Below are 141,928 nucleotides of genomic sequence, written 5' to 3' on the forward strand. Positions count from 1 at the left end.
ATTTCCCCTGCCCCTCACCTGCATAGTCGTAACTCGGCCTTCTCAGAATACACCAGGCAGCCTCTGGGTCGGAGCTTGTCTGCGTTTATTGATTTGTATCAGAAATACACTCCCAGGCAGGCCGCAACTCAGGAGAGGGACCCACATCTGACAGCCTATACTTCTGGTGACACTAAGCAAGATGATTGTGTATATGTGTGTGTGTGTTAGAGTCTGAGTATCCGTGTCCTGTCCATCCTCTGCAGTTCATCTCAGACCCACTCCCTCAGCCCTCTCCCTGGTCTCTCTTCACCTGGTTCCCTCTCCCAGGAATTCCTCTAAATCTCACTTCCATCTATCCAAGTCCTTCCCACCCTTCAAGTTTTGGCTCAAAGACTGCCTCCTCTAAGAAACTTTTCTCACCACTCCATCATCACCGCCGCTCTCTGGCCTTCATTCTCTACCACCTTCTGTCACTGGTTAGCCTTTCATTAGAAACACCAATGATTTATGCACTGAATCCTTGTTTTCCAGGGACTGGGAGCCCTGTTGGATGTCCAGCACAGGACTGGATACACAGCTTTAGGTAGAAAAAGTTGTTGGATGGTACATGCCTGCCCATGAGTGTGTATGTGTGTGTGTGTGTGTGTGTGCTTAAGTGCATATTTATAGTCTGTGGATCCTGAGGGGTCTACAGTGTGCACTGAATGTGTCCTGGATTCATTTAGCCAAGTGACATTTATTGAGTAACTGTAACTAGAATCCTGAGTGTTCTGGTTTATCACATGGACCGTGTCTGTGGGTGTGAACCTTGTCAGTGTGCAGTGTACATTCTGCAGGTATTTGGGGCACCTCTATGATATATGGATTTTGTGTGTATGAGAACATGGGAACTATTGATATTGTGTATCCCGTCTGTGCAAAAACACAATCTTAAGAAATAAAGATTTGAGCCCCATTAGTTACTTGAACCTGATTCCAAGCAAGTCATCAAACTCGCTAGGTCTCAGCTTCCATATTTATATTATAGGAAAGATGATACCTATGGTCCTAGAATTGTATACCTACCAGAATCTATCTTGTAGGGTATTGTGAGTGAGGATGAATGATGAGAAGTAACCGGTATGGAGGGCCCAGCACAGTGGCAAGTGGCAAGTGCCGGTAACTGTAAATTCCATTTTCCCATGTGTGCACATGTGCGTATATGAACAAGAATCCCGAGCCCCGGGAATGTCTAACCTGGGCTTCTAGATCCCTCTCCCCATACAGTTCCTACCCGAGCTTCCTCCCCAGAGTCTGGGACCTGAACAAATCTGGTCACAGTAGGTGGAAGACAGACATGTCCCTTTCTGGGAGCACAACTAGGTCTCAAAGCGGCTTCGGAGCAACTTGAACTTGGACTTGTTGTACTTAGTGATGAGGTCCAGTTTGCTATGGCCCAGGGTCCGCCGTTTCTCATCCTCAGACAGGCCATTGCTGTTGCCGTTGCGCTGGCCACCCGCAGGGCCCCCGGAGAGGCTGGGCTCAGGTCCCTGCCTGGCGCCCTGCAACTGATGATACTTGGTGATGAGGTCCAGCTGGCTGTGGCCCAGCGTCCGCCGCTTCTCCTCCCCCAAGTCCACTCCAGCTTTTTGAGCAGGGCTCGGCCTAGGGAGTTCACTGGGCTCAGGCCCCTCACCCCGGAGTGGACCAAACTTTGTGATGAGATCCAGCTGGCTGTGGCCCAGGGTCTGCCGTCGTTCATCTGGACGCTGCTTGCCAGCCCTGGCCGGAGAGTTGGCTTCAAGGGGCACTCTGGAGCCCCCAGGCTGGGGGAACTGCACCAGGAGGTCCAATTGGCCATGGCTGTGGTTTGCGGACAGCCTCTTATCCTCTGGGGTCCAACTGCCAACCTTGGGTGAGCCTGACTCAGGGGTTCCCCTGGCACCCTGGGCCTGGGGCAGGAAATCCAGTTGGTTGTATCTCTGATTTGGAGCCAACCTCCTGTCCTCTGAGGCCTGCTCACCAGGCCAAAGAGAGCCTGAGTTGCGGGCCACCCCCAAATCAGGGCCTCCTGCTTCTCGTGCTCTGGAGAAGGGAACAAGGAGATCCAGCTGGCCATGGCTCTGACTCAGAGATGCCTTGTTCTCCTCCAATGTCTCCAGGGCTGTGCTGGGTACCCAGCGGCCCCGTGAGCGCCTAGGCTCCTGGCTTCCTGGGACCCCATTCTCTGGTAATCGGGGCAGAGCTGAGACACTCCAGGGAAAGGGGAGGAGAGGGCGAGAGCAAGCAAGCAGGGGTGACCCCCCTCCCAGGGTCACGGGGCTGGTGCTATTGTGGTTGAGGGCAGGGGAAGACTGGCACCAGGGGGACGCCCCCAGCTTGCTCAGGTTGGCCCTGTAGGGCCCTAGCAGTGGGCCGTGGTTAGGGTCTGACAGCTGGCGTTGCAGGGAGGGCTGGCCATCGGCCTCACAGCGGGTAGGGCCGGGGGATGAGGACCCCACACCCGTGTCAGTGCGGTCACCACCTCCTGGCAGAGCGAGGTACGAGTGGCCCATGCGAGGTGAGCGTTTGATGCTGCTGAGGCTGGTGCTGGAGGGTGATGAGGATGTGGTGCTGGGAACTCCTGGCCCAAAAGCCAAGGCCACTGGGGGAGGGCACGGTGCCCTGGGGGACGGGGGATCTTCACCTCCGCAGAATCCCTCCACCGGCCGGGACTCGGCATAAAGACAGCGAAACTCCCGGTCAAAGTCTTCCACAATGCGGCCCCTCAGCTGCAGCACCATGCTCGTGTGGGCCTGGCTGCAAAGCCAGGTGAAGCTGGGGGCAGAGAGTCAGGGTCAGGAGGCAAAGTGCAGGCCCTTGGGACCAGGCAAGAGTCACAACCAGGGGAGGAAGACAAAACCGCCACCGCCACCACCGCGAGGGCCCAAGTGAAGAGCAGAGCTCTGACTCCAGAATCTCTGCTGCTCGGCTTAGTGGACTTGGACACACGGTTTCCCGTCACAGCCTCAACTTCCCCATCTGTAAAATGGACCGAGGGCTAGGTTCCCTGAAGTCCCTCCAGTTCCAAGGTGCAAGAGTTATTGGTTGGCCAGAAAGTTCATTCAGCTTTTTCCATAGGATGGTACAGGAAAGCCTGAATGAAACTTTTTGGCCAACACCAATATTTTCTAGGCTTCCCTGGTGGCTCAGCAGTAAAGAATCCGCCTGCCAAGACAGGAGACACAGGTTCAATCCCTGGGTCAGGAAGATTCCCCCGGAAAAGGAAATGGCAACCCACTCCAGTATTCTTGCCTGGAGAAGCCTGTGGACAGAGCAGCCTGGTGTGCTATAGTCCACGGGGTCGCAAAGAGTCGGACACAACTTAGCAACTAAACAACAACAACATTTTCTGTGCTGGAGCATTACAGTGATCCTTCCACAGAGTGAGTTTCTCCAGGGCCCAGCCCTGGGCTCTCTTGCTCCCCACACTGGCCGCTGGGCCTGCACCATGCCTGACATTAGGCGGCTGCTCAGTCCATGATGAAAGACGGGCAAGTCAAAGCTGCCAGCTCCCAGGCAGCCTCAGCAGCCCATGGCCCAGCCCCCGGTGCACCCCCCATCCCACTCACTCACCTGTAGCTGCCCGCCACCACCTGCTCACAGTCGATGATGACAAACTTCTCTAGGGCCTGCCCCGTGAAGCGGCGGCCTGCCTTGCTGCAATATGTGTCCCCACATGTGCTCCGTACACGCATGTTCTGAGCCAAGGAGGGAAGGGGGTTGGGGGTGACCTTGAGAGATCGGGGCTCAAGCCATGTCTAACTCCCATGGAGTCTCTGACCGGAAAGAGCTAAGAGAAGCCGGCCCCCCTCCCATTGACTCCCAGTGCTCATGGACCAGCCCACCCCATGCCCCGGCTCCTGCTCCATCCCTCGCTGACCGGCAGGTGCCCTCCGTTGAGGTCCATCTTGTAGCACATCTCCAGGAAGTGCCTCAGGTGCTGCTGGGCCAGGAGCAGGTAGACGGGGATGCCGCGCCGGCCCGAGGCCTCCATGAGGTCACACAGAAGCTCCATGTCAGTGAATATGTCCATCACGACAGCCACCACCTGGGGAGGGAGGGGGAACTCAGCCCTGCCCGGGGGCAGGGGCTAGATCCCAGGAAACAGGCACTGGACTGAAAAGCAGGAGACCAGAGCCTGTGAGACCATCTGAACTGGGAGGGCTCTTAGTGGTGACCCAGCCTGGGGGGTTTTGACTTAGAAAGAGGGAGGTTTCACTGTCTTGAAGCCCAGAAGGCTGTTTGAAAGGTTTGTGGGGGGTTTTTTTTAAATGATTTTTATTGGATGTTTGAAAGTTTTTGTTTGCATTTATCTAAGCACAATTTCTTTATCTGTTGTCAGATTCTCAGAGGTCCGTGGATCAGCTGCACTAGTCTGAAGGTCTCCTCTACATAAGTGAGGAATGATGCCCAGAGAGGGAAAGAGTCAGAAGCAGAAACCAGCCCCCAGTTCCCAGGCCAGCACCTCACACTACCTGCCCCCTAGCTCCAGCTGTCACTCTGTGACTGTGAGGCTCCCTTGTCATGGATCAGAGCTACAGGCAGTGACCAGGGTCTTTGGTCCCCTTTGCCAGACCCATCTGTTCCTCTGTGAAACTGCAGAGGTTGCTGTGACTTTTTCTACCCATACCAACTGGGACCAAGTTTTCTGCTCACTGTCCGCTGTGAGAACCTCCCCTCCCAGTTCTCCAGGTTGAGAGGCAGCAGGTGCAGAGCTAAGCACTCCAGTTCTGGAGCCAGACAGAACTGGGTTCAAACCTGCACTCTGCCACTTCCTAGTGACACAGCCTTGGGTGAGTTCCTTCACCTCTGAGTGCCTTGACTTCCTCATCTGTTAAATGGAGATAAAGATAGCTACCTCTCTGAGTTATGGAGAATCAAATGTGAAAAGCCTCAACACGCAACTGAAGCTCAATAAACGATCCTTTCCTGCTGCTTCCTTAATAAACAAGGACCTTGGGCCACAGGGAGAGGAAGCACTTCCTAAGGTCACCGAGAGTCAGTGACAGCCCAGAGTGGAAGCCTGGCTTCCACTGGCCCAGAGGCAGAGGGTCTAAATGCGAGGAACCAAAGCATTGAGGGATGCCCTGGTCCATGGCACAGGTCTGGCCAGGAATAGTGATGGGGGTCAGGGGGGAGGACAAGCAAGAAAGATCAAAGGGGCAGAAGTGATGACAGCAGCCACTCACTAATAACCCCATTCCCGCTGCCAATCAGGCCCTGCCCTCCCCTGCCTGGGGCGTAGGGAGACTTGTCAGGGAGGCTCTGGAGGTCCCGGTAGGTCTCAGCATCCTGGCTCCTAACATCTGCAGTGGGCTCCCTGCAGGCTGCTCCCCTGGCCAGGGCACTGGGGCTAACCTGCCTCAAACCCTGCCTGGGGTCATCTGATTCTGGGCTCCAGGAGTGAGGCTGTGCTAGTCTGTGGCTACAGCCCTCCCGCACTAGCACCCCTACCTGCCCTCCCCCGTTTCCCTTTCTCCTGAGCCCCTGCTCCCCATCCCTGAGCCCAGCAGCCTCCTCTCCTCCTTCCTTTGGGTGCAGAGCTAAAAGCCCAGCCTTCAAGGCCAAGTGGAGGCCCAGGCTCCAGTGCCCCTTCCCCTGATTCAGGCCAGGGGAGACACGGTACACAAAGGGCAAGGCGTGGTTGGGGCCATACGTCAGGGCTGTGCCTCAGTCTTGGGGCCTGAGTCTAGAACTCTTTCCTCTACCTGAGCCCTGGCTCCATTTCACCAATGGACTGGACCTCCCTGAGTGAGTACCATCCCCTCCCTGGCCTCAGTTTGCTCCTCTGTAAGTCAAGGGGGTGGCTCAGATGCTCACCGAGGTTGGGGCTCTTTGTCTTAGGATCATAGATCTTTCTGAAAATCTGATGGGAGCCATGGACCCTCTCCCCCAGAAGAGAGAGGATTCCTCTCTGCAATGAGCACCCCTTTGTACCTGTTTTCTGGGTGTTTGTGGTATCTCTGAGGCCCATCCCCTGTTCTAAGCTTATCCATAATGTCCCCGAGTGCCAAGGGATTGTGCTGTGCTGTGCTTCGTTGCTCAGTCATGTCTGACTCTTTTGCGACCCCATGGACTGTACCCCATCAGGCCCCTCTGCCCATGGGATTTCCCAGGCAAGAATATTGGAGTGGGTTGCCTTTCCCTCCTCCAGGGGATCCTCCCAAATCAGGGATTGAACCCAGGTCTCCCACATTGCAGGCAGATTCTTTACCATCTGAGCCACCAGGGAAGCCCACCAAGGGATTACCAAGGTAAATAAAACCTCTAGGAGCTTGTGATCTGATAGGGCACAGAGGTTCTTGTCCCAGTGCTGCCCCAAGCTGCTGGGTGGCCTTGCGTGCTGGTCCCTTTCTCTCCCTGGGCCTCAGTTTCCATATCTGTGAAATGGGTGTCTGAAGAGATGGGGCCCTTACCGTGCGGGCCTGGCTGAAGAGGAAACGCAGAAGGTCCTTGATGCTCTTGGCTTTGTCCCGCTGGAAGTGGACCACAGCCTGCGTAGGGCTGAAGCCCGTGGCATGTGGCACCTCGGGCCAACCCAAGTCCAGGTCCGGAGGGTCTATGTCGGAGGCCAGGGGGAAGTATGTGCCCGAGGTGACTTCGGAGTGCAGGCTGAGGCGGTCAGGCCCCAAGGCCTCAGGTCCCTGGGCCTCGCCGAGCTCCGGGCCCCCGCGTGCATGGCTGGTCATGTATTCCATATCCAGGGCACTCAGAAAGGGCAGCTCCCGCTCCTCGGAGATGACCCTCAAGTAGGCATCCTCGCCCCGCTCCAGGAGGGCGTCGGCTGCCAGCCGGGCTGCCTCGCTGTGCTGCAGCACCAGTGGGGAGCTCTCCCGCCACCAGGGTCGCTTCAGCTCGTCCACCCGGCTCCTCAGGGGCCCCGCCATGCTTTGGGCACCAGGCCCCCAGGCCCCAGGCCTCCGAACACGCCTGCCCACCGGCTCCTCTCACCCTCCAGCGGGCTCCATGGTCTGCACCCTGGGCTGGCCACGGCAGGAAGAAGATCCCAGCAGGCCTGCCTGCTGCCCCGCCTGCCCTGTGTGGCAGGGCCCCGGGCCTGTTGTCACCCTATGTCAGAGCCATGCTCCACCCCTTTGCCCCCGGCCTCAGGAACCTGTCAGGTCAGCCTCACCTGTCTGCCTGCTGTTGGGACTCGCCTGCCCAGAGAAAGGCAGGCCCTCAGCACACTCTCCTTCCCCACCCACCTCAGCCCCACCCCAGCATCACCTGCTCCTTCCCCGCCAGGCTCCTAGCAGTTTCCTCCAAACCCTGACCTTCCAGAGTCCCGGTGAAAAATGCTGTCCCACTCCGGAAAAATTCTGTTCAGATGGCTGTTTCCAACAAGCTTAACTCCGAGAAAGCTCTTGACCTGGTGGGGCCAGACCCTAACTCTAACCCTAACCCTCCTCAGGGGCTGGATATTAAATGATTATGGGCTTCTCTGGTGGCTCAGTGAATAAGAATCTGCCTGCCCATGCAGGGGACATGGGTTTGATCCCTGGTCCGGAAGATTCCACATGCCATGGAGCAACTAAGCCTGTGAGCCATTAACTACTGAGCCTGTGCTCTAGAGCCCGCAAGCAGTAACTACCGAGCCTGTGGGTTGCACCTACTGAAGCCCGTGTGCTTAGAGCCATTGCTCCACAGCAGGAGCACAATGAGAAGCTGGAGCACCGCAATTAGAGTAGCCCCTGCTCGCCGCAACTAGAGAAGGCCCATGCAAAGCAACGAAGACCCAGCACAGCCAAAACTAAATAAAATTGAAAATTTTTTAATCGTTATGAGAAAGTTGTTTGAGAGGCTCAGGGCACATGTTGCATGGTTCGGAGGCAAACAGGTCTGGAGGCAAGTTTCTGTTTTCTGCCACCATCAAGGACCGAAGTCCCAGAGCCCTCAGGGCAGGGTGAGAGGCCTTGTGCTGGAGAAAAGGAGTCAGCAGATGGCAGCTCACTGGGGAGGCAGGTCGGGCAGGAGTGGTCGCAGCAGTGCACAGTGCCAGCCCGAGGCACCACCTTTCTGTGGAGGGACAAGGTCCAGTGAGGATGGCCAGGACAGCAGGAGACTCAGGCCGTGTCTCATGACCCTGTTTAGTGCTGGCTGCACTTGCTTCAACTGGTCTGTGGTCATGCCCAGACCAGACAGAGGTTCCTCTGTGTCCATAGGACACAGGTTTGATCCTTAGTTGCAGGACTAAGATCCCGTGTGCCATGCTGTGCAGCCAAAAAAATAAAAGGAGGCCCTCCCCTGGAGGTGGGAGGCTGAGTGATGGGTGGGGGGTGAGTAAGCAGAGCCAGACCGTGGGAAGGTAATAAGCTGTAGGGGTAGCCAGGGTGGCAGGGCCTTCATTAGGGCCTTATCTCTGTTAGATCTGTTGAGGGGGGAGCAGGGGCCTTATCTGGGTCAGAGAAGCACTATTGGGAGGGGAGCAGGCATGTTTCGGTGGTGTTGAGTTTCTGTGGTTTATCCCTTGGTGGTGTACATATCGACCTGATGATACATATTTTTGGCTCTTTTTAAAAATCATTTTTAATTAATATAAAGTTTACCATCTTAAATGTTTTTTTAAATTTATTTTTAAAATTTATTTGACTGCACTGGGGTCTTAGTTGTGGCATGTGGGATCTAGTTCCCTGACCAGGGATCAAACCCAGGGCCTCTGCATTGGGAGCTGGAGTCTTAGCCACTGAACTCCCAGAGAAAGTCCCTCATCTAACTATTTTTAAGTATGTAGTTCAGTGGTTCACCCACACAGGTATGCAACTATCACCACCATCCATTGCCAGAACTTTTTCCATCTTCCACAACTGAAATTCTGTCCCTATAAAAGGCTTAGTACCTTCCTCTCTCTCTCCCAGCCCCTGATAGCCATCACTCTACTTTCTTTTTTTCTTGTTTTTAATTTTTTAGGCTGCACCAGATCTTAGTTGTGGCATGTGGGATCTAGTTCCCTGACCAGGGATCGAACCCAGGCCCCGTGTATTGGGAATACAGCATCTTAGCCACTGGACCAGCAGGGAAGTTCCCCTACCACTCTACTTTCTAACTCTATGAATTTGACTACTCTAGGTATCTCATGCGGAGAAGGCAATGGCACCCCACTCCAGTACTCTTGCCTGGAAACTCCCATGGACGGAGGAGCCTGGTGGGCTGCTGTCTATGGGGTCGCACAGAGTCGGACACGACTGAGTGATTTCACTTTCACTTTTCACTTTCATGCATTGGAGAAGGAAATGGCAACTCACTCCAGTGTTCTTGCCTGGAGAATCCCAGGGACAGGGGAGCCTTGGTGGGCTGCCTTCTATGGGGTCACACAGAGTCGGACACGACTGAAGTGACTTAGCAGCAGCAGCAGGTATCTCATGTAAGTGGAATCATACAGTCTTCGTCTTTTTATGACTGGCATATTTCACCTAGCATGATATCCTCAAAGTTCACTAATGTTCGACCATGTGTGACAGAACTTCCTTCTTTTTAAAGGCCGAATAATATTCCACTGCGTATACATACCATATTGTTTATCCACTTACCCACTGATAGACACTTGAATTGTTTCTGCCTTTTGGCTACTGTGAATAATGCTGCTTGAACATGGGTGTAAAAATTTGGCTCTATATTTTTATATATATATTTCCCTCCATGCCCACATTTGTATTAGATTCCACTTCTGTAAGTAAAAAAACCACCGAATATTGGCAATTTCACATTTCATATGGCTCAACATATACAAACATGCCTCAGAGATATTATGAGTTCGGACCATTTATTACAGACCACTGTAATGCAGGAAATATCTCAATAAAGTGAATCACACAAATTTTTTGGCTTCCCAGTTCATACAGAAGTTATGTTCATACTACATTGTAGTCTATTGTGTGCAATAGCAGTATGTCTAAAAAAATACATATCTTAATTTTAAAATACTTTATTGCTGGGACTTCCCTGGGGGCCCAGTGGTTAAGACTCAGGGATCCCACTGCAGGGGGTGAAGTTTCCATCCCTGGGTGGGGAACTAAGGTCCCACTTGCTGCATGACAGGGACAAAAAAAAAAGTTTTAAAATATACTTTATTGCCAAAAAATGCTAACCATCATCTGAGAACTCAGGGTTGCCACAAAGATTCAGTTGGTAAAAAATGCAATATCTGCAAAGCACAATACAGCGAAGTGCAATAAAGTGAGGTGTGCCTGTACACTGTACCTACACACAGCTGTACCTGTGCATGCCATCTATCTGTGATGCTTGTGCATCTGCTTGGCTGCCTTAGCTGCACATCAGTGTGTTTACCTACATGCGCATCTGTGTGTGCTCTCGTGTGTGTGTGTGTGGGTGCACATCTGCGTGTATGAGCATCTGGCAGTGGGGGTGCTCTTTGACCCTAACATTAGACCATGGGCCTAAGTGTCTGCAAAGGGAACTCAGCTGAGAAGGGCCAGGATAGGAAGACTGAGCTGAAAAGGGCTCCAAGGGATCCCTGATACCCTGATAATATTGGATTGGCCAAAATGTTCATTTGGATTTTTCCATTACATCTTATGGAAAACCCCTAATGAACTTATTGGCCAAGCCATAAAAGCATGTAAATCAAACCAGATTCCCCAGGGCTGCAGAACCACTCACCCTCTCGAGTGGGTAAAGGGCAGTGGGAGGGTAGACAGGTAGATCCTAGCCTTGGGGCTGAGCCTGGGGTGGGGACCCAGGGTGATGAGAGCCATGTGGATAGCTAAGCCCAGACCTGGCCACAGTGTGTCGGGAACAGGCTCCTTAATAACTATTATTAAGAGGAAGAAGAAGATCTTCCTGTCCAGGAGGTGTGTCAGGCGTCTGCCTGGCATCATTCTACCATCCTGGGGGCTATTTAGCCTTGTCTGTTCTCTCTTACAAGCTGAGTGGTGCCTGGGCAGGTGAATGTCCTGTTTGGGTGGTGGGAGCAGAGGCTGGGCTGCAGCCCTCCAGTTGCAAACAGCTCTGATGCCAACATGGCCACACACCTTTACTGGGGCACCTCTGGGTCAGAGAGGACAAGATTCCTGGAAGGAGCAGCCAGGGCTGGGAGGGGAGCCAGAGTATGCCCAAATCTCTCTTTTTAAAAAAAAATAATTAATTAGGCTGTGTTGGGTCTTAGTTGTATCATGTGGACTCTGTTGCAGCACAGAGGCTTCTCTAGTCGCAGCACGCGGAGTCTCTAGTTGAGGTGCGTGGACTCAGTAGTTGCAGGGCGAGGCCTTAGTTGCTCTATGGCATTTGGGATCTTAGTTTCCCCACCAGGGATCAAACCCATGTTCCCTGTATTGGAAGGCAGATTCTTTACTACTGGACCACCAGGTAAGTCCCCCAAATCTCTTGAATCAAGGCAAAGCTAAGAGCTAGACACAGGGACGAGTTGTGAAGATTCCCAGACTGGCTTGTGCTGGGAATTAGATGGGAAAGATTTCAAGATGTGTGGAGTGGTGGGCTGAGCATGCCAGGCTGGAGGACTAGAGGGGCAGGGACAGGCTTGTTGAAGGAACTGGGTGCAGTGGTGGGGGGATGGGGGGAAGAGTGGCCCAAAGCACCAGAGTCCCAGCAACAAGCCAGATGCTGTGGTTTAGCTGCTCTGGGGCACCACGAAGGTCTCCGGAGGCCACACTGGCTCTGGCACTTAATGGGTGAGATGAGCACTGAGTCACGGAGGCTTGATCTGTAGGATGGGGCCAACACCGTCTCCTTCACCAGGTTGTCGAGAGGAATAAGTGGACTCCCTGTGTCAGGGGCCTGACTGGGAGGAGGATGAGGAGCTCGGGACATGCTGGTTTAGAGTCTTTGCAGCCATGAAGGGACAGAGGCTCTGGGAAGGCCTGACAACAAACAAATCAACATCAGAGGAGCTCCTCCTGGTGAGCCTCTCCAGACCAAAGGCCAGTCCTGATGGTGAATGTGACCCTGGGCCGTGTCAGTGGAGTGTGGTTCTGAGATTTGGCCTGATCCCAGCTCACAGGAGGCAAGGTCCTCTCTCCACTCTGCATACGCACATGCATGCCAGGCAAGCGCCATCACAAGGAATAAGGATTCTGGTATTCTGTTTTGGAAAGGTGGTTGTGTCTGGGTCTAGACTGTGGATGCTGTGATGATGGGGTCTCAGCCTTTCCCCCACATCTTTCCCTCCACCCCCTCTACCCATCCATCCACGTATTCCATCCCAGTCCCCATTCATGTTTCCTTCAGGAAATGTTTCCCACTGCCCTCTCCTGGAGGCGAAGTGTGAGAGGACCACTCCTGAATCCTCGCCGGCTCCACCCTCCACAGAGAAGGGGAATGATTTGTCCACGTGGTGGCTGAGGGACGGAGCTGGGCTCAGATATTTCTGGGTTTCTCTGTCTCTCTCTCTCGGTTCCACAAAAGTAGCATATTCTCTACTGATCTACATGGTAAAATTCCAGAGGAGGTTCTGTCCCCACAAGGGAGAGAGGTCTACTCTCTTTGGGGGGCGTGGGCAGGGGTGTGCATGTTTAAGTTTGGGGAAGATATTAGAAAGTTCATTTGGCCAGAGAGCAAAAGCTATGTTCTCCAATCAGCTTTATCAGAAGTACCGGTAGGGGTCTCCCTGGCGGCTCAGTGGTAAAGAATACACCTGCCAATGCAGGAGACACAGATTCGATCCCTGATGGAGGAAGATCCCACATGTCACAGAGGAACTAAGCCCATGCGCCACAACTATTGAGCCTGTGCTCTGTAGCCCGTGCTCTGCAACGAGAAGCCACCGCAAGGAGAAGCCCACACACCTCAACGAAGAGTAGCCCCCACTCGCCGCAACTAGAGAAAAGCCTGTGTAGCAACGAAGACCCAGCACAGCCAAAAATAAATAAATATAAAAAAGGAACTGGTAAAGACACCATTTTGTCTTTGAATGAAAGACAAATCATTCTCCTTCTCTGCGGAGGGTGGAGCCGGGGAGGATTCCGCAGTGGTTCTCTCACACTTCGCCTCCAGGAGAGGGGAGTTGGGAATTCTCTCCCTTGAAGGAAACATGAATGAGGACAGGTGGGATGGGGTATGTGGACAGATAGGTAGAGGGGGTGGAGGAAAGGATGGGGGGAAAGGCTGAGACCCCATCATCACAGCATCCACAGTCTAGACCCAGACACAACCACCTTTCCAAAACAGAATGCCTCCAAATAAGAGACACCTCCACCTCTTATTTCTCAAAAAAGAAATATTATCTATTGATCTCTTAAGTCTTCAACTGTTTTTTTTTTTTTGCCAAACCCCACATCTTGTGGGATCTTAGTTCTTAGATCAGAGATTGAAAGCAGAGAGTCCTAACCACTGGACGGCCAGGGGTTCCCTGCCACCTTGCCCCAACATCATTGGCCCAGCCACCCCTTCCTCCCCAGCCCAGCCCATCCCCTCACCCTCTGCCCATCCAGTCTACCCAACATGTATTTAATGCCTACTTTAGGCCAGCACTGTGGTCCCAAAGATGAGTAAGGCATGGTCTGTGCCCTGAAGGAACTCAGTTTGGCAAGGAAGGCAGACTCATAGGTAATTATAAGCCACAGAGTAAGCCGAGGTATGAACCCATTGCTTGGGGTTTATAGCTCATGAGCCACTCTGGAAACTGAGACAAACCACGTCCTATCCTCCATCCCCAATTAGAGTACAGCCCTGTGGCTGGTTCTTTCTCAGATGGTGACTGGGAAGTGGAGGAGCTGTTTCTGGCTGCAGGATGAGAGAAAAAGAGGGAGGAAGCAAGCCCACACAGGTTGGGGTTCTGGTTCTTGACTGTGAAACCCTGAGTGAGCCTCTCCAGGCCCCAGCCTCCCATCTATAGAGCAAGAGGAGGCTGGGCTGGAGGTCTCCAAATCCCTTCTAGTGCTCACATTGTGTTCTATCACTTTTTGACATTACAGGTCAGCGCTAGAAGATTCTCTTCCTGGAAATTCCCCAGCCAGGATCTCTTTTCTCCCCTCAATAGAGGTACAGAGGCCCTTGACCTGGGCAGGCTCTGAGCTTGGGCTTAGCAGCATGGCTCAAGGGAAGTCCCTTGGAAGCCACAGAAAACCTGTGAGGGGTGGTTAACACCCAGGTGGGGTGAGGGAGTAGACTAGGGCTCATTTCACACACTAGCAAGGTAATGCTCAAAAATCCTTCAAACTAGGCTTCAATAGTACATGAACCGAGAACTTCCAGATGTACAAGCTGGATTTAGAAGAGGCAGAGGAATCAAATTGTCGACCTCCATTTGATCACAGAAAAAGCCAGGGGGTTAAAAAAGTATCTACATCTACTTCTGCTTCATTGACTACTCTAAAGCCTTTGACTGTGTGGATCACAACTGTGGAAAATTCTTAAAGAGATGGGAATACCAGACCACCTTACCTGCCTCCTGAGAAACCTGTATTCAGGAGAAGAAGCAACAGTTAGAACCAGACATGGAACCACTGACTGGTTCAAAATTGGGAAAGGAGTTATGTCCAGGCTGTACATTGTCACCCTGCTTATGTAACTTCTATGCAGAGTACATCATGCGAAATGCCAGGCTGGATGTCTCACAAGCGGGAAACAAGACTGCCTGAAGAAGCATCAACAGCCTCAGATATGTAGATGATACCACTTAAATGGCAGAAAGTAAAGAGGAACTAAAGAGCCTCTTGGTGAAGGTAAAAGAGAACAGTGAAAAAGCTAGCTTAAAACTCAACATTCAAAAAACGAAGATCATGGCATCCAGATCATGGCAAAGAGATGGGGGAAAGTGGAATCAGTGACAGATTTTATTTCCTTGGGCTCCAAAATCACCGTGGATGGTGACTGCAGCCATGAAATTACAAGTGGGCAAGGCACGGTGGGATGCAGTGGGAGAAGGCTGAAGCAGGCGGAACCAGAGCAGCGAGCAGAGGGCTGCTCCCAAGGGAAGAGCTCAAACACTTTGGGACTGTCCACAGACCTGCCTGCTCCCCTCCCTTCCCCACCCCAGCCCCAAGGGCTGATCAACTCTAAGTTCCCTGGGCATCAGGAGCTCCTTTCCCTCTTGGCCCTCAACACAGACATCACTTGCCCCCCATGCATCTTCCAATCTCTGGTCTCAGGAAAGGGCTCCCTCCTCCTCTCCAAAGCCAGGCCCTTATTCTCAAGATCAGGCTTCCACTTTCAGGGGGATCTAACAATAATTCCTCACACTTGTGAGAAGTTTCCTACCCTACTCATTGCTTCACACTTAATAGGGCTCCTCCCCAGCCCCACGCACATCTTCAGTCCTTTCTTGTCCTGAAAACACCTGCTCTCCTAACTCCTACCCGATTTCCCTCCATTTCTTCTCATCAAGAGCACCACCCAAGATTTCACAACTGTTGCCATAACCTGCTCCCAGAAGTCTTGACCCTGAAACAGTATAAAGCACTTAAGCTTCACCCACTTACTCCCAGCCCCTAGGCTCTGCAACCTGCTGCATTAAGAGGCTCCTCCTTAGGGAAGCTGCCCGCTCCCAATCCCCCCAACTCCCCCCCACCAGCCCCACTTCAGGCTTCACCTGCCACGCTGATTCCTGCTCTTCTTACCACAGCCCCCACCCCACCCGCATCACTGTGAATGCTTTCTCCCCCACCCACCCCAGGCCCTGGTCTACCTTCATCTCATTCCTGGGAACACATCCAATTTCATAATTTCAAGTGTCCCAAAGTCCTTGGCCCTGAGGCCTTAACCACCCCCACCCTGAGATCCAAGCCTGCCCTATGCCCTCGCCCTCCTGTGGCATCTTCCACAGCCCAACTCCCCTGCTAACATTCGCACCAAAGCAGCGGGGTGGGGCTCGGAAGACACAGAGGCTGTGAGCTTCACTCTGTGATTTCTCCTCAGTAGACCTCCCTGGCCTGTCTCATAGGATAATGTAATTAGCACTTGAAAAAAACAAACCCACGACAAAGAGGATTCTTCAAGTTCCCCTCTTCTGCCAGACATCTCCCCGCTCCCAGGAAAGCTCTGGACGGCTCCTCTTCAGGCTCCAGTTCAGTCAGGCATGAAGTCCTGACGATTTTATTCTGTGCACCTTTGGAGTTTGAACTCCTTTAAATTTCTACCATTCCCCCAGGCCCTCAAGCCAAGATGGCCGGAATCCTTGCTGACTATGTCCATGCACCCTGCACACGGCTGTGCATCCTCACTCCCACCAGGTCACAGTCCAGACGCAGTTACCAGGCTTTGATTCGTGGACTCACCTGGATCTCTGCAACCTTTTCTTCCCTTAACCACCAACTCAGTTGGCCCACTCAGTCTGAAAGTTTCCAGCCCTATGCCACAGATGCTCGCTTCCTGTTTTCCTTTCCACCTACCTAAACCTTGCCCATCCTTTACATCCCAACTCCCTTCAAGGCTTTTCTGACTCTGGAGCCTGAACCCTGTACTGACTTTCCCCGTTAATACGCCCACAGTAACCCAAGAAGCTGGAATACCACTCTAGGTTTCCTTTCGCTTTTCAGCGGAGCACAACTGGCCTTCCCCATGCCATGTTCCTTTTCTAGAACTCAAAGCATTGCACTTGAGCGTCAGACCGCCTGAGTCCACATGCAGGATGAATTCGGACCTCTCCAAGCTGCAGTCCTCCTCAGCAGTTCAGACGAGCTTATAGGTAATACTTACCTCACAGAATTGTCAGAGGATCAAATGAGATACTAAGTGAAAATACCAAGCAGCGTCTGGCACAGAACAGAAACACGAAAAATACTGGCTGAAGGGTGGGCTGGGCTTTAATCATAGTTTGATGTAAGAAAGCAATACTTGCAATGTTTAAATTTTTAGGCAATACTGAAAGCTTAGGGGAACTATTTGCTACACTGTTCAGGGTTTCTCATTTAAAAACCCTACACTGTTCTCTGAGATTAAGGAAAACATTTGTTTTTTCTGATTAATAAGCGTAATTCCTTTTATGTGACAGTGGGAACTATACAATCTTCGGCCGGCCTCACTTCTGCTGTTGGCTTCTAGGGAGCCCAGAGCAAGGTTTGTTTCTTTTTAAATTATTTTTGGTTGTGCTTGGTCTTCACTGCTGCACGCAGACTTCCCCTGGTTGCATGACTTGGGTTGCTCATTGTTGGCGGTACCCAGACTTCTCACTGAGGTGGCTCCTCTTATCGCAGAACACGGACTCTAGAACACAGGCTCAGTAGTTGTGACACACAGGCTTAAGTTGCCCACCGCATGTGGGAACTTCACAGATCAGGGATCGAACCCGTGTCTCCTGCATTGGCAGGCGGATTCTTAACCACTGGACAACCAGGAAGTTCCAGAGGAAGGTTTTATCCTCAATTGCAGGTTTCCTCACTGACCTGCGGGAGGCAGTGTTGGGTGGGAAGAGAGCGAGAGCCCCGGGGCTGAAGATGAGGGCTGGGTAGCCTTCCAGGCCTCTCTGAGCCATAGTCCCCTCTCTTGCGTAAACAGGAGAAAGACCAGGAAGAGGAGAATACCTATTTAACAGGACTGCTTGAGACAACTGATAGACTGCCCCAAAAGTCATGTGTTAACATGATTTTTTTCCCCTCCCAATACTTGTATCTTATCTTTTAAACTTTGTTTTGCAGTTTTTACACCTGTTATCTCTTAATCTGCTGTTATCTTTTCTGGAAGTATGCAAAAGTGTTAAGTCACTCAGTCGTGTCTGACTCTTTATGACCCTATAGACTGTAGTCCGCCAGGCTCTTCTGTCCATGGAATTCTCCAAGCAAGAATACTGGAATTGGTTGCCATTCCCTTCCTCAAGGAATCTTCCCAACCCAGGTCTGGAAGTATACAGAATACAAATAAAAGAAAAAATTATTCCTAGAGAGCAATATCCCTGATGGCAAGAAACCACATCTCTCACTTGTTCTGTATAACAATCTGCAATAGAAAAGCATTTAGCTATAGAAAGAATGTTTGGCTTTCATTCTTATTTGAAGGCAAAGGGAGGCACTTCATACTGAACTGTTAAAATAAGCTGAACTGTAATACAGACTGAGAACAGTCCAGAAAGGGGCTCCTGTTTGGTGATTTAGTCATTGATTCCTTCTTTCATTTATCAAATATCACCCTGATGCCTACTAAGGTCCGGGCATGCTGCTGGATGCTGGAGAAACAAAGAGGACTGATCCAAACACCAGCGCCCACTCTCAAGGGGCTCACAGTGCAGGGTGGAGGGTGGGTATGTAAAAAAATAGTTCCACTGGAGGATACTGCCTGGGGTGGACAGGAGAGGTGGCATGGGGATATGTGGATTTCTATAGACAGAAGAGGGGAGAGGATTCCAGGCAGAGAAAACATACAGGGTTGCCCCAAGTGGTTCAGTTTGCTCAGAGAAGAAATGGGCTGCTGCTGCTGCTAAGTCACTTCAGTCGTGTCCAACTCTGTGCAACCCCATAGACAGCAGCCCACCAGGCTCCCCCGTCCCTGGGATTCTCCAGGCAAGAACACTGGAGTGGGTTGCCATTTCCTTCTCCAAAGGATGAAAGTGAAAAGTGAAAGTGAAGTTGCTCAGTCGTGTCCGACTCTTAGCAACCCCATGGACTGCAGCCCACCAGGCTCTTCCATCCATGGGGTTTTCCAGGCTAGAGTACTGGAGTGGGGTGAAATGGGCTAGAGACTCACAAAAATAAGAAGAGCCTGGCAGCCTCCAAGATGCCCATGGCCAGGAAGCGAGGGCTTTGGAAACATCACAGACGTGACAGATCGACATGGCTTTTTGAAACATGGCTCTGAATTACAAGTTGCAGTGTTTAATGATTACTCATCTTGTGGATACAGGACTTGGCCCTGCAGGTGGAGACCATCTGCTGCTGGAGGCATTCACAGAGGGCCCGTATGGACACAGGCCAACAGGGATGTTGAGAAAGGGAGTCCAGTTGTGGACCAGGGCTGAACTAAATGACCACTAATGTTCCTTCCAAATCAGAGATTCCATGATTCTAAAGCAAGCCCGGTAGCTGAACCGGGGCTGTGGGCTGGGCTCTGTGGTTAGGGAGCTGCCCTGGGCAGCAAATGGGTTAAGGCTCAAATAACTTTTATATATAAATTAATGTGTAGAGTTGGGAGCCAAAATCTGTTCCATTAATTTTTCCATCCATTCCAGGAGCAGTTAGGTACACACAGTAAAGTTTATTTTGGTGCATGGTATACTTCACTCCATTAAAAATAAATTAATCAGCAAATTCCTGCCTGGCTCGGCTCTGGTTTATGTAAATAGTGCCCAGCTGTAATGAGTTACAAGGTGTTATTATCTCACACACACAGAGGAGGCTTCACTCTGGAGCTCCGTGTGCAACAAAAGCATCTTAAATAAACTCAGAGAAGGCCGTTTGATTTGTAATGTTTTCACAGAAGTGGGATATACCTCATCCATATAGAGTTTCTTTATATGACTCATTTTATAGCAAGTTAAATGAAGGAAGTTTGATGGGGGTGGGGGGAGGGAGGGACAATATGGTTCTCCACCCCCTTCTTCAATTTAAAGAAAATCCCCCCAAAGATGACCCACACTCAGGGGGAGGAGACTAGTCCTCAGGGGCTCAGACCACGAGGGCTCTGCAGCACGTGCTCCGGAAGCTAGGAAGCGGGTGGTAGGCTGAGCACGGAGCGGGGTACTGGGGTGGTGCGATGAAGCCAGGAAGCATTCTCTTCCCCCCAGTATCTCATGTAAGGGGAGCCAAGGGAGGAAAGACAGCATGACTCTACCCCAGTCCAGTGGGGGCGTTGTGTGACAAAGGGAACTGTCTTGAGGCCTCAGGATGTGACAAGCCCCCTGGCCAGACAGGCCTCCTGGGTCCCCGAGGACGGGGTCAGCAGGAAAGAACAGTGACATTTCTGTGAACTGGAGACAGAAGCAGCGGCAGAGACCCCACCCCACCCGAACTTCCCTTGCTCCTGTCTCTGAGCTGGCACTGCTTCTCAACTCATGGCCTCCGCCACCTCAGGTGTGTTTCTAAAAAACCTGGGAATAAAGAAGAACCATGGCAGAGAGACGTCTCTGGGTCTTTTAATGGCCAACTCAAGCCCACGGCTCAAAGCTGGAGGACAGCGTGTGGTTACCCAGCCTGATTCAGCAGCATTACTCACTGCTTCTAGGCCACGGTGGGTCCTTGGGGGGAGGCAGCTGTCCCCTATCGAACCTACCCTTTCCCTTCTGTGGTCAATTACACGGTTTCTGGAGGGCACTTGGGGAGCGTGTGCAGGGAGCTCCTGCTCAGGGCTTCTCTTGAGGGAGAGGACACCTTAGAAGGGCTAAGGGTTCTCTCAGCACTGTACCCCACCCTATCAGACTCCTGGGCGTACTAAGAGGAAAATCAACACAAATGGGGCCAGGTATTTGACAGATGCTGTTCAAAGGTCAGTTCAGGCCACTTCCTGCAGGATCCTGAGCCAAACAGGCACCTCTCTTCTGGCAGTTCCTCAAAGCTAGCTGGCCAGCTGTTCGGAGGGACCAGCCCATCAAAGACCCTCGTCGTTATAAGTTGGGGAATGAGGCTTCAGGATGCTCTGAGGATTCTTCTCCACTAGAGGGCGCCAGCTCACCTCCCCTGTCAGAAGCAGATCCTCACCATTCATGGAGTCCAGGTACTGTATCTGCAACCAGACGAGAAAGTCACAAGAGCAGGACAGACATGAGGTGGCGCGTGAGGTGGTGGAAGGAACGAGCCTCCCAAAGGAGAGGACAGGGTTGGGGCAGGAGGGGCTTCTGACTATCCCAGCTCCCGAGCCCAGGGATCGGGGGAGGTCTCTGATTGCCCAGATTATTTCATTTAAGGGGGTTTGAGGAAACAAGTCCTTAAGGAAGCTTTCTCAGGCCTTAGGGAATTCCCCGCTGTACTTCTGAATGGACACATGTCTGACACACAAGCACTGACTTTCTGAACTGCAAGGACTTTCCATGGAGTGTGTGCTGGGGGAGACATGTCCTTGGTGTGTTTGTGTATGTGTCTGTTAATTTCTCTTGTCTGAGAAAGGGGCCCATAAATAGTGATGTGTGTGTGTGTGTGTCTGTTAATTTAAGTTCCCTTGTCTGAGAAAGGGACACATAAATAGTGATGTGTACCCCACAGGTCTTAGTAAGCACACCGCTAGTTTGTTCTTTAGTTGCTAAGTTGTGTCCAACTCTTTCGTGACCCCATGGACTGCAGCCCACCAGGTTCCTCTGTCCATAGGATTTCCCAGGCAAGAATACTAGAGTGGGTTGCCATTTCTTCCTCCACAGGATCTTCTCGACCCAGGGATTGAACCCACATCTCCTGCATTGGCAGGCAGATTCTTTACCACTGAGCCACCAGGGAAGTCAGTAACTGCTAGTTACTGGAACTTAAAAGGATGCTTCTACTCTCCTCGAGTAGGCTCTCACCGCAGGGTTAGTGGGCGCCAGCTTCACCCCTCTAGGATGGCTCAGGGGGGGTTATCCCCCTGAACAATGTGGAGATGGGACACTGACAGAGAACATGTACAGCTGCAGGGAGGGGTGGTCGGGCAGTTGGCAAGAGGCAGGGGCTCTAACGAGTGGCCAGGCCTTGGGTGATAGAGGCCTCCTCTGGAAGGATTCCCAAGCTCCTCCTAGTAAGGAGAAGAGAAATGCTTTACAGGAGACAGGCAAACTCCAGGGCAAGGGCTGGATCAGGGCAGGAGTCAGCACTGGATTCAAAAGATGAGGTTCCACTGTGGAGGTGAGAAGGCAACTGGGGGGCAAGGAGAGGTGGCAGGAGTCAGGAACCTCACCTTTGCCTCAGATCCAACTCCCTATCCCAAGAGACCCTCCACTCCTGCTGCTTCGTTTTTAGCCTTCGGACCCTCGTGCTCACCCTGTCATATATACCTCACGCCTGGATCTCCAATCTCCAGATCTGCTCTGCTGTCTTCCAGGGCAGAGATCAACCGACACTGTTATCTTCCCTAAAACCCACTCTTCTTTTCAATTACTCCATTCTGTCCTTAATGCCACCACTTTGCCCATCTCCTGGGTAGAAACTCTCAATTTAATCTCTGATTGCGTCTCGGGTGATCTACCAGACCAACTGGCATCACGGCCAGGACCAGCCTCCTGGTCTTCCCTGATTCACTCGCTCAGACTTAGTCCCTCCTTTCTTCAGCCTTTCACAGCACTCTGTTCCTGCCTGCATACATCACAGACTGACTTATTCCAGGGGAGCCTTGTGCCTGACTGGCTTGTCAAATCATGAGCTGGATCCTTGAGGGCAGGACTGGGTCTTAGTAATTTCTGCGCTCTCAACAGAGTGGCTGGCACAATAGGTGCTCAAAAGCTTTGCTGACAGAACTGGGTCCCCACCAAAGCTCACTGCTTGCCCAAGAGTTCCTTCACTGCTTTCCTACTGCCTGCCTCTCATCCGGGCACCAGGGGACTTCTTACGGGGGCACTGGTGTGGCAGTCCCTTCCTTCAGGGCCCTCAGAGAGGTCCCAGCTGTGCCCTTGCTGTGGCCCCTGGCACAAGCCCACCGCAGCCAATGGAAAAGTTGGGCTGGTCTCTCAGAAAACATAGCATTTGCTTTGCCAATTGCTGCTCCTGTCTGAGGGCGGGTCCAGTCAACAGTGTGAGCCTCAGAGTTCTCTGTGGGTGGGGTCCTCTGGCCACACTGCCTTCTTCCCGGCTCTGGCAGATCTGAAGAACGGTCAAACAGAAGTCCTGGCTTCTGGGGTTCTCTACCCTCTGGGTCTGAAGAGCCCTAGTATGTAGTTTTTCCAGTAATCACCCAGCTGACCCTGTCTTCTCCTCGGAGCCAGAGCCTGGCCTTCCCTTTCCTGGCTGTTGGAGGCTTGAAGGCCATGGACACAGGTGAATAAGGGAATGACTGTGAGGTGAGGCCCCTTCAGGTCCAGGAGCCAGGCCTACAAAGCAAAGGTGTGACTCATGGGACAGGCTGAGCTGATGAGCTGTCTGGAGCAGCTGAGCCTCTAGTGGCCGTATGAATCACTCAGCTGTGCAGCCTGACTCACTGGACGACCCTGGAAAAGCCTACATGTGCCTCTTGCCTGCCACTCAGCTCCCTCGTCCCTAACATATGGATTTCTCATCAATACAGAATTAGGGGGGCAGAGAGAACAGGAGTGAATTCTCCCTGGGCTCAAGGAAAACTGTGTAGTTAAGCAGTCCTCACTCGAGAGCTCTCTCTTAGAAGCTTTGAGAGCCCTGGGCAAGCCAGAGGAGTGAGGGATGAAGCGGGGGGACCCTGCTTGACGACAGGTAGCAGCACCCAGTGGGGAAAGGATCATGGGATGCTGCCTGGAGCCCAATCCTGCTAGAAGCCAGGGGTTCAAAGTGGGTACACAGGGGAGCTGCTCTGCACCCCGTGCTGTGGCCTTACAAGTGGACTGTGTGCGCCCAGGATCCAGCATAGCACTGGCACACGGCAGACAGCCGAGTGTGCAGTGAATCAACAACTGCAGGTTTATGAAAGCAGCAGGCCACTCTGCCCTTGTTCTTCTGTTCCTACTCCCCGCCCCCTGACCTAGCTCATGACTGGATCCAAAGAAGGGGCTCTTTTTTTTCTGGGGAGGGGGTCAGTGAAGTAGAAAAGGAGAGCTTTATTGCTTTGCCAGGCAAAGAGAGACACATCGGGCTTCTGCCTCGAAAACCTCTGTGTCTCCCAGAAGGTGCTCTTTGTCTATGCCCGCTGCTGACGTGATTTGGTTAGAACTCCCTCACACTGGAGTCTGGGAACTCAGCCTCTCATGACCCTCTGAACTCCAGCAGCCACAGACCTCAGGAAGGGCCCTGGAGGGGAGGGGAGGGGCTGCTCACCTGTTTCCTCACATACTCTACCAACAATTCAAGTTGTCGAGGGTCTTCGCATTTCTGGTTGAAGAAGGTTCTCCAGAGGGCGGCCGCCAGCCCACGGTCATCTGAAAGGATCCCCTGGAACACACAGCACAACTGGTCTTTTGGGGCGAACGGCAGAGCCAGGAGACAGAAGCTGGGGATATCGTGAAGACGCGGGCAACCCTAGGATCAGCTCAGAGGACGTGACACAGAAACAGGGCAAGTGCGTGGCAGAGCTGGGAGGGGTCTGAGAGGGCATGTGGCCTGCCCCCTTCATTCAATAGAGGAGGAAAGTGGGACCCAGAGGAGCCAAGCGGCTGGATAAAAAGGTGGAAGCAGAGATGTGGTCATGTCTGATGGGCCCTCCTGGCCACAGCTGCCTACAGCATCGCCAGGCCCAGCCAACACCCGAGAGGAGAGATGGGAGCAGCAGTAGTTCTGGTGCCGTCCACAAGGAATGGGGTCAGCATATTGTGAGTGTATACTTTCTCTTAAGAACAGAGTGTTACGTGTTTTGCTCTCCTGGTCCAAGGACACACATCTGCACAGCAACTAGGTCTTTGGGGATGGGAGCCTGGCACCTTGGCCTCACTGTCACCCAGCTCTGGGGTGGCCTGGCCTCCTCCAAAGCAGAGGAACAGGCTGTCTGGCAGGACTGCCATGGGCCACAGGGGAGTGCTCAGAACCTGTGTGTGCCTACCATCGGCTGTCCTGGCACAGCAGAAAGCACACTGTTGGGAAGCCCAAATATCACAGAGGCCTGCATCATGGACTAGGGCCATGTTCTAGCTTAGAGCTCTGAGGAAGGAGAGGGGAGGGTCCTGCTTCCTGGGCAAGGGTGACTGAGGGACAGGCCCTGAGAAGCTGTTCTGTCCAGGTGCTAAGGCAGCATGTGGAACCAGAGGAAGTGCTGACTGGGCCTTGGAAGTCAGCTAGAAGGCCAGATCATGTCCTGGCCCTGTCAGTTCCCAGCTCAGAGATGGTGGGCAATTTACTAAACCCAAGTCTCAACTTTCCCATCTGTTAAATAGAGACTAAAATTGCTGCCCTACTTATAGCATCTTTGAATTATAAGACAGAACATAAAGGCATTTTGTGAAGTGTGATATGAAGATTAGGCTTTGACATGGAGCTGTGAACAGAACTGAAACAACAGTGGGATCTGGGGACTGGACTGCCTGAATTCAAATGGCAGCTCCGTCACTCGGCAGCTGTGTGTCCTTTGGAAAGCCACTAGCCCTTCCTGAGCCCTGGTTTCTCATAACCTGAATGAGCCAAGTAACACCTGTGCCACAGAGTTGTGAGAATTAAGAGACAATGGTCATGGAAGGCTCTGTAAGCGGTAAGGACACTACACAAAGGGCCAGGATCACGTATTCGAGGTCCTGCTGTGGTCAGGCCCCCGGGGCACTGTGGTGCCTGAGGTTTGGCTTTAGGGCTGGGGCCAGGAAGGGCTGGGGCCAGTAGCGGGTACGGGCAGTTTGAAGGAAAAACTGTTCACCTGTCTCAAATGCCCCCTTGCTAAACACCCCCCACAATTCCACAGCTTAAGAGACTGTCCTGGCACAATGGCTGAGTCGGGAAAACCAGCTTCTTCCGGCATATGGGGGACAGGAGCCAAGAACAAGCTCGGGCACATCACCGTTCTCCAAGCTATTTGCTAACACAACAGCCTGCCTGTGTCTGAAGTGCCCTGGGCACATGCCGGAGTGCTGCTGGCAGCAACTCATATGTGCTACATGAGAGGGAACAGGAGTGGGAGCGAGTATTATGAGGACTTAGAAAACGAGCCCAGAGCACAGGACAGCAAAAGCCCCGGGAGCCAGGGCCTGCCACAGACAGGCAGCCTCGGCGATGGGTGAGATGGCTGGGAAGGGGCAAATCTATAATCAACTACGAGGAACAGGATGATTCAGACTCAGGTTAACAATGATAGCAATGTGACTGGTTCAGACTGTCAAGAGCTTCTTGCCACACCTGGCTCTGATGACCAGGTGGAAACTGTATGCCGGGAAGAAATTGTTACCCTGGCTGGGAAGATAAGTGCGCTCAGAGGTTCTCGAGCGAAAGTGGTTAATGTGAGGTCACGGGATGGTGCTGACCAGCTCGAGTCAGGATGTGGTGGCTGGCACAGAGCAGGAGCACAATACAAGAGGCTGAATAGATCAGTGAGCCCCACTTCAGCCCTCTTCCCACCACAATGCTAGTAAGCTGAAGACAAATGGGAGACTGGTCTGAGGGAGGAAGCAGGAAAAAAATGGGTGCCTAGAAGGCAAAAATTAGTTTGCCTAACAGTTTTTCCACAGTCTACTAGAATAGTGACTTGTTTTCCCTCACGACACAAAAAAAGCATCCTTCGAGAAACTGAGATGCCTAGGTCTAGAGGAACTGAGAGGAAGCCAACGAACTCTGGCCCTGGAGGACCCTGGAAGTAGACTGTGGCCCAGGGGAGGAGCGGAGAATAGGAGAATAGTATTTACTATTTACTGGGCACAGAGTTTCCATTTGGGAAGATAAGAGAAAATCCTGGAGATGGCTAGTGGTCATGGCTGCTCAAACGTGAATATACTCAATGCCACTAAAATGTACACTTTAAAATGGTAAATTTTATGTTATGTAAATTTTGCAATAAAAAATGAGACAGATCTAAATGTCATTAGGTAGGACATCCAAGATATACTGCTCAGTTAAAAAAAAGCAAGTTACAGAATGGTGAGCGTAGTATAACTTTCATTTGCATAAAGAAAACAAATCCATAGGTGCTTGTGTATGTACAGGTAACATCTGTAAGGACACCCAATAAACTCTTAACAAGGTTTTCCTCTGGGACAGGGAGCTGGGCAGGCGAGAAAAGGGGCCTTCTATTTTCTATTTCAACCATTTAGGCAGAGTTTCATGAATTTTTAAATGAGTGCGTACTGCTTTTATAACTGAAGCCCCCAAAAGCGTGTGACTTGTCTGGCAGACCATGCTGCTGATGTGGGCATGCCTTCCTCTCTCTGGAGCATCTGGGGCTGAGATATTGACCGACCTGCCTGTGTCCCTCCATCCAGCACCCCACAGGCACTCAATAAACGCCAGCTAGTTGAATGATCTGGCCATACTACGTAGTGCGTGCTTTCTCAAGTACCAGGCAAACTGCTGGGCGCACTCATTCTGGTTGCTGAGTCAATGAAGGTGAGGAAATAGTAAAATACTAAGTAAAACAGTAAAATAATGGCAGGCAGTGACGACGGCCCCTGAAGCTTCTTTCAGAAGTTCTCATCGACAGCCTTTGTTGGGGGAGGTCACTGTTCTGTCCAAGGCTTGGTAAACCATCTTACCTCATCATATCCTAAGATTGCGGCATAGAAGTTATTTGTCATAAGCATCATGTTCTTCTTCAGGATATAGGGATTAACCTACAGAAACAAAATGGCAAAAACAAAAGTATAAAAGAAAGGAAAAAAACCATAAAGTATGATTTTTGGCTCCTGACTGACACGGACAGCAGAACCAAGAAAGAAGGCCCTGACAGGTCAAACTCCCACCCCATCCTCCTATTTCTCTGCTCTGTCAGGATTCTCCCCAATTTGACAACTTCTTTTAGACTTTGGTCCCGAATTATACAAAGCAGTACTCAGTTTTATGAACTAAGCCCCAACTACATGTCAGGCTCTGTGCTGGATCCTATGAACACAAAGAAAAAGAAACGGCTTCTTGACTGGAGAAGCACATTGTCTAGTAAAAACAGACCTGTATTAATTAAAAAAAAAAAAAAAAAAAACCACACTGCAACATGTTACCTCCAATTCTAATCCCAAAGTGGGGAGCAATAAGTAAACTTTAGTACAAATGGTCTCTGCTTGGGGCGGGGGTGGTGGTGCTGCCGGGAAGTTCTCTAAGGAGGCGATGTTTAACTGGACCTCAGAGGAAGAGTAGTCTGACGAGAGAGCTGGGGGTAGGAAAGAGGACATTCGAGACACAGGGAATAAGCTGTACAAGGTGCAGGGGCAGGAAAGAAAATGAGGGAGGACGAAAGGGCAGGAACAGAAAGGAGTCTGATGCAGCAAAAGCACAAATGAAGTGGCCAGAGGTGGGAAGAGGAGGAAGAGAGGCCGGGCTGTGAGTGAGATGCTGAGGAGAAAGGCGAGCCCCTGAGGCTGTGAAGAGGAGGGGAGAACAGGATGGGCTGAACTAGTGAGACTGTTCATGTGAACGGACTGTTCCAGAAACGCAATGTCAGTGAGACTGTGGAGCCTCAGGTAGAACTCCTCTCAGGAACAGCCAGGTGAGCCTGAGGAACCCAGAGTGCAGTTCACGAAACCTCTTAAACAGGATAAAACTTTGACTCTGGGAATCTGACCTCCAGGAATATGCTTAGGGAAAGGGGTCCATGTTTCATTCCTCTCTGGCATCCCAGCAGAAAACTTGGTGTCAAACGTAATACATAGAAAGGGCTCGTTGACTATTTAAATGGACAAGTTTCAGAAACAACCCTGTCATGTGGAATTTTATATGGAGAATAAGGTTTGTGCTTAACAACTGTGACCGTTGCCCACCATCATCTTCTCCATTTACTGAGCACCTGTTATGGGCCATGTGCTTTACGGACACCATCTCTTCTGCCACTGGAGCTCAGAGAGGTAGATGTGCTATCATCATGCCTTTATAGACACAGAAAACTGAGACTCAGATAGGTGAGGTGACGTGCTCTAGATCCCACAGCAAAGTAGTGATGAAGTATCCAGGTCAGTCTGAATCCCAAGTCCATGTGCCTGACATTCCACCAGGTTCCTGCCTCCGGGAAGATGATTTTATTTTGGGTCATAAATCAAATACTGAATGATTTCATCCTGTGGTTTATCACTAGTCTCTGAAGAAGGGCAGAAAGGAGTACTGAAAGGATCTGGAGTTAGTCAGAAAACCTGGGTTCAAGTCATAATTCTGCTGTATACCTAGGATGCGATCTTGGGCAAGTCAAGCAACCTATCTATGTCCTTGTCTTTGAAATGCCCTACACAGAGGACTGGTTTGTAGAGCAAATGAACTAGCATGTACTTCATTCATCTGTTCACTCATTCATTTATTCCACGATGTATGCTGAAAGCCTTGGTAAGCTGCAAAGTGCTCTGCAAATGCAAGGAATTATGAGTAATTCCTTCTGGTTTGTTTATATAAAACTAAAACCAGCTCCAATACTTTATAGTCATGGACAGTTTTCAAAAAGAGAGAGAGAGAATTGTGAGACTCAAGACTGGAAAATGTGAGACTGGACGCAGCCAGTGGTGCAACCCATGACCTTTCCCACCCCACCTTCACCCAGGCCAAAACAGCCGTCCGTCTTTTGTGTTCCCAGAGCTCTCTGTCCACACTTCTCCTGGAGACACACCTGTCCCCTAGGGCACCAACCTGTCCCACTAGTTTTCGAGCAGCCCAAAGGCCATGAGGAACTCCGTCTGATGAATCTCAACACCCCCGACACCTAGGCTAGTGCCTGGCCAGAGCAGGGTTTAGGGCTGGCATGCTGAGGACTAAATCCTCACAAGGCCTGAGTGCCACACAGAGTGTGTTCTATCCAGTCACATCCTTCTGTCTGCTTCCCTTTATTGCTCCTGAGTACCTTCCGTGTTTCAGAGATTTCAGAACTGCTGAACTTCTTACTGTGCCATCTTCCACTATGGGCTAAGGTAGAATCAAGAAACAGGCCAGAGCTTGAGTTACTTCCTTCTGCAAGGAGATGGTGGGACTACAATCCATCCTCCTGCTGAGGGGCTCCTCTCCCTCCTCCCGTATGAGTCATTCTAACTGTGCAAGAACCAGAGTGGGACACCCCTGAGGGTCCAGTGGTTAAGACTTTGCCTTCCAATGCAGGGGGTGCAGGTTTGATCCCTGGTTAGGGAGCTAAGATCCCACAAGCCTCGCAGCCAGAAACCAAAACATAAAACAGAAGCCAATGTTGTAACAAAGTAAATAAAGACTTTAAAAATGGTCCACATCAAAAAAAATCTTAAAAAAAAAAAGAATCAGGGCCACAAGGGATGATGTCAGAGATGTCGAGCACAAAGGCAGCAAATGTCCGAGGTAAACATTCACTGACCTGCTCAGCAGAGCTGGCTTGTGTGCTACATCAAACCAGTCAGCTTTAGAGCTGGAAGGGCCCTCAGACGTCACCTTGCTCATCCCTTTGAGGAAATGGTGAACTGAGACCCCAAAGGGGAAGGGACGCCGCCCCCCAAGTACCACATCAACTTAGTCTCAGAGCCAAGATTAGAACTAACTTCACCATGTGCAAGGCATTTCCAGAGATCACCAACACATTAACATGCAAATTTCAATTCCTGCTTTCCAATAAGGCTCATTTACATACAGCATCCTTTCTCCTCTTGGGATGCACCTGAGTTCTGGCCCACTATTGCCCAGAAGGAATGGAGAGGAGCAGTCCAATTCCTTATAAGCAAGGATCCTCTACCTCCTGGTTCTCTAACTCTGGTGACCTATAAGCTGCCTTTCCCCTCACCTCCAGCTGAGAGGTGGCAAGCTGCCATAGCTAGGAATGGTTTTTAGATCTCATCACTGAAGCAGGATTAGATCATGAAAGGGGCCCTTCCTGGAAGAGGGTGGAAGCTCCATCAACGCAGACACATGATCTGCAGGCAACAGGTGAGGGTAAGTGACAGCAGCTTCCTGAACTACTGGACTCGCCCTTCAGGGCCCTTCTAACCAGCCTAGCAGCCCAAGGGGGCTGGGTATTCCCTCTGGTGAATCTCTGCTGAGGCTTCCCAGGTGGCTCGGCAGTGATGACTCCGCCTGCCAACGCAGATGTGGGTTCAATCCCTGGGTCGGGAAGATTCCCTGGAGAAGGCAATAGCAACCCACTCCAGTATTCTTGCCTGGAGAATTCCATGGAGAGAGGAGCCTGGCGGGCTACAGTCCATGGGGTCACAGAGAGTCAGACCTGACTGAGCAACTGAGCACAGACAACACACAGGACCTCTGCTGGGATCTTATTCCCTCACTTAAGCTTTTGTCTGCTGGTGTGCAGGTCCTCACTGCCAGATAATTCCATATGGAGCACCCTGCCCATGAATACATAGACAAATCAGATGAGAAACTCTCCCCAGCTAATGCTGGGTTGTTCTCTTATTAAACGCTTCTCCTTTCCATAATGCTTTGCTTTTTTATAAAAACCCATACATATAGCACCACCACAAGGAAAAGGTTCCTTTTATATCAGTTACTCATATTTTCCCATTTATTTAAGCTATTAAAATTCATGCAGATATTTTATAAGCCATCAGGATTTGGTGACTGCTATTACTGAATGTTTAATAATAAACGAAACAGAAGAAATCAGAGGGTTAAATGATGACTGCAATTCCTGTAATGACTTAATTAAATTTTTATTGAGTACATAAACTATGATGTCACTTCTAGCCAACCATGGGTCTGCTTTCCTAGCATGTCACAGGGTGGGAGCACTCGATAGGAGGCTAGGCTAAATGAGCAGCAAGTCTCAGCTGAAATGGGGAGGGGAGCGAGGCTCATGTAACACACTCAATAAATTATCCGTTCATTTTTAAACAAAGTCCATGAGTTATAATATATTTGCCGTGCACTTTTTATGACATAATAAAAACGTTACCTTAAGGATTACTTAACACATACTACAAATGTTACAGCAGAGGCAGGCACAAGGGGCAAAGAAAACAAACACGCGCGGGCCAGGGACGGGCTGGAGTCTGCGTCCCGGGGGGCAGCACAGTGCATTAAAAAGGCAGTGCAAAAATGGTGGGGGGCGCGGGGGACAGGAGTTCAGGGCTACTAATCAGCAGATTAATGAATGAGACAACCAACAGGGAGCACAAGTAGAGCAATAATGAATCTTGCAAGGCACATGCTTAATTAATGTAGTATTCTCAAGGAGGAATATTTGCTTTAAAGAGATGCCAGTTCGTCTGAGGCCAGTTTGCTGCCCTCTTTCCCCTTTTCCCTGTCGCTACTCTTAAAGACATTTATGTGGCTCCTTAACGGAGGAACTGATGATGGAGGGGCTGATGGAAGATCAAGCTGAAACTCTTCCGTGAGCTCTGTAAGGTTCCTAGTGTTCCTAGTTCTTGGTCGTCTTTCCTGCCTCACCTCCTCCCGTCTCCCTACTTCTATCTCACCCTCTGTCAGAGTAAACAATGTGCAATTTCCACAAACATGTCATGTTCTCTCCTGGGTCTCAAGCATACTGCTGCCAGGAATCCTCCTTTCTTTATCCACAGGGATGCTAAGTCCTTCTTATCCTCTAAGACTTAGCTTACAAATGATGTCTTCTAAAAAGCCTCCTCTCTCCCCAGTCTACAGGTGCCACAAAAGTGTCTCAGAAACAGTCCCCATAATTCACTATTTACCACGTGCCAAGAACCACGCTAAGAGCTTCATACACATAAGCTCACTAAATCTTTCCCAGTGACTGAGATAGGTGCTATTAACTATCCCCACTTTAGAGAAGAGGAAACTGTTATCTGGGAAGGTTAAGGTTATACAGCTAGGAAATAGTGGGTCAGGATTAGAATACAGGGCAGTTCGACTTCGATGCTTACCTATGCTGGAACAAACACCATAAACAATGTGGCTGCCCTTCCATGTGGCCTGCGTCTCAGGTTATCAGTGGAGGCAGGGCTAAAAGCTCCTACGTGTGGGCGTTGTGTGTGTGCTCAGTCACTTGGTTGTGTCTGACTCTGCAACCCCATGGAGTGTAGCCTGCTGGGCTCCTCTTGTCCACTGAATTTTTCAACCAAAATACTGGAGCAGGTTTGCCATTTTAAATCCTCTTCCAGAGGATCTTCTTGCCCCAGGGATAAATCCCATGTCTCGTGTCTCCTGCACTATCAAGCAAGTTCTTTACCACCAGTGCCGCTATAGTTGTGGGTAAAAACAACTCAGATATTCCCAATTACAAAGGTAGCTAGGAGTGGGCTACCAGATGGGTGATCAGTGGCCAATTACTAATATTAAAACATCAGACGTCTCCAGTAAAAGCTAAGCCCCATTCCTGGGTAAACTGGGGACAAAGGTATAATTATGGTGCAGGAGAAGAGAATGAAAGAAAGTCAGCAAGGGCAACACAAGAACTGATGAGCGTGAAGGTAATAATAAACGTTAAGGCTACTGAGGCAAAGCTGCTAACAGGAGCAGGCTAATAAGAATTTATTAGAATGAAAGAATGATAAAGGGTGCCTAGAACTGCTGACTGAAGCATAAGTATCAAATTCAATGTAAGGCTATAATGCAGCACAAAAGATAGCGAGTCAAGTCTCAGTTGTCTTTCTAGGGATTAGTAATGACAACACCAACACTGCAATGTCAACACCACAGGCTATAGTTATTTCGTGGCAACAGGCTAATGTGCACTGAACATCAGCCAGTGTAATGTTAGAAATGAGTTCACTGTGCAGTATTATGAGAAATACACAGCAACAGTGAAAACAGAAGGGCACATGGAGAGACCAAATACACGTGTGCATGTAACTCACTTGCATTATAAATGAAAGGTCTACCGAAGATCTTTTAGCAATGATCACAAAACCCAACAAATACAACTCTGTGTGTTGTGTGTGCATTCAGTAGGTCCAGGGAAAACTGTGTTAAGACCAAGAAGAAAAGGAAAAATCATAAAAGATGGACATTTTCTTTTCCTTTTTTTTAAAGAAAATGTGAACATTTGAGTATAACATGTGCCAGTTGTGATGAAAAACCAACTTAAACATGGCATGAGATAATCCTTACATCTCATCTTAATAAATAATTTCAAACGTTTAATGCACAAAGAGAAGCTTGCTACACTGAAATGCCTTTAAAAATATTTTTCCTTATTATTTATTTGTATGTTTTGAAAGTCCCAGTTTTACTGCTTGGGATCTGAATACTCAAGATCTGTATAGCTTGATAATGTTCTAAAAAACAAAGCTGTGAATTTCTCAATATGAAATTCTGAATGGTTACAAAGTACAGGAGCCTTTTCCTCAGGCTTGGAAAACAGCAAAGCAAGAGATGGCTGTCTGTGGAAGTTAGTCATTTACTCTCTTGACAAGGCATTCAAACACATCCGCAAGCCCGTAATCACCCTGAAAAGAAGCTGATGGGGTACAGTAAGGTCCTGGGAAGATCAAACTATCACGCCAAGTTAATTTTCTTCCATGTCAAGACATACAAGGTGAGAGGGAGATAGCCATAATCTCTAATTTCTGAAGTTTCTGAACACATCTCATGCATATTGATAGCGGTATCAACACCGGCTTCAAAGAGTGGCTCTTTTAACAACAGCACTGATAGCACGACATCCTAAAGGAAACAATTCGGGGGCGGGGTGGGCCCTCTCTGTACTGCTCATAATTATGATAGTGGAGGCAGCAATGATGAACATACATCACATTCGATTTGACAATGTTTCCATGTGTATGATCTTATTTGCGCCTCACAACCATAATAACCTTGCCCTCCAAGATCTCATAGACTGATTGTTATCCTGAATCTATAAACAAGGAAACAGAAGCTCAAAGATGTTAAGTAACTTGCCCCAAAGTCACACCCTGCTTTTGTGTTAGCAGTCAGGGCTGGAACTTTTATCTCAGACAGCTGGTACCTAAATCTAGCGTCTTCTCTCCAGTTATCACACCTTTCTGTATCTGATGAGTCATATCGGAAATGGAGAATCACATAAGCAAAAAGCTCCAACTGCTAATTTCAGTACTTTGGAAAACAAAAGTAAAATGGAAATGACTGAAGTGTTGAAAAATCATCTTAGAAACAAGACGAGACTCAACAAGGTCAAATGCACAGTAGCACATCTAGGACAAAATAACAGGATGAAGGAGGGTCTGACTATGGAGTCATAATTAAGACCCAGAGCAAATTCCTGATCATGAACTGAGAAGTGTGATAGGGATAATCATAACTGAATATATCAAAAGAAATGCAGTCTGCAAAGCTCCGAAAGTTTTCCTTCCTCTATTATTGTAATAGTCAAGTCTTTTGTTTTAGCTACAGTACTTAAGAATAAACATGAGGAAACCAGATAAATTTCAGTGAAGAATGTCAGATAGGAATGATCACACTGCGTTGGCACCGGTCACAAGGCAGGACAGTCGATTCTATGGCCAACAGAAATACTCAAGAGGCTATTCCGCAGGTTGGCCTCATGGCTTATATCATCAGCCTCAATGGATCAGCGGATCCTGGAAGTATCTGATACTACCTGAATGGACATCACTCATTCTTTCTGTATCCCTTCCCTGGGGCCTTCCTACTCCTCTCCCACTCCATGAGCTAGTAGGCCGCTGATCCCAGAACTTTGTTTCCTCATCACAGACAGAGACGGGCCCAGAATCTAAGCTAATCTAATCAGACTGTTGTTTCTGTCTAGAAACATCCAAAGATAAAAAGACAGCTAAAGCTGGATCATCCCAAAGAGGATACTAACTCCCTATTGCTAACACTAGGATCCCTGACTCCCTTGTATCTTTCCTACCTGAGGCCGGTCCTTAAACTGTCCTTTCCATCCTATGAGCCTTAGTTAGCCCCCAGTAATCCCTTGCTTGTTTAAATTAGCTGTGGTCTCTGTTGCGTGCTCATTCATCAACTCAATGAAACCTCTCCATAATAATACCATTAGCTAACATTTGCTGAATGCTTGCCATGTGCCAGCAACTGTATTAAAAACTTTGTATGCGTTATTTCTTTAATCTTCACAATAATCCTAAAAAGGGGGTGTTACTGTCCCCACTTTATAGAAAAAAATTACTGTTTTCTGTTAATATTTTTATCAGGAAGACTTACTGTATTATTTTAATAATCTGTTTACAAGTTGTCCCCCCACCCATTCATTGCCTTAGACTGCAAACTCCCTGAGGGCAAAGATGGCCACACTGCTCAGCACATGTCTCTAAAATGAATCAGTATAGTACTTCCTGTCATGATTACCTCTTATATTATTGATGCCCAGGCACTTTACCAATCTTAAGATGATTTCCTGAGTACGAAGATTTGGGAAGGCGTTGAACAACTCTGATACATGCTGCTGCTGCTTTCGTGGTTTTCAAACACAATTCTACTCTAGCTTGAGGACGTCCAACTCCTGTTCTTTCAGTCTGTTTTCACATCACCTCTGAAACGCCATACCTCTCTCAAAGCAATCTCTTCCACTGAAACAAGTTTCAAGACCACTTTTAGTTCTATTAGTACCATCTGCTTGAATCAAAATGCATACACAAACAGTTTGAAGTAAAAAGGAGTTTGTGATTGAAATTCAGAGAAAGAATTTTGTGGTTACCAGGGTAAGAAAACATCAAGTGGGCGACTGAAGTTTTTCCTTCTCATGCTAACAAGATAATAGCTGATTAACTCTGTGATGTGAACAGATTAAACATTAACAGGCCTTTGATCCCTACCTGCTCTATCACAAGTGCTATAGAAGAGTAATTCGGAAACTTTCGAAGAAGTGCTTTTCTGCTTATATTTCCAAATTGAAGAAAGGACTTATGCTCTGCAAACAAGTGCTAACGCATTGGTTTTCTGTCATTAAATACAAGATTTGGAAAGTGAAAACTGTTTAATTTTTCAGTGGTCACTGATGGCCAATAAGCAAGTTAAAACCAGTTATCAAGACAATTATCTAAAGCATAAACAAAGGATAATTCCATTTACACCTACTAGGATGGCTATAATTTTTTAAAAAGAAAAACAACAAGCATTGATGAGGATGCAGGAAAATTTGAACTTTCATGCATTACTGGTGGGAATGTAAAATGGTACAGGTGTTATGCAAAATAGTTTGGTGATTTCTCAAAAGGTTAAACATAGAACTACCCTATGACTCAGTAATTCCACTCCTCACTATATATCCAAAAGAACTAAGACTTGAGACTGCAACAGATATTTGTATACCAATGTTCGTATCAACATTATTTACACTAGCTACACTATTTACATTATTTACAACAGATGCAAACAAAGTGTTTATCAACAGATGAATGGATAGACAAAAAGGGTATATACCTACAATGGAATATTACTCAGACATAAAAAGGAATAAAATTTTGATATACGCTATAATATGGATGAATCTTGTTTTTTTCTTTTTAATTTCTTTATTTTAGTTGGAGGCTAATTACTTTATAATTTTGTAGTGGTTTCTGCCATACAGTGATATGAATCAGCCATGGGTTTACATGTGTTCCCCATCCTGAACCCCCCTCTCACCTCCCTCCCAATCCCATCCCTCTGTGTAATCCCAGTGTACCAGCCCTGAGCACCCTGTCTCAGGCATCAAACCTGGACTGGAGATCTGTTTCATATATGATAATATACATGTTTAAATGCTTTTCTCTCAGATCATCCCACCCTCGCCTTCTCCCACAGAGTCTAAAAGACTGTTCTATACATCTGTGTCTCTTTTGCTGTCTTGCATATAGGGTTATCGTTACCATCTTTCTAAATTTCATACATATGTGTTAGTATACTGTATTGGTGTTTTTCTGTCTGGCTTACTTCACTCTATATAATAGGCTCCAGTTTCAATGGACGAACCTTGAAAACATCATGCCTAGTGAAATAAATCAGACACAGAAGGACAAATAATGTATCATTCCCCCATAGGAGGTACCCAAGACAGGGAAATTCATAGAGACAGAAAGTAGAAGAGGTTACCACAACCTGGGCAGAGTGGAAATGGGGGACTTACTTAATGGGCATGGAGTTTTTACTAGGAATGATGAAGAAATTTGGGGGCTAGATAGACAGTGGTGATGGTTACCCAACATTGTGACTGTATTTAATGCCAATAAATTGTATACCTATGAGTGGTTAAAATGACCACAATAAAAGATAACTCCAAGTGGTTCTTCCCACACAAGTATTTCAATCTGTGACTTAACCATGTATATGTATTCATTAAAACCTCTCATGGTATTTCTTGATTCTGAGCTGTAGTGTCATGAAGCAATTTATATTCCTTGCTAGACCATAAGCTGTCTGAATGCAGAATTCTTCATCACCTTCAACATGTTTGATAAGTATATACTGAGTGCCTATCATATTTTAGGCATGCTGGGTGTATAAGATGAAACCAGGTAAAACCCAGTACCTGTCCTCAAGAAATCTGTAATCTTATGTGACAACAAATGACTGGAACAGCATACCGTAGGTTAAAAATGGCAATGGTGAGTCTGGGGACTCAAAGACTTCAGAGATGAAATAATATTTATTACACTGGGTATTAAAGCATGAAGAGGGATCTGTACTTTTCAGACCAAAAGAATAGCATGTGTAAAGTCACAGAGAGCTGAACAACTACAGCATCCTCAGAGGAAAATCTATAACAAAGAGCTCATGATGGGAAGAAGAAGGCAGAGCTGGAAAGGCAGTTTATGTCTGACTGCAGATGGCCCTGAATGCCACATGAAGAAAAGACAAAGAAGAGTTCTAAGCACAGGGAAGCTGCATGGAGAGATCTGTTGTTATTGTTGTTTTATTGAAGTATAGTTGATTTACAAAGCTGTGTTAGTTTCAGGTGTACAGCAAAGTGACTCGTACATATATAAATATGGATAATTATATTTAATTCTTTTTCTGATTCTTTTTCCATTTTACGTTATTACAAGATATTGAATATAGTTCCCTGTGCTATTGGATAGATTGGGGTTTCCTTGTTCTTTTTGTGTTTTTAATTAATTTGTTTTTATTTTTGGCTGCACTTCGTCTTTGTTGTGCATGGGCTTTCTCTAGCTGCAGGGAGTGGCGGCTACTCTTCATTGCGGTGCACGGGCTTCTCCTTGCAGTTGCTTCACTTGTGGCGGAGCATGGGCTCTAGGTGGTCAGGCTTCAGTAGTTGCAGCTTGGGGGCTCAGTACTTGTGGCACACAAGGCATGTGACATCTTCCTGCACCAGGGATCGAAACAGTGTCCCCTGCGCCTGGCAGGCAGATTCTTAACCACTGGACCACCAGGGAAGCCCCTGCATAGATTTGTTTTTGAGAAGTAACCTGGCAAGTACAAACCATATACCTGGGGAAGGGTTGGAGGCAGGAATACCAGGAGGCTGCTGCACTGGCTCAGGTGAAAGTTGGTAAGAAACTGAATTAATGTAAGTGACAAAAGGAATAAAGAGGAAAAAGTCCAGCAAGATCAACAGGATTTGATTATCAAGTGAATGTGGAGCAGAAGGTGAGACTTGCACAGAATCAGACCTCACTGAGTGCCAGCTGAGAAAAAGAATGCAACTGTTACATGCAATCCTCGGCTGCTGACTTGCTGACCCTGGCGGCACTAAGCACAGACAACCAGTCTTGCAGGGTTTTAGCAGTCACGGTGCCCTCAACGTCTCTTATGTTGGGGTAATGGAAAATCTTACTTGGACAAGATGTAATACGAGCAAGATGTGTATTTAGCTTGAGCCTGCAGGCGTCTCCAACGGAGCAGCAGTATAGCACACCAGGGCCGAGGAGCCCGGGTCCCTTTCTCTCACTAATCTGTTCACTATGGGTCAGTGATTGTCATTCTTCTGGGTTCTCTGCATTCTACCTGAAACCATGAGATCTGATTTGAGTCAGCAAGAAGATATGGACACATGGGGTTTCCAGAGACACTTGCAGGCTCCCAATTGCCCCTTGGACCTCATGACTGCCATCTGTAAGTGCAGAAAAGCTGCAGGCACAACTTAGCTTTTTTAATGTTCTTCTATTAAATTTAGGCAGACTGGGGACAGTGGAAAACCAGAGGATGCTTGTTCCCCCCATCAATGCTGGCCATCTCAAGTGCATAGACATACAAGCCAAACAGCTGAAGATGGATACTTAAAAAGTTCAAGAGCTCTTTGCTAACAGAGCCTGGGCACTCTTCACTTGCCCTGGGTGCTGAGGATCTAAACAAATAGAGGACCTAAAGGCAACACTGGGCTCACAGGCCCCAGCCAGAGTCTGTTCCCACTCAGCGACTCCAAGACAGACATCATGTTACCTGGACCACAATGGTTTTTCAGAAGATCCAAAATCTAGTCCCTTCCTGATATTGAGATTCCTATCCCTTTTATCAGTCATGAATTCTCCTTCTATGCAGGAATGGGGAACGAAAGAGACAGGCAACCCTAATTAACTGAATCATACATGTTAACTGGTGACCCAAGCAGGGCAGAGGAAGTCAGACCAAAGTCCACAGTCCCAAACAGAAAAGTGGACATTTCCATTGTTCTGTTTGGATCACAGAATGCTTATCTGTCACTGTTTTTTCCTTACTGCTTACTGTTCAGCACCATACAACTTCCAAAATACTGACTCTGTGGTAATCTGAGAAAGAAGTTGTTCCCTGTTGTAGAGATGAGGAAACAAAGGCTCAGAGAGGTCAGATGACTTGCCTAATTATCGCTCAGCTCATAAACGCTCAAGATGTTCACAGAAACAAGGTGTTCTGACTCCTAGTCCAACATTTTTTTAAGGCTCAAAACAGATGTGCTGTTCAGCTGGTAGCTTATAGAACCTTGACTCCCTGGTGGCTCAGATGGTAAAGTGTCTGTCTACAATGCAGGAGACCCAGGTTCAATCCCTGGGTTGGGAAAATCCCCTGGAGAAGGAAATGGCAATCCACTCCAGGACTATCGCCTGGAAAATCCCATGGACAGAGGAGCCTGGTAGGCTACAGTCCATGGGGTCGCAAAGAGTCAGACATGACTGAGCGAATAATTTCATTAATTTCAGGAGTATCCTGGGAATGGCTGAGCCTGGATTCTGAGGAGGAGTGATATGATTAATCATGCTCAAGTAATGAGGGATCCATGGGTGAGGCAAAGAATGACGTCCAAATACCCCCTGACAATGGAAGGACACTTAGCCTTATAAGCTCTGCAACCCCATCTCTTAAGGTAATTCTTTTTCCCTTTTCCCATACAACATTCTTAAAAGGATAGGCATTTTATAAAAGAAAAACAAATGCTGGAATGCTATTATCTGTTTAAGAGATGCTCTCTCTCTAGTATTCAAGCCCCACTCAAACCTAAGAAATGCTCTGAAGTCTAAGTAAATTCTGGGCCCAAAAGCTCCATTTCCCTCCTTGTGACTCAGAAAGACAGATCTCTGAGTCTCTGTTTTTCCATTCAAACTATGCAAAATTGCCTTTTTTCTTTTTAGATTATTGCATGAGAAAAAAAAATGCTTAACAGTTAAGTAATAAAGTTTATAGCATCAAACACCTATCTCAGTCCCAGGCACTGTTCAGAAAGTCTCCTGTGTGGTGACTCGTTCACCCTCCACACTGCTGGAAGGTGAGGCAGGTAACACAGCTACTCCTATTCTACAGAGAGAAAACGGAGGCACATAGATTAAGACCGTGCCCAGGGACACATAGCAGGCAGGACCTGAGCCCAAGCGCTCTCCAAGTCTATGGCACTGCCTTGGACAGGAGGTGACAAGCCCGAACCACTCCGCCATGAGCCCAGGGCCTGACAGGCTCCGTCCTTCCCTTCGGCACTGGGGGCTGCCTAGCTTCCTGCACCATCCTGTCAGCACGCTCAACCCTGCCCTGGGCCAGCTTCTCTAGGTAAAGTCTGTGGCAAAAACAGAACATAAAGCAACAAAAACCAGGTGAACTCTATCTTACTTGTTTATCTATTGAGTTTGGGAATTAACCTATGAAAGATTCAACTTCATTTCTCTTCTTGGCAGAGACTAGATTGTAAACCCTGTAAGATCATTTCTCTATAATATACTCTCTACCAACAGCATTTAGAGATTAGCATGTGGTTAAAGACCAAATAAATGAATGAGTGGATAAATACTACGTGAAAACAATCCTTAACAGAGCCATACAAATTAATAATGTTGCTGGACCTCAAGGAAAAAAAAATTCAACAATACCTTCATCATTCAATAAATGTATATTTGTGCTAACCATGTACCCAAGCACTGTTCTAGGAGCTGAGGTGACAGCAATAAATAAGACACGATTTCTGAACTCCTGGAGCTGACATTCTAGGAAGGGAGGAGGGCTCACAATAAGCACAACAAAACACACAGGATGCTAGATAGTAATTTAGTGCTATTACTCCAATCCTGTCATTCAAGATCCCTAAGATGAGAAGTGCCTGTGTGTGGTGTACAGATATGGGGATGGGCTGGGAGCCTGCTGTTGCTAACAGCTGGCCAGCAGTGATGTGAAGAACTACTCAAGGACAGAACCAGGGATGTTTGATGGAAACTCCACTGTAAGTTCCTGGAAAATAAGGCCATGTGGTCCCAACACAGAGTAGGCACTGAGAGAACACCTGATGGTGCAGGGGATCTGGGCACTGTAGGAAGGGAGATTGGGAAGCCCCAGGCCTCCATGTGTATCACTCTGCTCTGCAACCCTGCCAGATGAGAAGGGGTCAGGGGAGTAGCTGAGGAAAATGTATCAAGAAAATGTGATTCAGAATATACTTTACCTAGCACAGATATCTCAATACACTTGTTAGTTTTTAAAAGGATTATCTTTACTTCAGTCTTTTCTTCCCCTTGAAGCCCCTTACCATGCAACAAAATTACTTGTTAAATTAAATCAAATCAAGAAGCATTTCCTGTATACTTATAATGTGCCATGCTCTGCACTGCCCACTAAGGAGGTTACTCAAGGATGCCCATGATCCTAGTACTTAAAAAATTTATAGGGCTTCCCAGGTGGTCCAGTGGTTAAGAATCCGTCTGCCAATGCAGGGGACATGTGTCTTCCCTGGTCCAGGAAGATCCCACATGCCCTGGAGCAATTAAGCCCATGGGTCACAATTACTGGAGCCCTACAAAGCCTAGAAACCATGCTCTACAATGAGAGAAGCCACAGCAATGAGAGCCCACACAACAATGAAGACCCAGTGCAGCCAAAAACAAATAAATAAGTAAACTTAAAAAAGGAAAAGGAATTTATAGTCACACTGGTAGAATAAGACACAAATGTAAATCTGGATGAATTAGGAAAGAGTCAGGCGAAGACAGGAAGAGACTGGAAGAAAAGTGGGGCAGGCAGGAAAGAGAAAAATGATGGTGAATCACAAGGGGCCTGAAGACAGGTTGAGGGGTGCAGTGCACATCTAGCAGGCCCTGCGGGGCCACTGGGTGTTGCTGTGTGATGGGTATTTGGCGTAAGTAGCGTTTAGGAAGATGAACTAGGCTGTTAATTGATTTGCAGGATGGATCTGAGGTGAAGAGAGTCGAGAGGCGGGGAACCAGTGAAGCTGCTGACAGTGAATTTAGGTGAGTGTAAGGCAACTGAAGTCTGGCTAGTGGTTGTTTTTAAGAAGCACTCCTTGTAGTTCTTCCTGCCCCTTTGAGCAGATGTCACGGTTGTAACACATATTGCGAACATTCAAAATCAGCTCAATAGATTGCAATCGACATGGAGAAAGTTATTATGGAGAAAGAAGTCCCTGAATGAGTTAGGAAGACTTGGGTAAGTTCATTCACTCATCCACTAACATCTGATAAAGGCCTATTACGTGCGAGGCACTGCCCTGCACATAGGAACACTGACCTTAAAAGAATAACCAATGAGGTCTGTAAGATAGGAAGACAAAAATGGAGGGAGTATATGGTAGTTCTAGGGATGGTAAAGGTAGCAGGATTATGGCAAAGGTGACAGGATGATGTAATGAAAAGAGCAACCGAGGGAATCAGCAGTGAGTTTTAATCTCTGCCCTGCTACTAATATGTGACACTGAACAAGCCATTTTCCTGGCCAGGACTAAGTATCCTCAATTTGAAAAGGCTGAATTGGGATTATCCCTGTGGTTGACAAGCATCTAGGAGATTGCCAGTCACTGAACCTGCACAAAATATAATCAGTGACTGCTTTGCAAATGTGATCAGCTAGCGCTAGTCCTGATTGGGGCTTCCTACCCCCAGCTAGAGCAGCCTGGACTTCCTTTACACAGTTCCTGGAGCAGGGTGGGGCGGGGGGTCATTGCCAAGTGGGATTCTTCTGACATCCACATTTACCCACTGCTTCAGACCAGACAACTCTAGCATGTCTGAAGCCCACATTTGTTCTCAAACCACTCTGGTCTCTCATGAGCCTTTGAGTTGAGGCTATTAAGAACAGGGCCAGTTCTTCCAGGGTTACAGGGCAAGAGAGGCTTAGCAAACACACAGGAGTTGTAGCAAACTACCATTCATTCTTGTAAATTCTCCCCTGGGTTGAAAAATTCTTATCTCACAGATTTTTTTCCCCCAAGCTGGAAAGATCTTTAGAAATGAATTGGTCCAGGGACTCTTGCTGATGGTTCAGTGGCTAATAAGACTCTACACTCCCAATGCAATGGGCCCAGGTTCGATCCTTGGTTAGGGAACTAGATCCCACACACGACAACTAAGCTTTCACATGCCATAACCAATATCCTGCATGTCGCAACTAAGACCTGGTGCAGCCAAACAAGTAAATAAAATAAGTACTAAAGACAAAAGAAAAGAAATATCCTGGTCCAAGTTCTGCATCTGCTAACTAATGGTAGAACCAAGTTTAGTTCCCTGCTCTTCTAGCTCCAAGACTAGTGAATGGTTTTTCCCCTCTCCCATCCCGTTTCCTCTAGAGAGAGGATCCTCTCTGCTAGGCAACTCAGCTGGGGACCTAAAGTAGAGCAGATGATAAACATCTTCTGTCTTTGAAAGAAAAGAGGTACAGCCATAAACAAATGTGCTCACAATCCCCAAAAAAACAGAGTTCATGTGAAAACTGAAGAATTTTAGCAAAAGGGCACAGGAGGCAAAGGAATGGGAGTGGGGGAGACACTTAGAATACCACTGAGCTCTTAATGGGAATGGTCTCCTACTTGCCCTGTAACCAGGTACAAACCACAAGCCCGCTGATTCTTAACCCCAGAGGCTGAACTACCCCAGGCCCAGAAAAAGGGCAACACACACAGTTTACACCTTTTATTATTCTGATAGAAATTTCTCCCCTGGGAGCAGAAAGGGGTCAAAAGTCCAAAACCAAAATTATATATAAGTTACAGCAAAAAAGCATTACAGCAGACAGTTATTATTATTATTTTTAAAAAGCCTCAGTGAACAGAGCAGAATAGGAGGTGTTAGAAAACTCACTCCAAGTAATTTATTCGCTGGGAACCACAAAGGGCTTTCCCAAGAACAGCAAAAACACCATTAATTTCCCCACTACCTTCCTTTCAAAGGACTCCAAACACTTCACACATATCGCTTTAAATTGTCCTCAAAGGCTCCAAAATAAGGGGTTACTATTTCCCCAGGTTCAAATGGAGAAACTAAAACAATCATGCCGGCCCTGTCTGTTCAAGACATCCTAATAGATTCAGCTAGCAGTGACTGAGTGTCTGCTATGCCCGTGACCCAAGCCAGGCAAACATGTGATACAAAGACAAAAGATACGATCTCTATCCTCCAGCAATCAGAACCCAGTGGGGCGTGACAGGTATGTACACAAATCCTCATGAAATAAGGCAGCCCATGCCAGGTGCTGTAGAAAAGGTCCCAACACAGTGCCTTTATCCTATCAAGTGATTAAAATATGCCAAGTACTGTGCTAAGTCTTTACCAGATCATACTGTTTAAATCACACACTGTGTGGTGAACAGAGAAAGAAATGCAAGGTAAAGAGACTTTCTCAGGGTCTCAAGGCCACACTACGGTTGAGCAGGAATTAGCACCCAGGTCTGTCTGGCTCCAAAGCCCATGTGATGGGAGGTAACTGCTTGGGAAAATGGTTTCTGGACAGTTAAGCACAAAGTGCCCATACCTTACAGGGGGAGAGCAGGACACAGGGGCCCTCACGAGGCTGTTAGGAAAAGACCTGTTTCCTCTGCCCGAAATTGCATGTGCACGTACTCCTCTGGATTCTCCATCATAGGCACTGCTCTTGTGGGTCAAGAAGCCAAAGGCAGTGTTTTCCAAAAGGGAAAAGAGCTCACTGAACCAAGGACTGCAAGGTCCTGAGCACTTCGTCTTCTGTTGGTGGGCACTGAAAGCTGATCTGGGCTAGAGGGTGTGGGATCCCTGGCTGGCTGTGACAGAAAGTCTACAGCCTGTGGGAGCAGGGCGTGGTGGTTGTGGTACCCATGCCAGCGGAGCATCCTTTACTCGGAGCTGCAGTGGAACTCCTGGAGAAGGAGCCCCCTGCTGGAGGTCCCTGGAGAAGGGCCTGGCCTGGAGACAGCTCGGCAGAGCTCACCTGGTGGGGGTAACCTCTGCCTCTTCTGCCAAGGCTCCAATGTGGAGGCCAAGGAACAAGGTGTCAGATTTCGAGGAAGAAAAGCTTAGGGACAGCAGGCTACTGTCCCCAGCCCAGACAGGTTACAAAGAGCATCACCAGCCCTGGGGAGCCCCTGGGTCTCAGCAAGGGCCAGGCTAATATATAGCTCTATTTTAAGCCCCCGGGACACAAAGCAGATGGGGGAAGAAGAAGGTCCTCCAAACTCTGGGAGCAAAGTTGGACCTGGACCTCAGGAAGCCCAGTCACCAGCCTAGCAGTCTTCCCATCTCATGTGGGATCCTTCTGCAGTTATTTTCAAATCTTAATTTCAACCTAACAAGACAACAACAACAACAAAAATCCTTTGATCGATAACAGTAAAAGAAAAGAGTTAAGTAACAAAGTGTGTGTGAGAGAAAGGGGATAATGAACAATTATATCAAAATATCCAAATAAGGGAAGTGCTATACTTTCTGGCAGCCACGGCAACAGGAAAGCGGGATTGTTACACCCTTCTCATTGTTAAATAAAGGGAGGCACAGAAGTTCATCAGGGCAGAGAAAGTTCTTAATTGTCAATGCAGAGAGGCTCATATATACACAAGTGAATGTGTATCTGCACACGCACACGTATGCAGATTACACCATTTCTCTTTCCAACAGGAACGGGGCAAACGGCTCTCCAGAGTCCAGCTGCCGCTCTGACGCCACACCACCACTGCATGCAATGAAGCACTTCAACAGTTAAAACATTTTTGTGCCAATATTTTAAGAGTGCAGAAGGTTCCAAATTACATGTAAAATAAACAATGCCAGACTGTGAAAACTCTTGGCTGCAACGTTCTCTGATGTTAACAAGAGTTTCTTTATTACTGTAACCTTTCAGAAGTGAATAAAAATTATTTCTCTGCCCTAGTTTTGCCCTCCAGTAAAAAGGAAGAGAACAGTGACCATGGAAAGAGCTGTACAATGACCTCTCCTGAAGGCTAGGAGGCTGGGAAGGGGGCAGCTTAAAACACAAAGCCTTCCATATATATGTTTCTAGTCAAAGGTGAGAAATTTAGTTTGTGCTATGCTGATCATATTGTAAAATTTTATGCTCCTAACATTTTTATGTAGCTAAAACCCTTAGGGGGATGAAAGGGCATTTTCAAGAGCAAACTAAGCTGGTATGATGGAGAAAACCCAAATCTTGATCAAAGTTCCTTACCCACTCAGTGAATCTCCTGACTCAGAAATTGAGTCTGAAGTGCTCTTAGAAAAAAGGGAAGAAGACCTATAGGTGGTCAGGACTTAGACAAAATATGTTCTTCTGCAGGCCACTGAGTTGGTGGGTCTATGGATACTGGACACACAGAAGGATCTCAAAACGGAGCTAGTCTGAACAGTCTGTTTTCACCACTTCAGGAAAAGAAGGAAAAAAGCCATCTAACAAAGGCAAACACGCTCTTGTCCTCTCACACCACTCTACCTTTACCTGTACCATTGCTCTAACCAAAATGTTCTTGTCTAGCAAACACTCATCCGAAAAAATACAATGCAAATGTCATCTACCCAGACTTTTCTACTCTGGGCAGAGCAATTTTAAAATATCATCATCTCTTAACATTGTAATCACCTGTTTATATGTTGGTCTTCTCCAACTAGACTGGGGATTCAGGGACAATATCTTTGTCATCTTTCTATCTCCAGTGCCTAGCATAGTACCTGGAAGCTAGCAGACCACAATAAAATGGATGGATGGATGGGTAAAACTTTGTTTGTGTCTGGGAACAGAAATCAGACAGAGAATGATGAACTGCTAAAAAAACAGAACATAAGCTCTGGGATTTAACACAAGGCTAGCTTTTCAGACTTTCACAGAGTTGCAAATGTTAAGTCTGGAAGAGAATTTAGAAATCATCTAGCCCTCCTCCCCAGAGAGGTGAGGTGATCTGACGTACTCAAGCTCACCCACAGAATAGCCGGGCAGGCCAGAACTCCTTCTATTATACCACACCATCCTTTCTCTTTACTGTCAAAAACTGTAGGTATAAATATTTATTTGGCAATTAGATCAGAAATATGATTAAGATTACAGGTTATGAGAATATTACTTCATTATGAACAAATGAACAATGTCACTCTAGGAACTCAAATAACTTGATATGAAATACAATACCTGAGTTGCTCAAAAAGCTAAACATAGCATACCGTATGACCCAGCAATTCCACTCTTAGGTATATACCCAAGTGAACTGAAAACATATGTTCAGTTACATGAATGTTCACAGCAGCATTATTCAAATAAGCCAAAAGTGGCAACAGCCCAAATGCCAATCCACTGATGAATGGATAATAAAATGTGGTATATCCATACAACAGATTATCCATAAAAATTAATGAACTACTGAAACATGCTGCAACATGGATGAACCATTGAAACATTATGCTAAGTAAAAGACACTAGACACAAAAGACCACATATTATATGATTCCATTTATATGGAATGCCTAGAATAGGTCAGTCCATAGAGACAGAAAGCAGTGGTTGCCAAGGGCTGAGAAAAAGGAGAGTAACTGCTAACAGGCACAGGGTTTCTTTTTGAAGTGATGAAAATATCCTGGAATTAGACACTGGTGATGGTTGCATAACATTGTGAATTTACTAAAAACACATTCAAAATGGTGAATTTTATGATATATGAATTATTATTATATCTCCATTTTTTTAAATGTGTGTGTGGGGGGGGCGGTGGGAATACAAGCTCTGCCCTCTAGTAATTTAACTGAAGGAGTCAGGGCCAGAGCTGCTTAAGGATGCAGAGGTTCAGAGTTATGTGACAAGTAATATTACGCAAGTTTGGGGAAGAAGGAAACATTAAAAAAAATCTAAAGCTAATGCTAGAACCATAGTTTTTAGCAGTGACCTTTTCAGAAAGTACAGAGTAAAGATTAAGAGCATGGGCTCTAGAGTCTGGCAGGCTTGGGTTCCAGTCTAGGCTCTTATATTTACTGTGTAAGTCTGGTTAAGTTACCTAACCAGTAGGCTGAATACTGGTCTCCTAAAAGATAGCTACATCCTAATTCCTAGAACCTGTGAATGTTACCTTATATGGCAAAAAAGGACTTGGCAGCTGTGATTAGATTAAGGGTCTTCAGATGGGAAGATCAGTCTGGATTATCCAGGTGGGCCTAATTGCAATCACATGCATCTTTATGAGAGGAAGAGGGTAATTAAACCCAGACAGAAGAGAAGAATGCAACACGACCACAGAGGCAGAGATCAGAGTGAAGTGGCCACAAGCCAAGGAGTGCCAGCAGTTACCAAAAAGCTGAAAGGGGCAAAGAACAGATTGAGCACAGCCTACTGAATATGATTTCTAGCTTCCAGACCTATGAGAGAACAAAGCTCTACTGTTTTAAGCCACCAATCTGTGGTAAGTTCTTACAGCAGCTATAGGGAACTAATATATTAATGCTAACTTCTCTGATCCTTAGTTTCTTCATCTGTAAAATGAGGATAGGATCTCATAGCTAAGACTGTTGTAAACATAAATTGAAATGGTGCTTAAAAAATGCACAGCCAAGAGAAAGTGCTCAGTAAACATTAGCTGTTACTATTGGGGAACTCTTTCTGCATTAGCTGAAACTCTCCCCTTTCACACGTCACTAGTCCATGCCCAGATCCTGCTCTTCTTCACAGGGAGAGGAGTAAGAGCTGGCCGTCAGGAGCCCTGAGTTCTGTTCTTCAGCTGGTTTCCAACTCAAGCTTACTCAGCTCTCCTAGAGCCAGCTTCTCCACCACTTAAATGACAGGATCAGACTTGAGCAGTAGCCCTCAGACTGACGGGTATGTTAGAATATTGATTGCTTAGAGATTCACACACTTAGAGAACGAACTTATGGTTGCCTTGCGGGGGGGTGGGGTAAGGGGGAAGAAGGATGGAGGAAAGGGATTAGGGAGTTTGGGATGGACATGTACACACTGCTACATTTAAAATGGATAACCAACAAGATCCTACTGTATAGCACAGGGAACTCTGCTCAATGTTATGTGGCAGCCTGGAGGGGAGTTTAGAGGAGAACGGATACATGTATATGTATGGTCGAGTCCCTTCGCCGTTCACCCCAAACTATCACAACATTGTTATCCACTATACCCCAATATAAAATTAAAAGTTTAAAATACAGATTGCTGGGCCCTGCCTCCAGAGTATCTCGCTCAGCAGATCCAGAGTGGAGCCCTAAACATGCATTTATAACAAGTTCCTAAGTGGTGCTGAGGCTGCTGGTTTGGAGGCCACTTTGAGAATCCTGGATTAGATTACTTCAAGGTTCTTTTCCAGTTTTAACAGTCTAAGATTCCCCAGGAATGTCCCATAGATGTACTACTCCAGTAATAAACATAGCTGTATCAGGCTGAAATAGCCCTTAGACTTAAGTTCTTTTCCTAAACAGACAGTGGGGGATGGGAGAGTATGAGGTTATATGGTCAAGACTACTTTTAACTTTCAAACGAAGCAGAATGAAAAATCTTAAGCGATGGTGGGAACAGGAAGAGGCTGTCCCCTGATCCAACATGCTGGCCCCATTTTAATTTATCTTAATCCCACCTTTCTGCCTTTGCACCAGACCCCTCCCCCTCATGCCCTCCTCTAGAAACACATCTAGGTGTCTCCTGAATTCATTTATTGGCTCTGCCGTGCACAGTATAATACTGCCTTTGTTAGTCTCCCAGCCCAGCCTTTCCAAGCACGGTGTTCCTCTAGTCTTTAAAAAAAAAAGAAATAACCAAGGAGTCTCTGAAAAATAATTGTAAAATCAACTAAGGCAAATTCAGACGATGTGGAGACATTCAGGCTCTAAAGGCTGGAAAAAGAAACATTCAGAACATTGTTCGCATTCTCATCTTTTTTCCCCTCCCTTAATCTCTATCAGTCCTGTGGAGTAGGAAACCTCTGCCGTATTGGATTAGAAATTCTGAATACAGGGGCCTCAGGCGTGGGACTGCACTGGAGAAACAGAACACTTCTAGATCCAAGGAAAGCTGTCCTCTGGGTCTTTAGAAGTCTCCGGTGCAAAGACAGGGGGGAAGGACCCTCCCATGAAGTTGACTTCCCCCTCCCCCGACCCCCCAAGAGGTGTCATCGTACAGTAAGGCAGACCCTGGACGGGAATCAGCATACCCTAGTTTTGATCCTCATGTTGCTGTCGGCTAGCTGCGTCACCTTGGGCAAATCAATGAACTCTGAAACTTCATTTCCTCACCATGGAAGTGAGAGGGTGGGAACAAATCTATAGTCCTTAACCTGATATGAGCATCAGAAATCTCCTGGGGAAGTTTTCCAAAATACCCACACCTGAACACCTTCAGACCAAGAGAATCTCTGAGGCTCCAAGTCTCATGTTCTAAGGTTCATCTATCCTACAAAGTAGATTAAAAGTATAAATGATGAGAGAGCCAGAGAATCCATGAGGCTGGGCAGAGAGTTAAACATGAACCTTTTTGGTGGGGGGGGCGGGTGGAGGATGGGTCAGAGAAACCGAATCCAGGTACAATAAGCGATCTTTAAGTCAGTATTTGGGAGATAGTAGTGGCCAGGGATTAATAACAGAAGCAAGCTCATACACCCAACAAGCATCTGAAGGGTAACTACGTTAGGCACTCTGTGTTAGGCACTAGGGATCCTGGGATCCTCATTCCATATAATGGGTATGACCTACACAAACCCATAATTATAGTATAGCAATGATAAGCCCTATTTCAGAAGTTTGTGCAAAGTGCTGGAGGAATACAGACAAGGGAGTGGCAAGTATACTAGTATTACTGGGGGTTGCTGGGAAAAGCTTCTTGGAAGAGGTACTATCCAGCTGTGTCTTAGAGTGCCATGAGCAGAAGAGACAGGGTTACGACCATTTCAGATAGAGGGAAGTGTGTGAATGAAGGCATAAAAGAACACAGAACATTATAGCACCAGTTAAACTGCAGCATGAGTGGAATGTGTGTTTCAGTGTGTTTGTGCACATGCTCAATCATGACCATTTGCATGTAGGAGAAGTTTGTTGGGAATTAAACTAGAAAGGTGGGCTAGAGACAGAATGTGAAGGCCCCTCCCCCGATTTTTCACTTCAGAAAGCTTCAAACTTATTTTTTTTAAAGGTGTAGAGTAATATATGAGAGTTGGACTGTGAAGAATGCTGAGCGCTGAAGAACTGATGTTTTTGAACTGTGGTGCTGGAGAAGACTCTTGAGAGTCCCTTGGACTGCAAGGAGATCCAACCAGTCCATCCTAAAGGAGATCAGTCCTGGGTGTTCATTGGAGGGACTGATGCTGCAGCTGAAACTCCAATACTTTGGCCACCTCATGTAAAGAGTTGACTCACTGGAAAAGACCCTGATGCTGGGAGGGATTGGGGGCAGGAGGAAAAGGGGACGACAGAGGATGAGATGGCTGGATGGCATCACCGACTCGATGGATGTGAGTTTGAGTAAACTCCAGGAGGTGGTGATGGACAGGGAGGCGGGGTGTGCTGCGATTCATGGGGTCGCAAAAAGTCGGACACAACTGAGCGACTGAACTGAATACATCAAAAACTTGCATGAACTTTAGATTCACAGTTTTTAGTATTCTGTGACATTTGTTTGACCTTTATCCATACACACATACCCTTTCTTCTTTTGCTAAATCATTTGCAGATATCAAAACATTTCACCTCTAAATACTTCAGCAGGTATCTTCTAAGAACAAGAACATCCTCCAATATAACTACAAAGGGTTCTATATGTCACTGCTAAGAAGTTTGAATTTTGTCCCTCAGAGATTTCTAGACAGAGGAGGGATATGATCAGATGTGGGATTTAGAAACATCTCTGGCAGCTTAAATGACAGCAGGGTTCATGAGAGGAGGAAAGTCCAGAACTATTAATAGATAGGAGGCCATGCCCATTAAAGAAGAGATGATGAGGACTGACATGAAGCAATAGAACAGAAGAGAGGATAAAATCCAGAGGTATTTGGGGTGGAAAAGTAACAAGACAACTGAATTCAGAGGATGAGGCAGGAGTTGAGGACAACTCTAAGAATTCTAGCTTGGGGGACTGGATTGGTGGTGATGACATCAGAAGTAAGACAAACACAAGAACAGGCAGACTGCCAGGTTCCTCTCCATGGAATTCTCCAGGCCAGAATACTGGAGTGGGTAGCCATTCCCTTCTCCAGGGGATCTTCCTGACCCAGGAATCCAACCAGGGATTCCTGCATTGCAGGTGGATTCTTTACCAGCCGAGCTACCAGGGAAACCCAACTAACACACAGCATTAGCAACCCCTAAAAGAGAGGTATGGAAAATGGCTTTAGCTGTGCCTGAGAAACATGGCTCTAAGCAGTTTTAGAACTATGGTACAAAAGACACTGGAGGCAAAAAAAAAAAAAAAAATGATGGGTTGGAGAGGTAAATAGTTCTGAAATGATAAGCTGAGTTGGGAGTACTTAGCATGAGGAGTACTTAAGAAGGTATTAGGGAAAGGCAGGACTCTGTCAGTGCACCGAGTTAGCCAGGGCTTTGAAAAATGGAATTTTCAAATGGAAAAATTCAAATTCAAAAAATTCAAAATTCAAATGGAATTTTCAAAAATGGTCACTTTTCTTCTACAGAAATTTCAGGAGGTAAACTGAAGATAAAAGGGTAGGTATCAAATTCACTGACTCATTTAGTCAAGAAACACTTACTGAATGCCTACTAAAGACAAAGCTCCATTGAGGCACTGTAGAAATACAAAGACAAACAAGTAGGAATTAGACCTCAGGAAACTCACCATTTATAATTTCAAATACAGAAAGGTTTATAACTTCTTTCAAGGACCCTCCCTGAAGTGGAGTGAACCCAGTATGTCACTCAGAAGGTCAGATGCCTGAGCCATTAGACAAGCATCCTGGGTGTAAACACCCAGGCATCCCATCAGTTAGAAAACTACCTAAACGGATGTCCCTGGTGGTCCAGCGGCTAAGACTCTGCACTCCCAATACAGGGGTCTCAGTTTCAACCCCTGGTCAGGGAACTAGATCCCACGTGTTGCAACCAAGACCCAGTGAGGCCAAATAAATGTTAAAAAACACACCTAGAAAGAGGAGAGTGAAAAGGTTGGCTTAAAGCTCAACATTCAGAAAACTAAGATCATGGCATCTGGTCCCATCACTTCATGGGAAATAGATGGGGAAACAGTGTCAGATTTTATTTTTGGGGGCTCCAAAATCACTGGAGATGGTGATTGCAGCCATAAAATTAAAAGACGCTTACTCCTTGGAAGGTAAGTTATGACCAACCTAGATAGCATATTGAAAAGCAGAGATATTACTTTGCCAACAAAGGTCCATCTAGTCAAGGCTATGGTTTTTCCAGTGGTCATGTATGGATGTGAGAGTTGGACTGTGAAGAAAGCTGAGCACCAAAGAATTGATGCTTCTGAACTGTGGTGTTGGAAGACTCTTGAGAGTCCCTTGGACTGCAAGGAGATCCAACCAGTCCATTCTAAAGGAGATCAGCTCTGGATGTTCTTTGGAAGGAATGATGCTAAAGCTGAAACTCCAGTACTTTGGCCACCTTGTGCGAAGAGTTGACTCATTGGAAAAGACTCTGATGCTGGGAGGGATTGGGGGCAGGAGGAAAAGGGGACGACAGAAGATGAGATGGCTGGCTGGCATCACCGACTTGATGGATGTGAGTTTGAGTGAACTCCAGGAGTTGGTGATGGACAGGGAGGCCCGGCGTGCTGCAATTCATGGGGTCGCAAAGAGTCGGACACGACTGAGCGACTGAACTAAACTGAACTGAACTGAAGGTACTCTATGCACTCTTGATACCTATTAAGGCCTAAGGATAAGAAACCTGTGTTGAGAAAGGAACTTATCCACTAGAGGTACATCTTCAGTTGGTCCCTGCTTAAACTCATGAGCCAATTCCAAAATAGAATTGCTCTGCCTTCTAAGAATTTAGCCTTCCCTCCCCTAATAACTAAGTATCCATTCCAACTGCTCAGGACATTTACAAAACATTCAAAAGAACGATTGATACTGGAAAACAAACATGTATTCTTATTTTAAAGGCTTTGAGCCCAGGGGACTGCTCTGTATTTACACTCAACCATTCATATTATTGGCCACAAAAAACTATATCTTTAAAGTGGTCCTTGCCTTTTAAACAATACCTTTGGCAGTGAGCTTTAACTCTGACCTAGAGATATAGCAAACTTTTTTACCTCGTGGTAAAACAGAGGAGTTTGAATGAAGATTTTTGTGGGGGGAGGGAGGACATGGCAATGGAAATATAGAAGCCTGGAAGGAAATTTCCAGAAAAACTAAAGTATAAATAATTCTACTACCTTTTATAGACTCAAAACCTTTGCTGGTTTAGAGACATAAAGTACTTTGTGTATAAATTGTTTGTTTTTTTTTTTTCCAATCAAATAATTCCACTAGAAGATTGAGAAAGCATAAACAAAGAAAAAGGAAAACTGAGAATGGAGATAATTTCTCATTTCTTTCTCTTCCCACATTTAAGACTAATGAGTAAATAAATATTCTCAGAATAAAAAGGATACTTCCCCACTCCACTTTTTCCAAAATTTATAATGGGCTTTCAGAACTGTCTTCTTTCATCAGAAGAAGGCATACATTCAGCCAAGGAGCAATGACTAGCACTTTGGAGAGTACAAAGAAGGATAAGTGTGATCCCACCCCCCAGGAATTCACCCAGAAGGTGGTCACGAATGACAGTGATGCAAAACAGAAGCAGTTAAGAGCCAGAAGAAGGGTATGTTGTTGTTCAAGGTATGTTGTTGTTCAGTCGTGTCCGACTCTTTGCAACGCCATGGGCTGCAGCACTCCAAGCTTCCCTATCCTTCACCATCTCCCGGAGTCTGCTCAAACCCATGTCCATTGAGTCGGTGATGCCATCCAACCATCTCGTCCTCAGTCGCTCCCTTCTCTTCCTGCCCTCAACCTTTCCCAGCATCAGGGTCTTTTCCAATGAAGGGTATAGGTAAATCAAAAAGGTACTTACAGCTAGGGGAAACCATGATTGGCTTCCAATTTGAAGTAAGGGGGAGGGATGTGGAGGAATTGAGGCTGGCATGTTAGGGCAATCTAGTATACTCATACGGCGTGAACAAAGACAAAACACAGGAAGGGCAAGACATTCAGCTTGGCTGCAGTGAAAAGGATGTGCGGCAACGACGGAATGCGATGTTCACTGCGTGCTTACTGTGTGCCCGGCACACGTGCTAGAGGTTTCTCATATTTAAGGCTCAAGAAGAGCTAGGGGAAATGAGTTTGGAAAGGTAGTCTGGAGTATGATCACAGAGGACCTTGCAAAGCAAAATGCTGGTTCTGAAAAGCAAAGTAGAATTTTACAAAGGAGTCCAGTTCAGCCCACAGCTCCTCTACCTCCTTCTAGGCCCTCTACACCATCCCCCATCAAGCAGCTCTGCTAGAGCGAGGAGCAGGAGAGTGTGGTCACAGGAGGTTCATCCTGATCCCAGAAGGCTGCTAGCAAGAAATCACCTGAGGCAACTGTCCTCAGCAAGTTTTCTTGTCCTCAGCAAGAAATGTTGCTGAGGCAACTGTCATGCCAGGGACCACTGATAGAGATAAATGTGCAACTAGTTAACTAAAGCCCATCCCCACCCCCTCCACCTTGTCTCCACAGTTTGGAAAGCTTAAACCTGCTCATTGTAAGCCACAAGGTGGAGATGTCTGGCAGGGCAGAACTGAGAGGAAGTCATTTAGCCAGCCTAAGGTTACCATTAACACTTTGAGCCACTGCCTTGAGCTAATTTTTATGTTTGTTTTTTAAGTTTGGTTGAAATGTCACAAATGGAAAAATTAAGTAAAGCGCCCCTGGTTAGCCACAAGACTGGACACACCTGGCTGCAAACCCAGCAAAAGAAACTTACTTCATTAGTAGGAGAGGCAGAAAGTGAAATTTACATCTGAAATCTGCCTGCACCAGGAGAAAGCGCTGAGGCCAAAGGCGCTGTCTGTTTTTACAGCTGTGTCAAGTCTTAGCTCTCTACTCTTACCAACACTCAGGAGTGAGGCAAGGGCCCAAGGAAAAATGGTCTCCAACCTCTTCAGCTGCAACTCAGCTCACAAAGGTTTTTAAGAACCAGTTAATGAAATAAAACAAGACCAGATGAGGTGATATAATGAACTTTATTTCCACAGCTAATTTATATGTTTAAATCCCAAATAATGTTTTTTTAAAAGTGAGACCTCTCTACATTATTGATGTGATTTTTGTAACCTCAAATTTAACACTTGCTTTTTATATACCAGCTTCACTGATGATATATGAGGCTGCCTTATTTTTCACAATAGTTGGGCTCCTGAACAGCTGGTAAAAAGCAAATTTTTGGAAAGTGAAAATTTTCCCACCAAATGAGACTGGAACTCTAATTCAAAGGATTTCTTGACCCAGATTTCTAATGTGTCATTAATTCACATTCTCAATCTTCCTTACACCAGTCCACTCAAGCAATGTAATGGCTCTAAGAATTCTTTGGCAGAAGAAAAATCACCACTACATTGATCAGTCTTATAAATTTTACTTTTTAGATGAGTTTTCTTAAAGATGCCAAATAACACAGAAGTAGATTTGCAAATTACCACCTTCACATCATAGACTTTCAAAGCTTGGAAAAGAAACTCGGAAATCATGCAACCACCCGCCCCCCCAAGTGTTTTTTTTTTTTTTAAACCAAGAAACTGAAGTAAGGGAGGAGAAAAGATTTGCCAGCCAGGGTCAGAACCAGGCCAGACTGGCTGCTTCTGCCTACTACTTTTCTCCAGCCACATGCCATTCTTGTCCAGCCTAATCTTCCCATTTCTTTAGGCTGTACACATACCAAAGACTGAGGTCCCCTCTACACACACACACAATCACACTCACAACTCAGAATTGGCTAACATATAATTGTCTTGCCTGTATAAAGGGTGTCTATTTATAGCATGACATTGGAAAGGGAGGAGCGAATCAGTTATAATGGAAATATAAGAATAGTAATTCCCCAACTCTTTCAAGTCTCCATTATTTTTAAATCATCGTCTTTTATACTCTTTGTAAGTAAACCGGAGCTTGGCATTTCTCTCATGAAGACATATTTAACAGTCTACACTTGGGGAGCATTATGGATCATCTAAATCCCTGCTATTCAAAGTGTGCTTGCTCCTTCCCCATCCTGCCCTACCAGTGCTACTGCCATCACCTTGAAGAGTTTAGAAATGCAGAGAGACTCTCTGGCCTCACCCCCAACCTACTGAATCAGAATCTGTATTTTAACAGGATCCCCAGGTGAACTGCAGGTACACTAAAGTTTGAGAAATGCTGATCTAACACACTTCTCTCTAAGACAGCATAATATCTAGAACAATTCAGACAGAAAAATGGTTGGATAAAATGGGGTGGGGGGGAAGGAAAGGCTAATTCCTGCAGGACTGCATTGATAGACAACTGAATCAGAGACTAACGAACCAAGTATGATCTATCTGACAAATAAGTTGGCTTTAAAACAATTTCAGAATAAATTTCAATTTATTCATTTATTCAACAAGCATTTATTCAACCACTTTTCACTGTGTGAACAAAAAACTGTGGATAAGATAGGTTTCCTGCCTTTATAAAGCATACAGTCAAGTAGAAGGGATATATAAAGTAACATGGGAGAAGGTTCAAAGTGCTGAAAACTGCGATGAAGATAAATATATGTGTGTGTGCATGCATGCTTAGTTGTTCAGTCAGGCCTGACTCTTGTGACTCCTCTGTCCATGGGACTTTTCAGGCATTGCAGGTGGATTCTTAGCCCGCTAAGCCATCAGGGAAGCCCCATTTATATGCAGATCCAAAAAGAAATTCACTTGGGGGTGGAAGTGGGGTACAGTAAAAGGTTCCTGTGGTCTAGCAATCAGCAACCTACGGTTCATAAGGCTATTCAAGCCGGGGACAGCTATGGCCCACATGGTTCCAGTGGTTCAACTCCCAGAAGAGTTTAGACAACAGTGATAGGAAAACAGACTAACAGAACCACCGTGTAACTGCATGGCAGTCAGCACAGACTTTGGCTGGCCAGGGGGTATCACTGGTCATCATTAAAAGGGATGATTTGAGACCACCAGCACTACGGTATATCCACTGCGTACTGCCACAGAGTTGGCTGGTAAGTACCTGAAAGAATGTGGAACACTCAGCAGGATGAATAGCTTAAAGGCTGTTGATCCCACTCTGGGCAGCAGTAAGGCACGACAGGGAGAAACATGAAGCAAAGAGTACATTACAAAGACAGGGGAATACTGACTCCACTGGATGGATCATGATGACGATGATGACAGCAGCTGAAACACTGAAAGAGACTATCATCTTTTTAGAATGACTGGAAATGCTGATGGTCTGTTTTCCCAGAGAAAGGCATATAAGTGTCAATGAAGCTATCTAAAGGTGAACCCATGTCTCCTGTGCTTTCTGTATACCTGGTTCCTTCAAAGACAAGAGAATCTGAAAATACCCTCAATCCAAATTCTCCAAAGGAAACCATCATTTCCACCATTTAGTTTCAAAGACTACAATTTTACACATAGGGTAAGCACATGGTACCGTTAGACAATAACATAGGAAGTGTGTGAAAATAATTACAGTAGATAAAAGTGAAAAAAGGGAGATCTCCCATTTAAATCCCATGCAGCACGCAAAGACCTCCAAGACACATTTAAAAAAAAAGAAAGTTGCAATTAAGTGCACAGAGAATGATACCATATATAATAAAATACATACACACAAAACCACAGAACTCTCCTCTGTAATGAAAGAAATCAGGTCACCCCATCGCATGACCCTGTCTAATGGTTTGGCTTTAGATGCTCCCAAGCTGTGAGGCAATGATACGGGAAAAACCAAAGAATTACAATCTATTAAAACATGGTATAGATACACAAAATATACAATATACACAAAGGAAGAGATTGGTACTTATATAATCTATTGTATTCTAATGTTTTGGTTCTGGCTTTCTATTGTCATCATATTCTATGTTATACATACACGATAGGTTCTCCTTTCTCAGGTTATTAAAGATACTAATGGACCTTTTCAGTATACACCTTGCCAAAGTATTATAGGTTGTCAGCGATCAAGGAGCTTGTTTTTAAGTTCCTGAGGACACTGCAGGCCCCCAGTCAGGATCTTTCTATTCAAACTAATTGTGAACTGAACAATGAACTGGTATCAGGTACAGTATCCTAAAACTGGATTATTATTTGATTTTATCTATTCACGAAATCCATCCCTCCTATCACCATGATTTACTTTTTAATAATGCCATCTCTGAACACAGGATGTCCTCACACTGACAAACCATGATAATGTGTGCAAACACAGAAAGTATCCAGAGCTTGTCAAAATCCACGGAGGCAAAAGTGAGTTGAGTTCAATTACCACTTGACATCAGAACTTCAACTCAAATTCTAGAACTTCAACTCAAGTCAGGCAATCGCTCAATGGAGTTTTCCAAGACCAGAATCTGACAGCAGTCACTTACCCCCATGATTCTGCCACGCTGCTCAACATCCTCCCACATAAAATGAACTATGATACGACACATGTATTTCCCACTCCGGCCTTCCTGCTTCATTCGGACTAGACACATCCTGGGTGGGAAGAAGACATAAAGAGTCACTGGCTGTTGGCATTTTTCATGTCACATGTTTCCACTGAAGGTCAGTTCATCTGAGAAATTTTATCGAAGGGCACAGAATCAAAATAATCAGAAGTGATTTTATAAGAAACCTTTTACTGAGTGATAACATGGATACTGAAAAGTACATGTATCTTAAGTATACAGCTTGATGAGTCTTTACATATATACCCATATAAGTACCACTCATGAAGACACAGATTATTACAGCACCTTGCATGACTCCCTCATACATGAAAAGGACCACTTTTAGCTGTTTAAAGGTAAGTCTTAATCCTTCATTTTACTGATGAAAACAGGAGTTCTAAATAAGGAAAGTGATTTTCCCAATACCATAGAGCAGTCTATAAAGGTGGGGATAGTATTTTGCTGGCCAGTATGAAGGCCACTAGCCACACATGGCTATTGAGCACTTTAAATAGGCTAGTTCAAACTGAGATATGGTATAAGTTTAAGATCTCAATGATTTAGTTCAAGAATATAAATATCTCAAAATTTTTTATATTGTTTACATGTTGAAATATTATCAGGTATACTGAGTTAAAGAAAACCCATTATTAAAAGTAGTTTCATTTTTTTCTTTTCACTTTTCAAAATGGAGCTACTAGAAACTTTTAAATTGAGTGTGTGACCTGTATTTTATTTCTGTTGGACAGTACCTGTCTAGAAGATAGATCACAGAAAGTATTATGATTTCATCTGTATAATTATCAAATTGTTTCCCCATTTGAATGTACGTTCCATTGATGGCAAACACAAAGTCTTGGTTGGTTTTTTTTTTAAATCACTGTATATCTAAGGCTTAAGTACAGTATGCACACAATATATATTTGCTGAATAAATAAATGAATAAAACATCTCAGGGCCAAGTTTAGGGCTCTTTCCCCTATACCATATTGCCTCTAATCAGTCCAGAATGTTCTCTGCTTAATACCTTACATAAGAATAGAAGAAAGAAAGCGTCAGTCGTTCAGTCATGGCCAACTCTTTCTGACCCCATGGACTGTGGCCCACCAGGCTCCTCTGCCCATGGGATTCTCCAGGCAAGAATACTACAGTGGGTTGCTATGCCCCTCTCCAATGGAACTTCCTGACCCAGGGATCGAACCTGGGTCTCCCACATTGCAGGCAGATTCTTTACTGTTTGAGATGCCAGGGAAGCCCCAAGAATGTAAGAATTATGTTTTATTAATTAATAAATGTAATACTATATTTATCATATATAAGAATATAAGCAGGGTCACTAATTTTCTAAGCTAGTTCCTAATCTCACTCTTATGACCATACATAGTTCTATTATCTCTTGTTAAACAGTTACTAAGCAGCTACAATAAGACTACTCACCTAAAAGACAATTTCTATTACAATTATGGAGTATTTGATCTAAACTGACAATCCTATCTCCATACACAATTAATGCCCATTTAAACCTACTAGCAATAGTATGGTCCAATGGAATGATTCCATCCTGGCCTGCCTCAACATCTCCATGAATGACTAAGATGGAGAAGAGAAAACAAACTTATCAAATCTGTAGACTGCAAGAAGTGGGGCAGGAAGACAAATATGTCAGATGACCTAACCATGAACTAAAAATACTTCATAGACTCTTTCAATGGGTTGACTCTAATAGGGACACATCTAAGACCCTGCACTTGGGCCTAAAAGAACAGCTGTAGGGTACAGGATAGGTGTGCCACTCCTGTCTGGGTGTGAGAAAGCCTCACAGGCTTATGATGACAGTATACATTCAAGGGAAGTCAAGAGGATAAGGCTGCCCGCCGCAATTAATGTGATTTTTAGATACAGTAATGCAAATATAATATCTTCATGTACAAAGTGAGATTTTTGTTCTGTTCAGCAGAGGTCAGACTCCACTTTTAGAATATGTCTACAGTTCTGAACATTATATTTTAAGAGACAAAAGGAAGCAAAGAAAGATCAGAAGATATTTCACCTGGAGAAAAACAGGACAGTTGCCTTAAATATTACAGAAAAGTGATTAGACTGTCCAAAAGGTAGAATCAGAACCCATGGGTGGGTCACAGAGGGAGAAAGAATTACTCAACATTGAATGCTGGAAGTAAAAACTTTCTAACAGGAGAGTTTCTGAAGATTCAAATAACAGAATGGATGACCTCAAAAAGCAGAGAATTCACAACTTGGCTATCTATCTGACAGAAGGCTGACTACATGATCTTTAAAGTCCCTTGTGACCTTGGGATTTGCTGATGCTGTGATTCTAAATTTATAACCTCAGAACTCTGTTAAGTGCCTAAAAAATAACATTTTGTGACAATAGAAACAGGTCATGGAAAAAGATGTGGCCACTTTATATGATATAGAGTATATTCCAAGGCAGAAACAAACCAGGGAAAGTTCAACAGTCCTTTTTTCATAAGATTTTTCTTAAAGTTAACCAAATCTCTCATGTCAGCCTCTCCACCTGAAAAGACACTGTGCGTTTTGATGCTTAAGTGTTGTCAGAGGCCAATTCATCAACAGCAATAGTGAGGTAATGGAATTCGTTTATATGAAAATTCTGTAGTTTTGTTAATACACCTGCCCTCTGAGGTTTAAAAGGCACAGATTTTCTCAGATCATAAACTTACTAACTATATCAACACGGAGTGAAGCGTTTTTTGTTCCAGAGCAGTTTGTTCTATAGCCTTTACAGATAACAAGTCAAATGGTTATCTGGGTTGAAAAAGTAAAGCAAATTAAAGACACTTTCAAGATGCTGGCTGACATTTAATTCACTCAGTGAACATATGAGTTTCTACTCATTTAGTTTAGAAACTCATTTAGAAACTGAGTTTCTACTATGTGGAGATTAAAGTGATGGTTAACAAGAGCCCAGCTTCCAAGGACCAAGAGCTCTAAGAGAGAACTTAGTAAGTGTCCCAAAAGGAACACAAAGTGTCATGGGCTGTGAGAGGATTACTTTTGGCTGAGTGGGGTCAGAGAAAACTTCATGGAAAATGAAACACTGCATATTCATTGCAGCACTGTTTACAATCACCAAGACATGGAAGCAACCTAAATGTCCATTGACAAAGGAATGGTTAAAGAAGATGTGGTATATATATATATAATGGAAGATTACTCAATCATTAAAAAGAGTGAAATAATGCCATTTGCAGCAACATGGATGGACCTAGAGACTGTCTTACCAACTGAAGTCAGTCAGACAGAGGAAGAGAAACATTGTATGGCATTCCTTACATGTGGAATCTAAAAAAATGATACAAATGAGCTTACAAAACAGAGACTCACAGACTTAGAGAAGGAACTTATGGTTGCTGGGGGGAGAGATGCAGAGAAGGCATAGTTAGGGAGTATGGGATGGACATGTACACACTGCTATATTTAAAATGGATAACCAACAAGGACCTACAGTATAGTACATGGAACTCTGCTCAATGTTATGTGGCAGCCTGAATGGGAGGGGAGGCTGGGGGAGAATGGATACATGTATGGATACATGAACGGATATACATATGGCTGAGTCCCTTTGCTGTTCACCTGAAACTATCACAACACAGTTAATCAGCTATATCCCAATACAAAATAAAAAGTTAAAAAAAAGAAAGAAAATGAAACCGCACCTGGGGCTTGGAAAGGTGAGCTGAAGTTGGACAGGTAAAAGATTAATAAGATCATTTCCAGCAGGCGGAACATTATGAGCAAAAACAGGGCCATGGAATGCTCAGCACTTGTAAGGAAACAATACCTAAATTTTGTGGAAAGACAAGTATAGGAAACAGAAAAATATGCCAGAAAGGTCATGAAGGGCTTTGAAATGTCAGGCTAAACAGTCTGGGCTTTACCAAGTAGACAAAGGAGAGCCACTGAATGTTTTTCAGGAAGAAGGGGCATAGTTAAGATTAGCACCTTGGCTTTAAGAACAGATGAGTCTCTCAGAAGTTAACCCTTTCTTTCTTCCCAGTTGGAAACCCTTCCTTTCCAAGCCTGGAAAATGACAAGAATGTTTTCTTCAGGAGAACTATGGTATTCACAACAGCCTGATGTAGAAATTTCAGCCAAGTGTATATACCTGCCTTTTGAGAGAAATGGAACAGCAAAGTTTGCTGCAACCTCCACCTAATTTTGCTGATAACTAAGAGTTTCAAAAAATATAGATTCAAGCATGGTAAATGGAAGAAGGGCAAATTCTAATTACTCCTAAAACACTGAACCTAATTAGTTCAGTAGACAATTGATGACAATTTGAAAACACTATCAAATATAAAGTTCTACAGTAAATTTCAGCACACATAGTTACAAAAATAAAACAAGCAGTCTTCTCATCAACAGGAAGTGTGCTGAAGATAACCACGAGTTCTACTGGGAAAAGAAGATGCTAATCCACAGGGCTGTCCATTCATCCACCATCACCAAATTCAGCTAACTAAAGGTTCAACTTATTTTTGCCCTGAATTTGTGAATCAAATTCTCTAGATAGTTAAAGACAGAAAAGTTGTCTTGTTATGAAGAACTTTTGCGTTTGTCTCTTTAAGGAAAAAGCACAGTTGAAGGCTGGGGCCCACAACTTAGACAAGTCAGCTGCCTGGAATGTCCAGACCAAGATGAAGGTCAATTCTTAGGACACTTAACCTTGAAGCTTACACATTCAATCTACTCCTTTCTTTGTTTAGTAACTGTTTTGAATAGATAATACATGCACATGTTAAAAACAAACAAACATAAGTTCTGTCCCAACCTACATCTCCTAACTACCAAGTTCCTTCTTATGAAACCTTCCAGCTGTAATCTATACACACACAAGCTTATGTGTATATGTACTCTTTTTACATAAATAGTAGCTTCCCCCTTTTCTCTCCATTTTCCATAGTGATAGCATTCTCTACAAACTTTTCTTATACTGAAAAAACAATCTGTTACAGAAGGATAGAGGTGAAGATATCTCAACTCCATGTTTCATCCACAGACACTACAGTTATCCCAATGAAACTCATTAGGATAATAGTACTGTGGTCATTTACTCAGCAATTGTCAGGCTAACATCTGATCTAGGCTGAATTCAGTTTATCTGGCAACTTTTTCCTATTCTAATATGACTAAGAAATAGGAAGAAAGCAAAAAAAAAAAAAAAAAAAATCCTTTAACGGCAAAAATGGACAAATGCTATATAATTAACAGCTAACACAAGCATATGCCACACACTGTGCGAAGTGATTCAGATACATTATTTCATTTAATCCTTGTAACAACTGTAATAAGAGACTGGTATTCTTCTGTCCCCACTTAATAGCTGAGGAAACTGAGTCTTAGAGAAAAGTAACTTGCCCAGAGTTACAAAACTAATTAAGTGTCAAAACTAAGATCTGAACCCTGATTATCTAATCCCAGAGTTACACTGTTTTTCTGCCTCTTTAATGATTACAACAAACCTTCCAGAATCCATTTCCTCTGTTTTTCATTTAATCCTCACAAGGGCAATAATTTAAGTTTCAAAACTAGCATCATATTAGAAATAAAACACCAGAAGGGGAAAGACTGGCTAATCCGAGGCAAACATACCTACAACAGCAAACAGGAACTCCTGGCAGCCTAAAAGAACCTAAAAATGTATTTAGAACAAACACAACAGCAGTTCAACAAGGAAGGTATAGCTACCCAGTGCAAGTTAAAAGAGAGCCTAGCAAAATACAGTTACAGAACCTCCTGAATGATTAAAGAGGTTAAAGTATGTTGGAAGGTAAGAAGAAAATAAGTAAAATAAGTTCAAAATGGTAAACAAGAACAAAAAGAGATGTGATGGTCACGGTACCCACTACCAAGCAAAGCCAACACATGTCATAGGCTCCGTCTGTACAACAGTAATGTTCGAGTCATTAAGTCAACTATTCCACAATTGAGAACAGTAGGTTTAAATAAAAGATAAGGACAGCTTTACTTCAATTTATATCATGGATGCATTTCTCATAATAAAGCTTAAATGTTGAGAGGTCAAATTACATTTTGCTTCTGATTAAACATCATAATTTCAGAGCCGTTCTGGAGGAGGAGGGGGAGGGGAGACTTCAATGCTAAAACATAGTAAAAATTGCCTTTAGAATGCAATAGACACTTTAAAAAGTGACAGTATTCTGTTCAAACCTAAAACTGCCCTAAAAAATAGCCTTTTAAAAAAATTCTTTTAAAAAAAATTCTTTTTAAAAAGAAACAATCTCGTAATCTTTATATTCCTGTGTTAAATAACTTAACCATTCATTCAACAAGTATTTACAAAGTACCTAACTCTGAGTAAAGACTTAATCTATGCATAAACTACTCTCTGTTTAGAAGCAATTCCAGTTGCCCCTCCCAAGTTTGATGATGTTCTTAAACCCACAATTTATTATTGAGGTTTTAAGCTTCACAGTACTATCCTTGTCTCTCAGTGATTCCAGTGCCTCATAAATAATACTGATCTCTTTTACATATAAGGAAAGCAAATAACCCAGCTAACAAAGTAAAGGAAAAAAAAGAGTGTTCAAGCCCTAGTCTGATGGTTCTCTAGTATCTCTAAAAGATGGGTTGTTGTTGTTTGTTCACTAAGTCAAAAAGACGGGGTGGTGGGGTGGACCTCACTCACTAGTGAGTCTCAAAATATAAAGAGCTAAGACGTAAATTTTGCCTTATGGCAAATAGTAATGATGATTATTACCATTTATTAAGTCCTCTGAGACTTGTCACTGTAAGATACCTTTGCATTCACTGTCTTACAATGTACCTAGTATAACTGGCCATCTACCTAGTATAACTGTCCCCATCTCACAGGAAAGAAAACTGACACTCTGAGGAGGTGAAACTTAAGGGTGCTCAGTGGAGGAGAGGGGAGCTGGAGTGAGGCCTGAGCTCTCTGTCACTCCCTCCAGCCACAGTGCCTCCCAGGGCAGCGTCAGGGCTGACTGCTCCCCTAGCCTGTGACAGCACAGCTCCAAGGGCCCCTTCCTGCTAGATCAGACCCAGAGGAAGACAACAGCACTGCCTGGAGAGTTCAAAGGAAGGAGGGTTTCCTCGCCACACTTTCCTCCTCTCTGCCTAATCTGGGAGGGAAGAATTCTTGTTATTTCTGACGCTGACCTCCTGCCATGTCCTGGCGGCTCCGGCATCCTGTCTTGCTTGCTCTCTTTGGGCCTCCTGACAATGCCAGTTGTGTTTTGGCCTTGTTTCTCCCTCATGGTAGTTTATAAGCTGCTCAAAGAGGATCTGATTTTGAATTCAATGAAGATTACTGGGCACTTGGGCGGGTTTGTCACTCTGGCTGCTAGGAAGGAATCCCAAAGGGACTTTCATGTAGCCTGTCTCCCCGACTCCACCATCATTCGAGGCCAAGAAAACAGGGCTTACATGGCCACACTCAAGCCTCCGCAGCGTGCTAATGAATGAGTTTATTTATTAGTGAGCTGGCACACTGACCCCTTCCTGGGGCTGTATGCATGGCTATCTCCACCTGGTTTCCTAAACTCCCTCCCCACCAAGCCTATCCTTTATGTGGGGAGCATGGGGGCCAGACGACAGTCTGTGGGCAGACAGACAAGTGGGGCGAGGCATTTCCTGAAGCCATCTCACCTGACAGAGAACCTCCTCCAAGAGCTACACCTGGCCTGCGGCCTGCCTGTCAGATCCACTGTAAAGAACAAGCTCCTGGGTAGCAGGTACCAATGTGCGGAGGTTATGCAATGTTGGTAAAATGATGCTGCCTAGGCCTTTCCTTTGGGCAAAAAGCTACATGTGTGGGTGTTTGAACAGAGCGACTCTGGCTGGGGGAGACAGAGAGAGGATGTGCACATGGCCAGGGCTCACCATATATAGCAGGTCTGGAGCTGCTGGAATCCAGCATGAGCTCGAAAGCCCTACAGCTACATCAAAACTGCTGTGGTGGTTTTAAAGAGCCCTCTTGCAAAGGCCGGGAGTGCCTGCCAGGGCAGTTCTCTGGCTGGACTGAGACGAACTAGTCTGTTTTCCAACCCGTTCCACCTCCACACTTTACTTCTTTCTCTTCTTTCCCAGAGGCTTCTTCCCTTAGGCTTATAAAAATTTTCCAGTATTCCCCCATCTTAAAATAAAAAACAAATAACAAAATGCTTCCCCTCTTCATCCTGCTTTCTCCCTCTAGTGACCATCCTCATTTCTTTCTCACTCGGAACATCTTACAATTAATTTTTCCTCTCCTAATAATTTCTCAAGACTCCATGTCCTTCAGGTCTAGACCCCAGAAGGCTCCTTGACTATTCCAAGCTGCCCCATGGCCCCAAGCTCCCATAAGATCGGTGTGTCTATCAACAAACAGATCCTATCAAACACAGCACCTGGCACCCTATACAATTCCCAGGTTTACTTGTTGCCACTCCCAGGACACAGAGAGTGAGTGCTAAGAAACACAGTTTCAGAGAGTTGGTGGTCAGTGATGTGCAGCTCAAATTCAGGACAAGAGACTCCCATCCCATGACTACCAAAAGGGGACACGCAGACAGGAAGCATAGTGTTGCACAAAGAGCAATTCACACAGTCAGTTTTGGATTTGAGTCTCAAATCTTCCAATACTGATAAAGAAGCCTGTGACAAATCCTTTAAAATGGCCAGAATCATCTCCCCATTTGTAAAAAGAGGAAGCTGGAGTGCTCTGAGTTTCTATGGAACTACATAAGAGTCCCCTACCACTGGGCATGTGGCGAACACCTGAAGTGAGCAGACCGGTCCTTTTATCTATTCACACACTGTGGATGAGCATAAAACCTCATCTGTGAAAAGGGCTCTCCTGGTAAGATGACTGAAAACAATGAGGCCCTTCTGCCTGCAATGGCTTTTCATTCACTCTTTGACTTGCTAACTTCCACTCCTCATTCAGGTGTCAGTTTAAATGCCATCTCTTCAACAAAGCCCTCCCTGAGTGACCCACCCACCTCCAACTAAATTCTGGACCCCGCTTCTTCCACAGAGCCCTGTCGCTGACTCCCACAGCATCCCTCCCAGTTCTATTTTATTAATGATTTGTTTAACGTGTCTCTCCCGCACCCTTAGCCCCATGAGGGCAGGGAACAAATCTGCTGCATATAGTAGGTTCAATCAGAAAATAAATGCTGTAATTTTATGGATTTATGTTTAAGAACAAGCAGGTATTGGGACTTCCCTGGTGGTCCAGTGGTTAAGACTCTGCGCTTCCAATGCAGGGAGTATAATAGGTACAAGCCTTGGCTAAGGAACTATCGCACATGTCATGTAGTCAAAAAAATAAATAAAATTAAAATAAATAATAAAAGAATAGTTTTAAAAAACTTATTTGATATAGGCAAATACTTATATCAGTTATTAATAGTATTAGTCAAGTCACTCAGTCGTGTCCAACTCTGGGACCCTAGAATTCTCTAGGCCAGAATACTGGAGTGGGTAGCCTTTCCCTTCTCCAGGGGATCTTCCCAACCCAGGGATCAAACCCAGGTTTCCTGCACTGCAGGCAGATTCTTTACCCACTGAGCCACAAAGGAAGCCAAAGAATACTGGAGTGGGTAGCCTATCCCTTCTCCAGCGCATTTTCCGAACCCAGGAATTGAACCCAGGTCTCTCCTGCACTGAAGGTGGATTCTTTACCAACTGAGCTATTGGGGAAACCCCTATAAATAATATTAATTAATATTAAATATTACTAGTACTAATTAGTAATAATTATTTAATTAGCTACTTTGATAGTTTCAGTTACCACTGAGGAAAGGAACTTAACACTCCGAGTTAGTCAGATCCATATTTGAATTTCCTCTCTACCATGTACTAATTAGTTCTATGGGTAAGCTCTCTGACTTTTCTGTCTCTGAGCCCTCATATGTAATAGGAATAAAGTAGTTATAAAAATTTGTGAGATAATATATGTAAATAAATTTTAAAATAATACTGTAAAGGACCTAATAGTTACTGTATCTATGATATACCTGACTTTGATAATTTTAAAAAATACAATCTGTATTTTCCTCTCCACCCCACCTCCATCCTAGGCATATTCTAATTTTATTTGTTTCACTTCTTTTTTTGTTTTGGCTTGCAGGATCTTAGTTCCCTGACCAGGGATTGAACTGGGGCCCCCTGCAGTGGAAGGTTGGAGTCCTAACCATTGAACCATCAGAGAATTCCTCATTTCCTTTTCTAAAAGAAACTTCTGTATCTATGGAGTACTAGTACTCCATAGTACTAGTACTAGTAGTACATGACAAATGTTAAAATCAGGGTCTCTACAAATCTATTAATACTTTGAACACTAAGATGAATTCCATCTATATACATCTCACCACCCAGGGAAACTTATGTAGGAGCAGAGCTTTGTCTCTCTCATATGACCAACAGGCAGTGGCCAGGACCCTTCCAATTGCCATAGGAGCCAAGAGAGATTTCGGGCCATAGATTATTTAATCAACATTTATCAATGTGAACTCAAGTAAGATATGGGACTGAGGGAAAAAAGTATCTCATTTTTCCAAAAGAATAATAAAAATAATTATTGCTCTCAATAAATTCACCATCCACGAAGAAGATAGATAATATATGATAAAACTAAAAAATGTCATGTGATAAGTGCTATAATAGAGGTGTCCAAAAGACTAAGGGAACTCAGAAGAGGAACTAACTCTGCCTTTGAAGGGAAGGGAAGGCTTCAAAGAAGAGATGATATCTGAGTTGGCTATTGAATGAAAAACAGGAGTTTGTCAGGTGGAGAGGAAGGAGAAGGGCTTTCTAGGCAGAGGTTTGTGCAGAAGACTTGATATTTCTATCATACATAAACATTTCTATTTATTTTTTCTTGCAGGGGAGGGAGTGTGGTGGTAGTGGTACCTAGAATGGCACCAGGTTGAGTGTGGTAAAGGTAGCATATTTGGTGGAATATGAATGCCATGCTAGGAAACACACTGTATCCTGAGAACAACAGAAAATACTAAGGAGGGTGTGTGTGTGTGTGTGTGTGTATGAGAATTCAACCTGTGTTGAGAAGATCTATGGCACAGGAAGAGGGAAGTTGAAGTCCAAATACCTGTTGCTTGTAATTCAGTGAAATCAATTAGTGGATGATATCTTACATTTCTGTTTTAAATGAATTCAAATGAAATAGAAAATATCAGAGATTATTTCATACTGTAAGGATAAGTTCTATAAAATTTTTGCATCATATATCTGTTTGTTCTGGACTGCAAGGTAAAATACATTTGTTACTATGGGTCATGGTCAAAAGAGGTTGAGATGAGTGACTGGTGCCTGACCAGATAAAGGGAATGAGGGAAAAGCTGGCCTTCTAGGTTTCTGGTGTGGGTACCTGAATGGATCTCAACACCACTGCCCCAGACAGGGAACAGAGGAGGAATCCTGTTTTCATCAGGTCCATGTGGAGATGCTAGAAAGCCCCCACAGCAACCTCTATCAGGATTTTTTCAGCAGCTGTAGTGAATACTAACCTTGTTCAGCAAAGACAAAGGACACATAGCCACCACAGCTGCACGTTCACAAGAAAACACAACTGATAAGGGCCGTCTGGGAACTGAAGGGTTCCCAGCCCTAATCCCAATACACACAAAAATTGGGGACCTAGAGAAAGCAGCGGAGAAGGCGATGGCACCCCACTCCAGTACTCTTGCCTGGCAAATCCCACGGACAGAGGAGCCTGGTAGGCTGCAGTCCATGGGGTTGCTAGGAGTTGGACACAACTGAGCGACTTCACTTTCACTTTTCCCTTTCATGCATTGGAGAAGGAAATGGCAACCCACTCCAGTATTCTTGCTTGGAGGATCCCAGAGAAGGCGGAGCCTGGTGGGCTGCTGTCTATGGGATTGCACAGTCGGACACGACTAAAGCGACTTAGCATAGCATAGCATAGCACAGAGAAAGCAGAATGGATAAGGGGGACATCAACACCTCCTCTGGGGAACTAACAGGCTATGAGAAATCCTGTCCCTATTCTGAGATCCAACAGGGCATCATCACCCTGGGGAACTTAAGCGAGAGTATTCTTGTGTTTGGGGGGGCTTTTTCGGAAGTGGGGAATTCTTTCTGTTTTTATGACTGCTTTCTAAGCCTCCCCACTTCTTTCTCCCTCATAGTACCACTCACAGGAGGCATTTGAACCCCACCCACTCGCGGCAAGTCCACTGAGCCTGGTAACGTTGGACTTGGTGAGCCCTTAGTTAACCTCCTAGAGTTTCAAGCTAGGAGAACAGGACTAGAAGAACACAGCTTTCCCCCAGTCCTGGGGTGAATCCCTTACTTCCTCTAAGAACCCTAACCCCTAGAAGAGAGTTTCCCTAACTCTTCTTGGAGGATCATGGCACACTGGATCCTAAACTACTCTTCTGCTGACCCTTTTCCACTACGTTCCTAGATGCTACAGACAACGTGGCTGCCCTCAAATACTCCACGTTCCTGTACATGTTCTATGTCTTGCCCCTAATACTCCCGCAACTTCGAGTGCCTTCCTTTCTATGACAGAAATGCTACTCACCCTTCATGGTACATCTCATATGTCACCTCTACCACACAGCAACTCTTTATCCAATACCCTCCCCATCCACTAAAGTTGGACTCAGTCACACCTTCGTGTCCTTTCACAGTACCTGTGTGTGCCTTGGGCACAGCACTTCTTTCACTGTCATCCATTACAGGCAATTGTACTGGGTCTGCTTTCCACTCAACTAAGTTTCTTGAAGGTACACACCATGTCACATCCTTCTCTCCAGTGCCTGCCAGTCCTTAACACAGAGTCTGCTGATTCAAACTGAAAAGCTACTGATTCATCTCACCAACGCTGCAGACCATGAGAACCAAGGACGAAGGATGGAAGAGAGGCCAAGTGTAGACAAGCCTCCCTCCCTCTACTTACCTGGCGATGGTACTCCCCACGCCTCTGAGAAATTAAGCCAATCTCAGCAAGGGGGACTCAGCAGGCACATTTGGAAATCATGGCCAACTTGAAAGAACTACAAGTAGTTTACAAGGTTGCCCCAGCTGCTATTAGTCAGGTACTGACCTTGGGATGTGGTCACAAGGATTATATTTTTTATTCTGCCATCCACTCCCTCTAACATGCTGATACCTCTGGCTATTGGGCAAGAAAGAGTCTTTCATACTGGCTTTGAATATTATCTTTGAGCTCCTCTGGGAACAGCCTAGCCTCCTCTCAACCCTTCCACCTTTGCAGTGGGTAATTCCCCAGGGCCACCTCTGCAGTGCCCTCCTCTTGAAAAAGTAGTTTTCCTCTCAGTACATCTAGCTTCCCCGCCGAACTTCTCCTAACCTTCACCACTCAGACCGAAGGTAGTTTGCCTTTGCAGCTACCTGACTAAGACACAGCACATTTCAAAAGCCAGGTAAGGGTTTTGAGAGTTTCTGCCTCCTCTGTGATCCCACAGGCACTACTTACTCAGATTTATTATAGAACTTGGCCATTCCGATTTATAACCAACTATTACGCATGTCTTATCTCCCTCACTAGACTGGGAGCTTCCTGACATAGCTTATTGACTGCCCAGGACACAGTGTACACTCAATAAACTACCAGTTTAGGAAAAAACAACATAAACTGCCACCTTAGACCCCTGAGCCAATCTCACTGACTATGCGAGTTCAGAAGAAATATTTCAGAGGTGATCAAAACCAAAAAGTCTTTATATAGCAGTCAGTCCTGTGATGCAAAGCTCAGCCTCAAACAAGGGTCCTTTTGACAAGGCAACCATTCCCCACGTTCCTCAGATGCTCACTATGGTCAAAGTAGTAAACTTAGTTCTCCAGAATTTACTTTCCCAAGATCTGGCAGTTCAATAAATACATTCCCCAGCCCCCACTTCCAACGCCTCTCCTATATCCTTCTGACCTTTAATACTGTGTAACATTAGATGAAAAATTGATTTTTTTTGGCTACGTAATTTGCAGCTGAAGAAAAAATATACTGTTTAAGGTGTTAAATATTTTTACATGCAACAAACCTGGCATGAATCTAACCTGTATGCACATTTTAGAGGTACAGGCGTAAATGTCAGTGCTATAATTTGTTATAGGTTTCTGATGACCAGCAATGAAAATGACCACGGATGCTCACAATTCAAACCACTTTTACGTAAATGTGAACTTTCCTAAAACAGCCAAGGGAAAGAACTTTCCACCCAAGCCCATAGGGTCTCTTAGAGATACTGATAGCATTGTTCACTGGATTAGGTGTTCTTTGAGAAACTCCTACAAATATTAGTTTCTTTCTGGGACTATGCTTTGACCTTTAATAAAAAATGTGCCATAAGACACCAGTTTTTAAAATGAAAGGAACAGTTTTTAATGCCTGAACAACTGCCATTTCATATAATCAGCTCTACTGAAGGCTATACCTTAACAAGTCAGCAGTGTTAAAAATATATATATAGTGACTTCACTTAAATTTCTCACTTACCAGACATGAAGCAGAGTTATAAGAAACCATGAATTGAATGTATCAGGCATCTGACACCCTAGAAAATAATAATGAAGTATAAATATGTGAGGGTTTAGAAGGGGAATATGGATTCTATTTGAAATATTGGTAGGGATTTGTTCAATCAAAATATACGGCAGTCACAGCGCTCTCTGAGAGAAGGCCAATGGAACCACAAGGCAAGCCTACGGGTTAAAAGAACATTGAATGCAGTCAGACAACTAGGCCTCCAGTTCCAGCCCCATCACCACCCTGCTGTGTGGCCTTTGGAAAATCACTTCTCTGGGCCTCAGTTTTCTCACTTTGTGTCGTGTGGCCTGGACAATCTGTAATTCCTTCTAACTTCCACATGAGTCAATGTTATTTTCCCTTCCTGGTCTCCAATTCTTTTGGAAAGCTAGGCAGACAACACTTGCTACCCCCACTTAAGTATAGGCTTTTTTTTTTTAACGTATTTTTTTAAAAAACGTGTTAATTTATTTGGCTTCCTTGCATCATAGGTGCAGCACATGGGATCTCCCTTCCATCATTCAGTATCTTTCATTGTGGCACGCAGATTCTCTAGCTGTGTGAGGGCTCAATAGTTGCAGTACGTGGGCTTAGTTAAGCACCTCAGCATGTGGGATCTTCATTCCCCAACCAGGGTTCAAACCCACATCCCCTGCACTGCAAGGTGGATTCTTAACCACTGGACCACTAGGGAAGTCCTATGTATAAGGTTTTTTTTTTACTTGAGCTCTGCCAAGAAATTAAGTTCTTCTTGTATCCTTTTCCTGTTTTATTTCTTTAAGGTAACCTAATGTGCTACAAACATGAGTATGCTAAATGATGCAACCAAAATAAATGACTGGGAGAAAGAGGGACAGCTCTAGGGAACTGCAGTTGAATAGAAAGCAGATGATATCTAACAAAACACTGTCACCACCCCCAAGAATGATAACCCAGCCAGGACTTCTCCTTGGTTTAAGATACCAAAAATCAGGTCAGTGCTTAGATATCCAAGCCTCTCAATTCTCGGATCCTTAAGAAATGCCTCTGGCTTGGTGAAGGGTCCCCAACTGAATATGCCCTCCTTATTACATGACGGGGAGAAATGGTGGAGCAAGAAAACAAAAAGAGAATCAGTGGGAATCTGATTCTGTCCCTTGGATTAATGACTCAAGAAAGAAATTAGTATCTTCTGCTCTTCAGCAAACAATGAAGTATACTATGAACTAAATGATTACAAACAGGGGCCACTAAGATAGAAAACACAGAGCAGGACCCTTGCTCTGTTAGTGAGGCACACTAACAACATCAAGAATAATAAAGAGCTATAATTCATTTTGGGCTTACTATGTATGTGCCAGACTCAATGAAAGGTACATGCATTAGCTCAATGAACCCTTCCAACATTCCTATGAGGTAGGTATTGATATTATCCCCATTTGACAGGTGAGAAAACTGACAGAGAGATCATGACAACTGCCCAAGGTCACACAGCTGTGAAATCAGACATCTGGGATCAAATTTAGATCTGCTTAATTCTGTATACTATGGCCTAATCACTAACGGCCTAATATTAGGATCAGAAACTAACATTCACTAAAGGTTCAAACTTCCTGCCAAGTCCACTGTTAGTCATGTCAGTATATTATCTCACTTAATCCTCACTTTAACCCTGAAGGAAGGCATTAGAAGCCTCATTCTCGAGATGAGGAAACGGGCTCCAAAGAGCTAAGGAACTTGTGGGCAGCCACAATATTAACAAGCTAGTGGCTAGGATAGCGTTTAAGTCCAGGTCTGTCACAAACTGACACCAAAATACTCTGGTGAGCTTACTGGGAGGTGCCCAGGAGCTGTCAAGTGGACTTCCTCTTGGAGCCCGGCAGGAGGGAGGTGAAGGCTGGCCTGGCTAGTCATTCAGCTATTAAGACACATGCCATCTGAGAGTGGGCCAACCATCCTCCACCTAGAACAAGAATAGCCATGAGAAACTCTCGAGCCCGGATCTGAAGTTGGGTCTTTTTTGGATGCTAGAACAAAACATTAAAAAGAAAAGTTTTCTTGGAAGTCTGTCTTTCAATCTGGAAAATGAAATTTGGCTGCTTCTAAAGGACAATCTGTTCAATTGCTACCTCTACATCAAAGCTTCTCAGCAGCCACCAGGAGCCTTTCCAATTTTCTCAAAGAGGGAATCAGTTCTTGAGCTGGAAAGCGCAGACAGACAGACAGGCCAGCAACTGGACCTGGGTCACAATTTTCCCTCTGGGGGACAGCTCAGAGCTGAGGATGGGAAAAGAGCTGGCATATGACTGACTCCCTCTACCCACTGGGGTCAGAACAGAAAAGCACGGGCTAAAGCCCTGAAAAACAAGACCACTGAAAGTTTGTGAACAACTCAACAAACAGCAGATTCTTTAGCTTTATGAAATGTCTTTAAACACTTCAAAGTTAAAACCTGCTATAGGTCCTCCCATGATCACAAGGTATTCCCATAATCACATTTAGCTCCAGTACACATTCAGTGCACTATTATGTGAAGCTAGATACTTTCTTCCTCAACATCAGTTGAGTAAAATTAAATTAATTCATTACTGCTATGAGGCAGCAGTGCTAACATAGTTGCATGTTTTATGAAGACACTGGGGTCAGACATCCTGATTCAAAACCTTAACTCCACTTCTTTCTTGCTATGTGACTCTGGGCAAAGTTACCTGTCAGTATCTGTTTTCTTCTCTATAAAAATGGGAGAATAAGAGAATTTACCTTAAGAGGGTTTTTGTGAGGAATAAATGAGATAAGGCCTATAGAACATTTAACAAAGTGGTTAATGTTTAATAGGTACTCAATAAACACTCACTTTTGTGAATGTTTTTTGAATTTTGTGAATTCACCAGAGTTCCCTGGTGGCTCAGTTGGTAAGGAATCCACCTGCACTGAGGGAAACCTAGTTTCAATCCCTGGGGAGGGAAGATCACCGGAGGAGGGCATGGCAACCCACTCTAGTATTCTTGCCTGAAGAATCCCCATGGACAGAGGAGCCTGATGGGCTACATCCATGGGGTCACAAAGAGCCAGACACAACTGAGCAACTAAGCACAGCACACAAACATTCACTATTGTTTTTTAGTGAATTGTTTAAACAGTAGTGTTTAAACTATCTTTGAAAAAACTCATTCAGATTTCATCTATTGATGATGAACCTCAATCTTTTTTTCTTCAAGTGTTAAAAAAATACATCATAAACTTATACAAACTTGATATATTTGATAGCTGAGTATTAGTAGCAGAAAGAGATGAAGGCAGAACCTCAATTTTATTAACTCAAAATTGACTCATTAAGTCTCCTCTCCAAGGTATGAGGGCTCTTAGGGCTAAAAACAAAGCAGTTTGCAGACAACAGTGTGGTTTTAGGCACAAGCTTTACTGACTGGCTGACCACCTCTGCCCCAAAAGAGCTCTTTATAATGGAACTGATCTCCAAAACACCAGTTAGCAAACACTGCGTGCTCACAGAGGGTACACTCGTTTATGCCACAGTGACATCCTCAGAACATCTTGGAAACAACAGTGGACTATTAAGGTATCTCCCCCGTCAGAATCCTCAGCATCTAGGTCTCTAGATCAAGACCTCTGAACACTTTGGCTCTGACATGACAGAGTATTTGTAGCTTTGGCATTTTATGAGGACTTGTCCCAGAGGCTGACAGGCATACGTTTACTAAGTAAAGAACTCAACCTTCATGACATACAACTGGCCTCACTTTTGTTGGAAGAGTGAGAATGACACCTACCACTACCTAAGGCTCTCTATCCTTTTAAAAAGCTACTGAATTCACAGGACTCTAAAAGTAAAGCCCTAAAATACCAAAAATCCAAGGCAGCAATAGCCACTTTACAGATGTAATCTTGGGAAGCAATACACACACACACACACACAAACACACACACACTCTCTTCTTTTACCCCAAACTTGTCTGGCCTACTCTTTAGAATCCAAAATGCAAGAAAGTCAGTCTCATTACTTTATAGATACTCTTTGTCTGCCTCTAAGTGGTACTTTTCAGATTTTCTCCCTTTGTATTCACTGGCCACAATTTGGAACCACTTTGGTTTGATTCTGAAATTTAATCTAACCGCAAATGACAAAGAAGGACCACAATGGGGCATAATACAAATGAACGTAAGTCTGAAAGGTAATTCTCAAAGTGAGTCTCAGAAAACCTGAAATAACAGTGCTATCACTGAAAAATGTACTGCCTCCCCAGGTAACTACTTCAAAGGGTAAGGTTAGAACAAAGCTCACTGAGGTGTACACATTTTAATAATATATAAACAGCAGTTCCCCAAATTAATAGAACACATCATAGAGGTAGTTCTCAATTAAAAATTATAAAATACAAAGAATTATAAAACACAAAATGTTAAAATGGACTATAATTCTATCTTGCAATTGTATTCATTCACAGGCAATAGGTTATAGCAGAAAAATTCCTGGATTTTAAGCCAGATGACATAGGATCAAGGCTTGAGTAGTAAGCAACTTTGGGTAAATCACTTAGCCTCTTTAAGTTTCAATTGTTTCTGAAAATAAAACAAAAATTAAAATAAGAATATAAGCCCTCCAGTCTTCCAAGGTTTTATAACTCCAAAAGGAAACAAATGTAAAAGCATGTAAGTGTGAATTATTAAAATGTAATGGATACTCATTTTAATTAACTTTTATTTTTATAAGTAGTCTACAACAGATTATAAATTGAAACATGATACATTAAGTATGTAATAATAGTCTCATTACTTAATATTATATTAACTCAAGAATATTTAATAAGGATTAGCTAAACAAAGACAGCTAGTAAACATCCTTTCAAAATAATTTTAAGTTTATGAGATATTTAATATTAAATAGATGTCTAGGAGGAAGTTTTAAAAGATCTAAAGAAAAATACTTTAGCACACAGACCTAAACTACTTAAGAAAAATCCAGCTTCTAAAATTAATAGTTTCTTCATCATGCAGAGAAAGAATATTTTATTTCAGACTAATTTCTCCTAAAATAAAAAATTGCTAGAGGTGAAAAAGCAGCAGGAAGGTTTTCTTTCTTCACTATGAGTAAATAGGAAATGGAAGGCAGATACTAAATTAGGATTACAACTCAGCATAGTATTTTAAGTTTCTAATACAATATCAATCTGCTGAAAGTAAATCAACAAAACAACTTGCACCTAATTTTAAAAAATAGTAAATAAAGCTGCATCTCTTTCTTCATTGTTGTTAACATAATTAAATATTAATTATTTGCTGTCCATAAAAAATATGAAGAACATATAGTTAAGTGTTTGTTGCTTTGAGGATAATGGCTATTACCACAAGAGGTTCACAGCACACATTTCCTTCCAAAATCTGTAGAACTGGAAACAGCTGAAACTTTCCCAATGACTTTATAAGTATCTGCTTTAAATGACTTGTTTATAACAACAACAGTTTACAGCATCAAAATGATTTTTGTATTGATACAATCAACTGCTAGTGATGATCATCTAAACCAGAAAAACTTACAGAAAGTAATTTATCAATGGGATAAAAATCATAAAATTATACGTAACTTTTGACCCAACAGTCCTTTTACAGAAAGAAGAAAAATCATGACGCATATTCCAGGATTAACTAAAACAATTATAAACTAGAAATAAAAGAGGAATCACTGGCTAAAAGTTCATGTCAAAATTGCTACGTAAAACATTCAGAATGTAAAACGGTATGTTTACTCTGAATACTCTTATGTAAAACATGCATATGTGGACAAAGGGGATGATAATGTTGAAGTACTGGACAAATTTTTACTTTTTTTTTCCCCAAATGCTTTATTTTTCCCAAATAAAACATCTTATTTATAAGGTTCTTTTGGCCTCTGTTTATTTGATTAGGAGAAAAATAGGAAGCTTTTATTATATATCCTGTGCAAGAAAAACTGTTTCACTAGTACCTTAAAAAAGAGCACTATCTGACCAAGACACAAACACAAAAATGAACAGTAGATTCATTTTCCTTTTCAGAACTTTCAAAAACAGTAACTTACTTAGAAAGAATTCCTCGAAGTCAGTTTTCTCCACACAGCTGGTATACATGCGCAGGGCTGCAATCTTAATTTTCTAGACAAAGAGAATAAAACAAACTCAAGACATGACCAAGTGAATGCTCTGGTACCATCAGATGTGGGTCACAGAATTTTATACATTTTCAACTAGAAGGATGGGTCCAAACCTGTCTCTAGGCAAATTTAATCGCTAAACAATACAGGTAGCTTTATTTTATTAAATCAAGACATTCAGACTTCAAAAAATCCTAGATTTTATGATTTTAGCATCAAAATGTCAAAAAGCTTTTTCTAATATTTAGAGGAAATATATCCTTTAATTCAAACCCATTTTACCACATTTGAGCCTCTAAACCATAGTTCAGAACCATCCATATTAACTCTTTATAATCTGAAACCCTTTATATTAAAAAGAAAATTACCCATTCTCTTGACCAAAATCAAGCAAAACCCTCAATCATTTGATCATCCCTCAGAAGCACTATTATCTATTCCATAAGTCTTTTTTTTCCCCTGAAGAGAGGGGGTCATTTTTTCCTGTATTTTCCCTAGTTTTATAGTTTGCTGATCCTAACAGAATACTATGTTTATAAATTTGTTGGATCATGGAGAAAGCAAGGGAATTCCAGAAAAACATTTACTCCTGCTTCATTGACTGCACTAAAGCCTCTGACTGTGTGGATCACACAAATTGTGAGAAATTCTTAAAGAGATGGGAGTACCAGACTATCTTACCTGTCTCCTGAGAAATCTGTATGCAGGTCAAGAAGCAATAGTTATAACCAGACATGGAACAAGAGTGGGAAAGGAGTACATCAAGGCTGTATACTGTCACCCTGCTTATTTAACTTCTATGCTGGGCTGGATGAATCACCAGCTGGAATTAAGATTAAGATATCAACAACCTCATATATGCAGATGATACCACCGTAATGGTAGAAAGTGAAGAGGAACTAAACAGCCTCTTGATGAGGGTGAAAGAGGAGAGTGAAAAAGCCGGCTTGAAACTCAACTTTCAAAAAACTAAGATCATGGCATCTGGTTCCATCACTTCATGACAAATAGAAGGGGAAAAAGTGGAAGCAGTGACAGATTTTATTTTCTTGGGCTCCAAAAGCACTGTGGATGGTGACTGCAGTCGCGAAATTAAAAGACACTTGCTCCCTGGAAGGAAAGTTATGACAAACCTAGACAGCATATTAAAAAGCAGAGACATCACTTTGCCGACAAAGGTCCATAGAGTCAAAGATATGGGGAGCAGTCAAGTATGGGTGTGAGAGTTGAACCATAAAGAAGGCTGAGTGCTGAAGAACTGTGGTGCTAGAGAAGACTCTTTAGAGTCCCTTGGACAGCAAGAAGATCAAACCAGTCAACCCTAAAGAAAATCAACACTGAATATTCATTGGAAGGACTGTTACTGAAGCTAAAGCTGAAGCTCCAATACCCTTGCCACGTGATGCAAACAGCTGACTCATTGGAAAAGACCCTGATACTGGGAAAGACTGAAGGCAAAAGGAGAAGGGGGCGACAGAGAATGAGACAGTTAGATAGTATTACTGACTCAACGGACATGAATTTGAGCAAACTCCAGGAGATAGTGGAGGACAGAGGAGTCTTATGTGCTACAGTCCATGGGGTCACAAAGAGTTGGACAAAACTTAGCAACTGAACAACAACAATAACCACAGCAACTCTTTTTAAATGAGTTTCTAATGAATATAAAATATAGTAAAAGGATCAACTGTTTACTATTCCCCAAAACACTAAGAATTCTCATAGAATCTTAATCTGAGTGATTTTAATTTATTCATGAGCTGTATACTGAAGATTTGTATATTTTACTGTATGTACATTATATTTTCAAAAAAATAAATCTAAAAATGAAAAGTAAATTTTTATGAACTGTAGGTCTGAAGACCAACTCAGCGCTAAAGGAACAAGAATTTCTAAGGACTTTCAAAATATTTCCTTAAGGATACAATTAGTGTATCAACAAAAGACTTGTAGAAGCTTATTTTTCTTTAAAATGACAGAGAAAATTACTCAAATATGCACAGACTAAATATATATATATATGCAAATGATGTAGCAACTGAGGAAAAACCAACCTAGAATTTTAGCAGAGCAGTTTTGTTATTAAGGTTCAACGTCACCAAGGATATACTATATCCACTACTACATAATATTCATATCTCAGTTTCTCATGGGCAGAAATACCTGTTATAAAATAAAGTATTATGTCTTTGATTGCAATTAAGATTTGTTATTTGCTAATTTGAAATGTTATATTTTCAATGTTTTTTAGCCTAAAGTTCATATGGGGGAAAACAAAACAACATATAACCAATGGAAATTAGGTACATTTTTATGGGCAATAAATCAGTGTTAGAAGCCCACATTTAAACAAAACTCCAAGGGAAGAGCAATTTAAACTTAAAAGCAAGCAGAATGATACATAAAGATAAGAGCAGAAATTAATAAAACTGAAAACAAAAATAATACAGAAAATCACAGGCCAAAGCTGATTCTTTGAAAACATCAATAAAATTGACAAGGAATAAAAAGAAAAAACAGGGACTTCCCTGATGGTCTAGTAGTTAAGACTCTGAGCTCCCAATGCAGGGGACCTGGGTTCAATCCCTAACAGGGCACTAGATCCCACATCCGCAACTAAGAGTTTGCCTGCTGCGACTAGAAGATCTTGCATGCTGCAGCTAAGATCAGAGATCCCTTGTGCTGCAACTAAGACCCAATAAATAGATAAATACATATTTTTCTAAAAATAAAAGAAAGAAAAAACAGAGAAGACATGAGTTACCAGTATCGGAAATCAGAGAATAGAGGGAACATCACTATATATCCTAAAGATGGTAATAGGATAATATTATGAACAACTTTAAGTAAATAAACGTCATTATTTTAGATGAAGTGGACAAACTCACTGAAAGATACAAGCTACCAAAGCTCACAAGAATAAATAAATAACATGAATAGTCGTATCTCTGTTTTTTGGCCACTACATGTAGCATGCGAGATCTTATTTCCCCAACAGGGAACCCCGAGCTCCTTGCAGTGGAAGCATGGAGTCTTAACCACTGGACCACCAGGGAAGTCTTCCTACCTCTATTTTAAAAACTGGATTTGTTGTTAAAAATCTTCCCAGAAAGCTCCAGGCTTGAGGGCATCACTAGAGAATTCTATCAAATATCTAAAGAAATGATATCAAATCTACATAAACTCTTGCAGGAAAAAAGCAAGGAATACATCCCAGCTCATTCTATGATCCAACATTACCCTGGTATCAAAACCAAAGACATCAAAAAACAAACAAACAAAAAAAACCCTAAGATATCAGAAGAAAACAAAACAGTAAAACCATAGTCTTCATGAACACAGATCCAAAACTCCTTAACAAAATACTAACAAATCAAATCCATCAGTATTTTTAAAGGAGAACATATGATCAACTGGAATTTATCCCAGGAATTTCAAGTTAATTCGACATTCACAAATCAGTGTAATTCACCATATCAGCAACCTAAAAAAGCAGCATGTTTCACTTTTTAACACCTACAGGTTAGGGGAGTATTTTATATAGAAGCACTGGTCTGTACCATTGCCAAACTAATGATATCCTAATGATACCATTATCCAAATGACTTGGCCTTGACAGGCCTATTATTATCCTTGAAACAGAGTGTTTAGGACATCTGTAGGCTCTTCATTTCAGTCAACAAATAATTTATTGAGCGCCTAATTCAGTGCCTAACACTAATTTGGACACTAGGAAATACAGCAATAAACAAAGCAGTTAAAAACTCCTTTCATGGAACTTAAGGCCTAGTTTAACTATCATGACACTTTTAAAATTTTTCTTTTTTATTTTAGGCCTCACCTTGTGGCATACGACCCCTGCATTGGGAGCAAAGACTCTTAACCAGTGGATGGGTGCCCAGGGAAGTCCCAACACAGTTATAATTTCAAGTAAAATTCCTAATGGCCTATGTCAAAATTTTTTTTAAATCTGCAGTTTCCTTTCAATTCTTATATACAGTCTTCTGGTTCATAATTAATGACTTTGCCTAAGGAAAGGCACACTTGCCTGCAAGGCCCCACATCATTCCTTGAGAAAGAGGTTTTTCCCCACCACACGTTCATGAAGCAAGCATTCATTACAAATAATGAAGACCTCACCAGATTGGCCAGTGTATTTATACAGTGCTCATACTGTGGCAATGAGGAGCATTTTATAGTTCCTCACTTTTCCTGCAGCAAAGCCAAGCCTTTATACTTGGGTGAGCCATTTTCCTGGACAAATCTCTAAAGCAAGTCCCTTAAGACCATCACACAGGGACTGGAAATAACAACTCGGGGAAAGAACCTCTTCAAGACTCATGTGTTAATATAAGTTAAGGAAGTAGGTGGACTAAATTTCCATCCAGTCAATACAAATTGTTCTGGTCCTCGGATGACTTCATGTTTATTTCATTCTAACTTTGGAAGACTCCATCAGTCTAATTGACTAAAACACAAGCACCTAAGACAGTTTTGGGAAATGAAAATCAGCTTTCCCAATAACTGATGCCGTTTGTACCATCCTACAAGATGAAAAACGAATCTAGTAAAAGGCTTGCACTCACAGCTATGTGAGTTGGAAGGGGCTTTGAAGTCATTTGAACTTTCTCTTCTGTACTGGAATTCCTTCTCCAGCATTCTTGATTCATGGTCAACTATCTGGGCCCCTGTTCAAACAAGCCCAATGACCTTGTGAGGCTACCTAGTCCACTGGAGGACAATTCTTGTTAGATTTTTGTTATACTGAACATAAATCTGCTTCATGTAACATTCATTAAACATGATCTGCACACTGGAACACCTCAGAGTAAGTCTCTCCTTTTTTTTTTAGTATATTTATTTATGTATTTAGGAGAAGGCAATGGCAACCCACAGCAGTACTCTTGGAAAATCCCATGGACAGAGGAGCCTGGTAGGCTGCAGTCCATGGGGTCGCAAAGAGTCAGACACGACTGAGCAACTTCACTTTCACTTTTCACTTTCTTGCACTGGAGAAGGAAATGGAAACCCACTCCAGTGTTCTTGCCTAGAGAATCCCAGGGACGGGGGAGCCTGGTGGGCTGCCGTCTATGGGGTCGCACAGAGTCGGACACGACTGAAGTGAGTTAGCAGCAGCAGCATTTATGTATCTGGCTGCACCGGATCCTAGCTATGGCAAACGGGATCTTCAGTTGTGACACTTGAATTCCTAGTCATGCCATGTGGGATCCAGTTCCCTGACCAGGGACTGAACCCAGGCGCCCTGCACTGGGAGCAGAGAGTCCCAACCACTGGACCACAAGGGAAGTCCCTCTCCTTTTTTTTTTTTACATTTCTTCCTCAAATATCTGAGAAGAACCATTAGTCTCCTCTTTCCAGGGAAAGCATCCCTATTTCCTTCAACCACTCTTCATTCAAGTTTCTGAAGGCTTCACAAGGCTCACTGCCCATTTCTGAATGCATTCCAGTTTGTCAGTGTCCTTCAGAACAGGAATAACTTTTGGCTTAATGCTAATCTGGAAACTGCCTATTCAATGACATGTGGCTAAATCTGTTAAATGTTATCCTTATCTTAACCTGATACTGTTCCATAAAGATAATGAAAAAAAATGGTTATTTCGCGATAGTCAAATAGGTAAGGAAAAGCCACATTTAAATTCCTGAATACGCATCTAGAAAAAAAATGGAACCACACTCGAAAACATTACATAAAAAGATGGAGGAAAGATGGCTGACAATGCTGATGTGGAGAGACAAGCAGACATTTTATTCCCTAATGAAAGACATGTGAAAAGACAAAATTCAAAGATTCTTGCCAGTGCAACCCCAATACAAGAGTCTGCCACAGACTTCTGAGTCAACATTTGCTGAAAAAGGCTCTTTCAAAATGGAAAGCTGTACCTACATTTTCCCACCCAAATTATACTAGAATGTCATACTTTGATGTTTTGATGTCACAAAAATGAAGGTTATATGGCAACAGATGCTGCCACATCACAAAAGATTTTTTAAATGCAATTAGAGACTTAGTTGAGGTCACAAGGGAACTAAGAAAAATTAGAGACTAACTTAAACTAAAACAGTGAAGAAATTTTCCTGATGATTTAGTAATCCTCCAAATGGTAGCCAACTTTCCCTCTGGAATCATAAAAATACAGACGAGACAAAGCATATGGAAGCAACCAAGTGGAACTCAACCATCAAGAAATTAATAAAAAGTCAATTTTTTTCTCTTCTCTTTTTTTCTTTCTGCTCTTATTTCCCTTTTAATTTCTTACTTTCAAACAAAACACTTAAGCTTTTAAATCCAAATGCTAGGATTGCAAATCTTTTTTTTAATAGAAGAAAAGATCCTGCTTAATATTACCAAATATACCAATGACTATCATTTGTCAAGGAATTATGATGTAAAAAGAGATAACTTTAAAGAGCATAAATAGTATTTCATTAATGATTAAGAAGGCACTTCATAACCTTAGGGTCTCAAGAACATTATTATAACCGAGTATATGTGTCTTATCTTCTATACTTTTCAAAGCCCGTTATAGACAAAATGCTGGTAGAATCACTGTTTAATTTATGTAAAAGGGAGGGTATAGAAAAAAGCCTGTATGTGTTGCAGTTAGAACTGTTAGGAAGACAGCCAGATGTTTTAAGAGAAAACTAAAAGTAGAGTCCACAATAAAATTGAAGTTCTATAATAATTTGACTACAACTTGTTAAAATGGTGTAAGTGAAATAATTTAGTCATTCTGAGGAAAGCTATGGTGTTTTCTAGAAAAGTCTTCTCTACTGCTTTGTATTGGTTTGCTTTGATTATGACTTATGACTATAACTTATGACTGATCAGGCTCATCCAACATTCTAGCAACCTTGAAAAGTATTAAAAGGTACTTTTGCCATAACTGTAGAAAGAAATGGAGAAGGCAATGGCACCCCACTCCAGCACTTTTGCCTGGAAAATCCCATGGACAGAGAAGCCTGGTAGGCTGCAGTCCATGGGGTCGCTAGAGTCAGACACGACTGAGCGACTTCACTTTCTTTCACTTTCCACTTTCATGCATTGGAGAAGGAAATGGCAGCCCACTCCAGTGTTCTTGCCTGGAGAATCCCAGGGACGGGGAGCCTTGCTGGGCTGCCATCTATGGGGTTGCACAGAGTCAGACACAACTGAAGCGACTTAGCAGCAGCAGCAGTAGAAAGAAACAGTAGTACTAGAAGATAACTGGGCTGAGAAAAATCCAGTGACTTGTATTTTATTACTTTAATTGGTTAGAGGCTTTTCTATAAAAGTTCAGAGGCAGTAGCACCTGATGCAAAGAGGACATTCACTCATTTATAGCAAGTACTATATAACAGATACTGTGCGAGGCCAAGATCTCATGAGGAATGACACAGCAGACAGCCCTCCATAATATGAATTATAATAAATCACAGAATTTTAAAAATGCTCATTAACAAAATTTTAAAGAAAATCACTACCATGACATACAGAAAATCACTATGAATCATAGAAAGTAATGTTTCCTTAAGAACACTGCCCATCAGAACATTTGGCCCATCTAACTTCTTAGAACTTATCTATATGGCATTCACGTGGCAAAGATCTGGAAAGACCAGTCTTATTCGATTGCCTGCTACTGAGATACTTCTAAGGAATCAAGTTAAGGGAGTAGAGGCAGTCTTTCAGCCCTACATGCTGTATAGACCTGACTTAGAATGGGAGACAAGGGGATACAAAATGTTTTAAAGCTCTCAAAATAATACATGCATTTCACAAAAAGCAAAGCAGAAGCTTTAAAAAAAAAAAATCTTCTGTAAGGAGAAGAAAGCATAAAGCTCAAAAAGAAAAATGAGAAAAACTTAGACTTTACCCATTTACTGTATTTCAGAGGTCCTGTGAATCCCATGGCTTCTATTATCTTTGTGAAAGCACCAACCTTCTCCTCAACAGGCTGTGGTGAATCCTTGGTAGAAGAAAGCTATTTAATAAAAAAGAAGGAATCAAAAATCAGTTGCAAAAAAAATTTCTTAAAAGAATGCTTTATTTCTCGTTAGGTCTAAGGGGAATTTTTATTGGTTAGCTTTTTTTCACCCCGAATTTTTAATTCTCATTTTTCTGGGTACTTCTTCACTCAGTACAAACATATCTGGAATCCTAATCGATGTCCTCCAAATTCCAAAGCAAACATACCCACCCCATTTAAGTTCTATAGAAAAGAGTATTTTAAAAAAGAAATCTTGGCCGCCCCCCCAACTCCCAAAGAACAATTCTGAGAAGAGGAATGTTCTATGTTTATTGACATTATAGGAAAAGGAAAGAAAAATATTATCTGAAAGCAGACAAAATCATAGACATAATCAACCAAAGCAAGCACTGAAAACATGTTTTTAAATTCCTGTATTTTTAGTATAACAAATTTTATTAAAGACTATAGATACATTTGTCTAGTCAAGGCTATGGTTTTTCCTGTGGTCATGTATGGATGTGAGAGTTGGACTGTGAAGAAGGCTGAGCAGCGAAGAATTGATGTTTTTGAACTGTGGTGTTGGAGAAGACTCTTGAGAGTCCCTTGGACTGCAAGGAGATCCAACCAATCCATTCTGAAGGAGATCAGCCCTGGGATTTCTTTGGAAGGAATGATGCTAAAGCTGAAACTCCAGTACTTTGACCACCTCGTGCGAAGAGTTGACTCATTGGAAAAGACTCTGATGCTGGGAGGGATTGGGGGCAGGAGGAGAAGGCTGGATGGCATCACTGACTCGATGGACGTGAGTTTGAGTGAACTCCAGGAGTTGGTGATGGACAGGGAGGCCTGGTGTGCTGTGATTCATGGGGTCGCAAAGAGTCGGACACAACTGAGTGACTGATCTCATCTGATAGATACATTTTGTAGTTGACAGAAAAACTCCATGGAAACCTTTCTAATGCTAAGCCTCTCTAAATGAAGCCAGGCTATCTAATAAGAAATTGTCCAGAAGTTAAATATTACTTTATTTAAAAAAAAAAACAACAACAACAACCTATGACTTTTCCTCTAAAGTGCTTTTTAAGCTAGAGAGTATAATGGAAGAAATACAAGACATGGGATTAGAAGCCTTAGGTTCCAATATTCAGTTGGTCTGTCTCCTCCCATCCTTGTGACCCTAGGCAAGTTACTTTACTTCCCTAAACTTCATCGTCTGCATTCAATAAAATTTCTTGCCTCATCCAGGTAACAATTTTGCTGAATTTCAAATAAGAATACTTGTGTGAAAGCATGCTACAGACATAGAAAGAACTCATTAAGCCTCACCTTACTTGTGGTATGATACTTCCTCCTCAGCTCAATGTCTACTCCAGGAATTTGTACTGATCCACCACATGCTAGGGCCTGGCTCATCTGGAGTCCCAGGAGATATAAGGGGAAAAAAAAAAACAGATGTAAGCAACACTGAGCACACATTTAGAAGGTTATTGTGAGCAGAGATACTTCAAAGTAAAAAATATAGAATCTTTCCAACCTTCCTTAACCCAGTTCCTAATGGTTATCTGGTACATACTCAACAAACATCTGGTGAATACCTGAATAAATTAAAGAATATAAAATACCTTTCCCAAAATGCTATGCTATGCTACGCTAAGTCACTTAAGTCGTGTCCGACTCTGTGCGACCCCATAGACGGCGGCCCACCAGGCTCCCCCGTCCCTGGGATTCTCCAGGAAAGAACACTGGAGTGGGTTGCCATTTCCTTCTCCAATGCATGAAAGGGAAAAGTGAAAGCGAAGTCGCTCAGTTGTGTCCGACTCTTAGCAACCCCATGGACTGCAGGCTACCAGGCTCCTCCGTCCATGGGATTTTCCAGGCAAGAGTACTGGAGTGGGGTGCCATTGCCTTCTCCTTCACAAAATATGTACACAATAAGTAGTAGAAGTTTTCATCATCATTGTCAACATCACTGTTGTGCAGATCAGAATTGTCTTCCTTCTACATTTGCACTGCATTTGAAAGCACTCTGGCAATATAACAGCCACTGAAAGTGAAAGTCGCTCAGTCCTGTCTGACTCTTGGTGACCCCACAGCCTATACAGGCCATGGAATTTTCCAGGCCAGAATACTCGAGAGGCCTTTCCCTTCTCCAGGGGATCTTCCCAAACCCAGGGATTGAACCCAGGTCTCCTGCATTGGAGGTGGATTCTTTACCAGCTGAGCCAGAAGGGAAGCCCAAGAATACACGAGCGGGTAGCCTATCCCTTCTCCAGCAGGAATTCCCAACCCAGGAATCGAACCAGGGTCTCCTGCATTGCAGGCGGATCCTTTACCAACTGAGCTATCAGGGAAGCCATTATCTACAACTATTATGTGCCAGGCACTATGTAAGTGCCTTACAATGAATGTGCCTTGTTTATAAGTGCCTTATGGAATCCTCACCATAATCCTACCAATATTGGTAATGTTATAATCAAGACCAATAAATATAATTTTGAAAATAAATTCCTATGGAAAAAATAATATGCAAGCAATCCTCCTTCTACCATTATTCACAAGAGTGAAAACTGGGGAATAAGTCCAATGAGAAATGAGGTGGTTAACTAAATTAAGGTTCAGTCACTCAATGGAAAATCAAATTAACAGATTTTTACTAGGCTTTATTTCTAAAGGCAGTTTTAGGCTCCCACCAGACAGCTCCCACATACCCCTTCCCACACATTTACAATATCTGCCACTATCAACATCCCTCAATATTGTGGTACATTTGTTACAATGGATGAACCTACACTGATACAACATTATCACCTAAAATCCACAGTTTACAAGAGATTATTATTTAGCAACATGAAAACACATTTATGCATAAAATTATAGGTAAACACACAAATGCATATGTGCAAGTCTAAAATGGAATACACAGAAATGAATTATTTCACTATGCTGGTAGAATATGCAAGAGTTTAGGAACCTAGTTTCCAAACTCTCAGTACTATTATATTTTCTTTACAATATAAAGTGGTGGGGAAGGAGTAGCAGGAGGATTCCTTTCTGTTTTATTCCAAGAGAAGGGACACACTGAAATGAAAATGATTTTTCCTTTAATACTAATGAAGGAAAAAATGGAATTTCTAAATGTGGAGAGTTACTATTTACTTTTCTTTCCAAACAAGAATATTAAAAGATTAGTCAGGATTCTTCTGGTCAGTGCCAAGGACTTACACTTAAATTCATAGGTATCAAGAAGGCTGTGTAACACTAAACACAGAACAACGCCTATTGTATCTCATATATCAATGTAATGGCCCACTGGAACATGAAACACTTAAACAGGTTCAAGGAACACAACCAACAGTCTCAACAAGCTGTGCTTTGGGGCATGTTATATTAAATGACATGATCTTTTTCTTCCCCAGAAAACATCTAGTTTCTCCACACCTAAACATACCTATAAACACATACATTTACTTTTTTGTACTACCCATTCTTGCCCTTGCCCCCTAAAAAAGATTCCCTTGACCTTTAAAAACATTAATTTTTCCTCTGTTTAAACCAAAAAGATATCAAATAACTTTTTGTAAAGAAAAAAAAGAGAGAGAAAATACCCCAAAATACTCACTGTCACTTTTTCAAAGAGGCCTTCTCTGACTGTTATATCTAAAACAGTTTTTTTGTCATCCCATGATTCTCTATCAGAGCAGTAGCCAGTTCATTTCATTCACAGCACTCATTACAATGTACAAGTATATTTTTATTACACACATATTTATTTTCTATCACCACCACCAAAAACATCCATGAGGGTAGGAACTAGCTGTATTACCAGAATCAAGTACAGTGCATTATACACAGCAAACACTTAAATATTTGTTGAATGAACAAATCTAGCCACTTGTAAGGTTACTTCTTATTATATGCTTCTTCATAAATGTATTTATTTTATGTTTTAGCTACACTGGGTCTTCCTTGCTGCACAGGGTCTACTCTTTGTTGCAGTACACAGGCTTCTCATAGCTGTGGCTTCTCTTGTTGCGAAGCACAGGCTCCAAGCCTGTGGGTTCAGCAGGTGGGGTACATGAGCGTAGCTGCCCCTCGGCATTGTGGGATCTTCCCCGACCTAGGATGAAAGGGATTGAACCTGCATCCTCTGCATTGGCAGGCAGATTTTTATCCACTGAACCACCAGGAAAGCCCTTATTACATATCCTTCTTCTTCTTATCTACACACATATCATGCACACATGTTTCCTCCAACTTTTATTAAATACCCATAATATGCCAGCCTTTGTACCAGGTTTTAGGATAAAACAATCCTTATGGAGCTCATAACCTTGTGGAGAAGAGAAAGAAAATTCACTTTACTTTCGTATTTTAAAATGTTTAAAGACCACCCACCAAACACACACACATACACACACAAAGCATCAGAAAGGATATAGAGCAACTAGAACTCTCATACTCTGCTGATGGGAGTATAAAATGATACAATCACTTTGAAAAATTATTTAGCAGTATCTATGAAGCTGATGGAGAAGGCAATGGCACCCCACTCCAGCACTCTTGCCTGGAAAATCCCACGGAGGGAGGAGCCTGGTAGGCTGCAGACCATGGGGTCTCGAAGAGTCGGACATGACTGAGTGACTTCACTTTCGTTTTTCCCTTTCATGCATTGGAGAAGGAAATGGCAACCCACTCCAGTGTTCTTTCCTGGAGAATCCCAGGGACGGGGGAGCTTGGTGGGCCGCCGTCTATGGGGTCGCACAGAGTTGGACACGACTGAAGTGACTTAGCAGTAGCAGCATGAAGCTGAATGTATACACATTCTGTAAGATTCAACAATTCCATTTCTAAGTATATACCCCAATAGAAATGGGTATATATGCTCACAAAAACGTACACAAGAATGCTCAAAAGAGCCCTATTTATAAAAGCCCAACTAGAAACAATCTAAATATCCATCAATACATAAGTGGAAAAATTAATTGTGGTACAGTCAGACAACAAAATACTATACAACAATGAGAATGAATACACTACTACGACACAGAGTGACATAGATGAATTTCTAAAACAAAGTTGAATGAAAGCAGACAAACAAAAGAGAGTACATACCGTATGTTTGAAAGGCAAAACTACTCTGGTGTTCAAAGAGAAGATTGCTTAACTTTGGTTAGGGATAGAGACTAGAAGGGGATCAAGGAACTTCTGGGGTTCTATTTCTTGATGTGGGAGCTGGTTACGTTCACTTGGGGATAATTCATTGAGTCACATACTTATGACTTATGCCTTTTTGTATTTTTATTATACTTCAATAAAAAATAGAAATTTAGAGATCAAAAAGATCTGCAGTCATCAGAAAAGAGATCATGGATAAGCCTTAAGATGACAGCAGCATAGAGAAGGTGAGTGAAAAAACAAAGGTGAGAAGCATGGGGTAGTGGAAGATAAAAAAACAGGGTTAGAAGCTCCAGCTCTGCCTATCTCATATGTTTGTTTTAGAACCAAATAAAATAATCTATGTAAAAGAGATGGGTAAACTTCGATGCATAAAACAAATATGAAAACCTGTTCCAGACAAATCCAATGGCAAACTCTTATGCAAGCAGCCCCTCATTAAGTGAAATGCTAAAATTTCACTCTTCTTTTTTGCTTCCAAAAAGGTTCTAAAAATGAAAAGACCTTCCTGATCTGAAAGAAATAGAGAAAGAGAGGAGGGAAAGAAGGAAGGAATGAATGGAGGGAAGGAGGGAAAAAGGGAAAAGGAGAGAAAGACTCAGCAATTCTTGAATATCTGGTCCTTTTAGCAAAACTATAAGCTCCACCAGGGCACAGTATATCTTATACTTATTTTATTTTCTGTCCCACTGCTCAACACCATTCCGGGCATGGAGTCAGCACTCAATAAAAACTAGGTGGGATTTTTTTTTTTTTCTAAATAGAAGGACAATCTGGAGAAGGTCCAGAAAAGAACCACAGGAATGATCAAAGAGATGAATAAAAGGTCCTAGTGGAAAGGTTAAAACGAATTGAGGCTGTTTAGCTTGGAGAAAAAGCAATTAAAGAACTAAGGAGTAACTTAGAATAACAACACTTGAGCTGGAAGGAATCTCAGAGATCTTCTAAGTCCAACCTTTTCCTTTCACAGATGAGGAAACTAAGACCCAGGGAGAGGCTGCAACTTAAGGTAGTTTTAGGACAAAAAAATTTTTTTTAAAGTTTCCATTTACAAGATGAGGAGAAAATTTACCCAAGGAGCATGAACATAAATAGCAACAAAAACCATAGTTACAATTTACTAAAGATCTCCCATATGCCCAGCATCTGTATGCTTGCTGTTTTACTTTTGTTATCTCACAGCAATCTTGCAAAGTTGATACTATTTTTTCCCCATTTTAGAAATAAGGACTCTAAGGCTCAAAGAAGTAAAGTTCATTAAGGGGTAAAACATATATTCAGAATTCTCTTCTTTCCCCTAGCTGATTTCAAAAACCTAAGTAGAGTTCAACATTGGCTAATGTACACTTAGCACCCAGATCTTAATTTCTAAATATTCCTAATATTCTTCTCCAATAAAAGGAACCAGTGCTCCCCAGGGAAACTGTTGACTCTAGGACTAGAGCAAATTAAATACAGCATGAACCTGAAACATTTGTGGTGCCCAAGAAATACAGAAGTGTTCAAAAACTGAAGGAATGTAGAAAAGAACTTGAAGAAGCTCTCAACGGCCAAACATGGGACAATTTGATCGACAAAATAAATAATGAGAATAGATTATAACTCACAGAATAAATATCCATTAGCTCATACTGATACAAACAAAATAATTGAATAAACAAATAAGTGGAGAGGAAGTGACAGCTCATCATTACAGGAGAATTCCAGTCAACAAATGGAGTAGGTATTGATGGAATTAGAAAATGACCATCAAGCAAACACCACAGTAATGACTACTGCAGTCAAGAACCATAAATAGAATTATCACATGATACAGCAATACCACTTCTAGCTAAATATAAAAAAAAAAAAATTAAAAGCAGGAGCTGGAAAAGATATTTGCACACTTATCTTCACTGAAGCATTTTTCACAATAGCCAAGATGTGGAAGTAATCCAAATGCCCACTGACAGAACAATGGATAAAGAAACTGTAATATATAAATACAATGGAATATTATACAGCTTTAAAAAAAATCTTATCACACGCTATAACACAAATGAACTTTGAAGACATAATGCCAAGCAAAATAAGTAACAAAAAGACAAATACTGTATGATTCCACTCATACGTAGCATTGTACTCAGTGTCTGACTCTTTTGTGACCCCCTGGACTGTAGCCTGCCAGGCTCTTCCGTCCATGGAATTTTCCAGGCAAGAATACTGGAGTGGGTTGCCATTTCCTACTCCAGGGCCAACCCAGGGATCAAACCCACATCTCTTGTGTCTCTTGTATTGGCAGGCAGGTTCTTTAGCACTAGCGACACCTGGGAAGCCCCACAGGTAGCATTAAAGCAGTCAAAATCATAGAAACAGAAAACTGGAAAGGTGGTTGCCAATGGCAGGCAGGGGTATACACTTTCAGTTTTAGAAGATGAAAAATCTCTAGATATATACTGTTTAACAATGTGACTATATTTTACACTACTGAATTGCATACTTAAAAATGGTGGTAACTTTGTTATGCGTATTTTATCATAATTTTTAAAGTAATTATTACATACCATTAAAAAAAAGAACCATCAATGGACGCTAAAAGTAATGAGCAAAAAAGTATAAGAAATATGTACCATCTTAAAGTATCTTCTCACAAGACACTAATTACAAAGGGGAAAACAGTGACTTTAATTAATAACCAAGTGACCAAGGTTAACATCACCAGTAATAAGACATATTGGCATCATGTATCCCCTGATATGGCACACTGAGAAGGAAACAATGTCACTTTTTCCAAAAATGCATAGGCTTAATCTAATTTTAAGAAAATATTAGACAAACCCAAACCAAGAACCAAAAAAGGAATTAATGGGGGGAAAAGACTGGAATAGGTATACAGATTATTTAATAGCATTACATCAATGTTGACTTCCTGGTTTCAATAACTGCACTATGGTCACATAAGATGTTAACATTAAAGGAAGCTAGATGAAGGATATATGGGAACACTACTCTTTTTATCACTTTTTTATAAGTTTATTTCAAAATTTAAAAAAAATTTTTAAGTAGACTCATCAAAGTATGATAGAACTTCAAGAGGTTATTTAGAAAAGATAGTTGAGAATCCAACATCCCTAGCCTTTTGAAAACAATAACAGGATTATAGCAATGGACATTACCTTAGAGATCTTCTGATACTACCATTCACCCAATGAAAGATACTTTTATGTCATGCCCCTAACACAGTCTTCCAATCATTGCTTGAATATTTCCAGTAAGAGTAAATTTACTTTGCCAAATATAGCCAACACATTCCATTACACCACAATTTTAGTTAACACAAGGTTCTTCCTCATTCTGAGCCAAATCTGCCTCCCTCTCGGACATGCGCCTGAGGATGTCATTCTGAGGCAGAGTTTTCCAACCAGAATTCAAAACTGGGAAGATGTACCAGCAAGGTACGGTCAACATGACAAAATGTCCAGTTTATTTACAATGGCTGAAATTACATTTTGTCAGTATGAGATAAACAACTACAAGTTATTTACATGGATGCCTTGCTATAATGCTGTCCGAGAACCTAGTACAGTACCTGGTATGTATTAGGTACCCAAGAAATGTTTATTGATTCAAAGAATGAGGCCCAAGTCAGAGACTGATAGAATGAGCTCCCCCTTCCACCTTCTATGCACACATTATTTACAAACGACTTAAAGCTACAGGACAAATTCTATTAAAATTTTCTAGGACTTCCCTCGTGGTCCAGTGGTTAAAAATCTCCCTGCCAACGCAGGGAACACAGGTTCAGTCCCTGGTCTAGGAAGATTCCACTTGCCTCAGGGCAACTAAGCCCATCGCCACAACTACTGAGCCCCAGTGCCGTAGCTAATGAAGCTGCCTGCTCTAGAACCTGCACTCTGCAACTAAGAGAAGCCCAGGCGCCCCAACTAGAGAGTAGCCCCTGGTCTCTGCAACTAGATAAAAGCCCAGGCAGCAATGAAGACCCGGCCCAGCCAAAAATAAATAATTTTTCAATGCATACAAAGACAAAAGCAGAACACAGCCCAAAAACTTCTGAAAAGAAACAGCTACCTGACTATCTAAAACAGACCCCTCTTCTGCACAAATATATTCTTCATTCATTCATTTATTGCCTCTTCTGTGCCAGACTCAGTGAGAAGCCCAGGAAATACAGGGACAAACAAGACATTCTCAGAAGGGCAAGACTTATATACTAATTGAAGGGAATTACTCTGCATTTTAAATATTTTAACATATTAATATAAATTGCATAGTATATAATTTATACATCAAAAATAAATTTTCATTGCATTCAATATGAAGAAGATCAATGGCTACAAAAGGAATTTACGTAAGTTGGTAATAAAAATAAATTCCCAGTAGATAAATGAAGAAATGATAAATGCATACAGTTTTTACAAACCAGAATACAACTGATAAACACAGAAAAATGTTTAACCCTGATAAAGAAATGCTAAGCAAAACAAAGTAATATTTTCTACCCAATTAGTTTAAATTTTTAAAAAACATCCAATGTAGGGACTTCCCTGGTGGTCCAGTGGTTCTGCCTTTCAACGCAGGGGACGTGGGTTCGAACCCTGGTCAGGAAACTAAGACCCCACATGCCTCAGGGCAACTAAGCCCACAAGCCACAACCGGAGGGTCTATGCACAGCAACAAAGATCCCGCATGATGCAACTAAGACCCGAGACAGAAGATAAATAAATTAAAAAAAAAAAAGAAAACAATTTAGGGGAAGTAATGATGAAAAACTAGTTATATAAACATTGCTGGTGGCAGTATAAATTAAAACTTTTTGGAAAGGAAAATTCCTCACACCCTTTGACCTAGGGTGTACTCTGCTAGTTTATCCTTAATAAATAATTTAAAATAAGAAAAACTATACAGCAAGAAAATGGTAACCACATTAAAGTCTACTATGGCAAAAAAATTAGAAATAATTTTAACATAAATAAAGGCTAAATAAATAGAATAACATGTAGTCATTTCGAAAATTAATTATGGAATATGTCTAAAACATGAATAATGTCTGCTCTAATATGTGAAAAAGCACCAGAACATAAAATTCTGTAGATATTTGTTCAGGTACCTAAGGAAAAAATTAGCGTACACACACATACTCAAAGACTGGAAAAGGACCAGCAGATGTTTTCAGGTTTGAAGTCATGGGTGATTTTTATTACCTTTATTATTGAATTATTTGTATACTTAGCAAAAATCAGGAAAAGAAATCCTCAATGAGGGTCCAAAGTAGACTACATTTTAATGGATCAGGTGATCAGTGGTAAACTAAGGCCTCAAATAATTGTTCCTCTAATTTCATGTTCATAAAAAGGAAAAAAAGAAACATTTTCTTACTCCAGGTAAAAGTGGCTACAAGAAGAAAACTGAAGAAAGGTTAACTCTCAGATGAATACCTGGAAACACTCCCAACAGTAAAAATCATCAGACTGTACCATGGTATCCTAGGCTAAGTTCCACCACTGGGGTATTTAGAAGCCACGCCCTAGACACCATACAGTAAGGATCAGTCCTGAGCTGGCACCACAGAGGCCCAGAAGTGGTCTCATGAGGTTTTTCCATCACACAATTTGGTTGGTCAATCTATAAATACATGACATTTGCACATTCACACTAAGGTTTTTTCATAGCAAGCAAAGGAACAACAAATCTTACCTGGAAAGTACCAGACAGAGTCCTGCCCTGCTGTCCCTGTGTACGAGATGCAAGTAGCAATCGGCTGCATCCTGGAACCCACTGGGAGATACTAATCTGGTTCCTCTAGAGAAAGAAAAACATAGTCAGGAATCTGTATCAGACTCCATGTGTAGAAGGCAAAGAGTGTATCTAAGTCTAGAAATCCTTCTAGAACAGGGCAAATGAAAGGAGAACTTTCAAAACAGGACCAGGACCAAGGCTGCCCATGCTCATCTCTCCAAAAATGCACCCCTGCCTACCACAAACTAAAAGGATTCTGATAAGAGCTGACTCAAACTGTAGGACATGAGCTTCCTCTTAGAACAGTAACAAAATAAACCTACTTCAGGCATTTTACAGTTAGCTTATCATTTAGTTTGTGATTCCTTTCCATAAATACTGATTTATCTGCTCTTCATAAAATCCCTTTACATGAAACAGTGCTGGCATTACCATTATCCCCAAAAGGATGAAGAAACTAGGGCTTAAATTTTTAGGGTGGGAAAATATACTTGGGCAACTTGACTTCCAAGACAAAGGGATACTAAATGGCTGTTAGAGCTATGAGTGAGGTCCAATTTTCCCCTCTGGCATTAACTGACCTCAAAAAGGTCTCTGGACTAAAGTGAAAGGTTCGACTGGAGAAAGGAGGAGCTCTATCTTGCTCAATGAGAAGAATGCTTTATTTTATGAATCTGAAATGCAATCCACTGTATAAATGGCATCCCTGTACACAGCACTGGAAATCTCTATTCTAGGAACCAACTCCGGGGAATCCAAGGGTTTCTCTCACATGACCTGTAGACCTGACAGGGCCATAATGAAGAGTGGATACACAAACTGAAAACACTTTGCCAAGCATCAATTACAATGTGTGTGCCTGTGTGTGTGAGCTCAGTTGTTCAGTCATTCAGCTCTCTGCGATCCCATGGGACTGTAGCCAGCCAGGCTCCTCTGTCTATGGAATTTTCCAGGCAAGAAAACTGGAATGAGTTACCATTTCCTACTCCAGGGGATCTTCTCGACCCAGGGATCAAACCCACGTCCCCTGCATTGGCAGGCAGATTCTTTACCTCTGTGCCACCTGTGAAGCCCCATCAACTACAATACTAGGAGTCAAAGAACCAGATTCTAGTTTAAACTCAGCTACTTTAATGTAATCTTTAGAAGTAGCAGGTCAGGAAGCAACAGTTAGAACTGGACATGGAACAACAGACTGGTTCCAAATAGGAAAAAGAATACGTCAAGGCTGTATATTGTCACCCTGCTTATTTAACTTCTATGCAGAGTACATCATGAGAAACACTGGGCTGGAAGAAGCACAAGCTGAAATCAAGATTACCAGGAGAAATATCAATAACCTCAGATATGCAGATGACACCACCCTTATGGCAGAAAGTTAAGAGGAACTAAAAAGCCTCTCGATAAAAGTGAAAGAGGAGAGTGAAAAAGTTGGCTTAAAGCTCAACATTCAGAAAACTAAGATCATGGCATCTGGTCCCATCACTTTATGGCAAATAGATGGGGAAACAGTGGAAACAGTGTCAGACTTTATTTTTTGGGGCTCCAACATCACTGCAGATGGTGACTGCAGCCATGAAATTAAAAGACACTTACTCCTTGGAAGGAAAGTTATGACCAACCTAGATAGCATATTCAAAAGCAGAGACATTACTTTGCCAACAAAGGTCTGTCTAGTCAAGGCTATGGTTTTTCCAGTGGTCATGCATGGATGTGAGAGTTGGACTGTGAAAAAAGCTGAGCGCCGAAGAATTGATGCTTCTGAACTGTGGTGTTGGAGAAGACTCTTGGAAGTCCCTTGGACTGCAAGGAGATCCAACCAGTCCATTCTAAAGGAGATCAGTCCTAGGTGTTCATTGGAAGGACTGATGCTGAAGCTGAAACTCCAATACTTTCGCCGCCTCATGTGAAGAGTTAACTCATTGGAAAAGACCCTGATGCTGGGAGGGATTGGGGGCAGGAGGAGAAGGGGATGACAGAGGATGAGATGGCTGAATGGCATCATTGGCTCAATGGACATGAGTCTGGGTAAGCTCTGGGAGTTGGTGATGGACAGGGTGGCCTGGCGTGCTGCAATTCATGGGGTCGCAAAGAGTCGGACACAACTGAGCAACTGAACTGAACTGACTGAAACCTCTATGATGCTCATTTTCCTCTTAACAATCATTAGTAATATTTATTGTTGCTGTTTAGTCTCTGAGTTGTATCTGACTCTTTTGCAACCCCATGAATTGTAGCCTGTCAGGCTCATCTGACCATGGGATTTTCCAGGCAAGAATATTGGAGTGGGTTGCCATTTCCTTCTCCAGGGATCTTCCTGGACTAGGGATCAAATCCATGTTACTACTGTTACTATCCCACGTATATGGATAAAGAAATGGAAGTAAGGATAGGATAAGTAACTTCCCAAGATCATATGGTTAATAAATGATGGGATTAAGCTTTGAATCCAAGCAGCCCAATTCCTGGATTCAAGCTCGTTTATGGAATGAAAAGGTAAAGGAAATATCTCCAAAGTCCTAGCTCTAACACTCTGTGACCTAGTCTTGAACCAATTAAAATACAGCATAATACTATGGGAAGAGTCCTATACTTAGAAAGCACTGATTTGACTCACAGCTCCACTGTCAGTGAACTATGAGTCTTCACTGCCTCTTCTATAAAATAAATGAAAATCCCTACCTTTCAGGATTTTAAGGGGAAAAATATACTTTGCAATATGTCCAACTCAATAAAATATTACCTTGAAGATGAATCTCCATTTCCTCATGAGTAGGCAGGAAGGGCCAGGGGTAACGGGGAAAAAGATGTTAAGAATTTTAAACCTAGAGATGCTTTCCAAAGTATCTCATTTCTAAAACTGTGTAACTGTTTCTAATAGGCTACTCACAGCAACTTATGTTTCAAATGAAAATTAAAGCTTAAAAACAGAATTTTATTTCAGCAGAGGTTTCACCTGCTGGAATCGTTTTCAAATGAGATACAATTATTGGCTTCTTGTTTTCTAATAGCTGACACATTTACCAGATCATTCAGTGTCAGACAGTTCCTTTCCTAAAAATGTAAATATGTGGTAAGATGAAACTTCAGCAGATTCAGGCCCAAACACAGGGAGAGGAAAGGGTAAGAGGAAATTACAAGTAGGAACAATGCAAATTTTCAGAGTTTCTGAAGAATTTCATCATATGTTTTCCAACATCAACAAAATTTTCTCTAATATTTGATTCCATTTGGTCTCATGCCAATACTACTTATTAGAAGAAAAGAGCAATCAGCTCTGTCCTTTCCTTCTCTAATCCTATAACAGTAGTTATTTGTCCAAATCCTATTGAAACTGAGGTGTCTGAATTGCAAGCCTACCATTAAATAGCTATGTGACCATGAACCTGTCACTTAACACTCTGGACCTCCATTTCCCCTATGTAAAAGTGAAAATAGGGACTTCCCTGGTGGTCCAGTGGTTAAAAATCTGCCTTGCAATGCAGGGGACTTGGGTTCGATCCCTGGTCGGGGAACTAAGAATCCAAATACCATGGGGCAAATAAGCCCATGCGCCACAAATACTGAGACCATGCAAGCCTGCAAGCTGCAACTAGAGAGAAGCCTGCCTACATGCAGAATGAAAGATCCCGCCTGCCACAACTAAGATCCGACACAGCCAAATAAATAATTTTTCTTTTAAAGTGGTAATAATAAAAGCTACCTCACAGGAGTATCCCAAGGACCACTTGTAAAAGCACTTAAGTAACACTAAAACACACACACAAACGCTTCATTACTGCTATTAATAACTGTTACTGGATTGTGTAAGAAACTCCTCTTTCCCCAGCAAATTATCACAGCAGCAAGAACCATTTTCTTAAAATACTGTTTTGAACCTGGAATTCCCTTTCTCAGAAGCCTGCAGTGCCTGCAAGTACCTCTGTAGTCAAACACCTGATCTTTACCAACTGGACTCTTCTAGACCCATCAATATATTTACATATCCTGCCCTGCATTCTCCACTCAGCAGTTCCAAAACCTGACTCATATTCCCTGCTTTGAGAATTACTGCTCCTCTCCACACAAGCTAATCCCTGTGTAGTCTATTCCTCTGAGACTCTCTTCTTCACTTCTACCCAAACCATGAGCTCATTTGCTTCAACCTAGATGCCAAATTCTGGTTCTACTGGGAAAAGGACTCTACTAAGTCCTTTTCCCTTCCCATCTCTCCCAACACTTCATTTATAAATATATAAATCTGTGGAGTACCGATCATCCTCTTATAGGTACTAATACAGCAGGTCTACAACAATTAGCAAACTTCAATTCTCTTAAGTTCAGAAAAAAGTTCCAGTGGTTTAAAATTATTATTTTAACTTAGGATAGTATAAATACCATTGTAAGTGGGAACTGGTTTTATCATCCTTTTGTGTCATCAACATTTCAAAACCAAAATTTTGAAGATAGGTTTTATGTTTGCATTTCTTGTATATTTGCAATTTGCAGGTGATTTTACATTGTATTTCAAAATATTCTGACACATTAGCTCTTTTTCTGACTACACTTTAATCAACCCACAAACTGTTTCTTCATGTGGTTTTAAAGACACACAGTATTTTACTTTGCTCACTCATGAGCTGTGAAAAGACTTTACAGATAGTGGATTCTCCTACTCCCCATAGTTACGTTTTACAAAGTGAACACAGAGTTAGCAAACACTGAAACACTGCTCCCAGGAGAAATACAGAATTAGGTTCCTGCAAGCCTCTGGTCACAACGTTTTCATCAGCCAATCAATATTTGATCTTGTTTTATGTGTTTCTGTTTAAAGACACCTTATTTAATACATGTTAATTCATTATGTCAAATACGTTGGTTCACTAACATTGAACTCACGGCGAACAGAAGTATAACTCACTCCTGAATAAAACTTCTCTAACATAGGAATTTTCTCCATAAGAAACATCACAGCCTTCTTGCACTTAGCAATACTAGACAGCACTTTAGCACTACATGTGGGATGTATTTTACACAGGCAAATCAGGAACAAAAGCACAAAAATGAAAAAAAAAAAAGTCACTAAATAGACTATGAGAAGGATATCTGTTTACAGTATAAGAGCTGAAACAGAAAGTCAAAGTATCACTTCAGCTAGTAATACGAAAGTTACAGTCAAATTTTTCACCCCTCTGCACATATCCACAAATAACTGCAAAAGCACAAGTATTGATTTGGGTTACAAATAAATTTTACCAAGTATGTAAATTCACAAATGCAGGATTTGAGCAAATCAGTAAATATGTTAAGGATGAGGGGTCGGGTTTCTATCGGAGAAAGGAGTTAACCTATGAAAAGGCAAAAGGACAGAATAAACCCTGTGCTCCCGGGCTGGATTTAGAGTAACTGCTATGAGTTTTTAATATAGAGAGATAAATAAAGAAATCAATATATATGTGTATTTATGTATATGTATATTGTTGTTGTTTAGCTGCTAAGCCAAGTCTGACTCTTTTGTGATCCCATGGACCACATCCCACCAGGCTGCTCTGTCCATGGGATTTCCCGGGCAAGAATACTGGAGTGGGTTGCCATTTGCTTCTCCAAGGGATCTTTCCCAACCCAGGGATTACAGCCGTGTCTCCTGCATTGGTCAGCGGGTTCTTTACCACTGAGCCTCCAGGGAAGCACATGTATATGTACACACATACGTGTATTTCCTACCCCTGTACTGATAAAGCCTGGAAGCAATGAAACCCCAGTTGCAATGACTACATATAGCATCCAAACTTGGCTTCCAAACAGCAATATTTATTAAAAGGAGCCAGTCTTCTCTGGAGAAAAGTTGAATCCTGAATGGGCTTGAAGCTCCTCAAACCTTATTCACAAATGTCTGGAATTATTTGATCTGTCTAGCAGTTCCTTGGAAGATTCCATCTGTCTAAGAGGAACTCTCCCAGTATGAAAACCATTTTCCCCAGGAGCTCCCCAGGAGCTATTTGTTTGTTGTTGTTGTTCAGTCACTCAGTCATGTCCAACTCTGCGACCTCATGAACTGCAGCATGCCAGGCTTTCCTGTCCTTCACTATCTCCTGGAGTTTGCACAAACTCTTGTTCGTTGAGTCGATGATGCCATCCAACCATCAAAACAGAGGCAACTGTTTAACTTTGTGACTGCCTGAGGCAGTAGATAATACTTGGGAAAATAATAGGCTAGCCAAAAGTTTAAAGGAGAATCAAGGGAATGAGATATTCATAGGGGTCTTGAAAAGCTCTGACACATTCCTGGGAATCTGAAGGCCATGTGGATGCTCAGGTCTGTGTACACACCCAGAAAAGGAAAGACCTGAGACTGCCCTAAAGCTCTCATCTCCGGTTGACCCTGAGGTACCGCACAAGCAGGAAGTGAGGGTTAAGGCAGAACAGTCAAATGACCGGCAGAATATTGAAAGCATGCGCCAAAATGCACACAGAGCCCCTCAACAAATACTGAGAGACTTACTGGTTCCACATTTAAGGAAATCTCCATCCAATCATTACTTGACCACTAAGCTAAATGAGCAGAGAGCACACAACAAAGAATACAGACTTGACAGAATTATCCAGAGAAGTCCCTAAACAGAAAAGTAACAGCAAACTCTGGGGAAAGTCCTAATCTCCAGAGCTGCCGCATAATATTTAAAATGTTCAGTTTTCAACAAAAAGTTATGAAATACAATAAAACAAAAAGTATGATACATACAAGGGGAAAAAAAAAATCAACAGAAACTGCCCCTGAAGAACCCTAGACATTAGACAAACTAAACAAAGACTTTGAATCAGCTATTTAAGAAATTTAACATCTAAAGGAAATCATGTCTAAAGAACTAAAATGAAGTATGAGAACAGTATCTCACCAAATAAAGAATATCAATAAAGAGAAATTTTTACAAAAAGCCAAATAAAAATTCCTGAGTTGAAAAAAAAAAATAAAGAAAATGAATGTGTCACTAGAGAAGTTTAATAGCAGACTGGAGCAAAAGAAAGAATCAGTGACCTTAAAAATACATTGAGATTATCCACCCAAGAAACAGAAAAAAAATTAAGAAAATTTAACAGCGCCTCAGAGAGCTACCATCAAATGTACCTATACCATCAAACATACCAAATTAAGTATAATGGTAGTGTCAGCTGGAGAGGAGAGAAATTTAAAGAACAGAAAAAAAAAATGTGAATACTGGCAGAAAATATGCAAAATTTGATGGAAAACAATCTATAAATTCAAGAAGCTCAACTAACTCCAAATAGGACAAATGCAGAGAGATTCATAAATCAAAATATCACAATCAAGTTGTGGAAAGCTATAAATCTTGGAAGCAGTAAGAGAAGGCACTCATTGTGTATGAGATCCTCAATAATATTAATAGCTGTATTTCGCAAAAAACATGGGGGCCAAAAGGCAGTGGGATGAAATACTCAAAATGTTGGAAGTAGAAGAGGGGAGAATGTCAAACAAGAATTCTATACCCAATAAAACTATCATTCAAATGTGAAGGAAAAATTAAGAATTTCTATATAAACAACTGAGAGAATCTGTCAACAACAGACCTGGCCTACAACAAATACTAAAGAGAGAACTTCAGGCTGAAATGATACCTTTGACAGTATAGAAACTCAAACCCACATGAAGAAATAAATTGCACTAATAAAGGTAAATATTTGGATAAATTTAAAAATAGTATAAATATTTTGCCCATAATTTTCTCACTTTCATTTTTAATTCAAAAGACACTGCATAAAACAATAATTATAAATCTGTACTGAAGTGCACACAATGTATAAAGATGTAATTTGAATGACAATACTGGCACAAAGGCAGAGGGAAGTAATGAAGCAATATCAATTGTAATTTTTATATATTATTGAAATCACACTGGTATTTAATTTAAATTATTAGAAACTAAGATATTAATTGTAATTCCCAGAGCAAACACTAAGAAAATAAAAAAAAATATAGTAAAACCTACATCCTATATAAAAATTAACTTAAAATGGATCTAAGACCTAAACATAAGGTCTAAAACTATGAAACTCTTACAGTAAAACATAAGGGAAACATTTCATGACCTTAGATTGGGCAATGATTTCATAGATATATTACCAAAAGCAGAGACAATAAAAAATAGTTAAGTTGGACTTCATTAAAATTAAAAGCTTCTGTGCATCAAAGAACACTACCAGTAAACTGAAAAGGCAACCCATGGACTGGGAGAAAATATTTGCAAATCATATACCTGATAATGGACTGACTAAAAACATAGAGAATTCAGACAATTCAAAAACAAAAAAATAACCTGATTTAAAAAAACAGACACAGGGCTCTCCTAGTGGCTCAGTGGTAAAGAATCCACCTGCCAATGCAGGAGACACAGGTTTGATCCCTAATCTGGGAAGATACCACATGCCAAGGAGTAACTAAGCCCATGAGCCACAACCACTGAGCCTGTGCTCTGCTGCTGCTGCCGCTAAGTCACTTCAGTCATGTCCGACTCTGTGCAACCCCATAGACAGCAGCCCACCAGGCTCCTCCACCCATGAGATTTTCCAGGCAAGAGTACTGGAGTGGGTTGCCACTGCCTTCTCCGCAGAGCCTGTGCTCTAGACCCTGGCAACTACCGAAGCCCCTGCACCCTAGAGCCCATACTCAGCAACAAGAAGCCACCACAATGAGAAGCCCAAGCACTGCAACTAGAGTAGTCTCCGCTTGCCACAACTAGAGAAAGACCGTGCAAAGCAGTGAAGACCCAGCCAAAAATAAATAAAATTTTAAAACATTAAGAAAAAAAAGAATCCGCCAGCCAATGCAGGAACACAGGTTTGATCTCTGATACAGAAGACCCCACATGCCTTGGAGCAACTAAGTCCATGCGCCACAAATATTAAGCCTGTGCTCTAGAACCTGGGAACCACAACTACTGAGCCCATGTGCCCCAACTACTGAAGCCTGTGCACCTAGAGCCCACGCTCCACAAGAGAAACCACTGCAATAAGCAGCCCATGCTCTGCAACAGAGTAGGCCCCCCAGCCACAGCTAGACAAAGTCCACGTGCAGCAATGAAGACCCTGAACAGCCAAAAATAACTAATTATTTTTTTAAATGGGCACAGAACTTGAATAGACGTTTCTCCAACGATATACATAAAGGCCAATACGCATAAAAGAAATATGCTTAACAGCAGTAATCACTAGAGAAATACAAATCAAAACTGTAAGGAAGTATCATCTCATACCCACTATGATGGCCACTAGGATTAAAAAAAAAAAAAAAGGAGAGTGAAAAAGCTGGCTTAAAACTCAACGTTCAAAAACTAAAATCATGACATCCAGTCCCATCACTCCATGGCAATAGATGGAGAAACAATGGAAACAGTGACTTTATTTTCTCAGGCTCCAAAATCACGGCAGATGGTGACTGCAGCCATGAAATTAAAAGACGCTTGCTTCTTGGAAGAAAAACTATGACAAACCTAGACAGCATATTAAAAAGCAGAGACATTACATTGCCAACAAAGGTCCATATAGTCAAAGTTACAGTTTTTCCAATAGTCATGTATGGATGTGAGAGTTGGACCATAAAGAAGGCTGAGCGTCAAAGAATTGATGCTTTTGAACTGTAGTGTTGAAGACTCTTGAGAGTCCCTTGGACTGCAAGGAGATCAAACCAGTCAATCCTAAAGGAATCAATCCTGAATATTCATTGTAAGGACTGATGCTGAAGCTCCAATACTTTAGCCACCTGATTCAAAGAACTGACTCATTGGAAAAGACCCTGATGCTGGGAAAGATTGAAGGCAGAAGGAGAAGGGGATGACAGAGTATAAGATGATTGGATGGCATCACCGACTTGATGGACATGAGTCTGAGCAAGCTCAGGGAGTAGATGATGGACAGGGAAGCCTGGCATGCCACAGTCCATGGGGTTGCAAAGAGTTGGACATGACTGAGCGACTGAACTGAAATTTAAAAAAAAAAAAAACAGAAAATAACAATGTCAGCAAAGATGTGGAGAAATTTAAACCCTTGTGCTTTGCCAATATAAAATAGTGTAGTTTCAGCAATTTCTACTATTGTCAAAGAAAACTAAAAATTATTACCAATGTCCAGAACAGCTCATAAAACCGTAAGAAAGTCCCAGTGCACTATTTAAATGTTCAGTTCCTCTGCTAGAGCTACTCAGCAATAGTAGTGTTTCAGTTTACTCCTCCTTCCCAAAGCCACTGGTGAAGAAGGGTAAAAACTGGTCAAAAAGACAGAAAGAGGAAAAAGTAAGGTGAGACTAATGAGAACGTTCCAGGAAAACTACCTTTCAGTGGTTCGATTTTTTTAATCTGCAAAATGAGATAATAGTGCCTACCTTTTCAAAGGGCTGTCATACGGATTTAGTTAAGTTCACATATGTAAAGTATTTAAGAGTAATTACTGCATAGCAAACACCCTATAAATATTAGCTATCAATATTATTGCTCGAGAAATCACAACTTCTTGTTTCAACTACAACCTATATTTCAGTTGAGAATAAGGTCTATGTTTTCAATTTTTGGCCCACTGGAGAGTTCCCAGGATGTAGTTAACACTCAAAATAGTTGCTGAATAAAAGGGAAGAAAAGCATTTAAAATATCACTTGTATCAACTGATTTTCTGATCAACCCTATCAAATTTACCCTTCAGAAAACCTGATGCTCAGAGAAATTAGTTGACTTGCTCAGGGCCATACCCATAGTTGGTAATGGGGCCAACCTTTCAAACAAGGCCCTTCCAACTCCTGCTGCTGCTATGTCACTTCAGTCGTGTCCAACTCTGTGTGACCCCATAGACGGCAGCCCACCAGGCTCCCCCGTCCCTGGGATTCTCCAGGCAAGAACACTGGAGTGGGTTGCCATTTCCTTCTCCAATGCATGAAAGTGAAAAGTGAAAGTGAAGTCACTCAGTCGTATCTGACTCTTTGCGACCCCATGGACCGCAGCCTACCAGGCTCCTCTGTCCATGGGATTTTCCAGGCAAGAGTACTGGAGTGGGGTGCCATCGCCTTCTCCGTTCCGACTCCTAGACAGGTGCATTTTCCTTTTATTTGTGAATTTCTCACCACGCCTAACCCAAATGCCTCTTCAGCATAAGGGATCAATAAATATCTGCTTCCTTCATGTTTCCTGTTACTCTCTAGTCCCAAGTTGCTTTGTCACATACTGCACTTTAACACATGATAAGACTTCAAAGAATTACAGTATACAGTATAAAGTGAGAGAGACATTCCTTATCCAGTCTTGGTTTTTTACTTAAAAAGACGACTAGAAAGAGATAAATGGGGCGAGGGGAGATTCAACTAATAGAAGCAGTTAGAGAGGCGGTTTCCATGGATGCTACCAACTAAGAAGGAATGAACCTGCAACTGTGCACAAGCTCAGCAGCAGGCTCAGCTGGGGCAGCCACCAACTTCCAAGAGGAGTCAAGGTATTCATTTCACATCTACAGCCCAACAAAATTCTCATCTTCCCCGCCCCCGGCCCCAAATATCCATCTTAAAAACACTTCTGACATCCTAGTTGCCATTTCTTCAGCAGTCCTCAGATCCAAATCAATTTCTGCCCTGGCATCAACAATTACTTCAGTGAGTGACTTTCTGTTTGAAGGAGCTACTCTTCAAACAAACATTTACTACAGAACAACAGGGGACACTGTACTTTGCAAGGCTGACAAGAAACAAAAGTAAAATGTGGTCCATACAAGCCACATACAAAAAGATTAGAAACAAGTGTCCCTAATATCATAACTCAAGGGAAAGCCAGAGGCAGGAATGCAAAAAAATAGAGGAAAACAACAGAATGGGAAAGACTAGAGATCTGCTACAAAAAAAATGCCCTTGACCCAGTTTTTTAAAGACTTGCTGACAGTATAAACTCTCCCATCCTTCCATAACTAGGAACCAAGCTCTGTATCCTCCTAATTTTTGTTCTATTTAATTCCTAGAAGTAAGAATCCACTAGAAAGACAGGACTGAACCACAAGAGGTGCATGCAGCAGCTTCCCATATGGCTGTTATTTAGTCAAGCGTATAATAGTTCTTCCTAACTTATTTCATTCCTTCCTTCAACATCCTACTCTTTGCGACTCCGATAGCCCACCGTGCTCCTCTGTCCATGGGATTTTCCAGGCAAGAGTACTGGAGTGGGTTGCCATTTCCTTCTCCAGAGGATCTTCCTGACCCAGGGATCGAACCCAGGCCTCCAGCATTGTAAGCAAGACGCTTTACCGTCTGAGCCACCAGGGAAGTCCTGCGCCTAGGGACTCTGAAGCCCTAAAGTGACTTGCCCAAGGTCACCCTGTGCATTAGTGACAGAACAGGAATTAGAACGCGGATCTCTCTCTCCCTGAAGGGAATGAGTTACAGGTGGTGACCGAGGAAAAGCAAGTTTCGTCAAATTTAGGTCTGAAGTCACTCTCCTCCCTTCTCCAAAGATGAGGAAGACACGGGAAAATCGAGGGTCGGGGGAGTGGGAAGTTGCCTCAGTTTCCCCGCAGAAAGGCGGCCGAGTAGCCCCGCTACCGCACACACTCCGCTCCTGCACTTCCGTCCAGTTGTTCCCGTCCCGCCCTCTCCAACTCCAACCCGGGAGTCCGGCGGGCGACCGCACATAATTACTCCTTCACTCACAAGGATTCGCACCAGCAACGCCATGTTTCTCGACAACCATTTCCGGGTGAAGGATGGGCTTCCGGAATCTCCGCTACCGCCACCCCTCCGCTAGGTTGTCTTTTCGCCTGTTGGTGCCCGGCAACCGCAGCGCAGGCGCACAGAGGCCGCTGGGCGCACGAGCGCGCGCTTTCCCCGCTGTGCACGAGAAGGTAGGGCCCGGGCGCGCGGCTGGACAGTCGGAACGCGAACGCGCGCCTCCCATTCTGTCTGGTCTCGGTCAGGAGCGTCACAGAGGCCCGAGTCGTCTCCGCAACACCAGTCCTCTGTGACATCTGCCTCGGGCTTTTCGTAGCTTTCTCCTTAACCCGCCTGACTCCTCAGAACTTCTTGTCGGAGTTCCTCTTTCCCAGACTCTGTCCCCACTAGGATTACCACCTTTTCACCAGCGGTTGAAAATTACAGGATCTTTGGGGAAATCCTAACACTAAGACTCCCTGAAACGAGCCGGAGGAGAAGGAGGGACATAGGACACGGCTGAGTACTGAAATTCAGGGGAAGAGGGTGATCACATGCTGACTTGAAACCTGAGAAAGGAACGTTAGGAGTTTCTGGTTGGTTGGTTGCAATTGGGAGCATCTTTGAGTATTGATAGGAAATTATTATAAAGTTGAAGAAGATATAGAAGATGCAAGGATGCAAGACGTTTCCTCCGGAGGTGAGAGAGAATGGCTTTAGCCAGAAGACCTCTTACGTTCATTGTACTCCAGGAACATTAGAGGAGAAAAGGTGTGGGTGTTCTTAGGGTTATGGGGGGCAGAGGGGCAGAATGTTACTTTTCATTCAGTCAACATACAGACCCATTGACTGTAGGCATATGATCAGTTCATTGTGTGCTGGACCTAAGACAGGTGTGGATACTGGCTTCCTGGAACTCATAGATGTGGTGGGAGGGCTGGGCACACAAAAGTAAGCCAATGAGAAAAATAAAATAGTTTAAAATTGTGTTAAGTGCTATGAAGGAAACAACAAGGAGCTTAACTAGAGAATAACATGGGAAACTACCCTTGATATGCTTTCTCCACTCAAGTGAGTGGTTTATGTGTTCGGAATTGAAAACAGTGGTATAGTGCTCCTACGGGCTTCCCTGGTGGCTCAGTGGTAAAGAATCCACCTGCCAGTGCGGGAGCCTCCAGTTCAATCCCTGGGTCAGAAACATTCCCTAGAAAAGGAAATTACAGCCCACTCCAGTATTCTTGCTTGGGAAATGCCATGGACAGAGAAGCCTGGCAGGCTGCAGTCCATGGGATCGCAGAGTCGGACAGGACTTGGTGACTAAACAACAACAAAGTGCTCCTACAGGGAAGTTAGGCAAGTGGCACTGCATATTATAAAGGATAACAGCGATATTCTTGTTAATCAGTTTAAAGATCTAAGTGTGATACAAAAACTATACAGGTTTGAAAAGTGAAAGTGTTAGTCACTCAGCTGTGTCCGACTCTTTGTAACCACACAGACTGTAGCTCACCAGGCTCCTTTGACTATGGAATTCTCCAGGCAAGAATACTGGAGTGGGTAGTCGTTCCTTCTCCAAGGGATCTTCGACACCCAGGGATCAAACCCAGATCTCCAACATAGCAGGCAGATTCTTTACTGTCTGAGCCACCAGGTTTAAGATCAAGTAAATAATTCACATAAGAGTTAATGGACTAAGATGTAGAAGACAAGAGAAAAGGCTGATATTTAATTTCCTTTCTTAAGGCTTCTATTTTCTCTTGGCAGAATTTTCTATTCAAAGGATGGAAGATGGTATGAGATTGTAGTTCAGAAGAAGAAAAGTTTAACAGAGACTGAAAGAAAAAGGGGCCACTGAAATATGGAGGATCTAGTTGAAGTTTTGGCACCCCACTCCAGTACTTTTGCCTAGAAAATCCCATGGATGGAGGAGCCTGGTAGGCTGCAGTCCATGGGGTCTCGAAGAGTCAGACATGACTGAGCAACTTCACTTTCACTTTTCACTTTCATGCATTGGAGAAGGAAATGGCAACGCACTCCAGTGTTCTTCCCTGGAGAATCCCAGGGACAGGGGGAGCCTGGTGGGCTGCCGTCTATGGGGTCGCACAGAGTCGGACATGACTGAAGCGACTTAGCAGTAGCAGCAGTTGAAGTTTGTAACTCTGCTTTATAAATTTTAATTTATTAATTTTAAATTAAAAGTCAGATTTATACTTATACTCTCTTTTCTTAAAATTAGCATGTTACAGATAAAGCTACAGTCCCTTTTTACCACCACCTTGAATCCCAACTTTCCACCTTCTCTAAAATTGAATTCCCTTCCAGATTTTTTTTAATGCTTGTTTTCACGTACTTATACATGTTTCCTTAGAAAATATTAGGTTGGGGCAAACGTAATTGCGGTTTCTGACCGTGATTTTTAAATCATTATAACTAGACTCAAACACAGCTTTATTAATCAAAGTGGGAACCATTACAATCAATACATTTTTGCCAACAAGAAATAAGTTTATTTATTCCTGTAGAGTAAAAATCTGTGCCTTGGGATTCAATGAACTCTTAAAAAGCATTTTCTGCCTCCTGCTGGTTATGGAAGCATTTTCCCTGCAAAAAGTTGTTAAGATAGTTGAAAAAGTGGTAGTCAGTTGGTGAGAGGTCAGGTGAATACGGTGAATGAGGCAAAACTTCGTAGCACAATTGGTTCAACTTTTGAAGTGTTGGTTGTATGACGTGCAGTTGATGTTGTCATGGAAAAGAACTGGGCCCATTCTGTTGACCAATGCTGGCTGCAGGCACTGCAGTTTTTGGTACATCACATCGATTTGCTGAGCATGCTTCTCAAATGTAATGGTTTCGCTGGGATTCAGCAAGGTGTAGTGAATCAAACTAGGAGCAGACCACCAAACAGTGACCGTGACTTTTTTTTGGGGGGTGCAAGTTTGGCTTTGGAAAATGCTTTGGAGCTTCTTCTTGGTCCATCCACTGAGCTGGTCATCACCAGTTGTCATATAAAATCCACTTTTCATCGATCATCACAATCCAATCAAGAAATGATTCTTTGTTGTTGCGTAAGAGTAATAGAAGACAACACTTCAAAACAAAGATTTTTTTGATTTGCAGTCAGCTCATGAAATACTCACTTACCAAGGGTGCTTTTTCACCTTTCCAATTTGCTTCAAATGCTGAACAATGATAGAATGTTTGACATTGAGTTCTTTGGCAATTTCTCATGTAGTTATAAGAGGATCGGCTTCAATGATGCTCTTAGCTGGTTGTTGTCAACTTCCGATGACTGGCCACTACACTCCTCATCTTCAAGTCTCTCTTCTCCTTTGCAAAACTTCTTGAAGCACCACTGCACTGTATGTTTGTTAGCAGTTCCTGGGCCAATGTGTTGTTGATGTTGAGAATTGTGCCTGCTGCTTTATGACAGATTTTGAACTCAAATAAGGAAATCCCAATGCAGGGGGCCCAGGTTCAATCCCTGGTCAGGGAACTTGATCCCTAATGCCACAACTAAAGATTTCTTGTGCCACAACAAAGACCCAGGGCAGCCAAATAAATATGTTTTTTTTAATCCTACATTACAAATATATATGTGCTGAGTATTTACCATGATCCAGGCTCAGATCTAGATTCTGAAGATACAAAAGAGAATAAAACAAAGTTCCTGCCCTCATGGAGATTATATTTCAGTGGAGAAGACAAGCAATAAGCAAATAAATATAATGTCAGGTATGGTAACTGCTAAGAAAGGTAAGAACAAAATATAATAGGGTGCTGTTTTAGATAGAATGATCCAGTAAGGCCATACTGAATTTGATCAAAAATATGAATGAAATGATAGAGTGACCCATGTAAAAGAACATGCTGGGCAGAGAGAACAGCAAGTACAAAAGTCCCAACGTGAGAGAATGCTTGATGTTTCCAAGGAAGAAAAAGGAGCTTATTGGCTGGAGCCAAATGAATAATGAAGAGTATGATAAGAGATGAGGTTGACAAGATGGTCCTAGGAGCCAGATCCTGAGGAACCTTGTTGACCATGATAAAGACTTTAGATTCTATTCTGTGTGTTATTATAGCTGCAGAAAAATCACTGGAAGGATACACAAGAAACTGGTAGTGGTAGTTATAGTGCCTGATTCTGAGGAAGAGGGTTAGGGGACTAGGATGTTAGGTCTGGAAGGGAGACATATTTTTTCCACCTATATCCTTTGTCTTGTTTGGACTTTGTACTGTATCTATATAATCCCCTTTAACATTGAAAGAAAAACATCCAAACCACTCTTAAAATCTTCTGCCAAAAAAAAAATTTTTTTACTTGTTGGTTTTATGGGAAATACAAAGAAGTGAAACTTGGTCCTTGCCCTTAGCATATTATGATTGTGAAAGTATAACACATACAACAGTTTTTAAAGACAATGCCAAAGGATGACATTTTATTGCTATCTCACACCATGTGGAAATTAACTCAAAATGAATCATAGATCTAAATGTAAAAAATTAGCTATAAAGCATAAGAGTAAGTCTTTGTGACTTTGTTTTAGGCAAAACCTCCTTAAATACGTCAAAAGCACACAAAAGAAAAACTAGGTAAATTGGACTACATGAAAATTTAAACTATTCATTGCAAAAGATACCATCAAGAAAGTGAAAAGATACAAATTAGGAGAAAATGTTTGCAAATCACCTATCTGATAAAGGATTTGTATCCAGAGTATACAAAGAGCTATACAACTCAGTAATAATAAAAAAAAAAAACACCCAGTCAAAAATGAGTAAAAGATTTGAACAGACATTTCTGCAAGGAAGATACACAAATGGTCAATAAGCGAATGAAAAGATGATCAACGTCATTAGGGAAACACGTACACAACATAATGAGATACCACTTCACATCACACCAAGTGGCTATAATCAAGCAGATATGTAATACAGGTACTGGCAAGGATGTGACAAACTGGATAACTCATGCATGGGATTGTGAAACTATACAGCTGCTTTGGAAAACAGTTCCTGTAAATTAGAAACATAAACTTAACAATTCTTGGGCATATATTTAAGAGAAATTAAAACATACGGGTGATGCTAGTGGTAAAGAGCCCACATGCCAGTGCAGGAGACATAAGAGACTTGGGTTCAATCCCTGGGTCAGGAAGATCCCCTGGAGAGAGAAATGGCAACCCACTCCAGTATTCTTGACTGGAGAATCCCATGGACAGAGGAACCTGGTGTGCTACAATCCATTGGGTTGCAAAGAGTTAGACACAACTGAAGTGATTTAGGACAGGCGGGATGGAAAACATATGTCCACATGATAACTTGCATATTTATGTTCATCACAAAATTATTCAAAGTAGCCAAAAACAACCTAAATATCCTTCAACTGATGAAATGGATAAATAAAATGTGGTGTATCCAGAAAATGGATTATTACTCAGCAACGACAAGGAGTTAACTACTGATATACTTCAATATGGATGACCCTTGAAAACATTATGCTAAGTGAAAGCAGTCAGTCACTAAAGGGTATTGTATAAGTATGATCCATTTCTGTGAAATGTCCAGCTGCCTAATGCCATGGCCAATTCCTGAACTTTACCACCAAAATTAGTTATGAAATTTTTGATTTATTCCATTCCAGAATGGAATTCTCACCACTATTTTTTTGGTCATGCCGTGTGGTTTGTGGGATCTTAGTTCCCTGACCAGATAATGAATCTATGCCCCCTGCAGTAGAAGTACAGACTTCTAACCATTGTACCACCTAGGAATTCTCTCATCATCCTATTCTTTAAGCATCCATTCATTCCTAGTACATTTGTCATTCTACCCCACTGAGACCTCCAGGCTTTTTATCTCTCCTCTTTACACAGTTGTCTGTCAACTTTCTCCCCTTTCCTCCTGTCTAGCTTACATCATACAGTCTTGTCAATTGAATTGCCTAATTGTCTCTTGTCAGTGTAACTCCCTTGCTCAAAAGTCTTTCTCCCCACCCCATCTAGAGAGACTTCCTGCCTCTAATTGTCCATTTGTTCCATGCCTGCATCTAGATTATTAAGTTCTACTGGAGAAAACCATGCAAAGAGCCTATTGATACCACCAAATATGGATACCAACCTTTATTATGCTTAACTCTGCTCTCTTCTCCAAAACTAGTTTATTAATAACACTGTATTAGATTCCTAAGGCTGCCATAGCAAACAACACACACACCAAGTGGCTTAAAACAATGGAAATGTATTATCTCCCAGTTCTGGAGCCTAGGAGTCCAAAATCAAGGTGTTGGCAGGACCACATTCTATCTGAAAGCTCTAGGGAATCTTACCTTGCCTCTTCCTAGCTGCTGGTCATTGCTATAAATCCTTGGTGGGTTTTTTTTTGGGGGGGGCAGGTGTTTGTTTTTATATTTTGGCTGCACTGCACCGCATGCCCGACAGTCTCCAACCAGGGATCCAATGAACCTAAGCCTCTGCAGTGAAAACACCAAATCCTAACCACCAGGCCATCAGGGAACTCTGGATCCTTGGTGTTTCTTGGTTTACAGCTTGCAAAACTCTAATCTGTGCCTCTGTCATCACATGGCTTTCTTCTGTTCCTGTCTCTGTGACTCTCCTCATCTTGTAAATGCATGCATGCCTGCTCAGTTGTGTCCAACTCTTGTGACCCATATGGACTGTAGCCCTCCAGGCTCCATTGTCCATGGGATTTTCCAGGCAAGGATACTGGAGGGGGTTGTCATTTCCTCCTCCAGGGGATCTTCCCGACCCAGGGATAGAATCCACATCTCCTGCATTTCAGGAGGATTCTTTTATCACTGAGCCACCAGGGAAGCCCCACATCTTATAAGTACTCCAGTCGTATTGGATTAGAGCCCACCCTGATGATCTTAACTTGATTACATCTGTGACGATCCTTTTTCCAGATAAGGTTATATTCACGTATTAGGAGCAGGGAGGTTGGACTTTAACATATATTTAAAATTTTTTCAGTCTTGACGCATGACACATGGAATCTTAGTTCCCCAACCAGGGATCAGACCCGAGCTCCCTGCCTTGGGGGTGTGCAGTCTTAACCACTGGACCACTGGGAAGTCCCACTTAACATATTTTTTTGAGGGACACCATTTAACCCATACCAGGAACTTGTTTCACATTTCTTGACTCTGACCCCTTCCTATTGTCTGTAAACAATTGGCCTCACCTCCTGCTTCACAGAGGAAATAAAAATTAGAAGCCAACAGAAAGAAACTCAGCTTCCTACCACCCAGCTCACAAACCTGCGTATATCACATACATATGTCCTTTCTTCTACATATCATTTCATGGAAGAATTGCTCTTTTTCCAATGGCTATTTTAAAGCCAACCTCGTAAAATTTCTTCAAACTTGACATGTTCAAAACTGACCCCATTATCTTCCTCTCAAAATCTGTTCCTCCTTCCGTATTCTTTCTTTTCATTGTTGTTGAGTGGCACACCGTCCCCTCAGTTTCCCAAGCTAAAAACCACAGGATTCATCCTTGACTCTGCTTCTCCCTCACACTAACCATCCCAACACTCCCCAAGTCCTGCTAACAGAGCAGAACCACAGTTCCCTTGGGTTTTGTACAGTGCATGTCTATTAATGAAGCCCACACTTGTATTTGCACTTAGGCACCCACATTATATTCAGCTGATTCTACTGAAGTCATGGCTACCTACCGCACTGTCTCTTTCCCGTCAGAAACTGTGAGATCACATTTCAGTTCTTGTACATGTACCGTTGGTTTCATGCATTGTGATGCATAACTTGACTTTTCCCTCTGTCTATTTCATTTCCTTTGATTCAGTATATTATCTTACCATTCTAGTATCCTTTGGGATCTTTATCTTTCATTCATGCATGGAACTTGAGTGCATGAGCATTGTAAGATAAGAGATTTCATGTAAAGTGCTAAGAACAGTACTTGGTACATAATAAACCCTCAATAAACGTTGTAGTTGTTATTATTATCCCAACACTGAGCACAGTTTTGGGTCACAGCAGACCCTCAATAAATATTTATTGGTTAATAAATGAATAGATGGATCAAAGATGTATGGAATGAATGAATAGCCCCTTTCCTGAATCCAAGGCCCATAAAATTTGATATTTTAAAAAATAATTTTATTTATTTTTGGCTGTCCTGGGTCTTCATTGCTGCACGGGCTTTTCTCTAGTTGCAGCAAGTGGAGGCTACTCTCTAGTTATGATGCCTCCAGGCTTCTCATTGTGGTGGCGTCTCTTATTTCAGAGTACAGACTTTAGAGAGCAAGGGCTTCAATAGTTGTAGCTCCCAGGCTCCAGAGTGCAGACTCAATAGTTGTGGTGTACAGGCTTAGTTGCTCCACAGCATGTGGGATCCTCCTGGACCAGGGATCAAACCAGTGTCTTCTGCATTGACAGGCAGATTCTTTACCACTGAGCCACTAGGGAAGCCCCCTAAATTTGATATTATTATCCTTCTTTTATGGTTAGAAAAACTGAGGCTCAGAGAAGTTAAATAGCTTGCTCAAAGTCATCCAGCTGGAAAGTGGTAAAACCAGAACTGGAACCCAGATCAGCCTGACTCCTACTGTATATGACTACTCTGCTTCCTCACATCCATATTCCGATCAGAGGAACCAATTGTGAGGCTGAGTGAAGTCTCAGACTTCCCAAGGTCGTGTGTTCCAAGCCTTAGAAAAGCTGATTCTCCAGCTTGTTGTGGCCCTGTGGCACAGGGATGTGGAAAGAGCCAAGAAATGGCATCAGAGGGCTGGGGGTCTCATCTCTTTCCTCCCCTATGGGCTTTCCATTTTCCCTGTCCTAAGCTATATGCTTAGCTATTTCTCCCTAGGAACTAACAGCAAGCTATGTCCCTAAGGAGATACATTTAAGACCAGGAAGCCAAATCCCAGGAAGATAATCCGATTAATTTCCAAGACCAGGGTCAGTGGAACTGGATGTCCAGAAAAGTAGCAAGAATGATGCAAAGTATACAGAGACCTGCAGTTACTTCTCTGGTTTGTCAGTTTCTCCTCTGTAAAAATGGAGGTGGCTAAGATCAAGTGTAGTACGGGGGCTTCCCAGGTGGCACAATGGTAAAGAATCCGCCTGCCAATGCAGGCGACACAAGAGATGCAGGTTTGATCCTTGGGTCAGGAAGATCCTCTGGAGTAGAAAATGGAAACCTGTTCAGTGTTCTTACCTGAAAAATCCCATGGACAGAGGAGCCTGGCAGGCTACAGTCTATGGGGTTGCAAAGAGCCAGACACGAATGAACAACTGAGCATAAGGAGTAATATTCTTTGCCCTGCCTGCTTCACAAGACTGTCTGAGGCACACTTATGATAACAGCTGATATTTGTGGCATCCCACCTTGGTGCCAGCTGTGTTGAGTGTCTTTCGTATCCTAACAGCCCTATGAAACAGGTATATTGTTTTACCCTTCCCCTCTCTTTTCTTTTTCACCAAAGAGGAAATCAAGGTTGGTGGAATTAGGCTACTTGCCCAAGGCCTGTAACTTGAAGTGATAAAATCTTGAAATTTGAAACTGGGCTGCCCTTTGAGCCCATCAGTGCTGCCACAGCATGACTCAGAGTATTTGTGAACTCTAAAGAATGATATAATTCTTGTACCCCTTGGCTCGAGAATATCCTATACAAGTATGCAGCCTGTTATGACTGGGACTCGAGGTGGGTGCCTGGTGGCCATAAACGTCCAAGGAGGCAGTTCAATAAATCAGATTAGGATGGAAGGGCTGTTCCCACCCACAGTTATCTCTGATTGGCTCCTCATAACATTCAGTCCCATCATTACATGGCGAATAGATGGGGAAACAATGGAAACAGTGACAGACTTTATTTTCTCAGGCTCCAAAATCACGGCAGATGGTGACTGCAGCCATGAAATTAAAAGACACTTGCTTCTTGAAAGAAAAACTATGACACACCTAGACAGCATTTTAAAAAGCAGAGACATTACTTTGCCAACAAAGGCCCATATAGTCAAAATTACGGTTTTTCCAATAGTCATGTATGGATGTGAGAGCTGGACCATAAAGAAGGCTGAGTGTCGAAGAATTGATGCTTTTGAACTCTGGTGTTGACTCTTGAGAGTCCCTTGGACTGCAAGGAGATCAAACCAGTCAATCCTAAAGGAATCAATCCTGAATATTCATTGGAAGGACTGATGCTGAAGCTGAAGCTCCAATACTTTGGCCACCTGATGCGAAGACCTGACTTACTGGAAAAGACCCTGATGCTGGGAAAAATTGAAGGCAGGAAGAGAAGGGGGCAACAGAGGATGAGATGGTTGGATGGCATCATCGACTCAATGGACATGAATTTGCACAAGCTCTGAGAGATGATAAAGGACAGGGAAACCTGGTGTGCTGCTGTCCACGGGGTCGCAGAGTCAGACACGACTGAATGACTGAACAGCAGTCTAGTTGGGAAATGTACACAGGCTGATTGGTTCTTTTGTGGAAGAGAATTATAGGACAGGTGGAGGTGGGAGAGGAAGCTCCCAGGGTATCAAGCCAGGGCCACAACAGTCAAATCAATGCCCAGGCCTTCAGCAGGAAGAGTACCATGGCTGAGATAATATGAGCCTCTCTGATAGGGGTAAGGCAGGAAGACCTCTGATCTTTTAGACTTTCCAAGAAACTAGGGATGTACTGTCTTGGAAATCAGGGCCCTGCCTCTCTGCCCTTGAGTGTCCAGCCACCTTGCTTCTACACTGCTCTCTCTGTGTCCCCAGCCCACCGCGTGGCCTCCCTGGCACCTCCTTTCCAGGCTCACTCTCCTCTCACATACACCAGAACTCTGTCTGCCGTGGCAGCTCCTTTGTTTACTTCCAGAGCTTGCAGGCCTGCCCCCCAGCCAAACACAACGAAACCCAGCCAGGGAGGGCTAGGCTCCAGGCTCAGGCTGGCCTCTCAGGGACAGGGAATGGCCTCCAAGCCAGGGAGGCAGCTTGAAGGTACACTACCCACCCCCTCATCCCCCGCCCTGGGCTCTTGCTTCAGGATCTGTCAACCCAAGTTTCAGGCCTTGAGGGAAGGGACACAGGATCTGCCCAGAGCTGGGCAAGCATCCTTACTGTTGAAACAGCTTTGGCTAGGAGCCCTGGGAATCAAAGCCCCAGCTGGAGAGGGGTGGGGAAAATTTTGAGGCCCCCTGGGTGGGAAGCAGAAGCCTGGGTTCTCCTCTTCTGGTCCTCCCCCTCCTCAGCCAGGCAGAACCTGGTCCCAAGCCCTGACAATGAGGACTCAGGTGCCCACATTTCCCTACCAGAGGGCCCTGCTCCCCTCCCAAGAGTTCATGCCTTGCTCCTCCCCAAAGGTTCTAGTGGAGGAGAGAAGTGGGTCTTGACTCTGGGCCAGGCCCCAGAAGGAAACACTGTCAGGCTGTGTCTGGCATTGGTCTGTCTAAGGTCGGTAAGGTCAATGGGGAGCTTACTTGTCTAATGGATAATTATGTATCTATATCCTGTATAGTGGAAAGGGGAGGGGTTCCAGTTGTTTCTAGAGCTGGGGTAAAGGGGTGGAAGGGGTGCCAAGCTGGAGGGTAGCAGGGCCGCAGGCAAGATCACGTGAGGAATAGTGATCAGTGACAAAGGAGATGCCCCAATAGGTGAAGAGGAGGTCGAGGGCCCCTTTAACTGGTGACCAGTGGATTCTGAGTATGAGCTGGAGGGTGAGTATGAAATGGGGATGATTTTAGTGGAAATTAAATCCTCAAGTTCCCTCCCACTTAGGGATTCATTTTGGAGACAACAAACTTGACTAAGGAATGTCGAAAAGGAAACCCGGCAGAAACCGACCTCTGTTGCCAGGCCCCAGCGGAGTAGACAGAGCTCTTGGCGAACATCGGGAATAGGGTGAGAGGTGAAACCCTGGCCCAGCTCAGCCTGTGCTCTGTGTCCCATTCTGCTTCAGGCAGCCCACGTCCCCTCTCTGGGTCAGTCTTCTTTGAAGGGTCGCTGGGTCCCCAAGGGTAGACAAGAAATCTGCCACAGTTTTAGGCACAGTTTTGCTTTTTATCTCATCAATGTACATTTAAGTCTAACAGTCTAATAGCCTCCCACTCCTCACCCTGCCCAAGCCCGCTCCCCTTCTTTCCCACCCCTGCCTAATTAGCATCCATCTGCCTCCAGGGGCAGAAAGTCACCAGGTACAAGGGGGAGATGGCACCTGTGGGTCTCCCAAGGAGAGGCCTCCCTAGAGAGTGCCAAGGTCAAGAAGGCCCAGGAAAGGAGAGGTCATGGGCTGAGTCTCATTGGAAAACAAGGTCCCCTGGGTCTCAGTCCCATTCCAAGTCTGTCTCCCTGGGCCTGTGTCTGCCAATCAGAGAAGCAGAAGGCAAAAATCCCCAGGCAGGGGGACTTGTGGATAGAAAGGGATCTTTAGCAACTGAGCAAGGCTGCTGGCATCCCCTTTCACGGGGGCTGCGTAGATGCTCCTGGCTGTAGCTTCTGGATCCCCCTGTGATTCCAGGAGTGCAGGGAGGGGCTCTGGTGACCAGCATCCTGGGGACGTGCCGCCCGGGAAGACAGAGGCCAGTGTTGCTACCTGCACCCACAAGACTCCACGACCATGTCTTCATACTGCTTATAGACCACGTTGTTGGCCGAGTCGATGAACAGGATACTGATGGGACTCAGCCTCGTGGGCACACAGCAGGTGGGCGGTGTGGACTCGGGGTCCATGGAGTTCATCAGGGTCTGGATGACCGCGTGGTTCGTGGGCTCCAGGTGGGAGCGCAAGGGGAACTCACACAGCCCCTCGCAGTGGAAAGCCTCGTACTCCAGGGGCGCGATAATCCAGTCATCCCAGCCCATGTCCTTGAAGTTGACATGCAGCGCCTTCCGACTGCAGCGGGCCTTGGGGTTCTTGCTAGGCCGCTTGCCCTGGCGCGTGGCCAGGGGGGCCCGCCGCTTTCGCCGCTGGCTGAACAGGTACTCATACACGGTCTTATCATCCTGGCCGGAGCGGGCCTTGATCTCATTGAAGAACAGGTCCCGTTTCTTGGTGCGGCCAAACACCAGGAACAGGGCTTTCTCGTGGACCTGCCGGGCGGCGCGGTCAAAGCCCAGGCCACGGAGGTCCATGGCCCGGCCCCGTTCCCAGGCCTCCAGCTCCAAGCACAGCTGGGCTGAGTTCTTAAAGTTTCGGAAGAGCTTCCAGATGTCGAACACCTCCCAGCCAGAGCCGTCCAGGCCTGGCACGGAACGCACATCCAGCAAGGCTGCCGGCTGCCGGCCGCTGGGGCAACTGGACAGCTTCAGCTGGGCAGCCCGCCCGCTACCGGGGGCCACTGGCTTGGCCGCATCCAAGGGCTTCTTCCGCAAGATCCGCAGCTCGGCCCCTAGTAGCCCATCCTTCTCCAGGGCACTAATGTCAAACACGTACCTCTGCTTCCTGACCGCGGGACCTCGGTCATCTAGAGAGAACACCCAGAAGTCATTGCCCATAGCCTCACCAAGGGAGCCAGTCACCACACAGCCTAGGGGAGGGCCACGGCTCTTCTCCCCCAAGAGAGCTCTCTTTAACCTCTTCCCCCACTTCAACAGAGGCCAAGACCCAAATCATGGAGAGCCTTTTCCAAAATAAGGAAGCTTCCCACACAGTCAACCAAATAGGGCTGTTCACCTATAGATGTGACTGTGGAGGATTTGAGTGATTCTGGGTGTCTGTGTCAATGACACGCATAGCAGAGGTCCGTCAGCCTTAGAACTGCCTCCTGCCTGTCTCTCTCCCATTTGCTATCCAATATGATATCTCTTTGGTAAGAGAGGCAGGGTGATCATTATAATGACCTGCTCTGTTTTTCCAGAGGAGGCACCTGAGGCTCAGAGAAGTTAGGTAACTTGCTCAAGGTTACCCAGCTGGCAAAAAGCACGGTTGGAACTCCAGCCTAGAACTTGTTATGCCTGATCCTGGGCTGCTTCTACTATACTATGCCTTAAAGAAGATCTTAGTGCTCTTGTTTCACAGATGAAGCACAGAGAGGGAGAGTGACTTGCCTAAGGTCACACAGCGAGTTAATGACCAAACTGGTCTATGATCCAATGTTCCTGGCTAGTCTAATGATTTGTGGTGTATGCTTCTTACTCTCCTTGGTGGGTGAGTGTGTGTGTGAATGACAGTTTGTGTGTGTATATGTATGACTGGGTCCACATGTGAGTATGGAAAGCAACGCCTATTTGAGTGACAGGTTACATGCATGTATGATTGCGCTTGTGTGACTGTTTGAAGGGTATGTATGTATTGGGTTGGCCAAAAAGTTCTTTCGATTTCTTCTATTAAATGGTACAGAAAACACAAAAAAAACTTTTTGGCAACCCAATATATGTGTCTGTATATATGTAAGAAAGTTCTGTGTGTATATGTCAGGTGTGCGTGTGCACATTGTGTATGTGTGTGTGTATGCGATTCACCATGTATTTACAAACATAAGGCTCTGCGTGTATACAAGAAGCTCAGTGGTATGTCTGAATCAGCACGCCCTCCTTCCTAAATACCAATTTGCCATTGGGAAGCATTCATAATATTGCTCTAGAAGGTGACTAATTAGGCCTTTAAACTCCCCATCTCTCCCCTCCAAGCTCCCTTAGAGCTGGGGGGCACAAGGACTTACTTTATGATTCCCCGAGGGGTCACAGCTTTCTCTGGCTGGGCAGGCAGCCAGACCACCTCCCCCACCTCAGCAGACCCGCTGCCTCTGTGCCTCCCCCGCCCTCTGTCACTCCCCCACCCGCCAGCTCTAATGAGGAGCCTCTTCCCCTCTCTGACCCCTCCCCCACCCTGCCAGCCAAAGTCCCAAGACTCCCAGAACCAGAGCATACGAGCCTCCAGCAACCCTAGCCATCAGGTCAACCTCCTTCTTCACTCTTATGGATAAACTCAGGCCCTGAGAGGGGAAAGGACTTGCTGAAATCACATGGCAAGTTGAGGGGACAAGCCAAGACAGTGATGCTAGGAGGGCAGATTGTCTCCTGGGTTCATGATAAAAATGATCTGTGTCTAGGACAGGACATAAGGTTTTCATATTGGAAGGGCTCTCAGAAGTCACCACATCCAACCTCCATAGAGTTGTACTGATGGGAAAACTGAGACCCCAGAGGGAGAGGGGGCTTTCCCAAGGTCACACTGTGAGTTAGACCCTAGGTCTGTTGTCCACCCCACCCCATATATCTGAAGATCATTCCATGACTCCAAGATGCCTCATTTCCTGCCTTCACCTATCTTACCTTCTCTGCCCCCTTGCCTGAAGGGAAAGTGGCAGAACCATGGGCATCTGAGATTCATTTCTCTCTCTGCCATCCAAGAAAACCTACAACCCCATGCAGCCTAGAAAGTCTGACCAACTCAATAAGAACAGAGTGTGGCCTGGTAATTAAGAGTTTAAGAGGCTGGTCCTCAATTCTGCCACCAACCAGAAGGGCTTGTCTCCTTTCCAGGCTTCAGGAACCCCCTCCACATCTTGCAGGAATTGCACTTGGGGATCCCCAGGTGCCCTCTGGCTCTGACATGCCAGCAGTCTGGGACCTGGTGTGAGTGAGGTTAATCCCAGATACCACCCTGGGCCAGAAGCACACACCATCTCCCCCCAGTGCAGTGTCTGGGCTCTAAAGCCCCCTCCATGCATGCAGATGCCCCTCCCTCTGAGCCGTGCCCCAGCCACCCCGCCCCCTCACCTTGCCCTTTGTCAATAAAGCTGGTGATGGTGTTGGCCAGGCCAGCCTCCAACTTCACGCTGCTGTTGCCTCCCTTTCTGTCAGCATCGGACAGCGTCCTGTACAGCGAGAGCATGTACTCGTGGGGCGTGATGGGGGGCGGGCGGAACGGCTCCTTGGGCTCACGCGGGGACCCAGGCTCCCTGGCCTTCTTCAGCAGGAAGGGACTGGGGACAGAGCCTGCCTTTGAGGGTGCCTTCCCCCCAGGAAGCTGTCCTTTTGGGGTCACCGTCCGCGTGGCCCCCTGCCTTGTCTGGGGAGGGTGTCCTGGCTTGGGTTCAGGGCCACCCGATCTGGGGGGCAGCTTTTTGGGTTCATCCTTCTTGGGCTGTGTCAGGCCTCCTGTCTGCCCGGTGCCCCCCTTGGCCCTGGCATTGGTGGCCCCCCCACCGTAGCTGTGACCCCCTGGCCTGAAGATGTTCTGGGCCAGAGGGGGTCTCTCCTTGGCTTCTGCTTTGGCCAGTCCTGGCCTGGCCCCCTGGGGTCTCTGGCCCAAGTCAGGGGCACCCAACACAGTGCAGATGAATTCCAGGTCCAGCCAAGCCAGGTGCCAAAGCAAGAGAGTGAGGAGTTTGGGGAGTCTCATCCTCTGGCCAGCCGCTGAATGATGCCCAAGAGAACAGCGGCAGTAGCGAAGGTGCCTCTGGTTTGGCAGGAAAAACCATGAAAGGAGCGGACCCTCAAAAGCAGCGGCAGCAGCAGTAGCAGCAGAAGGAAGGGCTTTCTCCTCAGTCTGAGACTCTTGAAGTCTGCCGGGTGTGTGTTTGTATCCAGTCCCATAGTGGAAATGCTCTCCTATCCAGACGTGCACCGTCTCCAGTCAGCAGCTGAAAATAACTCGTTCTTGAAAGGAGAAAGCCGACCGCCCCCTTTCTCCTGCACAACTGACTGAGGGCCTGAAGGAGGCTTGTATAAGGCTCAGGGATTTTTCCAAGAAGGAAGAATGGCGTAATGCTGCTAACTTTTGAATCCTTTCCAGTGAAAATACTTACACACACTCGCGCGCGCGCACACACACACACATACACACACACACACACACAAGCCTGCAGGTGCTCAGAAAAATCTTTTACAAACCTGAACTCAGGAATTGGAAACGGAATTCCAACCCAAACCAATTTAATTACTCTCTGATGTCATGCTGTCTAAACTCATTTAAGTGCGATATATTTATGTGAAAAAAATCACCGCTGCCCTCTGAGGCCATGGCTCACGGGGGCTCTTGGCACAGAGCCCCGTGGGGGGATTCTAGAGTGGAGCGGGGTGGGTGGGGGAGACTTTCAGTCCCATGGAGCAGACTCTGGGGTCTTCACCTCCACATCACGGCCCACCCCACCTTCCCAAGGAGAGATGCTAAGGAATGGATTCAAAGATCTCAAACCCCAGAGGCATGAGAGTGTGGTTTTCAGTTAAGTCCTTGGGGTGTTTTTAAAGCAACCTTCGCATCTAGTCTGGGACCTGTTCTGTTGTTGGTGTGTGGGGGGTGGGGGAGGGCAGCACAGATGGCAGAATTCACCCACAGTTTCTTTTATTTTAATAAACTTGTGGTGACCCAGAGCCAGAAAAATATCGGTACCCACCACACCCCTCCCCCAAATGCCATTGACTGAGCTCAGATGGTTTCTCCAGGATTTGGGGGGCGCCCCCGAGCCCACTCTTTGGACGGAGACACGTCCTGAGTGTCTATACCTCACCGCCACCCCAGCAAAGACAGGCTCAGTTTTGTTGTGAGAGACTGGCTGAGTCCCAGAGGTGGCAGCCCCAGCCTGGGGCAGCAGCGGCCCCTGCAGGAGGCAGAAAAAATGATTTCCCACACACTGCTTTTCTGATATTAGTAGCTCTGGAAGAAGTCTGAACTCCAGCTGGCTCAGCGGGGGAAACTGTTCCCTTTACCTAGAACATCCTCCTTTTACTCCCACGACAGGAGGAAGCTCCTCTTATCCTGAGAGCTTCAGCTGAAAATTCACCTCCTCCAGGAAGCCTTCCCAGATCCCCAAACAGAACCAATTACCCCTTTTTTGAACATTTCACTGCAACAGACTGTGAGAGAAATAGAAGTGGTAGAAGCAGTCATCAGGTAGGCTTCCTTCTTTCTTTAATTTTAATTTTTAGCCCTGCCTTGTGGCATGTGGGATCTCTGTTCCCCCACCAGAAATCAAACCCGTGCCCCCAGCAGTGGCAGCGCAGAGTCTTAACCATTGGACTCCCAGAGAAGTCCCTTTATTTTATTTATTTTTTAGGCTTCCTTCTTAACCCTAGATTCTCTGAGCCTGCCTGATAGAGATCTGTTTGTACCCTGAGGTCACCAGATTGGTTTCCTAGCACACCTGGCACAGAGTAGAAGCTCAGTAAGCATTCAATGAAGGAAGGAAGATGAAACTCACGGCCGGGGTGTCCAGGTGCCCAGCCAACGTTTTCATGGTGATATGTCCAGATCCTCACTAATCCTCAGAGCACAGCTGCATAATTTGGCCTCTTGAAGCTTCATCTGGTGCTCCTAGGTCAGAAACGCCAGGAGATCTCCACCTCCCCATCTCCAAGAATCAACGCACCGCCAGATACTCCTTTGCAGGAGCTTTAAGGAAGAGCTGAGGTGGTCAAGTAAGTGGCAACCCGCTCCAGTATTCTTGACTGGGAAATCCCATGGACAAAGGAGATTGGTGGGCTACAGTCCATGGGGCTGCAAAGAGTCAGACAAGACTGAGCATGCACACGTAAGCTCTAAGTTAAATACTGTAGAAAATGATTGAGTATTTCTTAAAATCTTACAAAATAAGAATTAAGGGTAATGATTCCATTCAGATAAAATTGAGTGATAAAAATTTTTTTTAAAAAGGCAAAGCTGAGGGCTTCCCAGGTGGTTCAGATGGTAAAGAATCTGCCTGCCATGCAGGAGACCCAGGTTCGGTCCCTGGGTCAGGAAGATCCCTTGGAGAAGGAAATGGCAACCCACTCCAGTACTCTTACCTGAAGAATTCCATGCACAGAGCTTGGCGGGCTACAGTCCAGGAGATTGGAAAGAGTTGGACACAGCTAAGGAACTAACACTTTCACCTGAAGAAGAGCTGAATCCCTTCCTATCCCTCCAGTTGCCCAGGTTCACAACACTTGGCTTCCCTTTTGACTTGTCCCACTTAAGCCATCATCTCTGGCATTCCTTTCTCCTTTCCACCCCCACAGCCTTGCAGTCTCAGTCCTCTTCACAACCCGTCCTTAGAGAATTCCCTTAGAACTGGCTTCCAGACTGCTCTGTCCCACCTCCCTCCCCCAAAACTGCCCATCGAAAAGCGCCAACTTGTCTGCCCTCTCCTCCATGAAGCCTTCCCTCTTCCACCAGAAAATACACACTTCTGAATTGCCATCACACATTTTGTGTCTCCACTTTGGCACACAAAATCATCCAGTTCTGCCTCTAAACCACTCCCATCTCAGACACAGGTCATTTCTTCTACTCGGTGTCCTTTTCTCATATTTAAAAAATCATAGCCTAATTCCTTAGGGCAGTAATAGTTTATTTACATACCTGCCTACCCCATTAGATTATGACTAGATGACACCATATTTATCTTTCAATTTTTCCCAGGCCTGGGTACAGGGCCCAGCACATAGCGGGTTCTCAACATGTCATATGGATGGATGGATTTCTAACCAGCCCTTATATACCAAAGTCACAATTTTCTACTTTCAGGTATAGTTACTTTTAGACATATTGTGCTTTCCCTGCCAGACTCCTGAGTTCCCTATAGGGAAAGATTCTGTCTTGACACTTATTAGGTACTTTGTAAGCTTGAGTGAGTGAATAAATGAAGGGATGAATAAAACAAACCATCAAGCTGTTCCTGGGACTTCCTTGGCAGTCCAGTGGTTAAAATTCCATGTTTCCCATGTAAGGGGTGCAGGTTTGATCCCTGGTCAGGGAAACCCACATACCATGCAGTGCAGCAAAAAAAAAAAAAAGGAAAAAAAAAAAGATGTCTCTAAATATGGCTTGATAAGGACTCAGGGCTCGAGATAAACAGGCCTGATTTTGAATTCTGCTTCTGCTTTATGGTCTAGTGCATTATGTGATCTCTGCTGCTGCTGCTGCTAAGTTGCTTAGTCATGTCCGACTCTGTGCGACCCCAGAGATGGCAGCCCACCAGGCTCTGCCGTCCCTGGGATTCTCCACGCAAGAACACTGAAGTGGGTTGCCATTTCCTTCTCCAATGCATGAAAGTGAAAAGTGAAAGGGAAGTCGCTCAGTCGTGTCCGACTCTTAGTGACCCCATGGACTGCAGCCCGCCAGACTTCTCCATCCATGGGATTTTCCAGGCAAGGGTACTGGAGTGGGGTGCCTATGTGATCTCTGGAAGCCCCTAAACCTCTCTGAAACTCTGATCAGGGATTATGACAGTGCCTACCTCACAGGGTGTTTGTGGGGATTCAATTACATAAATTATAAAAAGTGATTAGCCTGGTACCTGGCAAATCATAATAGCTGCTATTTGTTGAGCCATGTACTAAAGTAAACTAGACTCTGGCCTTTGTATCCCACTGTATTTTTATCTTATTTATCTTCATAATAACCTGTGATGAAGGCACTCTCAGTACCCTGATTTTGCAGATGAGGAAATTGAAGTTTGGAAACATTAAATTACCTTTAATGTCTAATTGCCAACATCTGCTGGATCATCGAAAATGTAAAGAGAGTTCCAGAAAAACATCTATTTCTGCTTTCTTGACTATGCCAAAGCCTTTGACTGTGTGGATCACAATAAACTGTGGAAAATTCTGAAAGAGATGGGAATACCAGACCACTTGACCTGCCTCTTGAGAAACCTATATGCAGGTCAGGAAGCAACAGTTAGAACTGGACATGGGACAACAGACTGGTTCCAAATAGGAAAAGGAGTACGTCAAGGCTGTATATTGTCACCCTGCTTATTTAACTTATATGCAGAGTACATCATGAGAAACCCTGGGCTGGAAGAAGCACAAGCTGGAATCAAGATTGCCTGGAGAAATATCAATAACCTCAGATATGCAGATGACACCACCCTTATGGCAGAAAGTGAAGAAGAATTAAAGAGCCTCTTGATGAAAGTGAAAGAGGAGAGTGAAAAAGTTGGCTTAAAGCTCAACATTCAGAAAACTAAGATCATGGCATCCGGTCCCATCACTTCATGGGAAATAGATGGGGAAACAGTGGAAACAGTGTCAGACTTTATTCTTCTGGGCTCCAAAATCACTGCAGAATGTGATTGCAGCCACGAAATTAAAAGACGCTTACTCCTTGGAAGGAAAGTTATGACCAACCTAGACAGCATATTGAAAAGCAGAGACATTACTTTGCCCATAAAGGTCCATCTAGTCAAGGCTATGGTTTTTCCTGTGGTCATGTATGGATGTGAGAGTTGGACTATAAAGAAAGCTGAGCGCCGAAGAATTGATGCTTTTGAACTGTGGTGTTGGAGAAGACTCTTGAGAGTCCCTTGGACAGCAAGGAGATCCAACCAGTCCATCCTAAAGGAGATCAGTCCTGGGTGTTCATTGGAAGGACTGATGTTGAAGCTGAAACTCCAATACTTTGGCCACCTGATGCGGACAGCTGACTCATTTGAAAAGACCCTGATGATGGGAAAGATTGCGGGCAGGAGGAGAAGGGGATGACAGAAGATGAGATGGTTGGATGGCATCACTGACTCGATGGACATGGGTTTGGGTGAACTCCAGGAGTTGGTGATGGACAGGGAGGCCTGGCATGCTGCGGTTCACGGGGTTGCAAAGAGTCGGACATGACTGAGCAACTGAACTGAACTGATCGTCTAATTCCTGTTCTGATACATTTTATACCAAAGAATCTTTTTCTTTAATATTTATTTATTTGACTGCACCAATCTTAGCTTTGCTGCTCCATGGCATGTGGGATCTTAATTCCCCAGCCAGGCATGGAACCCATGTTCCCTGCATTACAAGGCAGATTCTTAACCACTGAACCACTAGGGAAGTCCCATACCAAAGACTCTTAACCTGGATTCTAGAAACATAAGAAATGAAAGAGTGGTTGGGGCAATTGTGGTCTTCTTGGCTTTTAGTCAAGTGGGGACATTGGAGGAGTTGGAGCAGGCCTATTATTTGAGGACCAGAGAACTCCAGAAATGGGGTGGGAGCAGGGAAAGGGGATTCTGAGCTTGCTCCTCTCCAGGGAGGAGCCCAGGGGACCCATCTGGATCTCACTATAAAGGTGACTAATCACTTCAGTCCCCTCTGGTAATTACAACCAGATGCTGCTGCTGGCAGTGCTTCAGTCCCAACATGTTTAATTACAGGGATGCAGAGTCCCTCGGTCCTCCATGTCCCCCTACCTCCCCCTCGCCTGTCAGTGATATTAATGTCCAACTCGAGGTAGAGGCTAGGAATGTTGGGAAGCCATTGGCATAGAAATGACCTTCTGCTGTCTAGAGCCTTTAACTTTTATACCTGTTTCCCCATCCATCTCATGGGCACTCCACAAGACATCCTCTTAAAGTTGGCAGGCCAGAGCATTATTTATACCCATTTCACAGATGAGCCAATAGTGAACTGAATCATCAGCATTACCATCATCATCTTTTCCTTTCTTCATGCACTTAGCAGTTTGCAAAGTGGCTTTGTATTCTTTAAGCAATCTCTCTCTCTCTCTCTCTCCTGTGTCTCTTTTGAGGGGAGGGAGTATAGTTGGTTTACAACATTCTGTTAGTTTCTGCAGTACAGCAAAGTGAATCAGCTACATGTATACATATATCCCCTCTTCCTGGATTTCCTTCCCACTTAGGTCACCGCAGAGCCTTGAGTAGAGATCCCAGTGCTATACAGTCAGTTCTCATTAGTTATCTATTTTATACTAAACTATCTGAATCTCTTATTTCTTGGAGTCAATCAATTCAGCACAGCTCAGTGGCTAAAATCTTGGGTTACCAGATCAGATAACTCAGTTTACATCCTGGCTCTGCTATGAACCAATTGGATGACCTAGGGTTTTCATTCATTTATGTATTCCTGGGCCTGAGCACTGGATATCTAACAAAGGACAAGACTCCCAAGTCTGTGCTCACATTCTGGTGGAAGAGACAGAAAAACAAGCAAATAAATGTATAGCTTCAGAAAACTCTAGTGCTGTGAAGAAAAATTAGGCAGAGTCGAAGAGATGTCTATTTTATTATATTTATTATTATTAGTTTTTTGACTGCACTGGGTCTTTGTTGCTGTGCATGGGCTTTCTCTAGCTTCTAATTGTGGTGAATGAGGGCTACTCTCTAGTTTTGGTGCATGGGCTTTTCATTGAGGTGGCTTCTCTTGTCGCAGAGCACAGGCTTCAGGCATGTGGGCTTAGTTGTGGTGCATAGGCTTAGGTGCTCCACAGTACTGGGATCTTCCTGGACCAGGGATTGAACCCATGTCCCCTGCATTGGCAGGTGGACTCTTAACCACTGGACCACCAGGGAAGTCCGAGAGGTCTATTTTAGATAGGAATGTCTCTTTGAGGGGGTGATATGTGAGCAGAGCTCGAGACTTAGTGAGGGAATGAGCAGTACAAAGGGAGATCTTCTGGGAGAAGATCGTTCCTGGTGGAAGGAACAGCAGATTCAAAGGCCCTGAGGCATGAATATGCTTGGCATATCAGAGGAACCAGGAGAAGCCAGTGCTGTTGAAACAGAGTGCAGAGGTACTGATAGGAGATGAGGTCAGATCATGCCAGGACCACAATAAGTATGGCCTCACGAGCCAGAGAAAAGAGGGTGGATTTTATTTTTAGTGCAGTGGGGATTTGGGTGCACAGTTTTCAGCAGGAAATTTGTCTAACCTAACAATTAAGAGCTGGACTACCTACAATCAAATCCTGGCTCCCTAATTTACCAGCTGTGTAATCTCAAGCCAGTTATTTAATCTTTCTGTGCCTCAGTTTCCTCATATATAAATGAGGCTAATGATAATATTCTTGCCTCAGAGTTATTACAGATTTTTGTTGTAAGTTCTTAGAACAGTGTCTCGTGCATAGTAAGCACTACATAAATGTTACTTATAATTACTGTCTTTTTTTAAAAAAAATCACTTCTCTAAATCTGTTTCTTTGCCTGTAAAAATTAGTATAAAAATATCTGCTTCAGCCTCTCTTGCCTTTCTGAGATGGCCCACACTTTGTGGAGTGTATTTCTCTCTAAATAAATCCACTTCTTACTTTTAAAAAAAGAAAGTAAAGAAAATCTGCTTCACAGACAGCTTATAAGAAACAAATGTATTTATGCATGTAGAGCACCTTTCTTTCAGTGACCTGCATATAGTAGGTGCTCCATAAATCATGGTTTAAAAAAAAAGGAGTTGTTAGTATTTTCCTTCTTCACAAAAAAGAAAACTGAGTCAATTAAGTAATTGACACAAGATCACACAGCCCAAAATGATCGGGGTAGGACTCAACTCAAACACATGATTCTGAATCCAGTGCTCTTCCCCACAGCAAACAAGGATTGATTTTTCCTGGCATCACTCTACATGAAAAGGATTGGCTGAGAGAAGGGCCCCGGGCCCTCCATCTGTGCTTCTTATAATCTGTGGGACCTGGTCATCCCCATCCAGGGAGCCCAGAGAGCCCCAGCAGGTGCAGAACCACTTAATCCTCCCTGCAATCATCATTCTGGTTTGTGTTGGTTCAACTTCCCTGGAGCTGCCACCCCTGTGAGCTCTCCTCCACTGAGTTCTCAATGGCTCCCCCCGCTGAGCTGCTCAGGAACTGCACCTTGTCAGAGTACTGTGGGCCCTTCAGCCAGATCAATTCATTCCACTCCCTGCAGATACTGTAATCTGGAAACAGGTCAGTTTATCCCACTCCCTGCAGGGTAGTTAATCTGGGTGTATGTATATTTTTACCTGTTATGGGTGTGGTGCCCAAAATAACCATACATTTTCAATTTTATTCTTTATTTAAAATATTTTATTTTAAAACTTTTTAGTATTTAAAAATATTTTTAGAAATTTAAAAACTAATGCATAATAGAAAGAAAGGTAACACAAACTCATGATGAAAAAAATTCAAATAGTATGAGGGAGTACACAGGAAGTCCCCCTCCCACCTCAGACCCCCACTTTTTCATTTGTTCTCAGAAACAACCACTTTTATTAGTCTCTTGGATAACTTTGTTTCTTTCTTTTTAAAAATTAAAAAAAAAAATCTTTATTGAATTTGTTACAATATTGCTTCTGTTTTATGTTTTGGTTTTTTGGCCTGAGGCACATGGGATTTTAACTCCCTGCTGCTGCTGGTGCTAAGTCACCTCAGTCGTGTCCCACTCTGTGTGACCCCATAGACGGCAGCCCACCAGGCTGCCCTGTCCCTGGGATTCTCCAGGCAAGAACACTGGAGTGGGTTGCCATTTCCTTCTCCAGTTCATGAAAGAGAAAAGTGAAAGTGAAGTCGTTCAGTCATGTCCGACTCTTAGCAGCCCCATAGACTGCAGCCTACCAGGCTCCTCCGTCCATGTGATTTTCCAGGCAAGAGTACTGGAGTGGGGTGCCATTGGCTTAGCAGAGATCAAATTCATATCCCATGCATTGGAAGGCAAAGTCTTAACCACTGGACCACCAGGGAAGTCCCTCCTGGATGACTTTCTGTGCAAAATAAGTTTTGAAAAAACCTTTTTATTGAAGAATAACACCTGTACTGAATATATATTTAATTACAAACTTGAATCATGCTCTTTGTAAAAAAATAAAATTGAGACAACACCAAAGTTTGTTAAATTAAAAGAGGCCGCTCTCCAATCTCTGTCCCTAGAGGTAACCACTATTAATAGTTAGGGACCTGGAAACCCATTGCCATTCTTGAGCTCAGAAACCTCGGATTCTTGCTAGACTCTTCTCATTCCTCCTTCCCTTTGTCTACTTATATCTCCCACTTTTCACTCTAATAGGTAAGTGTTATTATCCCCATTGCCAGCAAAAGAATTTGAGACTCAGAGAGGGAAGGTGGGTTGCTCCAGACACAAGGCAGAGCCCAGAAGTTCAAACCCAGGGGAGTGTGTCTGCCTCCAAGTCCAGTGTTCTTCCTGGCATGTTCCTCTTGGTTCCTGTCCAGATTCTTAGAGTTTTAATCGCTGTATCACCTGAAGCAGCAGATAGAGTCTCAGGTTAGAATATAATTACGGGCTCATTTAAATTTTTATTTATTTATTTTTGGCTGACTGGGTCTTCACTGTTGCGTGCAGGCTTTCTCTAGTTGTGGCATATGGGCTCAGTAGATATGGCACATGGGCTCGGTTGCCCTGTGACTTGTGGCATCTTCTCAGACCAGGGATTGAACCCATGTCCCCTGCAAAGGACCTATGGGAGCTGTCCCTGTACATGCTTTTACTGCCCAGGCTCTGAATGATGGTGAGCAGATGGCACTCACATCAAGAAATGTCAAGCTTGGGACTTCCCTGGTGGTCCAGTGGCTAAGACTCTGCATTCATAATGCAGGGGGCCCCGGTTCGAGCCCTGGTCAGGGAAATAGATCCCACATGCTGCAACTAAAAAATCCTGTATGCTGCAATGAAGACTGAAGATCCCACATGCTGCAATTAAGACCTGGTGCAGCCAAAAAAAAAGAAATGTCAAGCTTGAGTGAGTGGGTACATAGAGCTTGACTTGGTCAGTGAAAAGGGAAAGGAGTGGAATGAGACCTGCCCACTGAGTCAGGGTCAGGATCGAGGGGAAGAGACCCACTTGATGAAGAGGACTGTATTATTATCTAATTATAAACCCAAGGAGACTCTTAAGATCCAATCTAGAGGCAGAATCAGCCAGAGGCATGCACAGAGGAAACCCCCAGTATTCCCCAATAATCCATGCTCTTGCATGTCACCGTTTCATGCACATTACCTGGAACACCCTTCCTATCTTTGTCTGCTCAGCAGATTTATCCTTCATAATCAGGTTGTAATGTCACCACCTCTACAAAGTTAGCCACTCCATTTTTTATAGAATTTACCACCCTGTAGGTTGTGAAATATACATTACCCACCAGCCTTCATGTGAGTCTGTGGACTGAGGCTTTAGGCACAGTCCATGTGTTATTATTCTTTCAGTCTCTCCCAGAGTCTAGCATAGGATTTGACACATTATGGGTGCTTAATCAATATTTTGTTTAATGATATATGAATGGACTCTGATGGAAAGCAGCAAGTTGTTCACAATCTACACAAGATGCAATATTCTTTTTAAAAAATTATTTATTTATTTTGGTTGTGCTGGGTCTTCGTTGCTTTGCCCAGGCTTTCTCTGTTGGGGAGAGCAGGGGCTCCTCTTTGTTTTGATGCTCAGGCTTCTCATTGTGGAGGTTTCTCGTGTTGCAGAGCACAGGTTCTGGGCGCATAGGCTCAGTAGTTGTGGTGCACAGGCTTAGCTGCTCTGCAGCATGTGGGATCTTCCTGGACCAGGGATTGAACCTGTGTCCCCTGCATTGGCAGGTGGATTCCAACCCACTGCACCATCAGGGAAGTCCCACAAGATGTTATACTCTTTTGGTGCCCCCAGCGCTGCTTCAGGCAGTTAGGTTGCAGTGAGAAAGAGGGGAATTATTTAGAGTTTGTTAGCTTTTGTTTTATTTTTCAACTTTTCCCCTCTGTTATCCTTAGCCCACATTAGTCACTCAGGCTGTTGACATGGAGAGGAAAATGGAGAAAGGGGTGGGAAAAGTCTTCTTTGAATTAGTATCGTAGCTGACTTTGTGCTTTCTGGATTCAACAAAGCATCACGGGGGACTTTTACGGGTCCTCCAGGGGTTCCCTGCTGGACCCATCTCCTGCACTCCTCTTAGCAAAGGCATCTCTTCCTGTCAGTGGTCATTTGTCTTCTTATGTCTGGAGTCCCTTTATTCCTCTAGGAGGCTCTGCTGAAGAGGACCCAGGATAGGCCTATGGAGGCTCTCTTTTACTTAGTCCACATCTGGCATTCTGGGAGAGTAGGATAACCCCAATATAGCAGCACTCTCCTAAGTCTGCCACCAAAGCAGTTAACAGGCTTGTCTCTTGTTGATAGATTTCCTGAGCAGGAGGTGGATCCAGTCATTATGCTCCCCAGTTGCAATGGGTTGGATGTGGTACCTCAAACCCTCCTAGAACTCCTCTCTTTCAATCACTTGTTTTGAGCATTACATCTCCCAAGAAGGGTGAGGACTCACAGCCAGAAATGTTTCCATACAAACTCTCTATCCTCCATTCTCTTGACACCTTAGATAAAGGATTTAAGAACTTTGAAACAAGGATTTTTCTGGTAGTCCAGTGGCTAAGACTCTGTGCTCCCAATGCAGAGGTCCTGGGTTTGATCCCTTGTCAAGGAACTTGATCCCACATGCCACAACAAAAATCAAAGATCCAATGTGCCCTAATTGAGACCCGGCGCAGCCAAATAAATATTTTTTTTAAAGAACTTTAAAATAGATTTTAGACTATTAGAAAAAAATATATATGTTTTTTTAACCCCTCACTTTGAAAGTTCACATATATAATTTTAAAAAGAAAGAAAGTCAATCAGTCCAGGCAGCCTCTTGGCATGGGGTAGGGGGAATATCTATAAATAATGAGCAAGTCTGGGGTTCAGAATCCACATTGTAGCCCTGGAAAAGGGTTACATTATAAAGCATATCCCCAGAGATGGAATTTATGGCACAAAGGAAGAACCCCAGTTCACTTGGAGGGGACCAGAGTTGTTTTTCTTTCAACTGGTTTGTTATCTCTCTGTCCAATCCACCCTCCTTTGAGGCCTTCCCCCCACTGTAGTTCATCAGACAGGTTTGAACATGGCCAGGCTCTAATTGTAGCTGGATTAAGTCTTTCCTACAGGGCTCTTGGATCCCAAGCGATTCAGGTGTTGTAGATGAACAGTTTTTGTGGGTTTTTTTCAGTCTCACTATGCAGTTTGTGGGATCCTAGTTCCTTGATCAGAGATCGAACGCAGGCCCCCTGCAGTGAAATTGTGGAATACCAACCACTGGACTACCAGGGAATTCCCTGAACACATTTTTCTGTTCTAAACGTTCCTGGCACTTAGGATAGGATAGTTGAAGGCTGATGTACTCTCAAAGCCTACAGTATCTCTAACAGGCATGTTGTCCGCTCTCATATATCAGCTAACTCCTCTTTCTGTTCTGGCCCAGACAAAATACCCACTTGTACTATCTCGTTATGTTTTAATACAATTTCCAACTTGCTGTTAATACATTGTATTATTATCCAATGCTAGTACAGAATAGATATTCAGAATGTTTCCTGGGTGAATGAGTAAATGAATAAGAGAATGAACGAACGAATTTCCTTTTGCAAAGATCAAAGATTACTGTTTGGTTTTAATCTTGTGTGTGCTAAATTTGTGTCAGTCGTGTCCGACTCTTTGAGACCAT

General features: G+C 43.9%; 3 protein-coding genes and 1 non-coding gene across 5 annotated transcripts; 1 reads left to right on the forward strand and 3 right to left on the reverse strand.

Moving 5' to 3' along the window:
* Positions 1-1,162: 1,162 nt before the first annotated feature.
* On the reverse strand, positions 1,163-11,787 carry FAM83C (family with sequence similarity 83 member C). The gene is made up of 5 exons (XM_005900420.3): positions 11,606-11,787; positions 6,420-6,933; positions 3,884-4,051; positions 3,577-3,701; positions 1,163-2,778 (listed from the first exon to the last, which is right to left on the reverse strand). Exons 1-5 carry the CDS (start codon positions 11,785-11,787, stop codon positions 1,341-1,343), a joined length of 2,427 nt encoding a protein of 808 aa, XP_005900482.2. The 3' UTR covers positions 1,163-1,340.
* A 4,708-nt stretch (positions 11,788-16,495) lies between these two features.
* On the reverse strand, positions 16,496-112,922 carry UQCC1 (ubiquinol-cytochrome c reductase complex assembly factor 1). Of its 2 annotated transcripts, XM_070381637.1 has the most exons (11): positions 112,803-112,922; positions 100,093-100,197; positions 90,550-90,636; positions 89,128-89,235; positions 81,182-81,254; positions 75,100-75,157; positions 60,525-60,633; positions 27,080-27,157; positions 23,739-23,852; positions 20,512-20,562; positions 16,496-17,747 (listed from the first exon to the last, which is right to left on the reverse strand). In XM_070381637.1, the coding sequence occupies exons 1-11, from the start codon at positions 112,824-112,826 to the stop codon at positions 17,724-17,726; spliced, it is 831 nt and encodes a 276-aa protein (XP_070237738.1). In that variant the 5' UTR covers positions 112,827-112,922; the 3' UTR covers positions 16,496-17,723. The 2 variants fall into 2 exon arrangements, with proteins under 2 accessions (XP_070237738.1, XP_005900480.2); XM_005900418.2 differs by lacking the exon at positions 16,496-17,747 and having other exon boundaries at positions 19,079-20,562.
* Positions 112,923-123,851: 10,929 nt separating this feature from the next.
* GDF5 (growth differentiation factor 5) lies at positions 123,852-129,455 on the reverse strand. The gene is made up of 2 exons (XM_070382122.1): positions 128,500-129,455; positions 123,852-126,242 (listed from the first exon to the last, which is right to left on the reverse strand). Exons 1-2 carry the CDS (start codon positions 129,122-129,124, stop codon positions 125,368-125,370), a joined length of 1,500 nt encoding a protein of 499 aa, XP_070238223.1. The 5' UTR covers positions 129,125-129,455; the 3' UTR covers positions 123,852-125,367.
* A 9,510-nt stretch (positions 129,456-138,965) lies between these two features.
* TRNAM-CAU (transfer RNA methionine (anticodon CAU)) lies at positions 138,966-139,038 on the forward strand. Its single transcript has one exon. It is a non-coding gene; the product is annotated as a tRNA-Met (tRNA).
* Positions 139,039-141,928: the final 2,890 nt, after the last annotated feature.

Source organism: Bos mutus, chromosome 13, assembly GCF_027580195.1.
Source record: "Bos mutus isolate GX-2022 chromosome 13, NWIPB_WYAK_1.1, whole genome shotgun sequence".
NCBI classification, from domain to species: domain Eukaryota; kingdom Metazoa; phylum Chordata; class Mammalia; order Artiodactyla; family Bovidae; genus Bos; species Bos mutus.

Excerpts from the sequence above, each read along its gene's own strand:
- UQCC1 (XM_005900418.2), bottom strand. The coding sequence starts at position 112,826 with ATGGCGTTGCTGGTGCGAATCCTT. Across the intron at positions 89,236-90,549 it reads AGTATCATACCACAAGTAAG|CTTTCTTCTACCAAGGATTC; the intron begins GTGAGGCTTAAT and ends TTTATTAAATAG. Across the intron at positions 81,255-89,127 it reads CTCTGAAATACAGTAAATGG|AAAATTAAGATTGCAGCCCT; the intron begins GTAAAGTCTAAG and ends CTCTTTGTCTAG.
- FAM83C (XM_005900420.3), bottom strand. The coding sequence starts at position 11,787 with ATGTCCCGAGCTCCTCATCCTCCTCCCAGTCAGGCCCCTGACACAGGG. Across the intron at positions 6,934-11,605 it reads GGCCTCCGGAGACCTTCGTG|GCGTGTTCGGAGGCCTGGGG; the intron begins GTGCCCCAGAGC and ends GCCGGTGGGCAG. Across the intron at positions 2,779-3,576 it reads GTGGTGGCGGGCAGCTACAG|CTTCACCTGGCTTTGCAGCC; the intron begins GTGAGTGAGTGG and ends CTCTGCCCCCAG.
- GDF5 (XM_070382122.1), bottom strand. The coding sequence starts at position 129,124 with ATGAGACTCCCCAAACTCCTCACTCTCTTGCTTTGGCACCTGGCTTGG. Across the intron at positions 126,243-128,499 it reads CTTTATTGACAAAGGGCAAG|ATGACCGAGGTCCCGCGGTC; the intron begins GTGAGGGGGCGG and ends TGTTCTCTCTAG.